At 37.8% G+C, this 144,179-nt stretch overlaps 3 protein-coding genes across 3 annotated transcripts; 1 reads left to right on the plus strand and 2 right to left on the minus strand.

Annotated features, from left to right (window-relative positions):
• Nucleotides 1–8,499: 8,499 nt before the first annotated feature.
• On the minus strand, nt 8,500–18,334 carry LOC139722288 (ADP-ribosylation factor-like protein 1). Its single transcript, XM_071633596.1, has 6 exons — nt 18,242–18,334; nt 17,019–17,156; nt 16,027–16,108; nt 13,746–13,857; nt 11,957–12,135; nt 8,500–8,527 (listed from the first exon to the last, which is right to left on the minus strand). The coding sequence occupies exons 1-6, from the start codon at nt 18,327–18,329 to the stop codon at nt 8,500–8,502; spliced, it is 627 nt and encodes a 208-aa protein (XP_071489697.1). The 5' UTR covers nt 18,330–18,334.
• Nucleotides 18,335–21,608: 3,274 nt separating this feature from the next.
• On the plus strand, nt 21,609–59,044 carry LOC139722324 (uncharacterized). Its single transcript, XM_071633634.1, has 9 exons — nt 21,609–21,842; nt 22,324–22,382; nt 27,122–27,133; nt 27,907–28,115; nt 40,937–41,020; nt 42,570–42,648; nt 46,053–46,065; nt 47,495–47,778; nt 58,794–59,044. Exons 1-9 carry the CDS (start codon nt 21,676–21,678, stop codon nt 59,042–59,044), a joined length of 1,158 nt encoding a protein of 385 aa, XP_071489735.1. The 5' UTR covers nt 21,609–21,675.
• A 261-nt stretch (nt 59,045–59,305) lies between these two features.
• On the minus strand, nt 59,306–81,954 carry LOC139722289 (uncharacterized). The gene is made up of 4 exons (XM_071633597.1): nt 81,609–81,954; nt 64,064–64,377; nt 62,917–63,286; nt 59,306–60,750 (listed from the first exon to the last, which is right to left on the minus strand). The coding sequence occupies exons 1-4, from the start codon at nt 81,741–81,743 to the stop codon at nt 60,415–60,417; spliced, it is 1,155 nt and encodes a 384-aa protein (XP_071489698.1). The 5' UTR covers nt 81,744–81,954; the 3' UTR covers nt 59,306–60,414.
• Nucleotides 81,955–144,179: the final 62,225 nt, after the last annotated feature.

Raw genomic sequence — 144,179 nt, forward strand, 5'->3', positions numbered from 1 at the left:
ATCATCGTCTCCAACAACTTCAACTTCATTATCCCCCTAATCATTACTCACCGCAGAAATTTTACAGTCATTATTACAGTCAACACTACTCTATTGCAAGCAAAATTACTTTTAATTCTTAGTAGATAATATTACAAAGTTCACACATACCACTCTGTTTCTTACAAACACTGTGATGATTGAAGTGTCGTTGTGTGTCACCGTATCTGTGTGTGTGTGTGGGCGGGGGGGGGGGGGGGGGATGTTTGGTGTGTTCGGTGCAGGGGACACTAATGTTTATAGTCATCTAACTCTTTGTTGTTACAGCATGATAAGCCAGGGTCACACCAACGCCGAATTCTCCCGAATAAATTTCGACCGATTCTGCCCGAATCATGGCCTGAATCGGATGGATTCGGAACATATTCGTCTCTGATTCCGGGAGCTACCCGAATCAGAGACGAATAGGTTCCGAATAGGTCCCGAATCAGAGCATGCAGAATCGCCAATCTGGCCATATTCGCAAGGTTATTCGGGTCATTCTGGCCGCTCATTCGACCTATTCGGCCGCTGTTCGGCCGTATACTGACCTATTCAGCTCACTCGCCAGTCTGCTTTTATTATTCGGGTAACGATTCGGATGGATTCGGGGAGGCATTCGGGGCATTGGGCAGATTCAGTTCTATTCTATATTTAGGTCTATTGGCTAGATGATTCGGGCCGTTACTCCGCTAAAAATACGAATGGGCCCGAATCTGCCCAGAATGCCCCGAATGCCTCCCCGAATCCAACCGAATTCCATCCGAATACATCCCGAATGTGGCCCGAATAAAATTTGTCGGGGCCACATTCGGGAGTGTTTGAGGGCATTCGGCTGGTTTTGAACATTTAAAAACGAGCAGAATCCCTCCACGAATGTTCCAGAATACCTCCCGAATTTTCGCCCATTCGGGGAAGGAAAACAGAATCAGCTGCGAATCCACCCGATCGGGTGGATTCGCAGCTGATTCGGCTCCGGTGTAACCGAGGCTATAATACTCGCCATTATCGTCATTAATCTGTCTTAGCTATACGGCCATCAGAAGCTTGTATGCAACTTTCCTTATACCATCGCCATCACCTACGTCTATGTTTGAATTATCATCCGGGAAATATCTAGGCCCTATAAAGACAAGGAGATCTTGGTTCAAAGAAACATAGTACAAAATATGAACTTTACTCTGCCTCGAAATAACAAGAAGATAGTATACTGAACTGCATAACGAAGCCACAATAATTGTCTTTTACCATGTTTACACTTTTACCGGCAAAGCAAAACACCGAGTTGAGGGCGAATGTCTTTTTCAAAATCAGAAGCAATGTTATTCAGAATAAAAATGTTAACAGTTTATTAGACATACACGTGTCTAGTGTATAATCATTGCCAACTCCACGTATACTAAGCCAGTCTTGACGGGGCCGTGAAAAACGCATCGACTTACAGGCGATATTACACTTCTGCGTATAGAGGAATGACGCCCGTAACTTGGAAAATCAATTTCCTTTTCATCGACTAATCCAAATATCTGATATCTACGTGCAGTCGACTTACGTGGAATTGCCTGTATTAAAGACAGAATAATAAGAATACAACAACAAAAAAAAAAGAATACATCTATATTCATACTCCAAAAGATATTGCTTATGTTTTTAATTTTGTTGTATCATCAGACCGTAATCATTGCTTAGTTCTCGCGCCCGTCGACTATTTAGCCGTAAAATAATGACAACGGATGAAAGTGATGACGGATGAACGTCGACTTATAGGTATTGCATGTAATGAATGTTTTGGCCCTGTGAATCTTCGGTTGGGAGCCTTCTTGCACAATTTTTCCTTCAATATCATCTTGTTAGAAAACTGGAATCCTATTTCACAAACAGACCGCTTCTCTGTTAGACAAGGTGCTAAGCGGCCGTAAACAAAAATAGGGCTTTTTTTCCCTGTTGCCGGAAATATTCGTTGTTGGATAAACAATATAGCGAAGAGTTTGGTCGCAAAACGAGTTAGCTCCATTTTTTTCTTCAATGTGAGATATTTTCAATTAAAGCTACTGAAAAATCGCGCAAGAAAATGATAGGAATATATATATATATATATATATATATATATATATATATATATATATATATATATATTAATTGTAACTTCGAGAATATTTCCCTTTTTGTTACAAGTGAGGTATTTTCGAAAAAGGTTTTATTTTGCTGTATCTGAAGCGTTGATCTGAAGATGAATTTACTTCAGTGATTATAACGATTTACCTGTTTTGCGATGAAACTTTTCAAGCATTCTTGCAACTAAAATTACGTAGTTTCTCGCAACGGACCCACGTTTACTTGTCAGGGAGGCGAAATGAGAATGAATGGTGTGGAGGGTGGGGCTCGACCGATGCATGATTTGTGATCACATTGTTTGTAACGGATTTAACTGAGTTGTGACTCACCGCGGAGGGCGCAATCGCATATCGCACAAATACAGTGGGGCTCACACGGGTACAATTCCCCATACAGACATGTATTAAAATTCAAAATTCAAAAAAATCTGTAAAATAGCTGGGAGAAATGGGGTGTTTCATCTTAATAGCCTGAAAGAGTGAGATATACCCTTTCATCAGTCAAATTTCCAAGGGGGTTTCTTCAGCTCAAACTCTGTCTAAAGGGTTTGCAAGGCCAGACTACGAGTTCTTTAATTTTTACTAAAAAAATTACATATTTTCTGTACATGCACCCAATCAATAGTCCCTTCAAATTAAATGAGAAAGGCTTTCATCTTCCAACCAAACTGCAGTTTTTAGAGGAATTCAATATCTACACCTATTTAGTTCCCCCCCCCAACCTGCATTTCAGATTTTTAATCAATTCTTTTCTCAATTAATTTCAGCATCTTTGGTACAATTTTGTAATGTGGTCATGGATATTTCGTTATATTTACAGGTGTGAGCCCAACAGTGGAGCATTGCGAGCATGCGCCTAACTTGTACTATTGAAATATTTGAATTTGCATTTGATTTGAATTGATTTTGTCTTTTACCCGACTGCTAAGAAAGAATTGAATGCTTATGAGCAGGCAACCACAGGACAACTGTCATTAAATCTATTACAGAATAAAACTGTACGCACACATTATCACAAATATCGTTAGAGGCACTGACTTCATGTGTCTACCATTTGCAGATAAAACAAAACCCAGCTTTAGTGCTTCAAAGTGAAGAGTTTGTTTGCAAAAAACCGATAAGTCCATATTTGCCAAATGGAGATATTCGTGATTAAAGGTCAAGAAAAATAAAGAAAATAATACAAAAATGTTTGCTTCTTTTGACCATAACTTCAAAAATATACCTTTATACGTAGTGACCAATATATCATTTAAAAGGTATTATTTTGTACTTTATGATAGGGACCGTACTTCAAAATCTTCAAAAATGGACTTATCGGTTTTTGCGAACAAACTCTTCAAGTAGTCCTAAAATGTGAGTTAGGGATAGAAACAACCAATGTAAATATGGTAATTAGTATAATTTATGTTAGTAAAACTGTTTCTAGAATAAACCGTCTACAGTTAGGGTTTATTGAAAAAATTAGTGATATCTCCTCATATTTGTGGCTTTATTGAAAAATTTGTATATTATGGTAGGATGTTTTGTGATACATACATAAGCATCAAATGTGATTACTCGAAAATTCGCTAAACCATTGCTCCCAATGGCAGAAGGCTATAATCGTAACAGACAGCAGGTAAAAACACATTCAGTTGCCAAGCAAATTCATTCTATGTAATGATTGCTTTTTATTACATCATCCATGTTCCTTGCAAGAATTTGTACACAAATATCACACCATGTGGTGCCACACGTTCAATCTGTGACAAAGTTGAGAAATGTTTACATTTTTATACATCAGTCTACCCTCAATATAACTAGAAATGATACAGAAAGCAAATCAACAAGCCTGTCACATGGAATTCTATCACCATCGCCAATCTCAGTGGCGGATCCAGGGAGGACCGCACTGGGTGCCCACTTTACTTTTTTGTTAAAACAAAAGAAATAAAAAGAAAACATGGAGAAGGGGAATGTGCGCCCCTCTTTAATTTTTGTAAAGGCGCTCCCTCCCTCTTTACGGAATTCCTGGATCCGTCCCTGAATCTCCTCGTCCTTATGAAAGAAAACGTGACACCTACTGATGAAATTAACAGCGAATAAATAATCACTGCTTTACAATCATAATATATCTGACATTTCATTCAACATTTTGTCTTTGTCTATTATTCACAGAATACTCAAGGAACATGTAAAGTGCCACAGAATGACTTAAACCACACAAACCAGGCACTTCTTCTTTTCTCTTTCCTGTTGTTTTTATTGTTGTCTTTTTCATTCCAGCTTGGCAGAAAGTGAGATGATCAGGGTGGGGTATTGCTAGGTTGCTTTCTTGTTTTTGTTTTAGGCTTTTGTCATTACTAGAATCTATTATTGTCTTAGATCATGTTGAAGTGAAGCATATAACTATACACATAGTTTGGCATTGCTTGTCCATAGTGAATGGCTGTAACAATACCATATAAATTTGCTAATTAGAACTCAATCATTTGGATATCTAATTGTATTTGCAACAAACCGCTGTATTAACCTGTTGAGGACGAGTCCTGAGTATACTCAGGCAGGTGTCTATGGGAAATGCGTGTTGTAGCAAAATCAAACCGTCCTCAACGGGTTAATATGAAAAATAAAACATTAGAACATCTATTCATGTAGCATTTCACTATAGAAATCGCATCTCTATGATACGCCATAAATACCCCCATCATACCATCAAACCATTCATATTCTGTAGTCTACATAACATGGTTAACAAGAGTTCTGAGATAAGCGCCTTCATATGAATTTCATAGAACACAGACCACACAATCCTTTGATGAAAAGACTTCATGAACCTCAAGTTTCATCAACTAGTGATATTGTGAACTGTGTAACGATATTAACACAGCTCCTCGGCTGATCAAAGTAACGTAACAAAACGCCTGGTCCCATTCAATTTGCGGCAATGGCACATATCTTTACTCTTCATAAACAGTTATTACAAATAAATGTTCTAGATACTGTATTTACTGATAGGATTAACAACACTTGAAGGTTACAAACAGAATTAAAGTAAGTTCATATCAAATGAGAAACAAATACATTTGCTTTTTTAAAAGACATTTATAGTTCTGCTTATATGATGACCAAAGTATTTTATCAATAGCCTTACTATATAATCTTTATTTAAAGTGTGGATCATCAAAACTCCTGCATTGCCAAAAGAGTAATATTTTAGATTATTGTCATTCTTATCAGTATTGTCCTGAAATTCTAGTGTTGCAATCTGTTTCGCTCTTCACAAATGCCTGGTAAAATATAATTTGAATGCAATGGATGAAAAAATCATCACACAAGAGAAACATGATAAAGAACAGGGGATCAGCACAAAGAACAGAAAACATCCAACAGTCTATTCACAGCCAAACATATCAAACAAAAATTGTGATTTAACTATAGTCTAGAGCATCAAGACTTACAGCAATAATTATTTGCACTTCCACTTTTTGTTCAAGCTGAAATGGTTGATCAAAGACATGCTGGCAAAAGAGAAGACCAACAGAATATTACAAGACTTGGTTAAATGAACAAATTATTCTTTGTTTTCCCCTTTTTCCTCTTCTGTGCAGGGTTCTGTAGAAGACCCCATGGGTAAAACACAACTCTCAGATTTTGAATACAGTAATCTTTTCTGTACTTACTTTCATCGCATCATAAGTTGATTCACCGTGATATTTCAACACCTTGCTGAAATTTCCGTTTCAAAGACAAACAGTTACTATTTAACATTATTACAAATAGAAACCTACAAAGTATGATAAAATATTAAATTTAAGATAAAACAAAACATTTAAGAACATGTATGTACAGACAGAAATCAATTTCATATGCAAGGTTTTCACACTGACATAAAGCCTCAACCCTCAGTCCCTGTTCACACTAGTAAGATAAGATCAATCTTCTGGAAGTGATTAAGGAATCCTGTTTAGACAGTATTCTCAGTGTCTGTGTGAGTATTTTTCTGTAAAAACAAGATTAAGTGGACTTGTTTGCATATCAGTTTATGGCAAATTTTCTGAAAACAAGACTAGCTTCCATACAATGATGTCATTCTGTTAGATGTAAAAGGGGTTGCAAGAAGTGGTCACACGACAAGACCTCAACAAGACCTCAATCTCAGAGTTCTTGTGGAAGGCATCCTGGTCTAGACGTGTAGCAACAATCATGGGAGAAAGTTCTATAAGAGGCTAATCTTCTAAAGATTGTCCATATCTCACAGATGTGAACGGGTCTTGCTACTTGTGCAGCCACTTCCAAAATATCACCAGAGATCAATCTCAAAACAATCTTTAACACATGGCATATCTAGCCCTTCAAATGAAACTAGCTTGATCTTTTATGATATAAAAGATCGGTGACACAACATTTGCTCCCGGACAATTGCTCCAGTCTTACTTTCCCTAGGATTTAGGGTTAGGGTTAAGGTTTAAATAGAGTTTTAAGTTTAGTTTGATGTGAGGATTAGGATTAGGGATAGGGATATGTTTGTGGGTAGAATTTTATGTTTGGCTTAGTGTGCAGATATTTCATGGGAGCAACTATTGCAGGAGCATATGTCCTGGAACCAAAAGATCAATATTATGTTTCCTATATAATTCATGGAGTATATACCAACTGATTAAGAGGTTTTTTTTTTTTTCAACTTCAATCTGACAGTTGACTCCCACTATAATGAAGGTCTATGGACCGACAGTTTTTGTTTGTTATATTGAAATTGTGTTATAACCAAACAAATACACAATGAAAAACATAGAGCCGATAATGTCTGGGCTTGAATTTTTACCTCATTATAACCGGAATTTCGTTATAACTATGTTTGTTGTATTGGAGTGCAGTGTATAGTGAGTGAAGGCAATATAGCCAAAGTTCTACACAATCAAACACAGACATTATGTGCTTTAAATAACACAATCAGCTCATACTCAACAGGTTAACATTTCCCTATACTATGTAGTCTTGGTTTCAGACCTCTCATTGGTAGATTAAATCAATATTTCCTCAGATATAACAACCTGAGGAACGATAAATAAATCAAATATTTACAGAATTGTAATCATTTATTTACCACAAACACAACCTGCAGTCTTTCAGTAATGCTGTAATTTAGTAAAGATACACAACTGGCAAACATATATCTTTTATAGCATACGACATGCACAATACTATGCCACACACGACAACTTCCACGTAAAGGGATTGTATAGTTTTGGTTGAGACCTAACTTCAGGTTTCTAACATTTTTTGGTGAGATAATGAGAAACCTGTTATGAAATATCAAAGAGCACGTCATTCTAAGAAGAGTTCAACATTTATTTGATGAAAATTGGTTTTGAAATGGCTCTGTACTATTTTCATAAGTGTTTTCTTGGTATCTCGCAAAAAGTTATATGCTCAATCCTCATCCCCACCAATACTATGCTATCCCTTAAGTTCTTGCTAGCCTTAAATGGATTTGTGCACCTGAATGTATATATATATAATTATATATATGTGCAGTCTGCCTAGCAATCAAGGAGTTAAAGTAAGCGATAATACAGAACAGGGGAAAAACAGGCTTACATGCAAAACATATAAAATATATACAATGGTCTTATATGAGACATTAAGGCCTCTTACTTCCCAAAATATTACAACTCAACTAACATCAGTCCCTTGACGGTTGTAAAAAGGTTTTTGAATTAACTGTCTTATAAAACTTAGATCTCTATCATGGCTTCATTTTCTAATGATCTGATGACAGGCAGACTACATCAGGGACCCGCGGACTGACTGGGAATTTTTTGGAAGAAGCGAGTTATTTGATTCTCAGCAACAAGGCCTATGAAACATAAGAAAGGGAAGTCCCCTCAGGCTGCTAAAAAAATGTTTTAGAAGTTGGCAATTATCAGTGAGGTACAGCACTATCAATAGCAACAGAAAGAAAAATGAATTTCCATTTACAAGTTCCATTCACGGTTTGCAGTGATACTGCCATCTCGTACTGCTGTACTGCACTTCTAATGACAACATTTATGCCAGGTGATATCAGTGAAAATCATAGCATTGGAAAGAAAACTATAAAAAATCTAAATCATATATCAAGATTTTCTACTACTTCTTCACCTATTAAATACAATGTCTTACATACTTCAAGCTGAGATAGGTGGAAATGTGTGTAACTCTGAATTTGACAACTGTACAGGATAATGAGTAAAAAAGAAAAAAAGAAGAAAAAAAGTATTGTTCCTCTCTTATCTCTGGATATTCTGGAAATGGTTGAAGCAGGGAGGGTTGGAACCAACAACAGTAAAAACCTTGACGTAGAAATCGTCACATTCTTTGGAAGCACCAGAACTTTGTGTCATCATGACGACTTCAGCTCTTTTACAAGCCTGCACAAAGTATGGAGAAGAAACGAGAACAAAATAACCAAACAAGATATTAATCAATAATTAATGTTTCATGTGAATACTGTAAAAGTGGAAATTTTCGCGCATTTCGCGCAACCAGATGCTAGCGCAAAAATAAAAGCATTCATATATTTTTGCAAGTCATATACTGTATTCCAGTTGTTAATGTCCTGTGTCCGCGGATTTATAAAAACATGCAAAATTCATCTTACCCGGCAGAGTGAAAACAATTACTCGCACGACAATATCCACTTTTCCAGTATGACATCGACATTTTCATTTCACAAACAAATCTGTCTGAACAAGGTCATATCGAATTTGAGAGAAAAAAACTAACTGTATCAAATCAAGTTGTCAATTATCAATCCTGGTCACAAGGGAAATGTATCCCTTCATTTCTTTCTTTTGGGAGACCCCCCCCCCCCCTAATAATTAACAGAACAATATTCGTATTTGTCAATTTCGTATTAAGCATTTTGTGATGGATTTTGTACCTGCAAAATTGCTCAAAAGGTACACCACAATGTGATGGAAATAAATCATGTTTAGAATTGACAATGTTTCAAATACTGTGCACCTTTCCCAGCAAAAGTGTGCACCAGATAAGATCATGGAATTTCAGCTCTAAAAATGCAAAAGTTCTCCTTTAAAGGCATTTATGTGTACATTCAAAAGTGTAGAAAAAGTTACACACATACATACAAGCTCATCAGGGAGAAGACACTGTTTATCATCGTCATAGCCCAATTTTAAAAATTCTTGAGCTTTGCTGACTAAACTGTGAAATCATGTTTAAATGGATGAAGCAGCATACAAGCATGTAAATGTTTGAAAATTATGATGTTACAGTTATTATAATATCTGACATGTTATATTGCCATGCTAGCAGAACATGTCCAAAATACTTTCTTATAACACTGAATATTGTCCCTAGATGCAAAGCTGAGCATCACGAATAGAATTTCTCTTTTTATAGCATAGTTATGATCATTTTCACACAATTTAAAAAAAAAGAAATTATATTAACCCTATCTGAGCCAGGAACTTTGGACATTGTGTACTATTCTACATGGGGTTTAATCTGACAATCTGCACGCACAGTGCACAAAAGGTGAACATACAGTTCATGTAAAGGACACTGTGAGCATGCAGGACCATGAAGCTGGGGGGGGGGGGGGGGAATTTCATGAAGCATTTTGGTAAGATTTTTCTGCCAAACTGTTACAAGCTACGGAAATCCTTGCATCTGATTGGCATAGAGCAAATTTGTCCGACAACTTTGTCGGACAAAAAGCTTCATGAAATGCCCCCCAGATTTCATCTCCTCTCGGCCTGAAAACAAAGTTAACCCTTTCAATGCCAGGGTCTTTTGACAGTGTGTACAACTTTACGGGGTTTCCTGTGCCAATCAGAACTCTAAGTACACCATTTAAATTTTATCTATTTTTTATCCATCTCCAACATAATAAACAGCACATACGTATAAAATGTGGGAAAAAAATAAGAAAGAGATTTCTACATGATTAATCAGAAAGGATGATAAACGATGCTTTTAAGCAAAATGAATGAAAGCAAGACACACACACACACATACACATACATTGTATGCGTCTATGGTGGAAATCGAGGACATGTTTTACTCACAAGAATTTTACCAACTAACGGAGGAACTGTCTGCAAGTACAGTAGGAATCTGGTCAACCAAGGACTCATTTGTATATTACCATACAACCGAGGACTTATAATGTTAATCGAGGACCTACAAACATGAACCCCTAAATGCAAAACCAGACCGTCTGGAATGGTCTGCGAACCGAGGACATCCTCGGTTCACTGGGCGTCCTCGGTTTAAATGTAAAGTTCGTGAGTATGTCCTTGTTTTCCACCATGGGTAAGTGCAAACACACGCACACAAGTTACTACATGAGAAAATTTGACAGACAACAGTCTAGTAACAGGTGTCATCTTCAAATGAGACTTGTGAAAAAATGGGAGATGTTTGTCAGACAAAGGCTACTAGATTCAAGGTTACAAATTTGACAAGAAAAAAAAAACAGAAATAAATATTCATAGTAAATAGTGCATCTAGAGCACCATTTGTGATTGGTCAAACTTGTATCATGTGACATTTATTGATTTTGTTACATTTCATGGTCGTGAACAACACTTTTTCTCTATTCTTGCATGGAGGATATATCTAGCCTACACATATCATTGTTATAGATACACTTATTTACTGTAACATATTGTACATGCTCTTTCATGATCCATTATGTACACTCAAAATGCATAATTAGCCCTCAAGCAATTCTATTACACCTTGGTATTGGCTTTAGTGAAATCAAGTTGCACTTGGGCTAATTATGCATCTGTTGTGCATATATGACTGTGCATCACAAAACAAACAAAAAGTTCCACCCTTTGCAGAGACTCCAACCCCAAGCACCTTCTGATCTGGAGATTCTCCCGCCTGAAACCCCTGGCAAACAGGAGACTCCAACTTGCGCACATCCACGAGCGCAAAGTCCTTTGCGGTCTAGGGTTCTAGATGCTCTCTCACGCTATTTAAGGCTTATTTTTCAACATACAATGAAATTAAGTAAGAAATCATTTCAAGCGGGAGAAATTAAATCTCAAGCGGGAGAACGGGAGATTCTGCAAAAATGGGCTTTCGGCGGGAGATCTCCTGTCGAAAGCGGGAGAGTTGGAGTCTCTGCCTTTGATTTTATGTGAGGACTCTAAAAAGGTGAAACGGGGCAACCAAGTCAATTTCGAGTTTTTCATATTTTCTGAAAGAGCTATTCTTCATCTACATTATTCTGAAGTTTACGGTCATAAAATCAGTTGGAGAGTGTGTCTTTGGCAGTTTTTCTCAACCCTTTTTGTAGAGTAGTGTGATTAGGTAGGTCTTTAGAGGTCCCTTCTCACTTCTTGAAAATCTTCAGCAGCCTTCACTTTCAACTCTAATAACTTTTGAAAGGATAGTGCTACCACCTTGAAAGTTGACTAATCATGGACAGAATGTGGTGATAGAGCATGATTAATTTCAGCTTAATCTGATAATCCTTTCATTGATGTTTCTAAGATGGTTTACAGCCTGTCTTTTGTCCCATTCATCGCACAGCTAGCACAGCTTGGTAAAGATTTAGCATTTGAATAGACCCTTTACTTCAGAGCTTCTTTTCTTGCTTCACACTTTTCCACAGCGTGTGCTTTCTTTCCAGTATTAAGATAGGTTAGAAGAGCCCAATTGAAATACATCATTTTAAAGCTTAGAATCTGCTCTTTCAATATCTACCCTGAACAAAAAAATTCATGTCTGGCGACTTTTTGTTGGTTTTGTGATGCAGGGTCACGTATAATCTAGTAGAGTGCATTCCTGATCATGCACTGTACATATAATATCCTCACCATTGCATTGCCTCATCAAGCCCCTCCCCCTTCAGTGCTGATGTCTTGAAGATCTGGTAATTCCTATTGCGGAGGGCTGGTAACCCGAGGGCGTTGGCCACCTCAGAGGGCGACATTGCCCCTTCCATGTCCTGCTTGTTGGCGAAGACCAGCAGCATGGCTTTCTTCAGCTCTTCTTCCTGAACAAATACAACAAACACAACAAAGTACATTATGTACTCTGTTCTACAATGCCATGAGTATCTTTTTAGATAGAATGAGCACTTTATAAGAGTCTCTCTATTATCATTATTATTATCATTATTATCATTATTATTATTATTATTATTATTATTATTATTATTATTATTATTATTATTATTATTATTATTATTATTATTATTATTATTATCAAGTGGACTATGGGATGGAAAAAGGACAATCATGCATCATATCGGTCTGCTCCATGCACTTCCTGTCGACAGACCCAAGGAAACAAACATTTCATGAGAGTGAAGGTACACAGAGATACAAATGTCCGTCACTCTGTACCGTGCCCTGATTTTAATGAAAAGTTTTCTGTCCATGTTCTTGCTGTGATTTGGGGGCAGTAAATGTCTGAATGCATGTTATCTAAATGAAATTTGATGTGAATGTATATGTGTAGTATGGAATAATATGTAATTCAAGTGAGTTTGTGCAGGAATATTGTCTGAGTTTGGAATTCCTCATTTTCCTTGTAAATTATTAGATTGAAAAAAAAAAATCACAGCGAGATCACATCTGGATAAAGGGAGGCCAGATAGGAGAGGTCGGACTGTAAAATGAGGAATGTACGCGTGCATTTTAATTTTGTGAATTTCGTGAGAGCCAAGATTCGCGAAATTAAAATGCGTGTGAAAGTTTTTTTCTACACTATATGCATTGAATGTTAGAGGCAACTCGCAAAAATTTCATGCCGCGAAAATATTGTGTTTTACAGTAAACACATTAGTCTGACAAACACATTTTCAAATGAATAAATAAAAAAATAATTTCAGATAAAAAATGAGGCATAACTATAATAGCTCTCAGAAACAAAATGTCTGCAGTCATAAATCTGCTATTTTACTATCACAAATTATCACTGTAAAAATTTAGCAATGCCCAATTACTCAGAATTAACAAAATGCGTATACATATGTACAAACAGGACGACATTGTGAATGGCTGCAAAACTGTATGCAATGTCAAAGATAGACACTCTAAAACTTTTCCATATGCAGCACCTGAATTACCTAGCTCTCAATATCAAAGAAATATTGTTACTGCAGCAATCAAACCCTTTTTCCTGTGTTACCAACATGACACAGCCATTTCAGTAGGACAGCGACGAGGCACAAAGTTGGCCTGTACCAACCTACAGGTTACTGGAAGTAGGTACCTAATGGTGACATCACCGGGGGTGGAAATAAAAGCTTCCCAACTTTCACTTTGAGATTCTTCTCGGGTAAACATAGATCTCAGTAAACTATACAGCTGTAGTTCTACCATTTTCTGTTGACAGATTCACCTACCCCTGCCATACTTCCTTCCAACAGACTGGTTTTGATGTTTCACTTTTCTTTATTCTTTACGGTTTAATTCCTTCAGTTGTTCAATGGACAGAATGACTAAAGATATTAAACCGAAGGGCACATTGTCCTGAACTTTACATTTCTGCATGATTGAAGGCAGAAGTGCAAAAAATATTTGACACAATGCAACATGGAACATGTGGAGGATTCATTTGTGCTCTTTGACATATTCTAATGGGGAATAAAATACTTACCTCTAACATTGCTACTAATTCTGATTTGGAGATCCCTATTCTATCTCGGTCGCAGCTGTCTACAACATAGATGATGGCGTCTGTGTTTGAATAATAGCATCTCCAGTAAGGCCTGTTTGGGGGGGGGGGGGGTGAGAAAGAGAGGGAGAGATAAATAGGACTAAACGACCATCAAATTTATAAAGACATATTTACTGCATTCTCCACTTTATCTTCAAATCAGTCAAATGAATTAATTTAAACATCAATCATTAATTTCCGTACAGCATCCATCTGTATACAACCCTGTATGTCCCTGTGTTTGTGAGAACAAACATATCAAACTTTGCATAAACACACAAATATTTATTTACAGAATGCTGCACACTGCCACTGGTCCAAAAGTCAAGGATCAGAACTAGAAATGTCGCTATGGCGACTGGTATGCCTCCGCCGTAATGCACGATTCTCCTAATAGGTCTATAGTACATGTGGACAATGTGTGATTACATTTTCACAAAATTGGCAAAATATTAAAATGACATGTTTGTCATGAATGTATCGAATGTTCACCTTCCTTGACCTATGTTTTATTGGATGAATAGGAAAGCATGTACTTTAACTTCGACTTTGACCCTTTCATAAGTTTACGCACTTGAGTAATTTTCAAGGTATGGAGAAAAAGTGCAATTTCTGTATTGAACAGTAAACTGTTATCATTTTCATCTGGCCTTTGATTCATAAGAGAATCACTGTCAGGCAGAACATACATAAATTCAGCATGTACTAAGTTTTAAGATAACTTGAGCCACTTCCGAGATATGGAGAAAGAAGTAAGTTCAGCACTTTCACTTGATCTTTGACCTTTTGACCTTTGACCTTCTTGGCAAAAAAAAAAAATCCCAGAGAATCTCTAGTGGGTAATATACATGCATACATTAAGTTAAAAAAAAAAATAATCCTGCTGGCATTGCATAAATATAAGGAAAATAGTAAAATTTTGAAGTATTGCCCTTGACCTTTGACCCCTGACCTTTGACCCCATAAACCCCAAATTCCCTAGCTAACTACTGACAGTCAGTACATGCATGTATACTTTGTTCCATAAAGATACTTTGAACAATTTCCAAGATACAGAGAAAAAAGTGAAATTTTAACATTTTACTTGACCTTTTGACCTTTGACCTTTTGACCTCATGACCCTAAACTTTCACCAAAGAATCTTAATTGGGTAATACATGTATACACTAAGTTTCAAGAAAATATCTTCAGGCATTGCATAGATATGGGGGAAATAGTTCAATTTTAAGCATTTGACCTTGACCTTTTGACCTTTGACCTTGAGCATGTGCACCCAAAAGTTGATAGGCACAACTTCACCCCCTAATACACATACATGCCAAGTTTCATTAGTCTACCTCAAAAGGTTTTGATAGTTACATGGTCCACAAAATTCATTACGGACGGACGGAAGGACGGACGGACGGACGGACGGACGGACGGAAGGACGGACGGACGGACGGACGGACGGACAACCCGAAAACATAATGCCTCCGGCACCACTTCGTGGCGGAGGCATAAAAATCACTGTCAGACCAGTAATTTTTTGAGGAATGGAGCAGTAAAAAATGGAAAACCTGGGTACCTGCTGGTCCGACAGACAGGTTGGACCAGTAGAAAAAAAAAAAATGGGTTAGTGTGCAGCCCTGATCAACATAACATGTGTATACAATGCATATAAAACTAGAAAAGCACTCTGAGAGCGCAGACCTCCGCCAAGCAGCTGCTTTCCACCGATGATCTTGCTCTTCCATGGAGATCAGTGATTTTCACCCATCCATGCATTGTGAAAAATTTCCCAATAAGAGTATAGAAGCCTTTGTTACGTCAGAAACCCTCAGCTGCGTGGTGCGTCTCACCCTAGCAGAAACTAGAGCACACACTTGAGTGCACCTATGAAAATCTCAAATATGTGCAGCTTGAACTCCTATTAAAGTTCATTGACCCTACCTGCCAAAATATAAAAAAAATCCTATGTAAAATCGATGAAAATTTCTGGATCACTACCAAAATATTCATCTGTTCCTTGGGTCATTCTCAACCTTTCCTACAAGTTTCATCTAAATCTGTGCAGAACTTTTTGATTTATTTTCACACGGACAAACAAACAAACCAACGGTAATGAAAACATAACCTCCTCCCTTGGCGGAAGTTAAGATGTGCACATATAGAGCAACAAACAGTGAATGATATTGAAAGCAATGGACAAACCTTCTACAGAAATCAAGTTTGTGAATCTCACCTTATACTTGTCTGTCCACCAAGATCCCACACCTGGAATTTCAGATTCTCATATGTGACAGTTTCAACATTGAAACCAATTGCTGCACAGATAGGGGGGGGGGGGGGGTGGAGGGAGGGGGAAGGAAGAATAGAAATGAAGGAAAGAGAACAAGATTAGGACAGACATCTTTGAGCTACAGTGTTTCATATTCAAACACGTTGCCCCTAGGAACATTAACAATTATTCAAAACTGAAACGTAATCACCTGATAATATACATGGTCATGAGTGCAAAATCTTGTTCCATTGCACGAGTAAAGACCATACACTATTTGTTTTATACAACACCTCAAACATCAACAGATGTGGTCCACACAGATTCCTGAATTGAGCACAAAAATGGCAACCATTTTCCATGAAAGACGAATGAGTAGCCACACAATCACAGTCACCATGCACGTACAGTATGTAAGCGAAACCGATCGGTTGAAGTTGTTTACAAAAATGACTGAAAAAAGTACATACACACTTACTTTAAATGTATTCATAAGCGCGCTTGTAATTGTTGAGTGCAAGTGCCAAATGTTTGTTTACTGTGACATCAGAGCCATGCAATGGAACAAAAACTTTGAGTCAATCGGGAGTTTCACACGGGAGTCAATGGAAATAGGTGTTGTCAGGTATGCGCTATCTATTTCTGCTCAAACGAAATTGCATGGCTGACAGCCACAGCGTGTGATGGAACTTTTAACCATCACGTGATGGGCAATCGATCAACTGGATAGCTACATTCTTTTTAGGTGTTGTATAATTTACTTTGTTTTTGGATATCTTAGCCACTTCTAAACTGATTTTCATCAAATAAATTTTGAATTCCTCTTAGAGTTGTATGCTCTACAATATTTCATTAAGTGGTTTCTATGCATCTTGCAAAATGCTGAATCCTCAACTCAACCAATACTATACCATCCCTTTAAAAAATCAGGGGACAAGGAAAAGAGGTTGACTCACTTGGTATCGTCGTGACAACTTCTCCAACCTGTAGTCTGTAGAGAATGGTGGTTTTCCCTGCGCCGTCTAGACCAAGGATCAGAATGCGCATTTCTTTTGACCCAAAGAGGCCACTAAATATATTTGAAAAGAAATTCCCTGCAAGAAAAAAAAAAAAAGGGGGGGGGGTAACTTTCCACACCTGCAGCACCACTCACTGATACAGCACAATTACAAAAGAGCAGATTTTCTTTCACAATAAAAACTCTGAAACGGATCAATACAATACTCTGGAAGGTGTACAGTTCACTATTATAGACATCCCCTCTAATACTACTCATGGCTGATTCTATTAATACTTTTTTGCTGCTGTTTTGTAATAATGTGCATCTTAACATGCATACTGAGCATCTAGAGCACTAAATGACTATTGCCTTGTCTACTACATGATGTGATGAAACTGGATTCAGATTTACCACAATCGCAATTTAAGACAGCATTTTTCTGATTAGAATCTAATAATTTAATCTAAATTGGCTTAACTATCTGTCTGTCTTGTGACATGCATGTAAATTACAGATAGTGTTGCTTTGGTTTCTAATCTAGAGTTAGAGTTCCAATGCAATCAATGCAATCATGCAATGGCGATGTCCCTAGCTAGCCTATTGTGATCCATAGACACCCTTGTTCTAGAAGTTTGTCCTTATTATGACATGATTTAAGGGAGAACATGGTTTACTTTGTAAAGTTTAATTTAACTAATACATGTAGATCTAGATCTAGACCTATTCTACATAATATGATAAATTTAAAATAAAAAATCAAATTCGAAATGCATGTTCTTCATTTCAGGACATGCAACAATCACGACAATTGGGACAGGACAGGACACGATTAATAATAGACTTTAAAGTATGAAATGCTTTATAGTGATCATTGTGTATGCAGCTGCAAAGATACTTTTGAAAAGATACATGCCTACTTGTTATTCCACTGCTTCCAATATTACCGTAATAGTTAAATACTTTTGTTCTTATCGCTATTGTGCAAGTAACAGAACAAAATTTTGCAGGTGTGGGACTAGGACAAATCCCTCGCAAATCTGTCGTGAAATATACAAAGACAATACACACCTAGATGTATGTATACGACGATCAAACAAATAAAATATACGTTAGATAATCTTACAGAAACTTAAAAATCGTCAAAATATAGCATGAAATTGGAGAAAAGTGTGTTCTTACCCATGTTTTGGCTGTGACTATATGCGGCATACGCGTAATCTTCGACGTGTACAACTTCTAGCACGGCCTGCGTGACCTTCGACGTCATGCATGTCATTTGACCCCTTCCGTTCATTCCACGTTGTTGATATCTTGTCGGTAGTCCACGTAGAATCCCCATCCCATACGTCCAGAGTTTGCGTGTTATTCTACGTGACAGTCTCGAATGTCTTTCAAACCATCCAGCTTGTACACCATCTTAATACATTCAAAGGCCGTGCCTTGTAGTGGAAATATGATTCATGTCCTTGTGGAACCGAGAAAGAACACGAATTGATAAACTACTAGCATGCTAGTTAGAGAAATACAATGTATATGCTTTCAATCAAAAAGCCGCCTGACGCGCGTTGGCAGAAGTAGAACGCGAAGATGCGGTACATTGAGGAGCGTATTTGCTTTGGTTGCGAGTACAAAGTGTAGGCCTATAGTTGGTTAATTTTTGAAATAACATATTTACTTAAAAAGAGGAATTAATATGTTTACAAAGTGACGCAAGAATTTGTAAAAAAAAATTAATGATAGCTTGAGTAGATACAGATTCCATGCACTCAAAGGCCTACTTTTTTTTATTGCTTTCATTGGGAAACAGTTCAGTCTATTATTTTCATGTATGTGACATGATTAAGAAGTAGCACATTCACACTTTGATATTCAGATGAATTTGTATGTTTTTAAGCGCGGAGGTTCATGCAATTGGTTGAAATGTAAATACGGTTTGGTTGTTATTGTTGTTGTTGTTGTTTTTGGGGGAAATTTAGATTGAGATACAAATTGTAATATCGAGCTCTATGTTGAATTTGAGATAGGCCTATATTTTTTTTTTTTGTAAAGCACAATATGATTAAACTGTTGTGTAATCATCCCCTTTTTCTTTACCTCCGCCAAGGGAAGTGGTTATTTTTTCATTACCGTTTGTTTGTTTGTTAGTTTGTTTGTTCGTGTGCAAAATAACTCAAAAAGTAATTAACAGATTTGAATGAAACTTGCTGGAAAGGTTTATGATACAAGTAACAGATGATTAAATTTTGGTAGTGATCCGAGAATTTGTTTTATTTTATTTATTTATTTATTTATTTATTTATTTTTTTTGAGGGGGGGGGGAGAATTTATGGAGGATTTTTGATATTTTAGCAGGTAGGGTCAAGGAACTTGGCAGTTCAGGCTGCGTGTATTATATTGAGTATATTCAGCGCAAAGAACAAAGACCTTATACTGCGCTAGAAAGTTTCATTCTTTTCTTTTTTCTAGTGCCACTTCCGGGGTTAAAAAAATAGTGGGGGTCAGGGGGCCCAAAGTGGTGCCAAGTGGTGGCACCATATTGTATTCCTATATGTACCGCCCTTGCAAAAAGTGGGGGGGGGGGGGGGGGAGGGGGGTTAGTGGAAAGTATGGAAGGTGGAACCATGGGGGGGGGGGGGGGGCGAGCGCCGCCCCCCCCCCCCCCCCACATGGTTCCACCTTCCATACTTTCCACTGGATTGTCGATGTTACCACTGAGCTAAAAACACCCCAGAACGATGATTTTTTTTCCATTAAGTTTTATCATGTTAGTAGGGGCCTATTATCAGTAATTTATCCTGCTTATAGTTGATATGAAATATTACATTCAAGATAGAATGACTCTCAGACTAGGTGTATCAATACAACCACTTGTCACCCGTTGAGTATTTGAATTCTCACTCACAAGTGTCTTTGGTAGTAGTCCATTCGCGCCCAATTCTTTTAGATGTGTCCTATAGGCCTATGCCATTGCTCGGCCGGCCCCTACGTTGCCTAAGAAATTAAAAGGACACCCAAACATAAATATGGATTGAGTGAAAGCAGCTCAACATTAGTAGAACACATCAGCGAAAGTTTGAGGAAAATTGGACAATCGAAGCAAAAGTTATGAATTTTTAAATTTTGGTGTTGGAACCGCTAGATAAGGAGACAACTCGAGTTTATACCATCATGTGTGGACAATAGAACATAGGTCTATATGTATATAAAGAAAATTCAACATGCTTTCACTTTTCTAGCGTAATGAAAGAGCACTTGACTAACCGTTTTCAGAAAGCATGCGGGGGAATAATTACTACCCTTAACATTATGCCAATATCAAGTTGATGTATGTGTAATTTCAATGAAAAATGAATTTTGTGGAATTCTCTTTATATTTTCTTTATAATTTTTGTCCACATATGACGTCATGAACTCTAGTAGTCTCCTTATCCAGTCATTCTCAACACCAACATTTTAAAAAATAATAACTTTTTTTTTCATCGATTGTCCGATTTTCCTCAAACTTTCACTGATGTGTTCTACTAACGTTGCTGGTTACACTCACTCCACATTACTCGTTGAGTTTTGGTTTCCTTTTTAAGTAATTTTAAATTCTTAATCGAAATCTTTAGTTTACTGGTATGCCTAGTTGTATAGGGCCTATTCATACCAAATTATGGTGATCATTACATGGTTGCTGAACTCTCTCTCTCTCTCTCTCTCTCTCTCTTTTTTTTTTTTTGGGGGGGGGGGAGGGGACAAGGCTAATGCTCCCTTGTTGGCTTAGAGACAATGCCCCCCCCCCCCCCCCCTTCGGCTTTTAAGATCCGGGTGGATCCTTCGTGATGTCATGACGTTTTGTTGCAGCGCTTCTTTTCCTCACTTTCTTCCTCTTTCCTTTTTTATTTTTATTTATTTTTGTTTTGTTTTGTTTTTTACAGCGAACAATCGGTTCCGCGGCTGTTAATTTTGGTCGCATATCGGATATCCTAAATTTAGATAAAAGCTAAAAGTGCTTTGGGCTTCGTGTAACACTGTTTCATTTTAACGATAGGCCGTGTAGCTAGGCCTGTTTATAAGTACCTTTCTTTTTCCAACACAGAAAAAACAAAACAAATATGATTCCCATAACGTGTAGTGCACTGGTGTAAGATCTACACAGAGTTTAGACGCAATTGTTTAATGATGAGACGATAAGCTACAGTACATCTTTTTCACGGTTTTCATTTTTTTTTTTTTTTTTTTTTTTTGAATACAAGCTGGGAATGTTCTCGACAAAATTTCCGGTATTGGGTGAGATACGCGCTGTCCGTGCAGAAGGGGAAACCCCACACGTGTGCCCGCCCCTGAAGAGCGCCATGCACAGCGCGGTAAGCTCTTATCTCGTGTAATCCTCAATGCGAGCATGCCAAGAGCTAATAGATTTGTGCATTGTGTGATAGATGTACCATTGATCACCACAGACTTGTACACCCATGCGATACACACGCGCATGCGGTTATGCATGTACTCTGTACACACGCAATTGCAAGCAACCAACAATCGTACTAAGCTGTGCGAATTTAGAGAGAAGAGACGAATGCTTGTGAACCGTAGTTTGTCCATGTTATTGCTTGCCTTGTAAATCATCCAAAATGGCTCAACTATTTGTTGGACGGTTGAGTAAAAGTACTCGACAGCGAGACATCGAGGACACTTTCAGCTATTATGGACCCATGACAAGATGCGAACTGAAATACGGTGAGCTTCATGTATTGAGGAAGTGTGGAGGTAAAATTTCTGGGCCTCTCGGGGAGGTAGCGTGCGATGAATAGTCTGTGTGTGTGTGGTTAGCCGTGCCATGCGCTCATAATGATAGCTTCGCTTCGCTGTACAACATGGCCCGGGCAATTTTATGCATGTAGGATGTATTTTATGCATCACGATCGAGCACAATATAGCTTTAATGATATTAATTGCTTTGTACTCGAGCAAGATGAGTGTTCGAGGATGCTTTCCGCCATTCAATCCTGTCATCATGGTCATGTCCAGCTGTATCTCCTACAAATACATCATTGATGTACTGCAATCCAATTGATGTCATGGCCATGCCGATGGGAATGCTGACAGTTCCAAAACATTGTCATTGTTGGAGGTGCGTTCCCAGACGCGTTGATGAAAATGATGGTGTGTGTAAATTTATGCGGCATGCCCTGCCTGGCCTAGCGCCTGGCTTGCCATAAAACTCTTTGTCTTGACACCTCACCCCCATTTTTGTATGATTATAACAATCTTTGAAACAGTTTGTCTAGGATCTATGACTATGTTGCAATTTATTTGAACTTGCAACAGTTTTGCAAGTGTCAGTTCAAGAGTAGCCCGACCAGATAGACACAGTGCAACACTTCAGCTCCAGTGACTTGTGTACGACTTGATGGCGACAAGGCTGTGTATGAATGATTATAGTTCAGGAGTAGATTCTACCTTCTTACTATTTTGTCTTTCACTTCTCAGAAGAATAGTGTCTTCAAACATTTGGTGCTAGGAAATAATGTATAAATTTGCCTGCATCGATCGACTCGAAAATATAAACAGCGTCAGTACACGTACATGTACATGTAGATCTAACGTTAAGTAGATCATAGAAGTGGTTGCAGAACATTTTTGTTTGTTTGCTTGTTTAGGGGAGGGGGAAGGGTGTGGGAGGGACTGGGCAGAAGTGCTGTTGGGATCAAGGGTGCACTGGTAGGAGTGGGTGCTCCCTTTCTTCCTAGCACTCCACCCACTTCAAGTTCTGCAGAAAGAATCTCAGCACAGAGCCTTCCTTCCAAAGTATCATGGTCTCTGGTGATGACCTCAAAATGATAATGAAATTTACATTGACTTTTAGGGACCTTCAGAATATGATATTTTTGCATGTCTCAGCCTCCCTAAATTGTCATTATGGAATAATTCCCCTTTGCTCATGAATATGTTGTCATACAATCTGTAAAAAATATTGCAGTATATGGTGATACATAAAAAGATTATGAATACCACTATACACTGTACTCTGTAGGATGTGTATTGTTCTTGCTAACAGTACATTGTACTTCACTTGCTGTACAGCTGTAGTTGCAATATACAGTAGTTTGTGCATTCAAACGTTTCACTCTGCAAAAATTTAGCTAGCATTTATAATAGCAAATGAGATGACTTCAGAAGTGTCAAGGTACATCATGTATGATGGCGGGATGAGTCCCAAGTACTGTAAAAGTGGATATTTTCGTGTGACTAATTTTTTGCGCTGGGCGAGCTGAGAAGAGTTTCGCATGTTTTTAATTCCGTGGAATCAAGACATCGACTACTGGAACATATGGCAAGCAAAAATATTACCGTGCTTTTATTTTTGCGCTAGTTTCGGGTTGTGCGGAATGCGCGAAAATTTCAACACCGCGAAAATGTCCACTTTTACAGTATACGTGTATGTATGGGCAATTGTCTATGAGAAGTGCGTGCACATTGTAGCAAAATCAGCCTGTCCTCAACAGGCTACTAACACTCTTGAGCTGTGGCATTGGACAAATATGGCAGTTTGCCCATTGATGGTTTTTAGTGTTTATTTGTTATATATATAGCACTATCCCGCTCGTTTGATACAAAAAGTGGGGGGGGGGGGGGAGAGACTGAAAAAACAAAGAAGATGAAACTAAAAGCCACTCGCTGAGAGGAAATTGCCAGTAGTGCCACATTTGCTCCACGGCTTTCGTCTGTCAAAAAAACCCACCATATACCCTGATAATTGATCACAGGGATTGCCTCTATATTTCATCCAAACATGCACATTACATACAATAGTATGTGTTCTTGATAGGAGAGTAGCGAGTAAGAAAATTAATCTCAGTAACTAATAATACATGTACATTGTACAAATATTGTGTGCAAATGCATGCAAAAATATTTTACAAAATGTAAGATTTTTACATGTATGCCAAAATATGACAATTTTTAATGGCAAAAAAAATGTCTTGCAAAAATTGGATCATAATGGCATTCTAAATGGAGAAGCTGTTTTGTGTAAAGAGTGCATTTACCAAACAGTAGTCATAAAACATCAATGTTACAATGTACAACATGTACATGCTGTATGTGTAAATTTCATTTTGATGCTCCAACAATACTGTGCATGGCCCCTAAGCCCCTGGATTGCTACGTACAGTGTATGTAAAGTACAGTGTTGTCAAAAGTGATCTTTTGAAACCAGTAGTGTGAGGTACAAAAAATGTAGTACTACAATTGTATGACTATGGTTTAGTGGCAATGCTTTGCTACAGGTCTACAACATGTACAGTTGTAATTTCATCCAGGTGGATGTAGTTTATGGAGTTTTTAGTGCCTTAATACTGTGCTGCAAGAAATTTTCGCGGCACAAAATTTTCGCAAATCAGAGCCGATGGCCTTTTTCATGGCATGAACATTTTGTGAATTGCCACCAGCATTTAATGCATAATACTGTAAGAGTGGATATTTTCGCGCGACTAATTTTTCTCACTTGGCCAGGTAAGAAGAGTTTGTGTGTTTTTAAAGATAATAAAAAGTTTTGGTACCTCAAAAGTTTCCTTGAATTTCCTTGTCTTAGTTTGTGTTTCAGGTTAAAGTACCTTTCATATAACTAACACTGTGAGACTTACTCGCCCCAAAGTGCTCTCATGTCGTAGTAATCATGCAATTAACTGCGACCAGCAGCCCCATACGCATAGCGACCAGCAGTCCCATACGCATGGTGTAATCGGGCTTCGCATTGTAGCATTCAGGATCATGACAGATTTAGTATTGCAGGATAAATGTCAACTTAAAATCCCAAAAATTCTTCAATTTGAAGACTTACCAATTAAGGTGAAATATTGAAAACAGGCTTCGGGCAACGTTTGGTTCTGCCTATAGTCCCTTTCTGTTCGAATTGATAACTGAATGTGACTCGGTTGGGAGGACCTTGGGAGAGCTCTACATACACTGAATACTACAGCCAGTGCATGCGAACACATCACATGCGCACAAATTTCAAACTCCATCAACGGATAAGATTCAGTGTATGTAGCTCTCCCAAGGTCCTCTCGACCGAGTCACATTCAGTCATCAATTCGAAAAGAAAGGGACTATTGGCAGAACCAAACGTTGTTCGAAGCCTGTTTTCAATACTTCAACTTAATTGGTAAGTCTTCAAATCGAAGAAATTTTTGGATTTTAAGTTGACATTTACCCGCGATACTAATTCTGTCATGATCCTGAATGCTACAATGCGAAGCCCCATTACGCTATGCGTATGGGGCTGCTGGTCGCAGTTCTATGCGTGCAATGGGCTGCACGCTGCTGGTCGCAGTCAGTGGTTTCGTACAATATTTATTGACGCCGTACGGCGACGGCTCTGGTAGGAAACCATTATTGCATGATTACTAAGACATGAGAGCACTTTGGGGCGAGTAATTCTCACAGACAACGTACTTTAACGTGAAACACAAACCAAGACAAGGAAATTCAGGGAAACTTTTGAGGTACCAAAACTTTTTATTATCTTTAATTCTGTTGAATCAAGACATCAACTACTGGATGTGCTTCCAACCAGAGCTACACTGTGTACTGTATACAAATTGAAAAGGTGAATGATCCTGGGAATTCCCAGACTCAAGGAGACACAATACAAGAGAAAAGACCCGGAAGTGGTTGAGAAAATGAAATGTGTTTGGGGGTTGTGAGGACAATCACGTGACTGCTGCCTCCAGCTCTAGATTCCTTCACTTTGATTGTTTTTTTTTTTTGTTTTGTTTGGGGGGGGGGGGGGTGATGGGGATGGGTAGAGGTTGCTATTTTGTACAGAACTTTGAAGCATTGATAATAAAGTGTGTTCTTTGTAGCTACTGTAGTTTTAAGTGTATCTTTTATATTCACTGTTCAGTATTTTCAAACATACTGTTTTTACCAGTAACATGCCAAATAGTGTGTTGGGGTAATTTTTCGATACCTATTTTTTTTTCTTTTCATCACCTTTCTATTAAAGAAAAAAACATACACATGTAATTCATGGATAGATTCAACACAATAAATACTATCTGTGTGCGCAAAGATCAATTGTATTATAATGAGAGTACAACTGTACAAATTATGTATTGTATGAGATGCTAAAAAGGAAAAAGAAAAAGAAGTGATTCTGGACACTTGTTAAAAATAGCTTTCTAAGTACAGTGTACAGTATTGTTACAATTTACATTGTAAGTGGTAAGACTGCTACCACTTCATACTACACTATATGTGTACAATGTACGTACGCTGTATGTAGTTGTACATATTTCTCAAGAAGGAATGGATCCACATCCCCTTTTCTCATTGTTTCCTTTATCAATTTGGATGAAACATCTGCTGTCTTAAAGGCGCATAGACCCGGTGAGTGCGGGGGCGCTGTTGGATAATATTGCCGATCACCGTCAATAGCATGATACATGTACATGTATAGATTGCCGAAGTTGAGCTGTCATCAAGAGTAAAGCACGTAGGTGTTGCTAGGTAACCTTGCCTTCGTTGTCTTTGTCGTCTTCGTAGTATGACGTCACCGAAGAAGTTTGCTAAAGCTGTCATCATCAGCCGAGTCATGAGCCGAACTGTGATCGGACCACTGACTACAGTAGATCGGACTTCTTCGGACTCGTGGAAATGGGTCAAAGCGTAAGCGTTAAAGAGGAGTCGATAGCAATAGGTCTCTGCAGGAAACTTGCGCCATGGGCCCGTGTATGCATTCGACTAAACCACCGGGTCTATGTGCCTATAATACTGAGCATATTGTTATAAATTCAGTGAAATTTGTTGTTGTTTTTTTCAGTGAAGAATTAACATTACAAAGTCATCAACACACTATTGTATACATTTACCATCTGCTTGTAGCAAGCATAAAAAAGTAAAAAAAAAAAAATGAGATCCTGTAGATGTTACAGTGTGTAGTATGCTCCATACATTCACCGTCTATAATATCAAAGTGTGCAAATGTACTCTGTATGTATTTCAGAAGCAGTGCTGTATGCTCATGATATTTTTTGTTTGAAATTCACCAAATGTTTTTTCTTATCTCCGCAGGTACTGGAATGGGTGAGTAATACTGATCTTGATGTTTGTTTTTTAACTCTTCCCCCCATCCTCCTGAAAAATGGTTCCAGTTAAGTAAAATGTCACATACTGTACATGTAATAAAAGTTGTTGTGTTTCCATGTGTAGTTTTATAGCTAGTGAGGACATAAATCACATTCTATGATAAGCATAGGGTTCTAAGTTCAAGTTCAACTGTGGTACATGTGACACTTTTTTTTTTTTACTAAACCTGTGTCTTTTTAATCGTCAAATTGTGCATCATGAAAATTACATTGATATAATACAAAACTCACCCTAGAACAAATTTCATCAATTTGACTAAATTGAAGTTCCAGTGGAACAGATAAGGTATTAAACTGTGCATGTTTTATAGAAATAATATGTAAAGTTAAGATTGCTAAACCACTGACATCGTCACTGAATCAGAAGTACTAGATTTAATCATTCACAGTTTGCCAAGATCAATTCACCTTTGTCTTTTCAAAAAGGGTTTATCCCACCAAACCGAACTGGCCTGATTAGTGATGGCTTAAAACTGATTTTATTGAACTTACCGATGTCAGTGGGAAATATACATTTGTATTGGGAAAAAGTTGAAAAACAAATAAACTAGGGTTTGAAAAGAAACTAGAAATTGAAACTAAAAAAGAGAGGCATAGAAGAAGATTACACGTCGGTAAATGTACAGTTGCAAAGTATGTTTGTAGTAGATGCAGTATTGAATTCTTTGTTTAATTTTGTTTCATTTCCTTGTTTCATTTGCGATTGAATAGTCCCCCAGACCACAACATACACATGTACCATCACTCTCAAAACTCCTAGAGTTTACAGTATGTTCATGAAAAAAGCCTCCTGTTTTTCATACACTTGGCAAAGTCAGGCCATGGTTGCTTGTGTTACAGTGGAACTAAATGAATCATATTCTCTTGTTCTTTTTACAGCATACGCATTTGTGGACTATGGGGACAAGCGTGATGCAGAGGTAATTTAGCAGCATTTTGCAAATTTTTATCATTTTTGTCATGATTTGATAAACTTGAAACAGCAGTTGAATTGGCTCTGTGTTTTGTAACATTATTTTCAGTACAAACTCTTCCCTATCGTATGACATTTCATTCACTCTTTTTTTTTTATAGGATTGCAGACATTTCTATAGATGTGTTTCTTTATTAAAGTTCAAAATTAGAAAGCCAAGTGCTGTGCTAATCAGTATGCTTTTGTTCTTGTACTGTGAACTTTGATTGGAAGAAATGTGCTCCCATGGTACAACAGCTTTAAGGATCCTTGTAGTGGTAAGGAAATACTAGCAGGATTGATGCCCAGGCATCTATCAAGGAGGAAGTAAATTTGAGATCTTCCAAGAAACCAGATCCTGCTTTAGTAGAATGTGAGAAACCTCTGTAGGAAGAGCTGGAGAAATATTTTGATAACTTTTTTTTTTTTTTTTTTTTTTTTTTTTTTTTTTTTTGAGGGCATTGCTCTTGGAAGGTATTGGTGCTTTTGTGGTTTTAAAAGAGAAAGAGTTTGTGGGTTGGATCAAGGAAATATTGGTATAAAATGTGAGTGTAACATACACTGTATGTGTGAGAAGACTTTGCCATTTGTGTGAAGGTGGTGGGAAATATGTAACTTATAGACATGTAGGTGGGATCTGGTTTGTAGCAGTTATGTTTGTATGTCTACAGCTTGAGCTTGGAGCATGTGTTTGAAACCTGTGGTACACCTGAACTATTTTTTTGTTACATTGTACAAGTAAGGATTCTTACATGTATTTCTCATTTCTTTGTTGGGGGTAGCAAAATTTGAAAAGGGAATAAATTGTAAAATTACTTTATAATTTTAAGACAAAATTGGATCCAAGTAAAAGTGTTTTTCCCTGAAATCCCCGAGAGGAAGTCATCATCAATTAAGGTCATGAAGCAAAGCAAGAGGACAAAAGAAGTTTTTGAGATCAATGTCACAAATCTAGTAGATCCTTTCTTAATTTTGTAATCATTGTGTGACCTCACATACAGTAGGCAATTCAATATTGTCACCTTGATTATTATTATATTACCGTGAATGGATTATGTGAAAGGAAAGGCTGTGTACAGGAGCTTGTGGCCAAACCATACAGTATACACAGTGAATAGTATTCATGACACTCTTATCACATGGCTGGAAATTACATGTGGGTGGTGGATGCAGCTATGGTGGATTTGAACAACAAAACAAAACAAAAACATGTACATCACTTTGAAACAAACCTGGAATATATTGAAGAGCACTTGATAAACTTTTATCATTTAAGGAAGAGTGGTTACCAAGGATACTAAGGCAGTAATGTGTTGCACAAAGCTGTTTAAAGGAGGTTTACAAGAGGCTCTGCTTAAAGGAAACCCAAACCCAAAGAGAAATGTGGATTGAGTGAAAGCAGCTCAACATTAGTAGAACACAGTTAAGTTTGAGGAAAATTGGACAATCGATGCAAAAGTTATGATTTTTTTTGAAGTTCTGGTGTTGGAACTGCTGGATGAAGAGACTACTAGAGGTTATGACATCATAGGGGAATTCCACAAAAATTGATTTTTCATGAAAATTACACATAATGCATTGTGCTGATGTACAATGTGCCATCAATTTGATACTGATGTTAAAGGTAGCAATTATTCCCCCTGCTTTTTGAAAGTGGTTTATGATAGACAAGTGCTCTTTCATTATGCTAGAAAAGTGAATTTTTGTGGAATTTTCTTTATTTTTTTTTATATTGTTGTCCATACAATGTACATGTATACAACATGTTGGTCATAACCTCCAGTAGTCTCCTCATCCAGCAGTTCCAATACCAACACATTAAAAATTCTTAACTTTTGCATCGATTGTCCGATTCTCCTCAAACTTTCACTGATGTATTCTACTAATGTTGCTGTTTTCACTCAATCCACATTGCTCTTTGGGTTTGGGTTTCCTTTGAGTAAAACTGTATTTTTGGAAAGATAAAACCTGTAAAATGTATATGTGCATGGATGGTGTACAACATTACACGTACAATGTACATGTGTAATGTGCATTTGTCTACCTGGATGGGCTCAATTCTTGTCTTCATACATTTGTAGTTGATGCAACCAAAAAACATATCCATATTTCCATACCACTTTTACCAGGGAATGTTGAATAGTCTAGTGCTAAGAGTAGAAACGGGATTTGTTTTGTTATCTTCGACCAGCATTTATACATTCTAGCTTGTGTATTTACTCCAGATGTAAAGTGAATACAACTGGTGGTGAACTGCATGTTTGTACACTGTACACCAGAGCCAAAGCAGATGTTGTACATGAGCTGCATATGTACAAGATCTCTGCACGGTATAGTCCTGCATCATGCATTCAACAGGTGAAGTAGCTGTACTTACAATGTATCTGATTCAAGTACAGAGTTTGAAAACTGTCTGCTATTGGGAGTGTAGTCTGTACAATGTACGCGTCTTGCAGTCTCTGCGTGGATTCACTACTGTATCTCAACCTTGTTTGCATTTCATATGGCGGCAAAATGTTTTCAGACTAATCTCTGTACAGTGTTTGCATATTGATTTATGAGAAGAACAAGCTCTTTTTGCTCTCTTTATTCAATAGAGAACAGCTGTAATTTCTGCAATATGGAGATTCAATTTGTTGCTAAAACATGCAATACCGGTAGTCTACAGTTGTACTGTACTTCCTGTCATACGTGCAATGGAGTACATTTACAATGGAGTTACCGAAATGTACACATGAATGATTATGACATCATAATGCATTTTTATTTAATCATAATATCTTTTTCACAGTTTGGTGAAAGTGACTTAAAAATACCATTGAAATTGAATCCCTTTGTTGGAATGTCATAATTTCTTACTGCTGAACATGCCATGATCATATGCTATACATTTACAGCTCTATGATTTTTGCTCTTATGAAACCAGCAAACAAAAGTAAACTTCGAGTAATGATAAGAATGTGAGGAGCTTTCTGGAAAGCACTGTAATCTTTCTGATCATAGTTTCACAAACAGACAGGCGGCCTGAGAGAGAATAACACTTCTTCTGAAATTTATCAATCGGGGGACACAATCTTTTGAGCAAAGGGTCAAAGGTTAACACTACCTTGTTTGAACTTCAGTCTGTCCTCTTCCACTGGAACTCACAATCTTTGACCTGCGACTTCGGCTAATAAATGTTTTAATGTGATCAAATCGTGCATTCAGTCAGAGAATATTTAATATGTAGACTCATAGAGTATTAGACATTCCTGCTCTGTATTTTACATTGTGCAGTCTAGTCTTGCTTCCAGACGTTGCTTTTGTACATTCCCGATCTCTCTGATTAGGCTTCTTTAATATACATGTACATGTATGATGACTTCTAATATGCTGCAATACATAAAGCCAATATTCATGAAAAAGTTAAACAAGCAGCAGACTGGTAATGTGCTGGAACTCACCTACATTTGTAGACCTGTGCCACTTTTAGGGCAAGAAAGCCTAAAGTCAGTATATCTCAAAACTCTTCTCAGTTAATCTGTCAGACAAGAAGGTGATGTGTATTTTAAGACTTTAATAGTAATGTGGGGGTTCGTGGATGGCCCAATAGATTCGATGCCCACTGGGGTACATGCGGAGTATATCCAAAAAACCAAGAGTACAATGTAGCAGCTGTCGGCAAATATATGCATTGAAATGTACACTCATCAGTTACAGTCCACTCCAGTTGAGATTCCTCGACTGTTTTGTGTCATTAATGTAGAGCAGTGATAAAGTTAGCAAGTACACCATTTTGTTATGGAGATTCTTGAATTACGTACACTGTATGTACAAGGGTATACATACATGTACTGTGTACAGTGTACAAAATATACACTGTACACTGAATATACACTGAATATACACTGTACACTGTAGTGTACAGTGTACAAAGTATACACTGTACACTGAATATACACTGAATATACACTGAATATACACTGTACACTGTAGTGTACAGTGTATATTTACTGTATGTATACGTGTACAGTGAATATCTAGGGCAGGTCAACCTTTACACTGTATGGGTCCTCACTCTCCTGGGGTGTTCAATTACTGTAAAGCAAGATATATTCGCGGCATGAAATTTGCATAAACTGGAGCCAACAGCCTTTCTCAAGGTATAAAATTTTTGAGAATTGTCATTGGCATTCAATGCATAGTGCATTTAAATTTCACGAATCTTGGCTCAAAAATAATCGTAGACAAGCAAATTTTGATTATGAACAAAAGTCATGCATTAAAGGATGAACTTTTTTTTTCATGAGTGAATCTCAAGAATTATGATTTAGTGTCCTGAAAATTGGGGAGAAAATAGAGTACAGTGCAAGTTACAGTACTTGTACAGATGCAGAAAGAGTGTGAATACGGTACATCCTGTTTGATTCAATAGGGTCTACATGTACATTTAGTTTGGAATTTGGCTTGGAAGTAGAATGTCTTGCCTTCAAGTTTTGTTTTATTTTTCTTTTTAACAGTTGTGAAGAAGTGGGAATCTGAATTCATTCAATCATAAATGATAAGTTTGACAGCCACTTGTTCTTGACTTGGGAGCTCTTTAAAAGAAATGCTATTAATTTCATGGTTGATTACTTGTGTGCATCTAATGCGAACATGGTTAATCTGTCAAAATAAGGCAAAACTGTGATTTTTGTTGATTTGCTTGATTATAAAAAAATATTTCTGCCCCTGATGACTTTGGAGAAGAATAATACATGTAATAAGTATAATGTCCAAGAGTGATATTTGGCAGTCATAGTAAAATTGGTTTTATTGAGAATGCGAGTCAACTTGTAGCGATGCTCATTAGATTTGACGAGATAACTCCAGACTTGTCTCCTAATAAAGGCATTGATGTGGAAGAATACAGCCTCGTATAACTTGCAGTACAAGCTGCTGGTGTACATAATTCAGTATTGTTTCTTCGGAAATTGTGCTACACGTGCGGACGGTTTGCATGGCAGCGACGTAACCATGGTTACTGCACACTTTTTTTTTTCCGTTTTTGATGGGAAGTGAGTGTACAAGCATTGTTGATTTGCACTGGAAGCCAACTGAGAAATGAGTATGGTATACTGTGTAGGTGTGACTACACAGAATTTTATTTGGTGGCCATAACAGAGCTTTCACATATAATGTATATTTTATTTCTTTATCAATTTTAAATCGAGAAAAGGTGAAAAGGAATTTAGCATGCTTTGTACAATTAGTGATATTTCTGTATGTTTATCATGTGAATGTGCAGCAACATTTCTCTCTCTCTCTCTTTACAATGTATTTGTGTATGTGCATGGGTTTACTGTAGTAATTTTTCACACACACCAATAGATTGCTTGTATTTTTTGTATGATCATGCTTTCCTTGTACATGTCATTGCTTGAAGACACTTTGCTGAAGAGAAACTATGGAGTGCTACTTGGACAAAAAAAAAATATTTGCATATCTCCAAAAGTTGGATTGTACAACGTAGTTAGTGACAAGCAAGTTGCATTTTGTTATTTTAGGGGGGGGGGGGGGGGGAGAACAATTGAAAGGTTAATGCAACAAATACTGTAATTTCTGACTTTTTTTGGTCATGTCTGGTGAGATTTTATGATGAAATTATGACAATAGTCGAGATTTTATGAAAGTCAAAATGCATTCAATACAGCATATTCTAGACTTACAGACAAAAGGAAAGATCCCTGAAATGCCTTTGGTGTATTTTCAGCTTTAAAAAGGTTGCTGTGAACAGTTAGAATGAGAGCTTCCTAGTTAGATCACTCAAGGTCTTATGCATGTCAGCACTCTGGAAGATACTCGGACAATTACTCCTAGTCTCACGTCAAGTCACACACATTTTAGTTTAGTTCCCTTTAGTCCCACACTTTCACAATGGTGTTTGTTTTGTTTCTTGTAGATTTATGCACTGAAAGAGATGACTGTTTGATTTCAATCTTGTTTACCCACTCTTTTCTCGGTCTTGCCTTTGGTGAACCTATTACTCTACCCGCTTTACGTCTTGACCGCTTTGGGCTGACGTCTTGAAACGATGCTTCCGATTGAAGCTTGCGAGCCTGAAATTTAAATCACGTTGACTAAGCGAGACAAGCCAGTTCTACCATGCGAGGGCGCTGTCTAGTGTGACTCTGCCTTGATCTCTCCTCCCATATCAAATTGACGATTATCAAAAAGTATGTGCCTCAATTTTAAATTTTTGTGTATAATGCATCTGTACAAAATCTGCTAGATCCTTCCAAAATTTTATTCTTGATTGTTGCATACTTTTTGAAGGAATGAGTAAAGACACAAAGTTTGAATATTTTGATGCCAAGAACTTGTCAGATTTCATGTCATGTACTTGTACTCTTTAGCTTGCAAATTCACATAAATGCAAAATATTGTATGCTCCTTGTTTGTCCTTGCATGGCTCTGAGCTACTTCCCAATTTATAACAATATGTTGTTATTGAAAATTAGTCTTTTAGCCAACAAAAGCACCATGAATTCTTTTTAACCTCCACATAGTGAATGCCAGTTTGGTCCCAGATAGGTAAATATCCAGTACATTTCCTTACATTGTACCTGTTGTAAGGTTCCCCCTTTAGGGCTTACTGTTCAAATTGTCCATGCAACATTCATCATTGAGCTTTGTAATGCATTGTCCTTTTCTGATATAACCCAATGGAACAACTGAGAGAAGACTAACATACTGAGCTTACATTTTTCATTCTTTGTGTAGGTTTATACACAACAGTACTTGTCGACACGTTTTTCACTCAAATGAAAATTTCATCCAACATTGAAAAATGTATCTTCTACTGTCCTTAAGTCTGCTATCCTTAATTCTTATTTACAAGCATTCTAATACTTCTACCTTTACCTATCTATCGTGCCCACACTTCTATTTTAAAGTGGAAACTGCTCTTCATTTTTGTCTCGCCCACCGGAGGTGAAGGCGAGACTAAGGGATCCAAATGGCGTCTGTCCGTCGTCCGTCCGTCGTCCGTCCGTCGTCCGTCGTCCGTCACAAATGTTAAAGTTTACCTGCAAGACTCTCTTATGATGCATAACTTGGCAACTGTTACAGCAATGGCAGCCACACTTGGGTGATAGAAGCACTAGGGGTATCTTCATGTTATGGTGTTGTCAGAGGTCATGTGATGATGTCAAAGGTCATTTGAGGTCATATATTAAAGAGTATGTGCAAGACTCTCTTTTCTATGTTAAAGTTTACCTGCAAGACACTCTTTTGACAAATAACTTCACATAACATGCTTGGATTACAACCTAACTTGGGTCATAGATGCACTGGGGGTTCCTTCATGTTACGGTGCCGTTGGAGGTCACAGGATAAGGTCAAAGGTCATTTGAGGTCATACGTTAAAGTTTACTTGCAAGACTCTCTGATCACATGTAACTCGACACATGTTGCTACAATGGCAATCACACTTGGGTGATGGATGCACTGGGGGTACCTTCATGTTATGGTGCCGTTGGAGGTCACAGGATAAGGTCAAAGGTCATTTGAGGTCATACGTTAAAGTTTACTTGCAAGACTCTTATCACATGTAACTCGACACATGTTGCTACAATGGCAATCAAACTTGGGTGATGGATGCACTGGGGGTACCTTCATGTAGTGGTGCCGTAAGAGGTCACATGATAAGGTCAAAGGTCATTTGAGGTTATGCGTTAAAGTTTACTTGCAAGACTCTCTTATCACACGTAACTCAGCACATGTTGCTACAATGGCAATCAAACTTGGGTGATGGTAGATGTCTCTTGGGAAGTTGTAGGTAACCACAAGGTCAAAGGTTACAGACAGGGGTCAATGAACTTTTAGGGCCCAATGTTAGGTTTTTAGGGCGCATTTCGTTTATGGCTCATAACTTTTGATCCCTTTGTCCGTTTGTGACCAAACTTGGATGGAAGATACATGTCCCTTGGGGAGATGAAGGTCGTCACAAGGTCAAAAGTCACAGGGGTCAACAAACTTTAAGGGCCCAATGTTATGTTTTTATGGCGCGTTTTGATTGTGGCTCATAACTTTTGATCCCTATGTCCGTTTGTGACCAAACTTGGACGGTAGATGTCCCTTGGGAAGTTAAAGGTCATCACAAGGTCAAAGGTCATAGAAAGGGGTCAACAAATTTTTGGGGCCCAATGTTAAGTTTTTATGGCGCATTTCAATTATAGCTCGTTACTTTTGATCCCTTTGTCCGTTTGTGACCAAACTTGGATGGTAAATGTCCCTTAGGGTGTTGAAGGTCACCACAAGGTCAAAGGTCATAAGCAGGTCAATTAACTTCTGGGAGTTATAAAAAATAATAATTCCTTGTGCGCGAATGGGCGAGACACAATTTGGCGATTGCCTTGTATTGTAACTGTGGTGAATACAGTAAAACCTATCAGGCAAAATAATAACAGTTTACTGCAATGGCACAGAAATGCAAAAAAGAAAAAGAAAAAAAAAGAATAAAGTTGTAGCAGTGTGATTTTCGTATAAATATACTATGAAGTAATACCTTAATAGCCATTTGTAATACCTACATTTGTGAAAACCACTCTCCATTTCATTGACTGTGATCAATGCAGTGAAATGTAACAAGCAGAACTGTGAAAGTTTACTACAATGGCACAAAAATGCATACACACAAAAGAGAGAGTTGTAGCAGTGAGATGGTTCGTAATATAATTCAATACACAGTTGTTAGTTTTCCTTTAAAGAAGGGTAAGTCTGTCACTAGTGTACTACAAGAATTTGTATGTACATTCAAATCAGGCATATTAAAGTGACGACAATTTCTTTTTACACTTGAATTTGAGAAGAACGAAGTATGTTGTATGTTCTCCACATTCATGGGTCTACACTTTAATCAAGTCAGTATTAGTCGTGTTTGATTTTTTTTTTGTGTGTGTGTGTGTGTGTGTTAATATACAGTATAAATCATTGGAAGAATATAAAGTGATAACACTGTATTTAAATTTCCACTTTATACCAAATCTTAAACCATCTATTCATTCATATTTTTCACTATCATTCATTGTTCTATTGTTAGTTTAATGAAACTGTGATTTGTTTTTGTTTGACAATAACAATTACGCTGTACTTTCAAGACATTGCATGTTATTCTTGACACTATTATACATTGTACACTGTACAGTCTGCTGTTTTTTCTTGCTAAATTAATAATTTGCAGTATATTTCACTACATGTCTTTGTTATTGCTCTTAGAGTAAATTGATCAGAAATAAAAATCATCACAAACCTTTTCAAGAGTTGAAAATGAAAGATGTGGTTAGAATAACCAGTTTGGTGCAGAAACTCTGAAGTCCATTCTTTCAGTGCCAAATTCACCCTGTAGAGTGTTCAAGGGGCATACATTGTATACAGTGTATACGCACTATTTTTACCCCGGTCAGTTATGATGTTCAAACATTATTTTCCATCCGAAACTCTAGAGCGGGAAGTGATATTGCAAAATATTGGGAACCTGTACTTCAAATAAAACTGGAAAAAAAGTGACCTGAAACCTTTGGCTACTGTTGTACTTGTATACACTGTACATGTATCTCCTATTTTAAAACTGAAAGATTACAGATCGTCGCTGGGGCGACAAGACCTCATATCTACAAAATGTCAAATGTTCAAGAGAGCCAAAAGACATGGTGGCCAAAGCACTGTAGCAAATGGGACAGCCGTTCCTTTGACGTGCCATGGTGGCTTCATTTTTGGGGCAAGACAGCTAGGATTTGGACAGGACATCACATAACCGATTATTTGACCATTATGCAAAAAAGTCGGTTTCACCAAAATTGCAGATACAAGGTCTTGTCACCCCAGCGACGATATACGTTCAAGGTCCTGAATGTGTGACAAGCAATATTTTTTATGTATGAATATGTTTTCACTGCTCAGCAACACATTTTTTTTTCCCCTGAGAGGCCAGTGTGAGAGGTACATTGTCGGGAATTTTAAGGGCCAGATATATATGCCAAATATTTTGCGAGGTTTTTATTTTCGCGAATTGCACGAGGTGGATGCTGTTTGTGAAATTACAGACACGCAAAAATATTGACTCTGATCCCGATATGAATGTGACGTCCAGATATCATTTTCCCCATCCAGTATTGTGCTTCATGATTGCGAATTTAACCCCTCGCGAAAATGTCGGGAAGTCCTGATTCGCAAAAATTTAGACTCCCTAAATATAGGGCGTATACAGTTTATCAATTACAGGGATTGCATGGAGTGATGTATCTGTCATAAACCAAAAAACAAAGTTCTTGCCCAGTGGTACCCATATAACACTCCTTATTCAAAGAATGCCAAGATATTTCCATTTTTTACCTCGTCTTCTAACAATCAAACACATTTGCTACATGTACAATTGTACCAGTAGTCCTATTAATGATCTTTTATACGGTATTGAACTTGATGGATAATACACATTGTACATTGTACAAATTTTGTACATGCCTCCCAGGACATACGGTAATGTGTAATAAGAAGATACTGTACCTTGTATTCTATCCACCTAGACATTGCATTTCAAAAGTTTGGAGCAAGTTTGCATGCAGAACTTTGTTATTGCTACATTTGTACTGTACATGTATGTGAGGTACACTGTAGTCTTTGTGCAAGCCTTATAATTGATATTGAATGATCTGCAGTGTTAAAGGACAAGTTCACCTTTATAAACATAAGGATTGAGAGAATGTAGCAATATTAGTAGAACACATCATTGAAAGTTTGAGGAAAATCAGACAATCCGTTCAAAAGTTAGGAATTTTTAAAATTTTTGTGCAGCAACCGCTGGATGAGAAGACTACTACAGTGTAAGAATAACTTGCGTACAACAATATAAGGAAAATATAAAGAGAATTTCACAAAATTCCATCTTTTGAAAAAAGTACACATTCCCCTGACTCGTTACCAACAAATGTTATGGGCAATATTATTCCCCCTGCCTTTAGAAAGAGGCAAGTCAAGAGCTCTTTTGTTATGCGAAAAAAGTGAAAATATGTTGAATTTTCTTTTACATTTTCTTTATACTGTTGTACGCATATGACTCACAAGCTGTAGTAGTCTCCTCATCCAGCGGTTCCAACACAAAAATTTTAAAAATTCATAACTTTTGCATCGATTGTCCAATTTTCCTCAAACTTTCACTGACGTGTTCTACTAATATTGTTGCATTCTCTCAATCCTTATGTTTATGAAGGTGAACTTGTCCTTTAAAAAGGAATGCACAAGTGTTGATACACATTGTATGTTATTACCCTGTTCTTTCCTGTACAAATGTGTATAAAATACATGTGTCTGTAGGGCAGAGCTGTGCGCTGTAGGAACCTGTAGTCAATTTCAAACCTCTTCTGACAGCTGATCGTAAAAGTTTTTATAGCGTCTGTCTGAAAAATTCTTTAAACTCTTTTCAGTTTTGTTTTGTGTCACCACTGGAATGAGCGTGAATTACCTATGAGGAATGCAGACAAGATGTAAGGGAAGATGGTTAACTAAAGAGAGAGTTAAGAGTGGTGTACAATAGAAAGGATTGAGATTTGTGCAGGGTCCAGTGTTACCATTCATACTCTTATCTTTTCTGATTCACATGACCTAGTTGATTTTATTGCATGGATTTGTCTTTATACAGTGTTTATTGACAACAAAACCAGTATGCATTGAGTATAGAGCTCTATGAACACTCAGTCAGGCTGAGTCTGATACTGTGTTAGATTACAAACGGGCTGATTTACCATTTGCAGATGAAACAAGAAGTCAGCTTTAGTGCTTCCAAATAGTTCTAAAATGTGAGTTTGGGATAGAAACAACCAATGTGAAAAAATTGAATCAGTATTTAATCAGTGTTAAGTATCGTGAAATATACAAAATGTGAACAGATATGTTTCTAGACTAAACCATCTACAGTTGTGGTTTAGTGAGAAAAATAGTGATATCTCCTTAATATATTTAAGGCTTTATTGCAAAATATTTTCATGGTAAGATGTTTTGTGATACAGCTGACCTACACATACATGTACCTTATGCATCGAATGTGATATCTTGAACATTTTTAAAATCACTGCTCCCAATGGTAAACAGTACCTTAAACTATGCAAAGCGTGTGAGATTCGCTATTGTGAAGAGAACTCATGACCCCAGTAGCACTTCATGTTAACTGCTGTCTGAAGGGAATTAAATGTAATTGCCTTTGCAGGCGGTTTGCTTCAAATGTGGATTTATCTGTACAGTTGTTTTACAAGTTTGTAGATGTAAAGAAGTGTCTGTAGTTGTTGCCATAGAAAGCTGTTTTATTTGTAGGCTTTTTTACAGGGGGTCTTTGTGACTATATGCCACTGGAACATGTTAAACTGTGGACACTGTACATGGGAGGGGTTTGATTGCAAAATGAATTAATTCCATTCTGGTCATTGTGAGATGATGATTAAACCTGCTAAAGAAAAAGAAGAATAAGACTATACAGGATACTCTTGATCACATCTTAAAGAGTATTCCTTGTTAGGCAATGCAACAAGTGAGGTTGCAGTGGAAAGTTTTTATTTTGCTTTATCTGATGACGAACTTTAAAATATTTGAAAAGGGTACTTACATTTGTACCCTGTTGTGCAATCAAATATTTGAAGTGTACATGAGCCATCCATGTACACAATTGTACAATGCACAAACTGTTGCCATTGGATTTTGTATACTTTGTCTCATATTTGCATTAAGCAAGCAAAATGGCATGTACTGTATGTGTTGATTGTGTTTCTTTCATTTGTGTAGGATGCAATCAGGAACGAGAACGGCCGTGAGATCTGTGGGCAAAGCATCGTAGTGGAATGGGCTCGTGGGCCGAAGAGAGGATATGTGAGTTTTCTTCTTTTCTGCTTGTGACCACTCCCCCATTTCTCGCTTGACCATCTACTTATTTTATCCCTGACCACTCCCCATCTTGTTTTCACTACTCCCCCATTCCTTCCTTGACCACTCCCCCATCCCACCATTGGCCACTCCCCCATTCCACCATTGACTCTCCCCCATTCCATTCCTGACCACTCCCCATTCCCTTCTTGACCACTCCCCATTCCACCCTTGACCACTCCTTCCTTCCACCCTTGACCACTACCCCATTCTTTTCTTGACCACTCCCCTATCCCACCCTTAACTACTCCCCATTCCACCCTTGACCACTCCCCCACTCCACCCTTGACCACTCCCCCATACCATTCCTGACCACTACCCCATTCCCTTCTTGATTACTCCTTATGATTGACTTTTTGGTACGATATCAAATGTTTTAAATTTAGATAGAAATCAACTGGTATGTGCTAGCGGAAGGGCAGACACATTGTTCAGTCTTCGAGACGAAACGATACAAAACGTGAGAAGTACATGTATTATTAAATGCAAAATACATAACAGTTTTGATGCAAATACAATACTGTAAAAGTGGAAATTTTCGTGGTGTTGAAATGTTTGCGCATTTCACGCAACAAGAAACTAGCGCGAAATTAAAAGCACGCAAATATTTTTGCTTGGCGTACATTGTATGTTCCAGAAGTTGATGTCTTGATTCTGCAGAATTAAAAACATGCAAACTTTGTCTTACTCGACCGAGCGCAAAAAATTACTCGTGAAAATTTCCACTTTTACAGTATACACAGCATCATGAAACAAGTTCAAAATGTTTAGTGTCGTTACCCTCGCTCTCTAAACCAACCACTTCAAGATGGATCAGATTTCCAACACATGATCTGGTTTATAGCCTAGATGTGGCTCATATTCCTATCTTCACATGTGTGGTGTAGGCTATGATGGCCCTTGATCTGTAGTTCTTGTAACTAATGTATTGAGAGAAACTGAAATGTACATGTACAGCATGGGTTTTAATGATAGCTTTTGTAAATTTAGACTATTTCGTTTAGAATTGTATATAAAAGTCTATATAAAACAAAACTGAAACCTGTCAAACACCATGAACACACCAAGTTACAACTTTATACATTGATTGCTAAAAGAAGGACTACTTATTTGTTTAACTTTTGGTGTAACTACATGTACACTTTTTATAAGACTGTGTATCATGAAATTGTCATCTTTAATCATGTCGCTGAAAATTTATTGTGAAAATGTTCTGAAAATGAGCAGAGATTTTTAAGGTTCTGACAATAAATATCTTGCTGTAGGAAAACCATTCTATTTCCTTCAAATCTCAAGAGACTGTATGGGAAAGAAATGCATTTCCTCTCACCAAATGTAATTCAAATGTAAAATTTTGTACCACACAAACTGATCAAATGCTTTGTGAGTTTATGTATGTGTGTGGAGCAGCCATTGAGTACAGTATGGGTGAGTTCTCACTGTTAAAGTTGAACGTGATTGATTTTTTGAGAACATTGATGTTTTCTTTGGACAGGACGATGACGAATGCTACCGATGTGGACGTCGAGGACACTTTGCTCGAGATTGTCGAGATCGCGGAGGATCCTCCCGAAGTAAGAAGCAAAAAATTTGGGAAAAGTTAGGAAGGGAGGTTTGTGGTATACACCAGTGATTTTCAGTTCAGTTCAGTTCTTTATTTCAACACTTTCATAAAAAACATCACAATTGATACACAACAAAAAAAAACATTAACACATTTACAATCATACAATCCTCTGCAGTACAGAGGAGAAAATGAAAAAGAAACATTATAAAAGTGTAAGGGCACAACAGGAAGGCTGTTTGTCTTATATGATGTTGGACCCTGATGACAAAATAATTCATTCAGATGCTGCCACAAAGCTCTCTTCCATATTTATATCACCATGCAAACTTACAAACAACACATGGGGAAAAGTTATTTGTTTAACAAAGCAATCAAGCATTGTGTTACATATATTCAAGCTACTTTATATAAAAGGAATATTTCACTTTTTCACTTAAAAACTCCCTCGAGAAAAGATATCCAGTTATAATTCGAATCATTTTTGTCAAAGTTAAGTACTACTTATTTGAAACACTTGTAAAATGTTAATATCATAAACATGTTTGTACTTTATTAGAGGTCTCTTGACTTCATAGACATTTTACTTGTCTGTAAACCTGATTGAAACATACGGTATATGGACTCCCGTTCTAAGGAAGTCCTCAGGACTGGCGGTTTTCTTTCATTATATCGAAATTTCATTATAACTGAACAAATAAACAATAAGATTAGAGCGTATAACGTTGTGGCCTTAATTTTTGCTTCGTTGTAGAAACCATGTTCGTTCTAATGGGAATGCACTGTACTAGTAGTCTCTTTTCAATGTCCTTGCACAAATTAAATTTGTTAAGCCAGTAAGAGTTCTATCAGCTGTGAAACAGATCTGTGATATGTCTGATTGTCCATCACTTTAACCCCCAGAGTGCCACATTCATTACCTCTCCATTGGTTTGTGTGTGAAAGTTGTACACAGTTGACTCATTGGCAGAGAGAGGATTTAAAAAGGATGGCTAGTAATTGATCAGTGGGAATCAGTGGGAATGCTGGGGGATGATTGTTCCAATCCTCGTGGGATTCATTTAAGAGTACATTATATATATATCTATTGTTGTGTGAAAATTGTTTGCCTCAGAATGGTCTCATATTCAAGTAATGTGCAGTTTAATGTTTCCAGGCTAGCATGCCTGTACAGTGATGGGACGATCGTTAACGGGCAACATTACTTGAATATGAGACCATTCTGAAGCTAATAATTTTCACACAACAATAGATATAATATATAATGTATTCTTAAATGAATCCCACAAGGATTGGAACAATCATCTCCCAGCATTTTCACTGATTCCCACTGATCAGTTACTAGCCATCCCCTTTAAAATATGATTGTGTTTTCCTGGTTCTAAAAACAGATAGCTAAACATGTGTAGGGCAGTCTTTAGTGTAATGGAAAATTTAGCTTGGCACTCACTTCATGTGGGTTTACAGGAAATTGGAAGTGTTCAGGGAAATGAGGTCTGAAAACTAGACTATTCCATAGATGTGCTTTTGTGTCCCCGATGTTGGTATATGATCAGTAACGGATATATCTCTCTCTCTCTCTTAAGCCCAGCTCACACCTTTGCGGTTTTAGTTGCGTATAGCTGCGTCAGTCGAACGCAGCCTTAAAGCAGCCTAACGCAGCACTCCGCGGCAAAATATTTTGTAGCAGTCACATTGTTGCGTTGTAGCTCGTATATTTTGTACAAAATGGTTGCCTACGGTTGCCTTAGTTTGCTTTTCACCTCGCTCCAGCTCGCTTTTGCTCGTAACAGTACGATTCAGTACGAAGATTGCTCGCTCCGTTGCGCGTGTACCTCGTTCGCCACTCGTTCGTTGCTCGCTGGCATCTCGCACTAGCTCGTAGCAGCTCGCATGAACTCGCTTCTCCTCGTTTCACTGCTTATCCACTCGACTGTTACTCGTTCCGGCTCGATCCGCTGCATATCAATTCGCCCTGCTGCGTATAAGCTCGTAGAGAGCTTCACTGGTATAAAAATTTTGACATTTTACAGTTACGGGGGGGGGGGGGGGGGGGGGGGGGGGGGGGAGCACAAGGACTTTTTGGTTCAAATTCTTCAAAAAGCAGTAAATTTGGTACACGTGTTGCCAAAAGCATACTAGTGTATTTCAATTTTTTATGGGCGCCAAGAAGGGCGCCCTGAGGCCATATTGGCCAAATGCAATATGGCCGCCATCTGAAATTCAAAAGTCACGTCCATTGTTTAAAAAAGTAAACATTTCACAATAATTTTCAAAATCTGTATTATAGGTTTTCTGGGTCAATGAAATCGATTCTGAATGTTGTTTTCATGGTCTGAAGTCAACTTTTCCTTATAGGGTCACCCTTAATGTCGCTTTGGGTCAGGACATTATTTTCACTACAGGTTATTTCAAAAGGGCTTGCCTACGGTCACTATAACAGGAATGACAACCTTGCTCATTACCTGCAGTTGTTGAGGACTAAACAGAGCATATTACTGTGTTAAAAAAAATACTTTTCAGCCATATACATTGAGTGGTAATACAATTCTGAGAAAAAAAAAAAGATTTTCCACAAAACCTACAATAACAGCGGGAAACTCAGTTTGAGGTGTTTTTAAAAACTGATATGTTTGAATCTGATGTTGCTGAAAGCACACAATTATTCCAAAAGCTTCATGATTTGATAAGCATATTGTGTTTCTTAGTCAACTAAGTGAATTCTAATTAAATCTAACTAGATTTTGTATGAACAGATGTATAGCAGTCATAGCGAGCTAAAGCGAGCAGCATCGAACAGGATCGAGGAGGAACGAGGTAAGGCGAGGATGAACGAGGGGGAGCGAGCGACGGACGAGCTAGATTCGCAATGAAGCGAGTTACCTCCGCAACGGTCCTTGCTAATGCGAGCAGAGTACTAGGAGTAGAGTGAGGTGATGCGAGGTAAAGCGAGGTAACGCGAACGAAAGCGAGGTAAGTCGAGGTGAAGCGAGCAGGTATCGTAACCATACGCAGTGAAACGCAGTTCAAAGTAAAGCTGCGTTGGCCTGCGTTAAGCAGCTCGTTGTCGCTCGCCCTTGCTCGTCCTTGCTCGCACTAGCTGGTTGTCCCTCGTCTTAGCTCGTATGAATTTTGATCTTGCGTTCAGTTGTGGATGTTTGAAAAAATTTCAAACTAGCGAGCTAGAACGCAAAGCCTCTGCGTTAGTCTGCGTATTAACCTCGTATTAGCTCGTTTCATTGCGTAGTGCTGCGTTGGGCTGCGTTAGACTGCGTTCGGGCAATACGCAGCTGAATGCAAGCTCGAAACGCAAAGGTGTGAGCTAGGCTTTACTATTCAATGATGTTATGTGATCAGTAACGGATATCTCTCTCTCTCTCTCTCTCTCTTTCTTTCCTCTCGTCTCTATCAAAGCTTCAACATACAGGTAAGTGTTTATTGAATCAAAACCAAAGCAAACCGGAACCAATTCCCAGAAATTACAAGGAAATATTAAGAGACAGGCTTTTAGGATGGACAAGGGAAATTTGTGACTGATAGAAATTTTGTGCATGTTTCGTATAGACAAACCTCAACTGTCATTTTGTACATTTGTGTCTGTTTATAGATTAATGGGTGTTTAATCATTCAACTCGTAATCAGAATCAAGTAGTGATATACTACAGTACTCGTTCTTCATGTAACTGATTTTAACAGAGTGTAATGCAAGCATTACCATCATTGTTTTGTTATTGAAACTGTTACAGATCCTATTTATGAAGTTTTACTGCATATCCAGTTAATAGTCTGTTTCCAAACCCAAACCTTTTATCTCTTTTATTATTATTATTATTATTAATGGTATCTTTATTCAACAAATCATCGATTGAAGCCAGAGGCTGAATTACAAATGATTTTACAAAAGTGAAAAATATACATACACAGTATTACATATATATACAAATGTAATTAATTACATAATCAAAATAACACTCAGACTCATACAAAACAAGAGCAATTCAACAAAAAAGAAAACCCTCAGGCACTGCATACGTAAGAAAATAAAGTTCGAATTGACGTAGACCTCTGACCCTAAAATTACCAAAACAATCACTGCCAATCAGTACTGTACATGAATATTCACTATTACCAAGTTCCATAAATGTACATTGTACCTTGGACCATTTCCGTGATATGGGGATTTTAACATTTCATTTTAACATCTCTTGCAAGCGGTGTAGGATGACATGTTATGGATAAGTTTGAAGTATGTGTGAATGAGAGAATTTCATTTGGTTTATTTTGCTGGCAGTGATCAAGCATGATAAGATCCAGGATGATGTAATCTTCTCCAGATAAAAACTTCAGGGTACATTCATCCTCCTAAAGCAGTTTGCCTTGAATTTTGTGGTGTTTTGTTTTTTTGCGAACTTCTCAAGTTGGATGCTATTCACAAATTTAACAACACGTGAATATATTGACTCTGATCCCAACTTTAATGTGACATAGATGTGTACATTTCTCCATCCACTGCTGTGCTCTAGAATTGGAAATTTAACACTGCGCATAATTGTTAGGAAGTCCCGATACACAAAAATAAGACTCGCTAAAAATTTGGCTAGCTTAGAAATGGCACTGGATATACACTTGTATTTATACAGTAAAGCTTCATGCAGCAGTGCTGTGTTTTCTACTTATCGTACAGAGTCCAGAGTGACAAATTTTAGTCCCACCCAATGTGAATGATGTAGGCCTATGGTTTGTAGAGCTCTTAAGTTTGCTCATTGTCTGTTTATTTAGTCAGCCATGTCTGAAATCTACCTGTACACATTACAATTGCAGTTTGTTTCTCTTTTATTCATCTGTTCTTAAACCAGGCGACGTAGTAGAAGTTACAGCAGGGAACGCAACTACAGGAGGCGCTCCCGATCACGGTCGCGTTCTCGCTCCCGTTCCCGTTCCCGGGATCGCGACCGTGACCGCCGTCGCCGCCACTCCCCGTCGTACAGTCCGCGGAAAAACAGTCGTTCTCCGTCCCCGCGCAGGACCAACGGCCGCGACCGATCCACGGAGCGAGATCATCGCCGCCGGTCACGGTCACATGATCGTAGCAGTCACCACCGCAGCCATTCCCGCAGTCCTAACAGAACAAATGGGCACAGTAGATCACCATAGCAACGCCAAAAGAAGTTTGTCTTATCAATAAAAGATCTCTTTTTTTAAAAGAAATGCATATGGTCCATTTTTTCCTATTTACATGGTATCTTATCAATGTTTCAATATTTAGTCATTTAGGAAATAGCTTGCTTTCTGCTTTTTCTTTTTTTTTTCAAAAGGCATAAAAGTAAAAAATTTAAAGCCTGAACTGATGTACAGTGCCATGTGTGACTGGAACCAGAAATATCAACCAATCAGGTACTGCCGCTGCAGTCACACCCACCTCAAGTAGCCAATGACAGCTTTGTTCGACGGGTACAAGTGCATTCGAGCGATTTTATTCGTCTGCTTGTGGCGTTAAAATGTATTTCTGGCAGAATCAGCAATGAATGAAAAGCAGAGGTACTAACAGTGAACAACAGGCATAGTTTATGTCCCACCATTTGATGTTAATACAATTAATTCTCTTTACAATACAAGTGACACGACTAGATTTTCTCATGAACAGACTGTTATCTAGTTTTCTCAACATCTCAAACAAGAGCAAGGTGTCTTATATTTGTCAAGAAATAGTTCATCATTGTGGCAGTGTTTCTTCATATACTCCACAGAAGTTTGCTGTAACAGAACTGCTTAGCCAGGGCTTGCCTGGCATAGCATCTTGAAATGGACATCCAACATCCGGACTGACTGCAGTATTTGTTTTTTTGGGGACATATCCACACATTTTTCTTCATTAAAAAAAAAAAAAAAAAGAGTTTGATTCATGGCATTGTAGCTTTCAACAAGTCATGCTGTGTTTTGTCATAGGCGTGTTTAGATTCCCACAGTCCAAGCCAGCGTGGATGTCATGTAAATAGCAGACAGCATTGAAATCTAAGCCTGTTAGAAATAAAAGGTGAGGAATATTGAGAAGAAGGAATCATAGAATGAAATCTTTGCTATTTGATTCTATTTACTGAAAGTAGGCGATAAAGCGAAGAAAAATGCCCATCGAATGAGTTTGTAAAACTCTGATAAAGTGTAGTTGTGCCAAAGGATATGAATTGATGAGAGGAATGAAAAAATGTTTAGCACTCCTTCTGCATTTCCTAAGGGATTTAAAGGGTTTATTCAGAACCAAGTACTCTATTGCCCGTAAAGGCTGAGTTGTTGAGTAAGTGAGTGTAAAGACCAAAAGAGCAACTTAAAGGGGAAAACCAGTCCAAGTATAGGTTAGTCTGAAAAGAAAGAGTAAAATATTGCAAGTTCAGCAGTAAAATTTTGATCAAAATCGGCTGAGAAATAAGGAAGTTATGACATCTTGCAAGTCTTGCTAATTTTTCTGGAGACAGTTCTTGAACGGTCAATATGAATATGCAAATAGCAAAGTGACCATGTCATCCCCTCACAATTTGCCATATAGTTTGTACATAACATTTTGAACTTTCCATTTTTTCATTCAAAATCATTTATGCCCGAGGCTCAGATCCTCGTATATCTAACTGATGGCTATTCTGAAGTTATTCAACCAGGAATAACATCATGTTTCAGCCTTCTGCGACAGAAGCATTGAATTTCCGTCATTTTTTGTATACGATCAATGGAAAATCGTGAGGTTATGACATGGTTAGCTCATTCATTTGCATATTCATATCCACTGTACAAAAACTGTTTTGCAGATATTCGTAAATGCCATAACTTCGTTATTTTTATCCAATTTCAGTCAAATTTTTGCCGTTGAACTCGCAAGATTTTACTCTTTTTTTATCAGACTAACTTATATTTGGACTGTATTTCTCCTTTAAAGTAGGTGAACAGGTTGAAGCCATCATTTTTTTTCTCTCTAATAAGTATCCCCATGAACCTTGTCTATGATAAGCAACTTTTATCAATATTCAATGCACCTTTATATTACAAAGTTTGTACATATTTTCGTCTTTTTCAGGATATGTTTACACAGAGCTTTTGTATCCTGAAATCAGTGGGAATGTCTTGTACAAAGTATTAAATCTCTCTGTGGTCTTCAGTTTGTGATGTGATCTGCTGTGGGCTCTGTTCACACTTGTGAAATAGTGGCAGTCAGACTGGGGTTTGTCTTCATAAGAACCATGCAAGGAAAGTCTTAAAATCACTTTTATGGGAGAGTGTGAAGTGCTCCTTGATCTTCTTTGAAGACTTGATCTGTTTGGGAGTTTTCCTTGGATACTCAGGATTATTTTGTCGTGTAGATGTATTCAGAAAAAAAAGAATTGTTTCATTTCGTTTTCTTTGCAGATTATCACTCTTTAATTATGTTGATCAGGATGACAGAAACAATGACATTTACATACCAAAATTGTACACTAAAAAGTACTGACATTTCAATGAGTATCAGGATATGTGCAGGTCAAAGGCAAGTCAACAATTCAATTTGGAACACTCCAGTGTTTCTTATATCCAAATCTTTTTGCCATGGAAACGGTACATCCATTTGATCAATCTGGATGAAAATTCAAAAAATGCATCAGGATCCTCTGACTTGTCTTATTTTCACAAGTGTAAACAGAGCCTTCAGTTGATCAGTGGAGGTAGTCAGATTTTTTATTGCAAGTTTGGAAAAATCTACGATCACCAGTTTTCTTCTTTCAATAGTTTTGGAGGAATGTCTCTTTCTGAGATATTAGATTGTGACTCTTTATGCAGCTTTCTGTGTTTTCTATGGTGTATATTTTTGTTGAGGTTATTTGTACAACCTGCTGTCTTTACGTGGAATAAAATGTTAGTGAAGTGAATACATTGTAATTCTCTAACCACACAGTGACACAGTCTTACTGTACTACACATGGGGAAAGTTCTTCAGTTGATTTTTCATCTCATCACTTTTTCTTTTTTCATTCTGTAAATGTAAATGCAAGAAAATGCAAGACATTCACATATTTTATTCTATTTTTATTTCTTTTTTGTCGTGGCTATGTAGGGCAAGGCAATTATTGTCGGGTAAGAGTAAGAAAGATCCTCATGCTGCACATTTAGTTCAATTTAATGTTGTTTTTTTAGCTTTAATGCTCTCTTGAATTAGAGGATACCAAGGGATAGGATAAAACAACAACAAATTGATTGCTGATCATTATCCAAGGTTTGAGGCCATAACAGCTTCACCCTCACAGTGTAGTCCCACACATATAAAACCTTTTTTTGTATTTCAACACTGTATTTCCATTTGCTCTTTTCCTCATAGGAACTTCTTATGTTGGACTAGTGAAGATATGCCATGTTTTGGTAATGCACCAGATGATGGGGAATGGGGTGTACTGAAAAAAAAAAGAGGAGAAAAATGGCAAAGCGTGTTAATTGGTCAACCATTCCTAACAGAGCTTTTACTGACACTTAAATGTCATTTTGCCACACAAGATGTGAAAATTGATGCATTGTTGCAGTTGGTACCATGGTTATGTCACAAGGTGTGCTGGATATGAAATTCATTTCAACTTTTAGCCAGATTTACTTTTTGATTTGCAGCTCCTTTTCAACACTCTTAGTTTTCATAGAAATTTCTTATAATTATGTTAATTTCCATGCAATGAATTCAGAAACTTTTTTGATCTGTAGAGTGAAGAGATATAAGTGTTGTCTTAGCACTGCAGAAAATCAGGTCTGGTTATTATCTAAAAGAACTTTATAAAATACACGCGGTCGCACGATATGTGTTCAGCAAAGCTTACTAGTCATGCCAACTTTTTTTTTTCATGTATTAAAAGCTAATAGTTCTTAGCTGTGCTTAGCATTCAATTACTTTTTTTCCTTCATATTTGAGTCTCCTTTCAAATTTGTATATTGTGCCCGGTGTGCTGCATAAATGCCTGCAATTTAAGGGGGAAATGTGTTTAAACTACAACAAGAAATTATTATCCCCTCCATGCATTTTTAAGTGACAGTTTAAAAAGAGAGAGATGCCATTGTCAGTTACTGTGACTGTTGTAGAATGTAATGATCTTGCAAAGAAAAAGCCTCTGTATATATTTCATTAACTTCTTTGAAATCTAAGCCTGTATAAAGTATTAAAGTACTAAGTAGAATGAAAGAAAGAATTGTGATGGGACTAGAAGATTGATTCAGCTTTGTTTGTATGTGTAAAGATAGATATGCACTTGTGTGTTTTAGAGGAGTATGTTTAATTCCATTCTCAAAGAAGCGATGTGGCTGCAGTGTGGTGGTAGGTTGGTGGATGAACTAGGAAACTACAAGAAGAGTTTACATCACAACTACGAAAACAGTAGATGTATTCATATTACAATGTAATTAACTTCTGTGACTTGCAATGTTAAACATATGCTCACATATTTTCTATCAAATCACCACAAAGTTTGAATCTTGGAGAGTTCCTTGCCCAGTAATGATTGTATGTCTCTGTAGTTTTGACACACATCTTCTCTGCTAAGTATTAAGCTGAAAAATTCTTGTTAAAGTGACATTGATTGATCCTATGGTAGAAGAGGGTTCAGAACGAAGTGATAATAGTCAGAAGTAGGATGACAGTTTGATGTGTATACTTTCACAAAAATTCATGTTTTTCATTTCATTGTCATTTTGTAGTTTTTCAAGAATGTTGACAAGACATGTAGTCTTTGGGATAGCAATGTATAAGTGATACCCTCTTGTATATAGACTTTGGTTTGTACTCAGAAAAAAATTTCAATTTCAATTGCCAAGCAGAACTGTACCTTGTATATATATATGTCTTTTTCTATGAAGTATTTTTTGAGTATGAGATATTGTATTTTGACAATATTTTGATAATGTGCTTGGATCTTGTCGTGACACACCAGCTCATTATTCTATCCTACAATGCATGTGAATAAGACAAATGTTTGGTACATGTACTCTGTGTCATTAGAAAGAAAGAAAAACTATAATGTATATTAGCATTCCTTGGAAAAAAAAAATGCTTTTCAGTGACAGCCGTAGAAATAAATCATTACTTGCACTAAGGTTTAGTTTTCTTCCCCATTGTGGTAAAGTACTGCAATGGTCAGTTTGAATGAATGACCACTGCATTGAAGGAGGCCTTTTTGTGGTCAGTACAGGTACATTGTAATTTGATTGGCAGGAAATATTTGCCCTGTAATGTGCCATTAAGTCTCTGTCTGTCTCTCGAGTTCTGTAGCAAAGAGTGAAACAATTCATCAGGACCTTTTGGTCTCTCTTCAGTCACTATTAAGGTGTAACACTCTTTACGATGATGAATCGGCGTCATTGCAAATTTTTTGCTCCCCTGTACAGTGTGATGACATCATAGAGTGAGCCCGTAGATGCAAGATTTAAACACAAACAAACAAACAATGCATATCTAAAGAATGTATGGTTTGTATTGAGTGCCTAATAGCTGACATAAAACTTCAGACAAGATCCATTTTTTTGTGTTTGTTTTGTGACAGCCCCATGTGTTTTATTTTTCAATTAATTCAGTGACCAAGATCCAGACCCCCGACCCTAATCCCCTCCCCCCCCCCCCCCCGAAAAAAAACCCCCAACAACAACCTGCAATAAGAAGGCAGAGAGCCAATAGCATATATTTATAACCAGCACACAACTCAGTTAGGTAGTACATTTCTATATCTCTCATAGCTACTTTTATTAATCACTCACTGGTTTGTTCTTATGCATCTTCCTCATACATGTATTGTATTTTCAGAGACTCTAACTCTCCCGCTTTTGACGGGAGATCTCCCGCCGAAAGCCCATTTTTGCAAAATCTTCCTTTCTCCCGCCCTGGCTCTGTGTCTCCCGCTTGAAATGATTGCTTACTTATTGTCATTGTATGTTGAAAAATAAGCCTTAGATGGCACGAGAGAGCATCTAGAACCCTAGAGCTTCCAGGGCCCTTAAGCGGGCCCTGGACCCCGGCCATAAGGAACTTCGCGCTTCACGCATATCAAGTTGGAGTCTCCCGTTTGCTAGGGGTTTCAGGCGGGAGAATCTCCAGATCAGGAGGTGCTTGGGGTTGGAGTCTCTGTATTTTGACTTTGCACTGCACTAGGAATCAAAATGGCCTTCAGTCTGACCATTTTTGATCAAACTACCTCTTGGTAAGACAGTGACCACTCAAAATGCATGAGGAATGATAAGAAAGACTAATGCAGATGTCTTGAGGACATGCTAGAAATTATATCAGTGAAACCATGTCGTTGGGTGAATTAACATTGTTATAAGGGGAAGTTTCATTTCAAGGTTATTGGCTATGAATTATTGATATTTGAGTAGGCTTAGAATTAGACGACAACCAGTCAGAAGGACATTTTGTATTTTGAATCTTACTGAATGATATGGTGTTGTTCAATGGAAAATCATTACTGGTACATACTGTTTCTACCTCTAAGCATCTAGAAGAAAGAGTCACTGTTAAAATGACCTAACGTAAGACATGTAGGTTAAAGACATTGATACCAGTCTTCAGACTAAGAGGGCGCAATCCCTTTAATTTGCAATGTTGATATCACTGGACAATCAAGCTTGTGTTTATAGCAATTGAGTTTGCTTGGCGAGAAGTCAGGGTAATCCCCATCAATGTACAATGTAGTAACGTAGAGGGCGCCATGAGGCGGCAGTACACTTGTAAAATGTATGTATAATGTACTTCTGTATAGCCACAGAACTTTTCTAACAAGCACAGACGTACATGTACTTCAGTAATATTCTATGTAACACTAATAACAAAGAGCAGTGATTTGGGGGTAAGGAAAAGGAAAAGGGAAATGTGAAATGTGTATGTATTTTACGCAACTGATCTGTACCGTTTGAGATTTGCTGCACTTTTACCAATTTTCCCTCATATCTGGAGTTGATTCAGCGTCATATTTCATTGACCAAACCCTGTATATAACAGGATTTCTGCTCATTTGAATAATAGATAAAAACTGGCGTGGAATTCAAAGTGTGGTTTTACTGCGCTGGTTATTTCACAACAGACAGAACTGCAAACTAAGGTTGTAAGTCCACTTTCAGGAAACATTGGAAGCGTTACAGATGTTCGTGTTACAAACTTGTTAGTTCTGCTCAAGACAATTAAAGCTTCTTTCAATCACACTGTGTCAAGACGTTGAGAATCAAATGTTGTATGAATTGTGAAATTGTTGATTTGTCTCTTTCATGACAAAATAAAAAGTTGTGAATAAAAATCACATCATGGTGTGTATTCTCCCGAGTCTTATTCCTCCTGACCTCATGAACAGACATATTGAGAATGAAGCAGGGGATCTGTTTTATGACCACGTTTTCCTTCAACATGTTTGTGATTAATTTTTTTTTTTCAAAATTGATGAAATTCTTCTGCGAGTTGTTTTCATGGTAACTGATTAGCAAGTTGCGCTGCATCGACGTAAATAAGCACTGAATTGATCAGTGTCTTAGTAGTAGCCATGACGTAAGAAATCATGGGCGTACGCTCTAGAGCAGGATTCGAATCTACCACCAGTCCTTTGATCAATTCAGCGCTTATTTACATCCATGTAGGGCAATATATTAATTCGTCTATTTTGTCTATCAAATGCATAAACACAACTCGATGGGCAAAATACATCAATATGAATAATTAGGCATAACCCGCTGCCTGCTAGAAGGATTATAACCAACTTTGCTTGTACAGCGGTATAGTTCGGTATTCTAGTGGCTAAGACGCCTGTCCGGTGATTAGGTCGTAGGTTCGAATCCTGCTCGAGTATAATATCTTCGTCCTGTGATATACAAAGTGTATGTGGATGTAACTGCCCTGATGGCCATGCATGTAGGCCCAATTACAAATGATTTTGATGACAGGGAAGTTGTTCATTCGCTTATTATTAGGTTGAGGTCTGTAACTCCCAGTTTGCTCATTATTTTGGGCAGAGAAGAGATAAGTATCGAAAAAAGAAGTGTTCTGAGTTAAAGACAACGCAGACTCATTCGTCACATAAACAAGAAAAGAAAACCCATGAAAGACACTCGCCTTTACTTCATGCATACATTTATTCAAAACAATTCCAGTAACACTGACAATAATAATAATATGATTAGATTTACACACATTTGTATGGAAGATAGCATTAAATATGATATGAACAAAATTGTATTCGCATTTTATAATTAAATGGTTGCCTGTGTCTATAGGGGGCTTTGATTTACCACAGGCTTCTAAGTATAGTGACTCGCTGTGGAAACAAAAATTACAATTAGTCTACATTGACCATATTTGGCCCATTTAAACTTGGTATCAGTTAAAGCTCGGCACGTCGAGGTATCAAAATACGATGCCGGAGTCAATTCTAATTTGAAGAGAACACCACAGCCAATATGAACACAACGTCGACAATGTTTCTTCCTATTAACGTTTGTTTACTAGTTATGATCGAGACACGAAATTTGAATAAATAAAAGAACCGTTACCTCTCATTAACTCGTTAATGTGTTTGTTCAAACGGCGCTGCATTTGTCATCTTTTAAAATGTTCAGTTTTCGAACTGTTCAGCTTTGTCTCTTAGCTATTTTTAAAACTTCAGGCTTTCCAATGGGCTTCATTAAAACAGAACTGCAGCATCTACTTAAAAATATTTGTGTCATACATGTATAATATTACACTCTCCAGACTATTGACGAACGATGTCATGTCAACCGTACGGCCTACTACACCTTGATTGATCATAATTGAACATGAATTATTATGTTATAATGTAGCTCTGACAACAAGTAGATGCCTTTTTATTGTATTTTCCACGAAGACATATCATCACCACTTCAAATGTGATTACATTATTTCACACACCGATATTAATCCGCACACGCCCGTATATAACTCAAATACATCGAGGTTTCAAAATAATCTTTGTTTTGTGCGAGATGTAGGTTTTTTTTTTTAAAATACTTTAAAGGTTCTTTTTTCAGATTTTTTTTTCTGTGTGTTTTTGTTTGTTTGTTTGTTAGTTTGTTTGTGTTGCTGCTGCTAATCAGAAAAGTGAACGGAGTACTATAATCTCTGTTTTGTGTGAGTTGTAGGTTTATAAAATAGTTTTTTTTCAGTTTTTTGTTTCGTTTTTGCTGCTAATCAGAAATAAATGTGAACAGAGTAATCAATAAGTGATACAGATGTACAGCACTTAAATGGCATTCGAATACTTCTTATGTACATGCAAGGTAAAATAATGTATAAAAGCGTACCGATCTCTGTAAATTTCAAACCGTCTATTTTCATACCGATACATGCACAATTTCAAAACACAACATCCAATGATTGCTTGTGTCAATTATTGTTATTATTTTTTTTTTTACACCCAAACCATTTTCACATACCTATATGTATGTAAACATTAACTTTATAGCGGGAAACAGCAAATTACGATACATTAAATTTGAAAGCCTGGGAAAATATGTTTTGAAAGTCACAACGTCAACGCAATACACGCGTTATTTTGTTTTTCACGAGCCACAACGTGAGTGTGCAGCCCGTGAAAGTAAATGATAATTTGTCTGTGTAGACCCATCTATGATACTTCCCAATGATAATTTTGTTGTTAAACTCATAATCTGACTGCTTCTCTCGATAAAGTTATCACATGAGTAAGGACATAAGCACACATGCACAGAGAAAAAACAAATGCTTGGCAGCAGAAGAAAGACAAACATGCAAGCCAACATACATTGCATTTTGTCGGGCAGAAAGTCCTTTTGATATTGATGCTTGGTATTGCTTTCGGGTTGTCATAGAGTTTTATATGCATTTATTTTTCTGTCTATATACGAACCGGCATAATGATGTCAGTGTTTAATACTTTTAAGGCATTTTTCTTCCATTTCGCCAGGTACGAGTTGGCATAATTAGGTCTATTATGTCAAGCTGCTCTTATTCACATTATTTTGTACATTTCACTTTCTCGTTAACTCGACCTCCCTTGCTTTAACAGTCATGTTCTGTAGAAAAATTATTCTCTTGTGATATCCTATCTACTCACACACGTTAAAGACACTCAGTCGTGGTGAGTGGTTTGTGCGGCACGGAGACGAACGCAACACGCTGCCTTCCCCATTCTGTATCAAATGTAGTGACCCCCGAATGAGAATAGCGCTGGCTCAATGGGTCAGCGAAAATACGGTAGGCTACAAGAGAGCTCCCTGTGCTTATCTCATAACCCAAAATGGCTGTCCCAGCGAGCCACGAGAGCTTCCGAATGGACGTACACTCTCAGTGCGCATGCGCATGAAGAGAGGCCAAAAGAGCCACGCGTCTTCTGGCCTCTCTCCTCCAATCACCGCAGCTCGCGGTGACAATATTTGTGTATGATGCGTATACACACACACACACACACACACACACACACACACGCCGCAGCGTCTTCTGGCCTCTCTCCTCCAATCACCGCAGCTCGCGGTGACAATGTTTGTGTATGATGCGTACACACACACGCACACACATACACTAAAACTTGTTTCAGTGGTAGCATTACACAAACTTCGGTCGTTCGGAGTTTACGTACCATTAGGGATGACGATCGGCTGCCTTTAACACCACGCTTCAGATAATGCCCACAGGACGCCCTCTCTGTTTAAAAACAAGTCAACGCGACGCCATTCAAATTTCCCCATAAATAGGCAGCGTTCTGCAAGGGATGATGCGAAGTGTTGACAAAGCCGTCTTGTTTAGTCTTTATGCATAGCAGTACTCTGACATCGGCTGAAATGGCAAGGATTGCCATGAGGAAGGCCAATCAAAGAAGCTGGTGTGCGAAGGTGATGATTATCTCAGAGACCTTTCTATCGCCGAAACGACCCGATTCTCTCCCAACTCTAGTACGATGAAGAATCCGAACAGATTCTCAAATAATGCCCGTTATGTAGAGGGATACAACTGTGGAAATTTAATCTGACAGCAATGAATCCGCATGATTACTGTTAATTGGTAAAAATTGTGGTCTCACTGGAAGAAGATTTGGGGAATAGCCTTCACTTTTCAAATACTGTGACGGAATCGATGTTGACTATCGAGTCGTTATCTCATTAATAAATAATTATTATTTTCAAGATCCGATTTTACAGGTTTCCGACCCGACCGGGATTCGATCCGACATGAATCCGACTCGACAGGGTTCCAACTCAACAGGAACCCGACACGACAGGGATCCGACTCAACAGCGACCAAACTAAGTGGATCCGATCCGATAGGGATCCCACTCGACAGGGTTCTTACCCGACACGACCCGACAGGCACGGATCTGAACGGACACGAATTCGACCGTACCTACAGGAATTCGGCCCTCCAGGGACTCGACCAACTTACACACATCTGACTTGACAGGGCCGATCCGACCAGCATCTCTGAGAGTAAGACACTTTTACAACCACGTCTTTATTTAACCGTTATTATTTTGCATAGGGGTTGTATGAAACCAGGACTGTCAGCAATTTACATTTAAATAATAAATATCATTGCAATCATCTTCTAATCCTTCATCGGAGAAGATTGCATAGACCCAATGGAGATGATTCAATTTTATCATGAAACATTCTCCCACCCAATGGGGCAAAGTGTGCTTAGAAGTAGTCTTGAATGGGTCAATGTGATGTTACATGGCATTTAGAATATCAGAATAACTGTTTGGAATCTCCATGTTCGGAAAGTCCCATTTTACCGGGGGGTTTCCTGTAAAGCTTAGAAAAACACGTTGACAAATTCACTGCGTGGGAAATCTTAACAAAACCCCGAGTCATAAAATGGTCCGTTTTTTTTTTTCAAGTTAGACGTGTTTTCATTGCCTCCCCCCCCCCCCCGAACACACACATACCCTCCCACATTTGCCCCTCTTTTGTTGACACGGAGGAAATAAAATTTGACAATGTATGCTGCCCTCTGTTGACGGATAAAGCAATCATTTCAGACTGAGCTTATCAGTAAAACAGAGATTTCCAAGCTAGTTTTAGTACAGGGGATGTCGTCAGGGAACAGATCAATGTCAACAAAATGATGCAACACCAGTTTGCACCAGCAAACTTATCATCCATCTCTATTCCTCTCCCTTCACAGTGATCGGGGACAAACTACTGTCGACGGCCAGTTATGCTGCTTTAAACAAGCTCTCAGAAAATGATTACTATTTTCATAATTTTCCTCTGATTTGACGTAGACTGATACCCTGTCTTTCCATCGTCGTTCTATAAATAGTCATAATGATATGTAGGTCGCTGCTACTTGCACACAAACTGCGATGATATGGTATGTTATATACGACTACTTTGATTAATTAGACACTATCGTATGTCTGCACGAAGAGTTTTCCACGAAGGGGCGCTGTTGCGATTGCTGAAACAAATTTTTATGACAACATGAGTATTGCGTCAGCGCGTAGGTTTACAGTGACTCAGGAGACATGGCACTACATTGTATTTTCATGAGTTCAGCGGAACAGACCACCCTAAAATAGATGGGTTTTTACAAAGGGTCACAATTACCATAGCAACACTAAGTAACCATGTGAACCAATTTAATACAATGATGATCTCAGAAACCAGTCTCCGTGATAACTAATAAAGAGACACCGCGTGTTATGTCGTGCGGCAAGATACACAAGTGCCCAAGGGCTGTGCCTCACTTTTTTCAACCAATCAGCAATCACTTCTAGTCCTCGGTTTGATCAAACTGGGGACATCACGGTCGGTGAGCTCACTCGCTTTTCTTCAGCTCCGCCTCCTTGGGAGCTTCCTGCGGCAGCGACGCCCCCGGTGGAATGGGCTTCTCCAGAGTGAGAAGCCGCCTGTTCAGCGGCTTTAGCTTGCCGATGAACCCATAGACCGACTCCTCGTATTCATCGCGATGTTTCTGAAGGTGGCCGACATGCGGGGAGCTTTGCCAACACTTGACGTAGAGGTCGTTCTCCAGGTGTTTGCGCCACTGGTGGACCAACTCATCATTCTCCTTGGCCGTAGCGATGTGGTCATCTCGGGAAAAGAGGATCAGAGCAGGAGCTTTGACCGGTCTGCCAGTAAAAAGTTCGTTGACCTGGGGTTCAAGGATGGGAGAGAAATAGGGGAAGAGAGAAGTAGTTTTAGTGTCAGCAGCCAAGGTCAGATTAGGCTTTTGTCAAGACCCTCTCGCTGTATGGTGAAGGGAGCCCAGCGGAATGGGCGCTGTTGCGGTTGCCGGTTACAGCCATCTTACAGCGAGAGGGCCTTGACAAAAGGCTAGGGTCAGATCAGCTTCCCATGGATCATACACAGGATTCAAACGTGTGATTATACCGAGTTTTACTAGTATTCAAGGCTGATGTGTTTGCTGTATTGCCCTTTGGGCTCTGCAACGTTATGAAAATGCACTTGACACCTTCAAACGTTTTAAAAACAAAACCAAACATCCGTATCTAACTAATGTTTTTGATGGTAAAAACTTTTTAGCAATAAACAGCAGGAAAAGTCGACAGGAGTGGCGCTTTTCCGTTCTAGTTTTTTTTTTTCGTGTTGCAATAATGATTGCATCAATTTCATGGTCGCAAGTAAATCCGTCTGACAAGAGACCAATTCACAGAAAGAGACTTTCACTGCAAACTGCACGAGTAGTTTAAACTGACAGGAGTACTGACTATGTTTGTACGAATGTCGATTTCGTAGTTTATCAAATATGTTGAATGTCGAGAAGGAACAAACTACTGATATTAGTATCATGATAAAAACCAGCGTGCTATTAATCTGCACGTTTTGAACTCTGAACACATAACTGACTTAACCCTTCGTCTTCTAGATGGGAACCTTCATAGACTTAATACACAGAATGCTGGGTTCACAAAAGCGATGGGTGAAATGAACTCTGACCAAACAGTTCATTCGTGACGTTCACGTTTTTTATTGTTGCTTACCCAACAGAGATTACACCACCCCTCTACTGTCAACTTTACAAATGCACCTTCGATGTTCAGTATAGGCCTACCCTGCTGTCTTTACCATCACTTTGCCACGCCAAAACCTTGCCAACATTCTGTTTTCAACTGTTTATGATAATGTAAAAGAACGACTGTTCTCAGAGACTACTCCCGTTTACCAATATTTATGATTTGGCAGGTGAACAGCGGATTTCCAATATTATTTTTGGATGAGCGCCAGAACAGTTGCACAGATTCAGCTTGTGACACTACACGACTACAGGAAAACAGTAGGGTACGAAAACAGCATGCACTCATCACTGACTTCCGAGCCATCCAATATGAAGGCTAATGACGAAGCCATCGTCTCTTTAAAAAACATTACTTTTTTACCAAAGTATGTCACAATTAGAACGAAATGGAAGGAAAACGGTATATTTCTTATCATATTCTCAACCGACATCGCAGATGGAAAACGATGTCGTTCCATCCTTCTAAGATATCTTGGAGTGCGAAAATATGTTAATTTGTAGCTACACATGAAAAAACAATAAAGTTCCCTGTGGCATGCCCATTTTACTTGATTTTATCACAAGGATATCTGTTTCGTGTCCAACATTAGCGGTCTTCGTCTGTTGCATGAAACATTCAAAGTTAAGTCTGAAAAATCACAAGTAATTATGCTATGAAATCCGCTCGGTCGTCACATGAGATCGAATTCCTTTTGCGTTGAAACTTCAGTTTGATCATAAAATACACGTCTAGTTTTTTAAGCTGCAGAGTCAGATGTCATACACATTTCAGCAAAGCAAATATCAGATTATCTTACTCTGACACTGTCGCACGAACATTGTTTCATCTGCACAATACATTACAGAATTCATCACTCGCACAGACTCCTATAACTCTTGTATTTCTCTACCTAATGTATGTCACAATAAGGAATACTGATGGAGTATCAATTGTTTCCATGACCTGCGTCAAATTGGTAGCCCGGCTAACTTTCACTCTCAGTCTGGTCACATAACCAAAATCTAACAACAAAGTTTTGGTCTAGACAGGATGTCAACCAATGCCGACTATCATCCATGGCATTCTCTTCAGAATGGACAATTTTGTGACCTTGGCATGAACTGAAATGACCCAGAATTCACGAGTGTATAAGCGGAACGACGTACGTGACGCTTCCTCAATAAAGAAGAAAATAATTAAAAGTAACAAATAAACAGCTTGGTTGATATGTGATCTGCAGTCGGTAGTGGCATCCTATCTGAAATCTTACAAGGGCGTTGCCTGTTACCATGGAAACATACCTTGATGATGCTGTCCATTGTGTACTTGTTGGTTAGCCAGAAGTAGGTCTCTGCGATGCGCTTGATGACGAACTGCGTGAACGAGTTGGTGGAAGCCTGGGAGTAGATGCCCTCGTAGCTATCTCGGGACAGCACGCAGCTGTCCAACACCTGGCCGACGATGCGGTATCGGACGGACGAGTAGCGGTCCTCGGCATCAGCGAGGTCGAGCATCTCGGCGTAGACGTGGCTGCTGACGGAGAAGGCGTGGATGAGCAGCGGTCGCTTGTCGCCATCTGTGACGTAATCGAGGATCTCGCGGGCGATCTGCTTGGCGTTGGCCGGCCATGCGATGTCGATAGGTCGTGTCTTGACAACTAGGACATCGAAGCTGTGGAAATTTTACGAAAGAAGATAGAGTTTTCATAACTTCCAAATTCGATCCAAATCATATCGTCATATTTATGGAAAGATCAATATCCATAAAACAAAACATCAGTAAATGATAATTTATTATAGAATGTCATCCCTCGTTTGAAATACATGTATATTATACATTGCCTACATCTACTTATACTTTTATCAAAGTGAATTTATGTACAGCTCTTTCAATTTGCCAAATAATGTGACAACGACATGTCATGACTTCAACCTTCTTTTCAGAATGAATATCCGTATCGTAATATCCACTGACGGAATCTTGATGCTAGGGATTGGGACCAACAGCGAAGCCAGATCGTTATGTATAGATTCTAATATAAGTCGGTCAAGTTGGCTGTTGTGATACAAACCTTTGACGGTATATATAATTAGATATCAAGTAAGAAAAGTTGCGTCACATGACGATAATCACGTAGTCAAGAAAAACATCAAACTTTCTGCACTGATTCGCTTAATCATTGTCATGCTACATTCACATTCATGTCAACGTACAGATCTTTCTGAAATCATACACCTATACGCTCAAACATAATAATTCTTGCAGTGTCTGACACACCGAACAGACTTGAGATATCAAATATTTCAAGACCCGGGCTGCCCAATCTGGCGCACCCATAATTCTTCATTGTATGTTCTGATTTTGTATTATGTCATGTTGATATTTGTTATTGAAAGCCGAATAAATAATATAAATACATGTAATTTAGATATCTCTGGTGAAACCCACCCTTTGCGAGTGTAGAGCTCGACGTATTTGTTCACGTGACGTGGTTTAGCCAACAGCCAGGTGAACATGACCACCACCGGCCTCTCCGAAGGGTCACTGTATCTTCCGTCATCGTCGGGAGAAGATGATGACGAGCTACCAAAGGCGACGTCTCCTTCGAAGAGACTTTCGTCCTGCAGCAAGTCATCGTTGGTCTTTAGCTCCAAGTTATCCGAGATGACAGTGGTGTTGAGCTCGATCAGCGAAAAACTGTCTATGTCACCAAGGACATCGAAGACGTCGGATGATGACGATGAAAGACGAGCTCGAGGCCCCTGAAAATCACAAGGAATAGAAGATAGTTTTACATTCTTGGTTAAAAAAAGTCCAAACTTTCCTTCGGAATATGGATCTCAAACAAACAAGTTTAAAAGAAATAAGCTCACCTCGAATTGCTGGTTGCAATTCGTTACTTCGGAGGTTCGTTATTCCGAAGGCTCGTCAATTCGAAAATGAAATAATGTTCGTTATTCCAAAGGTTTTTTAGTACGCACAGTCTTTATGGATTACCGAGCCCTTTTCCATTTTCGGATTAACGGACCGCTAGGTATACGGAATTTGTGTGTTTCCAAATAACGAACCTTCGGATTAATTAACCTTAAGGATAACTAACGGCACCCGAATCCATACCAAACTTCCTCATTCTCGTGGGTTTCGCCTTCTTCAGTCTGACGCTAGTCTCCAATACCTTAAAAGTGCAGTCACACTTTTAACTGATCTGTGTCCGATATACTTTCATCTCAGCCACAAGTCTCCGAGTGCATAAAACCCACACATTGACCCAGCCCCAGTTTCTACACAACATTAGTTTGTTCCCCGATTCCCATGTAACAACCTAGCCCTTGATTTTACGGCACACGTACAATTACAAACTCTTGATTGTCATTCACTGATACACTGTAAAAACATCGGTGTTAGATTTAACACCATGGGTGTTAAATTTAACACCTATCAAGTGTTAATGGAGGACCACACCCACAGGTGTAGAAAATGCACTGTGATGGTGTTGAAAAGTGTTCACCTGACACTTCGTGGTGTTAATTTGACACTGTACCTGGTGATATTTTGACACTGTACGGGTGTTAATTCAAAAATGACACCACATGGTGTTGATTTGATATTTGTTGGTGTTAATATCAATGGTTTAACACCCGTCCAGCTTCAATAAGAGACCACACCAGCTGGTGTTACTGCGGTGTAAATTTATTTTCACATTTTTTCAAAAATCTAGTATTTAAATGTACAATTCTTGATCGTCTTGTTTAAATAAAAAATCAACAAGAAGTGCAGTTACTACACTGTAAAAAATTTGTTTAGTTTCTAAACACCTAACTAAACACTTTTCTGTGACAGTTTAAAAACACTGCGACGTGTTTATATATTAAACATGTTTATGAACTAAACACATGCTGTGTTTATTTTCAGCACACCCTAGGTGTTTATCACACACACATGTTTATGTTTTAAACGGTTCTGATGTTTAAAAACTAAACACCTGCTGTGTTTATAGCCTAAACACCAAACGTTTACACCGTAATCACTCACAGTGTTTAAATACTAAACACCGCACAGTCACATAATCACCCACAATGTTTAAGATCTAAACACTGAACCAAAAAATAAACATGACGCACTGTTTACAATGTAAACACTGCGACATGTTTATTCGCTGTGACAGATTAAAAACACTGCGACATGTTTATTTGCCATTTTAGTGTTTATTCTCAGAACACATGTCTGATTTTTTAGATCGATCACAAAATTGCATACACTAAACATGTGACATGTTTACGTATTAAACATCGCAATTTCTCAGTGTTTATATGATACATGTTTACACCTTATACATGCTGAGTGTTTATATGAGACATGTTTACACATCATACATGGTAATTTCCACGTGTTTATATGAGACATGTTTACACATCATACATTCATACATGCTAATTTCTACGTGTTTAAATGAGACATATCATCATGCATGTTAATTTCCATGTATTTATTAATGTAAAGTGGATTGTTTCCACTTTTTTTTGCATGGAATAAGATAAACGCATAACATTATATAGAATTTACCCAGTATGTACCAAATCATCAGCACACTTACATCGCATAATACCAGGGAAGACCTGGGTTAGCTTTCACAAACATTTTGGCTACAAGAGTTAAAGGCAATTCTCTGAATGCAAGTTATCAAAACATCAGTCAAAGCGTGGGCAATATCTGATGAATAATAAGTTAAAATCCTTTAAAGGGGAAATCGAGTCCAATAAACAAGTCTGATAAAAAAAGAGTAAAACCTTACCAGTTTAACAGTAAAAAAATGAATGAAATCGGACGAAAAATAAGGAAGTTATCAAATTGTGAAGATTTGCTAATTTCTGCAAAGCAGTTAAAAGTGGATATGAATATGCAAATGAGCGAGTTGACCATGCCATAACCTCACAATTTTCCGTTGATCGCGTACCCCCCCAAAAATGATGAAATTCAATGTTTATGTTAATGAAATGTGAAACATTATGGTATTGCTGGTTGAATAACTTCAGAAAAGTGATCAATTAGATATATCAGGACTTGAGCCTCGGGAATAATTGCGTTTGAATGAAAAACTTGAAATTAAGTAAGTTGTGAGGGAATGACATGCCCACGTTGCCATTTGCATATTCATATCAACCATTCAAGAACTGTTTCCTCAAAAATTAGCGAAACTTCAAAATGTCATAACTTCCTTATTTTACATCCGATTTCGATCAAAATTTTACCAATGGACTCTTAATATTTTATTCTTTCTTATCAGACTAACTTGTATTTGGACTGGATTTTCCCCTTTAAATATTGCCATGTTATTGCTATACGACACAATACCGAGTTAAATGCAAGATACCTGGGAGTCACTGGCCTGTACACGAAGACGTAAATGGAATTCTCTCCTATACACACAGTAAAGTTTGTATTTGCAGGAAATGACACATAACTCATTTTGGAGAAAAAAAAATATTGCATTTAACAATTACTTTTCAGTCACATGTAATTCTTAGCCTACTTTCAAGACTTGCCGTCTTTCTACTGTATTCAGAACTAATTCTTAGTATTGTAAAACAAACGAATAAACTTGTTGATTGTGAATTGCAACTCAACGCTTCGGAAGCTTGACATGTATGTAACACCTCCAGGAACATAACTGCAGTCTGTGAACAAATCGATGCCGACCTCGAAGATTGCATCAATTATTGACAAAGTGCTTTGGGGTGTACCCGAACCAAATTAGGCTCACGGCAAATTATACCATGCACAACACTATGGTCGTATTGGTACTGATCAGGGAGTGTAGATGATGCACTCATCATAAAGAGACCCCCCCCCCCAAAAAAAAAAAAAATAATAATAATAATAATAATAATAATAAATAAATAAATAAATTAAAAAAAATAATGTTTTCACTGTATTTAGCCTGTGCTGAACATCTGCACTCCCTGATCAGTACCAATAATGGAACTTAAATACATACATGATATTGTTCTTTTCACTGCGACGTTCACTGAAAGTACATGTAGGCTAACAGTACTGTATTGATTTTTCACTTTTGCTATTTCGAGAAAAATCTTAGAATGTTAGTGGTTTTCAAAAGGTGAGTGAGAAAAAAACTTCTACCTTGCTAGAACCTTGGAGAAAGAAGTCAAACTCTATGGGTATACATGAATAGTCTATTAGAGTCTAATCAGTCTCATCATACTCCACATAATCATGGTATGGAGGGCTACTTTCAATCTCGACACAGCAGAATTTTTGGTAAAGACAAGAGGATAATAAATGAACAAAGAAAAAATAATGCATTGCAACTGGAGGCGGGAGGGTATGCAAGGCTGTCATGAACACGCGATGTGATCAGCAAGACTCCTCCCTTGTCAATTTGTCAGTCAGTTGCAAGACTCCCCCCTATTCTCCATGCATGTTGTACTACATTTCTGATACCTCTCTCCATGTGACCGATTTCAAGAATATCTCAGAAAGAAAATATTAACTACCGAATGCTGCATTTCCTATCAGGTCTACAAGAAAATTGCACAGAATTCCAAACAAATGCAACTACTGGCTTTTTATTTGCGTCCAATATCTGCTGATTGTATTTGAAGCACCTGAGGGAAAAAAAATGAAATGGCTGATATTTTGATTTGATTTGTTTTGATTTTTATATTCCTTTTTGCACAAGAATATATTAGAAAGCCAATCGAACAAAGTTCTTGAGTAATATCTTAACAGTGAATTACAAGGATATTGGTTGATGAATAAAATGAAGTGAATAAAACTGTTTTTCTTAGTAGTGCAAAACGATTTCGAGCAAGTGTCTTTACATAATAGATAACATTACAATTTTACGTACCAGCTGTTAAAATAAGACAATTACACATATCTATGAGCAATAAGAATACAGGTGACCATTATCGTAAGCACAGAGGACAATAGAATCGCTTTGTTTTGGATATCCCTGCCATTTCAAAACCAATTTTCATCAAATAAGCATTGAATTCCTCTTCGAATTATATAGGCCCCCTACCTTCATATTTCTTTAGAGGTTCATCATTATGTAATACACGCATACACGCACACGGAGAACTGAAGCCCCAGCGCATTCAAACCCTATCAACCCCCATATGATTTACTTTATTCTAGTATACAGGTTTAGATGCACACTGTCAGTGAAGAAAAAAAAAAACAATAGAAAGGTTGCTCTAACAGGTGGGATGCTTCCTAATAGGTCTGTAGTGCATCATGACGATGTGAGACATCACATGGCTAGCGGGAAAAAAGATTATTAACATTCAAAATCATTATCCATGGTTCATTTCCTTCATATGGCATGTAGGCCTATAGATATACTGTATATCAGTATATCTTGCGATGTCCTTGTAATCCTCAGATGTTTGCACTTTTAGACGGGTTGTATAGAAGTAAGCGCATGCATCTTTCATTCTAATCCAGACAGGTTTGGCGTGATCCCCGATCAATTCTTCCATGACGTACTGGTGCTGGTAAAAAGAAATGATTACACAAGGAAAACAAGTCAGTTGGCTTTGCAATACAATGGACTTAACTGCTACCATAGATTCTGAAAATGAATGGATAGCAAAGAAGTTGACTGAATCCATAAGCAAGTTCAAGTTAAAAGGAATGACAGAATCCCTTCATCACATTAGCACATAGTGTCTTGCGTCAGTTTTTACTTACTTTGCTGAATTTTCTGGAAATAATTCAAGTATTTTTTTTTGTTGTTGTTTCTTCTTTCTTATTCATCATCATTATCAAGCAGAGTTACGACCATACTGTATCCTTTGTCTCTTGGGTGAAGATTTTCACATCTGTAACTTACACTTTCAACAATATTTGCAATAAATAAATTTTCCATGTTTATTTTAGCTAATGGATTGAATTCGGGAGTCGGGAGTAGGTAATCCCCCCCCCAAAAAAAAAAAAAACACACACACACACACACACACAAATAGAAGAACTTAAAGCATCTAAAATCTGCATTTTATAGAAACTCATTTACATGCCCTTTAAAGGACAAGTTCACCTTCATAAACATAAGGATTGAGAAAATGCAACAATATTAGAACACATCAGTGAAAGTTTGAGGAAAATTGGACAATCGATGCAAAAGTTATGAATTTTTTTAATTTTTGTGTTGGAACCGCTGGATGAGGAGACCACTACAGCTTGTGAGTCATATGCGGACAACAGTATAAAGAAAATATAAAAGAAAATTCAACATATTTTCACTTTTTTTTTTTTGCATAATAAAAGAGCAATTGACTTGCCTCTTTCTAAAGGCAGGGGGAATAATATTACCCATAACATTTATCGGTAACGAGTCAGGGGAATGTGTACTTGTTTCAAAAGATGGAATTTTGTGAAATTCTCTTTATATTTTCCTTATATTGTTGTACGCATGTGACATCTGAGTTATTCATACACTGCAGTAGTCTTCTCATCCTGCGGGTACTGCACAAAAACTTCAAAAATTCATAACTTTTGAACGGATTGTCTGATTTTCCTCAAACTTTCAATGATGTGTTCTACTAATATTGCTACATTCTCTCAATCCTTATGTTTATGAAGGTGAACTTGTCCTTTAAGTACATAATATTCATTGATTTGGCTCTGCAATTTTGAGTACTTACTTGATTTCCAATTTCCACATGGGCAGTATACAGAGATGTACTATCCCCAGTCGATTTACTCTGCTGACTACACCATGCCTCGTTCTCTGCCAGCAGAGGTAATGTCTTGCAGGATTTATACAGTACACGTCAGGACATCATCGTCACCCACTTTGGTGCCATCGCCATCCCCTTCCAAGACATCCTAATGGGCTTTACATTCAATTTTCACCACCTGTTGAGTGAAGAATTTACAGGGAATAAAACTGAATTTCACTCAAAATATAGTCACTAACCCATCGTCATTCACATGAAAGATACTTCATAACTTCGTAAAATTAAGGTAGATACAGTGAGTTTACCCGCTAGGCCGAGTTTATCCATAACTACGGTACCGGTAATTTGCAGAGTGTAGGCCTAGATATTGTAACGTTAACAACACTAACACGTTACAGTTAGAGCGTTCCCTGTTCTAACGTAACTTAGTCGTTAGATTTAGAAATAGAAAACTAAAACAAACGAGCAAAATCTTTAAGGGCGTAGCTTATTTCCACGCCTACAACAGTTTTACATTAAACGAGGGCGATTTTGCAATCAATCTTGTTATTCACCGACTTAGCAGACTTAGCAGACTCACCGCTTTCATGCAGGCCGGCCAGGCTAGAACTTTATCCCTTCGACGCCATCTTAGCTAGATCCGCTCCTTTATGCAGTGCATGCAGCTCAGTCAGCAGTGCAGTCGATTGATCGAGTCGTATGTGCAGTGTGTGGACGACCAAACCTAGAACAAATGCGCACGTACTGTGTAGGCCTACGCACATCACGCTGCTGGGGCATGCAATCGCAGCACCAGCCAGCCAATCAGACAGATCCATCCGTACAGGTACGTACGCGCGCGCACATCTCCTTTCCCGCCAATTGTGCATTGATTATGGTCATAATCATGCATAGCACGAGTGGGCGCTAGAAGCGCACGCACAGGGCACCACTGCGTGCGTTGTGGCCGCGGCCGTCATGTCACATGCGCTGCTGACTTGTAGAGTACGAGTATAAGTGTTTATGTTAAACATGTGCGGTGTTTAGAACGTGTTTACGAGGCGTTCTAAATGTAAACGCGTCTGTTTATCCTGACAGTAGAAGTGTTTAGGCCTAACCAACAAACATTTGGGTAATGCCCTAAACCATGAACGAAATCATTAACAAAGGCAACTCCCATTTTTTTCTAGCAGTTAAAATATAAGACTGTACATGCGAAACCAAAATATAAATTTATTACAGTTGTATTACATATTTTTAGGTTATCCTTTTTCCTAATTGATTAGGCATTTCCATGAAAGGCTTAAAACATGAATTATTTCATAGTGCATCTTGATGTCGTAACAGTTTCCACTTTCTCGTGATAAAAGGAAACTAGAAATTGCAATTTACACACCATTTCCAACACTTCTCCATATATATATGGACATATTGAGATTAACATAACGTGACCAGAATAAACACTCCAACTAAACACTCCAAGCTAAACACTTTAACTCTCAGTACTTTACACGTGCTATACACACCGGGTGTTTAGATGTTAAACAAAGTGTTTAGATTTTTAACACTGTGTTTAGTTCATAAACATGTCGCATGTCGCATTTTTTACAGTGTAAGAAACTCTTCAAAAAACAGTTTTATATTTGGAAATGACACCCGGAGGTGTTAATTTAACACCATAAATGAGCACCGAAAATTTAACACCAGCTCGGTGTTCACTTTTTAACACCGGACTTTTTGCAGTGTACACTTGAATATACCAAAGCCTAGCCCCAATCTCCAACTCATTCAATAACAAAGCAGTGTTACTTGCACCAACACATTTCAATCTGGCCCATGTCTTCATTACACTCAATTTTACACTCACCCATGACGTTCAGATTCGGTAACATACGATGCCCTTAATATTATTCTAGCCAAGAGATATACAAATGTCTCTCTCGACGGTTATATGCGCCGTGAACCAGTGACAAGTATGACGTAGTTGCAAAAGTGACGCTATGAATAGAGATGATAAACACATCATATTCATACACTTCGAGAGATTTATCGTCTGTTTCATACGATACTGTATTTGTACAGGGAATGGAGAAGCCAACAAGATGTCATGTGTTTTGATAATGATAGTTCGTAATCACGATCACTATCATGATCATTATCATGATCATTATCATGATCATTATCATGATCATTATCATGATCATTATCATGATCATTATCATGATCATTATCAATGTCCAGTGCATCGTCGGATTGATATGAACATTATTTACGCATCAACAGTAACATTCTCTAACAAGGCCTTTCCTTAAATAGGAACGACAACCCTGGCTAAAACGGGACCACAATAGGAAATTAGTTCTGTACCTATGACAATTATCGATTCGCGATTAATGGCAACATGAGTAGTAAACATTAAGTACGATACTAGTATCTGATTACCAAGCGGCCATCTACAAACTGATTGTTTTGACGCTACTCACATCAGCGCGACAAGTGTATCATGCGACCCTGGTTAGCCTCGCTAAATCATACTGGTAGTCCGCGGATAAGATAAGCAAACATTAACGCAGCTCTTTGATCATACACATCTTAACAATATGGCGCAGTGGAAATCAGCTTGACAGGGTAGGCAAATAATTCTGCCTGCGTGATACATTTAACGGTTACTTTGTACACGAGAAATGCCGTTTGAAGCTTATCATTAACAATAGAATAAAGGCTGAAACTGCCGCAAAACATGATTTCTTACAAGTCACCGTGATGGAAATAGTCACTAAATGTTTTAATGAAGTTTGTGGTTAAATCACACTATGCCACGAGAAACATCAAACCCTACATTAGATATAGAATATTTTTTATTTTCATTGTGGACTGATTTTTCTTTTGCAAAAAAAAAAAAAAAAGTTGTCAAGGAATTCTCTTTACATAGCAGTATAAGATCATGATATTTCAATCAGAATTAGATATACTGTCGCATAAGACAACATACTGTCATACTCAGTGTGATTTGGTCCCCCCAACTCGCAACAAAATTCAATTTTGCATATAATGTCACAGTCAACGAGCTTGAAATCTGTCTCGAATACATTGATTGTATTACGAATTTTGTTCTCGTTCCTGGAGTGAGTGATCTATGGGAAAATACACGGTTCTAAATTGGCTCGAAGCGTTTGATTGAACGAGCCCATTCAGACGTAAAGAATTTATTTCAATCCCGGGAAAATAATCAGAGCAGGTAGGTGGGTTCTCCCTCCTCAATGAATAGAAAAGAATAGTATGGTAGGCCTATATGATATGGCAGAGGTAAATTTCGTCTCTCCAAATGCTTGTGTTTACAAAATAAACAGCATCTATATTTTCCCACGCGTTTTGAATTACGGTCATTGCCCGCATACGTACGTCAAAGGATATAGGATTTACCTGTACATCAAAACACAGAATGCAAGGCGCTAGAGTACAAGTTCTGAACGTTATATTCCTTCATAATCTACTTCTAAGACCAGCTGATAGGCTACAATATGCTGAAAAGACATAACGAATAGAATTTGGTACATATGTATTGGAAAATCGGATGTATTGGTCGGATCTACAATGAAGACTTACGATTTTCCGATGTCAAACCAGTGATACTATCCATAGCATGATATCATTTAATTGTCTCGAAACTAAGATTACAGTTTTACGATATAGTAACGCTACGTACGGCCTTTCATCCCCGATAACCGCATCGATATTGTTCATCGGTTTCTGACACTGTTTTACAGATATCCGAACAGGAAACCGAGCAGCCGGACAGTTCCCACGCTTCTCAGTGGGGCACTTGTCACACGAGTTTCACAAAGTGTGTTATCCGGAAACCGAAGAAGATAACGGATGTTCCAAATTTACCTGAAGAGAAGCACTGATGTAGAAAGAGCACACGGTGGCTGAATCCCCCATAGAGATATGATTTTTGTTACCTTCTCACAGATTTTGGAGTATTCTTGAGAATTTACATGTATGGTTGTTTCTTCATCCATATCACTCTCCTTTTCAGTGAGAATTTATTCCTAGAAATTACAAGCTTTGGTTGTCATGGGTACCCCCACGGGGTGAGAATAATCATAATAATTTGTCTGTATATTTCAATAATCAAAAAATATCATTTATAATTAAGATATGCTTGTCTATCCATGTCCAGTCAATACTTGAATGCATATAACGGGCGCTGAATAACACTCAGTAATCTCAATGAGCAAAGTTGAAACATGGAACTACAACTAGAAACAACTAGCACCATGGCTGAATGTATTACATTTACAGAAGGAAGAAAATTAAGAAGAGGATGATGATGGTGGTTATGATGATGATGATGATGATGATGAAGATGATGATGATGATGATGATGATGATGATGAAGAAGAAGAAGAAGAAGAAGAAGAAGAAGAAGAAGAAGAAGATATTTGTCTCACGACTCGTTCAACACGATGGCGGTTCACTCGGTCCGATACATCCAAAGATGATGATGATGGTTATGATGATGATGATGATGATGATGATGATGAAGAAGAAGAAGAAGAAGAAGAAGAAGACGAAGATGAAGAAGAAAAAAAAAACATTTGTCTCACGATTCGTTCAACACGATGGCGGTTCACTCGGTCCGATTCATCCAAAGCTGGAGCATACTAAGTTATATGACATTGTGTAATAATGTGAATTTGTGTATACAAGCGGGATAGATGATAACTACAGGTGGAGATAAAGGTCATATTGTTTGGGTAGCTTCATGTTTTCTTCAAGTGGTTTGACAACGGCATTGATCCTATAAGTAAGTTTGGTTGTCTATTCAGGGAGGTAAGAGAAGAACGTCCTTATATGATCGATAATGTAACTCATTGGAACCATAAAAACACCTGGTCTATTACCATAAAACCTTTTCTATGCCAACGTGTCAAATGTGTACAAATTTCACACACTTGTCTTTGGCAAGAAATTAATTTGGCACGCGGAGGGATAATCGGCAAGTCTAAGCATTTAAACAGTATGACTAACCATTTGAATAGCAAGTTTAACCATGCAAAGAGCTGACCAGGCACGTCAGGGGCATGGGGTTAACCTGGGAATGTTGGCAGCGATCGTTGGAAGTACTTTCTTGGGTAACCCAACAGGGGTTGATCTAAACCAGATCATATATAACTGCCAACTTGGACCTGTGTCACTATTCTCACAGCTGTGGATAATATGCTTTTATATAAAAACGACACATCAAAAACATTTCATATACCTGCATTTCGTTGATAATCGATGGCAATGGTCCAGGAGGCTCAAGAGAGGAAAGTATAACTATTTTGTACTGCTTGATAAATGGCGATATCGTAAGATCTCTTGCCTAAAACTAGTAAAAGCTTTTGTCAAAGGAACATGATCTAAACGAGAGAGGGGGATCATTGTTTCCATTTGCTCTTCAGCAGCTTGCTTCACAGAATCACCTGGGGGGCATTTCATGAAACATTTTGTCCGACAACTTTGTCGGACAAATTTGCTCTCAGCCAATCGGATGCAAGGATTTCAGTAGTTTTTAACAGTTTGTCAGACGAAATATCTGACAAAACGCTTCATGAAATGCCCCCCAGGTCTCATCCACGAGCTCAGTGGTACAACAAAGCACTCTCGGGGTTAATGTCCTCACGTCGTTTGCGTCATAGATATACATGGAAATACAGTATGAGTCCCCTGGCTGCAGCGGTTGTGCCTCTCAATACGTAAAGGTCCTACACATGGCACTCTATCCTCATTGCACGGCCCGTCGAAGGACCTTAACCCGTTGAGGACAATATTACTGTAAATACACATGTAGTATAACACGCATTTTCCATAGACACCTGTCAGAGTATATAACTTGGGACTAGTCTTCAACGGGTCGACACTCCCTTCCTATAACTACAAGCATTCTCTACTTCCTACAGCTGTCACGTAAATCAAATCAATTCAATTCAATTTTTAATAACCCTCCAGAAACCTTGAATTTGTAAAACAATAAACCATACTTCTGGTGTTTCGTATGACCGTGATACAACATGTCCTACAGTCTTGCTACAGGTATTCGTTTAAATTTCAAAGACAGTGCCATGATAATATACTGGTCGACGATTCTCCGGATCTTGCCAAATATTAACAGCATCTGCATGTCATAAGTGGAATATAATCATATTACATTGAAACATCTATTATGTTGTTCGTATACAGCACGGGCTGCTACCTATACAATGCGAATAATATTATTATGCGAAGAGTTCCAACCAAGCTGGCACTAAGCGGACTAAAAAAATATAAGTATGTAATATTAATAAGTAATCTCTACATCTATGGCAGCAGCATTTATCATTTCGAAGTATGATTTATCCTACACTCGCTACTAAAGTAATTTCACTAGGATTAAGCGTGAAGAGCCATGATACGTGGCATTTGAATGCAACAATACACAACATGTGCGTTCAACTTAACGAATAATATTCTCACTCCAGAGTTTCAATGAGGGGCAATTTGTTAATCAGTAATGCTGCAAGAAAACATGCGCGTTTTTACTTTTCTCACCACTGCTTTCATGATCGCGGGGAAATAATGAATGGCGCTCTAGAAGAGTGCATGCTTACTAAATTATTAAATTAACTCAAAATGCTGCTCTTGGAAAAAGTGAAGTGCATGAGCTTGATTACGATGATAATAATATTACTACTATACCACTACTACCTCAATCAATACGAATACTCTCATTATAAACGTTAGTACAGTCTGTGTTCATAACGTTTATTAGGAACCAATATCATAGTGATGTCATAAGATTGTTGTCACATTATCATATTTTATTCACAGATCGCACTTCTATAACTCCCTGTTTTGGAAGCTGCTCATCGCTTTGCACAGTGATTACATTACACCAAGTCTATCGAACTCAATTAATATCTAGGTATTATTAGATGCATCGAATGTGGCAGGTATATAACGCGGGGCTGATTACGTAATCATATCGATAAGAGACACGTACTTATCAGTGCTTTATGTCACGGCACGCGCGCGCCACGCGTTGTTTACTCTAGATTTGAGCTCATTAGGCTGCGTTCACATAGAAGTATACGGTATTCGGTATTCAGTATTCGCTATTCGTACTCGCTATTCCCTATGCGCTGTCAAGTCGACCCAGTACACCATCACGCCGCACAATCAACTCCCTACTTCTCCCTCCTACAAAATCATCCCAGCAATAGCAATTTCTACGCTGCGTCAGAATGTCAGTCTACAAATGTACAGGCTTATTTTTGCTAAAAGGGCAAATCCAGACCTAAATTTTCATCATTTCATAAACGAAAGATGGTATACGCTGCTCGAAAATGGAACAAGCGCGATTCCCACTATGCTATACTATTCTATGCTATTCGGCATTTTCTAATCGTGCACTCCTATGTGAACCGGTGTGAGGAAATCCTATCGTTCGATTCAAGCTATTCGCGTGCCCTCGAAAACGCGCACCGATTATACCCGAATAGTATACTTCTATGTGAACGCAGCCTAGTATACCTCATTCAAATTGATGCACCTGATGCTCGGGTTCTTAAGTATCCATTATAGAATAGAATAGTTCACTACTTAATCATTGTTTGCATACATTTTCAATAGAGAATGTTATCAATAATCACAAAGCTTGGCCAAATCTTGCAACTAACGCATCAAAACTGGAATCCAATAGAACAGGTGAACCTGAGTGTTTCGTAGTGCGTTCGATAAAGATTTGGTGCTCCATTCGGGTTGAATGCGAGTAATCAAAAGTTGTTGCACCTGTTTTTTTTATGAACTTTTGTGGATCTTTCGTGGAACCTGTGCAGTGCCCGATTTTCTGATCCACTTTGCTCTAGTTCTTGTTGCTAATGCTATATAGGACAATGAAGGATTGAAGCTCCCTGGGTTGCTATTAAAAAGAAAAATCTTTTTTTATTCTCCTTTATAAATTGTACCGGGAACTCACAGTAAATTTTGTCTATAAAGCTGAATTCATTGTTACAGTAGAGCTGTGCATTCTCTTGTTTATTCATTTTCGAGTTTCGATATACACAAAATGAAATCAAAGCAAACTACCGTATATAAAATATATATAAACAACTATTCACAATTTCAGCTTCATCGTCTGTTATCCCAGCACCTGTATATAAAATAAAGTTCAGTCCACCTTTGAAAATTCTTGTAAACAAATAAATGTAACCCCCCCCCCCCCGGATATCCGTTTAAACGTGCATCCGCGAACAGAGACCTTCCGAGCTATATCCTCAACTAGAATATTTTCAAAGGTATTACGTTGCTGTTTATCATTATCATTTAGGGTAATCATTGACCCATTTACAAGCAACATTGTCATTTTTAACTTGTTGGGACTTATATACCATTGATCTGTCGAACCCTAAATATGCCCATCACCAAGTTAGACAGGCAGCAATATAAGTTGGGAACCAATGTGTTTATGAAGATGGAGAGACAATTCGAATTGTTGATGACCTAGCTGTACAAACTCCAGTTATATCTTTATTCAAACAATAAAGATTCTTGATGGCCCACGGAATAAAAGTTATGTGTCTGGCGTACTGACTGAGATTTTGATGGGCTATGTGTACCCGTCAGCTGTGATGAAAAGTTGTTTGTATCTTTCCTACATAATTCCCCTTCGAGCTGATTTTTCATAAGTTTGAAAGATAACACATAAATAATTCCCGATTTCTTGGGAGTGAAGTAAAAATCACATGTTGTAGCCTTCCAACGGGTTAATTCTGTGTTGTAAGTATACCCTCGTAATGGCGACTTCATATCAGGGCAAAGGGATTCCATTGAAATATTGGGAAGTTTAATATATTTTCCATAACTTTCTGAATTTTGAATCGCCAAAAATTCTGTGTATTTGATTTTTAGATTGTATTCAAAGCAGAATCGGTAGGAAGCGACATTGATTGGCGCAGGCCTACTGATAGACGCACTGTCAGAAGACGTTTCACCCCCCCCCCCCCTCCACACACATACACACACCAACCCAGGGGTAGATTTCCGTTCAAAAATGCTTAATCTTTGTCCCAGTGCTTAGTAGGTGTGGCAAGGAAAAAAAGGGGGCTGATCAATGAAAAAAACACACAGTTTATCAGATGAGTAGTGGCGGATCAAGGGGAACGCATCGGGAGCGCCCCCATTTTAAACAAAAGAATTAAAAAGAAAAAAAATGAGGAGGGGGTGCGTGCACCCCTCCCCTCCAATTTTGTAAAGGCGCCCCCTCTTTACGGAATTATTGGACCCGCCCCTGGATGAGTGAACGTGAGCTTGGTGTGCTTGCTATGTTTTGTAATTTGTAGGGCCTAACGTACTTATACTGAGAGGACTTGGACTAGAATGGAACGATCAGGCTGAAGTCAATGTCCATTCATAAAAGAATTTCTGGACCGGCACCAAACCTTGTATACGCTCCACAATCAAACACAAAGGACATGAAGGATCTCGATATAAGGACCACGCCTGTTTCATCGCTTCAATCAGTCTGAACAAAGACTGAGGTAGGCTTTACTTGATCTGAACATGGAACTATGGCTCCATGATCTGAACGACATTCACTCTGTCCATCGCATTGATAAACGAAAAAAGCTTGACAACGTGAAGATCATACACCCCCCCCCCCCCCACACACACAGAAGCAAGCTACTTAATGTATAGGCAGCGCACACATAATATTCCCTTCTTACCCTTGGCTTTCCTCCTCCATAATTCTACCACTTTATTTCCTGTGTGCACTGAGTTGTTTTTAAAAACAAAATCGAAACGTTTCCCAAGTCGGAAGTAGATCGTTTGACTATCATGTTTGTCCAGCTGAATAACAGTCTGCCCTCAGCTGTATTTTTCCTCGCTTTCACTACGAGACGGTCACCTTCACCGAGAGATGCCGCTTCCTTGTTCTCTCGTTGTCGTATAAAATGATGTTGTATTCTAACCGTCGATCGCATATAAAGATATAGTTATTATAGTAACACATCAAACCCACATTATGAAATCTACGCTGTCAGTGACTGTGATACTGGAGTGAGATTTTATATGTTCAACTCATTTCGAATGGGTTGAATCTGATTTGCATGCAATAATTGCTGCTATGTTAGGCAAACCTTAAGAAGAACCCGAGACGGCTCTGATCTGTTATCAATGCGAAGGAAATTTGTACAATGTATGTTTGATACAGTTTGATTTGAAACATCTGATGACCTGACCAGCCATATATATATGTTTTGATTATCTCTCTATCATTATCTGATCTTTTTGTTTGATAAGTAAATCTTTCATATCTTCTCAACAACTTCCATCTATTATCAGTCTAATCATACAGGGGTAGAAGCCGGTGTATGGCCTGTGACACCAGCAGAACTGTCTCCTAATATCACAGGATCTACGCTTTGGCGTATCATGGAGCTACAGCATAGCTCCATGGGTGTATACAGGAGAGATACGATTTGAGATACTAAGGCGGTGAAGGCACCCTCACATGATCACACGTTTATTTAATGAGAATCGCACAAAAACAGACAGTAAACATCGCTATACAGACAAGTACACATATTCTATCAAGTACCAGTCTGCCTGTCCCTGTCTGCTTGTATAGCCAGGGTCAAAACAATATCATAAACAAGAAAAACTTTTTTAAATGCCATTTTAACTGCCACAAAAAGAAAAACTTGCGCTTTTATGTGTTTACTCTTTTGCATCTGCTTTATGACAGTCCCATAATTACAGCCAAAATTTTCATTCCTTCTTTCTCCTTTTCATCTGTGATCTCACATTCCCCTTCTCTCGAAGTTCTTCTCTCTTCATCTGCAAAAGGACTTAGCTCCACATATCCTATATCATGAAGATGAGTTCCGTTTGTTTGTGAGCTTAGCTCAGTGGTAAAAGGATGTTTAATATTTCATGGAGGTACAATGGCCCAACTAACAAGTTTCTGCTTTTTTTCATGGCATTCTCAAGACTTTCATATCATACCATACACTATACAGCTAAACTCTCACTATATGAAATATGTATTCATGGTAGCTAGTTACTGAACCCCATTAGATATGGAATATTTATGTCAACATCTAGATGGATGATTTAGGTCCTATGTGAAATATTATTCAAAGCGGTAAATTATAGCAAATCAAGCGACCCTGATGATACGCTACGCTACATGCCTTCAAGTTTAAGTATTGTCCCCCAAATTGGACCCTGTACAATGTGCACATCATGATCAAGGCAGATGATGACAAGAATCTGATTCTACTCACCGTGTGTCCGTAGAGAGTAGCTGCGCCTCTGCAGTACAGATCGTAGAGAATCAAACCCAGCACTGCAGCCGACACGACTGTGTATGTATTCCACTCAAAGAGAGGGAAGAACGCATCAGACGCTGACTCGAACATGATGAGAGAAAATTAATTTTGGTTCTTCCTCGCAGCTCACAATGGCATGAAATTCAGTGAATAATCTCCTTCCAATCTGCACGTCAAATTTGAGATCTATCAAATAACGATTTGGAGAAAGAATCGCCAGTCTAACCGAGGAGGTACTTGGTCATGAAAATCTACAAGCCGTATCGCCCCGTTATGTGAGTCACTCAACTGGTATGGCGAAGGATAAAGAGCAATGCTAACAGAGGATGAACATACGTAGAGGTTTTCGGATGCGCTTTCACTCGAAGCATGCAGCGTCCTGCTGTCATAAACACAGCTGGGCTGTAGGTTTTTATATCCGCCAGCGATCCGACTTGATTTCGAGGGTGGGGAAGCGAGTCGTGTGTGTGTTGCCAATTTGCAGCATTGAATAATCTCCCACTGATCCGCCCCAAATTCTTCAACATTATTAGCACCTGTTCTGTCCGGAATTCTCTGTCGAGATCAAAGAGACACTATTGTGACGGAAACAAAGTATCAATGTGCGCCACGATGATTTGGAGTGCGATGACCTTTTGACAAATAGGTCATTCACTTGCAGGTTATCCGGCTTAATTGTTGTGTTCATCAATCTTTGTCTAAACTGAAATATTCAGCAGAGTTCAAACTTTCACGTGAAAACGTCCACGTCAAATCATGGGAAAGAAATCAGAATGATTGATAATGTTCACCAAGTTTTCATATTGTTGTCTCTCTTAGGACAGGCGGATATTCTGCTCAGAGGGATGACTGAGTGAACATGTACAGCCATCTGGAAGTTCGCTCTGATTGTTGATACATTTTTTATGTTATTGAAATCTAGTAGGATAAAATGAAATTGGTGTTTGAATATCATTCACTTCGACTGGTCTGCGTAATCTCGTTATCGTGCAATCATGCAATGTATTTTGATGCTATAAATGCATGCATAGATAAAATCATGTTATTTCAAAGGAAAGTGAACAAATATATCGCTGATATTTAGGATTTTGTTATTGTGGTTTTATTTTGATTTGTTTTGTGGCAGGAGTCTGGAGACAAGACAATTATCAAAAAAAAAACCAAAAAAAAAAAAACCCCAAGAAAAAGCAAGAGGGGACTATCTGTTTCTGAAAGATGCCGCTTCGAGCTACATGTGATGACTTGCTACCAAGTTGCCACAGTCATGCACTTATAAATATTAGCTGTTCAATATCAAGCAATATCAAAATGTGATATTGTGCGACTCATACTTTCTGCAAGTAACGACAGTCGTATTTCATGACGGGAGTACTATAGTTATTGACAATTTAAAAACATTATCAATTCGATCTGCAATGTTATTAACTCGCTGATAATAGCCCTTAACGTTACGTATTACTTGAACTAGAAGACAGATAATTCTAAACGGAAATATTGGTATATTTATCTTCAAAATTTGATATTGCCTTAAGAAAGGATTTATACTCTTTATAAGTAGATTTATTTTCCCTTGAGAACTCCAATATCTATGGTAAGATATAAATGTATTTGGGTTAACTTTTGTTGTTAACCTTTGTAAACATTGAAAGTCCATTAGTAGCAGAAGCCAAGGAATGCCAGGTATTGGGTCTACTCAACACTTTATTTCTACCAGGAAGTTAAAAGTGCGGAAGTAAAGCCGGATTTTTGATGGACAGACCGGGGGGGGGGGGGTTCTAAAATAAGGATTCTATAAAGGGAGAGTGAAATAATAGCTGACTCAAACACATTGAAGACTGAATACCATTTTTTCTTCTTCAACCAAACAAGACAGATGGAATCATAACCTAATCGTGATGGTGACTGGTTATTGTTATATTGACAGAGAGTATAATTTTTAAGTGTCACGGGCAGTGGAGATTTCATTAACAATGCTTTCTACTGACTACTAGGTAGTGCATACTTCAGACTAAATAATGTATCAATGTACATGTATAAATAGATATATAGGGTTAGCTCTGACAGTGCGATGAGAGAGAAATAATTATTCTTAGAAAGGGAATGGCTAGTAACTGATCAGTGGGAATCAGTTGGAATGATGGGGGATGATTGTTCCAATCCTTGTGGGATTCATTTACGAGTACATTATATATCTTTTGTTGTGTGAAAATTATTTGCTTCAGAATGGTCTCATATTCAAGAAATGTGAGGTTTAATGCCCCATCACTGTCAGGCATGCTAACCTGGAAACATTAAACTGCACGTTACTTGAATATGAGACCGTTCTGAGGCAAATAATTTTCACACAACAATAGATATATAATGTACTCTTAAATGAATCCCACGAGGATTGGAACAATCATCCCCCAGCATTCCCACTGATTCCCACTGATCAGTTACTAGCCATCCCCTTTAAACCCTCTCTCAGCCAATGAGTCAACTGTGTACAAAATTCACACACAGACCTATGGACAGGAAATTAATATCTACCTTTGGGAACAGTGATTTTAAAATATGTTCAAGATATCTTATTTGATGAATAATGTGTAGATCTGTTGTATCACAAAACATTCTACCTTATGAAATTATCGCAATAAAGCCTAAAATATAGGAAGATATCAGTATTTTTCTCAATAAACCATAACTGTAGGCGGTTTAGTCTGGCAACATGTTTATCATAACTAGTGTTCACATTTTGTATATTAACAATACTTAACATTGATTGTACGGATTCTAATTTTTACAGTGGTTAATTCTATCCTAAACTCACATTCGGGAATTATTTCAAAGCACTTATGATGGGTTTTTGTTTCATCTATATACAAAATGCTAAATTATGCCTTAAATGTGGCATGTAGAGGGATATACACAAAGAGGAATGGAGAAATATTTTGTCGCTACGTCTACTGATTAAAATAATGATTGAGAGTAAAATGGTGCTTTTGATGCGGGATTCTATTATTCTTTGACGATGATCACTCCGAGTGTCAGTTTTTTTTTTTTCGCGGTTTTATAGCATTATTCAACGCGAAACACATCAGCTGCCTAATTGTAAAACGATTTCATCTTTACAAAGAGAGGAAAGAAATCAGAAAGAAATGGGGAGCGGGGGAGGGAGACAGGAGAATTTACAAAGCTGTGACACTGGTGAGCTTACTCCTCTATCTTCAAACTGATCTATGTTACAGAGATTTTCTTTCTGATTCCCTTATGAGAGAGACAGTCATAACACCCGTCGTATGAACCTCGTTTCCTTCTTTTAATGATTTTAGCATCGAGACTTTTCGATTTTGGAGTGACGTATTCAATCAAACACATGGGAGCCAAATCAAATTATGAAAATTCGTCATACCGGAAGTCCGTCAAGGAACTGGCATACAAACGGAGCTTACAGGTATGTGTACTTTTTTTTTTTACATCGAGGTATCTCATAAAATCCTGTATCAAAGATATATCAAGAATATAGCAATAGAAAGAGTTTTTTGTTGGTTGTAATGGTAATTATGTAAGAAGAACAATTAGATAGCAGAGCAGCTATAGCAATTATAATTGTTATAACAGCGATGATAATAATTTTTGATTTTTTGATTTTGATTTATTCACACATTCAAATAAATACAAATTGAAAAAAATGTCAAAACTCGAAGGCAAAGAATAATAAGTGCAGTGATTTCAATGACGACATAACATTACACAAATAGATAAACATACAATAGTATTGTGCAGTAAACATGCACAAAACATGTAAATAAGATAAGTATTTCTTCGGGTAAATGGTAGAGATAATTGAAATGAATGCAGGACATCACCATCGTGAGCGATTAAAAGCTTGAACTGAATGGGGCCTCAATGATAACAATGGTGATTGTAAGAATCATAATAACAATGTTATTGAGCCAATGATAACAACCATAATGACAAAATGATAATGATAGAAATAATCATGATTATCGTGATAATACTAGCAATCAGCTTCATCATTTGTGAACTGAAAAGAACAGGGACCCACATGGACATGTAGTTTGTTTGTTTTTTTTCTCTCAGTCATTGTAAAAGTGCAACGCTCAAATTGGCATCACACACAACCCGCTGTGTCGTTTTGCTTCCGGGATCGTTCGGCGAGTGGAATGCAACCAGCCACGCACAACCCAGCTGATCACACGCAGTAAACAGTGTGCTGGAGATTGTATTAGCATAAACAGAGCTACCCAAGGACGCTGTATTATGGACGCTTCTGCACCGTGGAGCGACAAGCGGCATGGCTGCTTAGAACATCGCGCGCCTTTTTCATCGCAACTGCACGGTGATTGGTCACAGGTACTTTGGTGAACCAGGCAACAGTATAGGACGCGTTCAACACCAAAGGAGGGGTGCCCGGGTTGATTATGAATTGAGGGATCTGAAAATATATGTTCTGTGTATACATTCGACAAGTGTTCACTGCTCTTACAATCACATTACTTGGTTCAGTAGAAACGGATAAGTGATGTGTAGGGCTCACACCCATAAATATTTCCCCATAGGGATGTGTGTTAAAAATCATATTTCAAAAAATTCTGTAAAATAGCTGGGAGAAATGAGGTGTTTCAGCTTCACTAACCTGGATAAGTTAGATATACCCTTTCATCCATCAAATTCTCAGGGTGGATAATTCAGTTCAAATTCTGTCCAGGGGTCCGCAAAGCCAGACTACGAGTTCTTGTCACTCAAAAAATCACCCATTTTCCGTACACGTACCCAATGAAATATAGTCCCCTCAAATTCCACCAGAAAAGCTTTCATCTTCCAACCAAAATGCAATTTGTAGAGGAATTCATACTCATATCTACAGCTATTCAGTTTTTTGCCAAACTACATCATTGATTTTTAATTAATTTTTTTCTTCATTTATTTTGGTATCTTTGGTACGAATTTGTGAAGGGGTCTGGGACAGTCCATTGTATTTACGGGTGTGAGCCCTATAGTGGAGGTCATATTTCTCATTTGACTTTTAAACATCATAAATGTGTTTTTGATGATATTTGCACTTACATCATATGGGAAATTACACATTCAAGGGTTATAAAGCTTCTCAAAGGGACACTTTTGAATCTCATGCCCTTTGAGGTTTAAAAAAAATGTAGTGTTGATCAGTTCTTCATAAGATGAATACCTAGATGCAGGCAGTAATCTTTGATTATGGGGATGTCATCATCACATTATTGCCTACAAAATACTTGAAAAGACTTTGTTTTGTCAAACAGACTAACTTTATGAATTTTGACCTGTTTTAGTGGTAGCCAAACAAAGAAATACATTAAAATAACACAGTCATTCAAAGTTGTGTGGTACTGATGACTGCTATGTACAAAGATCTATCTATACCACAACAACATAAATAAGAAAACAGATTGTAGCCAAACAGAGTTGGGGGGGGGGGGGGGTAGAGGAGAGAGGTAAGGGGGGGGGGTAGGAAGGGGAAGGGGGGAGGGAGGAAGAGATCTGACACAATAGATCAACATAAACCAGCAGAGTTTGCATGGGATGAATTCTTCCCATAGACTTGTGTGCATTGCATGCATCCTCTATAGGGCTCACACCCATAAATATTTCCCCTTAGGGATGTGTGTTAAAAATCAAATTTCAAAAAATTCTGTAAAATAGCTGGGAGAAATGAGGTGTTTCAGCTTCACTAACCTGGATAAGTTAGATATACCCTTTCATCCATCAAATTCTCAGGGTGGATATTTCAGTTCAAATTCTGTCCAGGGGTCCGCAAAGCCAGACTACGAGTTCTTGTCACTCAAAAAATCACCCATTTTCTGTACACGTACCCAATGAAATATAGTCCCCTCAAATTCCACCAGAAAAGCTTTCATCTTCCAACCAAAATGCAATTTGTAGAGGAATTCATACTCATATCTACAGCTATTCAGTTTTTTGCCAAACTACATCATTGATTTTTAATTAATTTTTTTTCTTCACTTATTTTGGTATCTTTGGTACGAATTTGTGAAGGGGTCTGGGACAGTCCATTGTATTTACGGGTGTGAGCCCTGTAATGTCAGATGTGTGTGTGGGGGGGGGGGGGACGGAGAGAAAGAAAACAAGAATTAAGAGAGGAATGGAGAGAGAAATGTGAGTGTTTTGATCACGCTCCATTTGACTTGAGCAGTATTATCACAAAATAGCAAACCTACAAAACTTAACTTTTTGTTTGTCTGTTTGTTTCGTGTTGTTTCTTTTTTTTTTCTTTGTTTGTTTGTTTGTTTGTCCGTCTGTTTGGTTTTGCAAGGATGAAAAAATTGGAATAGGAATGTAATCACGATGTATACAGTTACTGACATGAAGTTTTAAAATTCTTGACCACCCCACTGTTTTATATACTGACCACTGACCTGATTCTCGTAAGAACGGTTTGTGTGTTTGTGTGTGTGTGTGTATGTGTGTGTATACAAACCAATGGAAGAGTTGCTAGATAATGACGTCATCACATATGATATGGTTGTTACCATGGCCACGCGATGATCAGTGTTTGTTCAACTGAAAAGTCGTAGAATTCGTTTATTTTGTCTTTAACATAACGCTCTTATTTAATTCCGACAAAATTACATACTAAGTACCTGGTATTTTTTCAACATGTGTATGATCTCACTATAAGCAGTTTTATTTTGTACGTATCTTGTAAATAGTGATTTCTATAGACCAATACTTTTATTGTCGTTGTACACACATTGTGGATCTCTTGGCGAAGGCTAAGCTGGCCTAAAGAGTAAAACAACAAGAACAAAAAAAAAAAAAAAAAACACACACACACACAACAACAACAACAACTAAAGACGCAGAGGACAGCGTCTATACTCATCACATTACTTTTTCAAAAGATTACAACAGATGCAGCAGTTGGGTGATGTTCGTTATTCCGAAGGTTCGTTAATCCAAAACTTAAAAGAAGGTGCGTAAAGAAAACTGTTATTCATTGACGGAGAAACGAACCTTCAGAATAACGAAACTTATTTAATTTTCAGAATTAATTTAAAGGGCATGGCTAGTAACTGATCAGAGAGAATCAGTGGGAATGCTGGGGATGATTGTTCATATCCCTGTGGGATTGATTTAAGAGTACATTATATTGTTGTGTGAAAATTGTTTGCTTCAGAATGGTCTCATATTCAAGTAATGTGCAGTTTTAAATGTTTGCGGGTTAGCATGCCTGTACAGTGACGGGGCATTAAACTGCACATGACTTGAATATGAGACCGTTCTGCAGCAAATAATTTTCACACAACAATATAATATATAATGTACTCTTAAATGAATCCCACAAGAATCGGAAAAAAAATCATCCCCCAGCATTCCCACTGATTCCCACTGATCAGTATACTAGCCATCCCCTTTAACGAACCTTCAGAAAAATGGTTTTTTTTTGTCATTTTCGGATAAACGAACCTTTGGAATGCTGCACTGTAACCGTTGTAATCTGTGATTGCACCTGTTACTATGGTTACAGTGAGGCATTAATGGATAGAAAGGTAAGTTCTTGCTATACCTGTAGCTGTTGTGTTTTGTGATCATTGTATACTAATAACTAATAACTCGTTAGCAAATAGGACTTGGCTCTCCACGAAGCTCTGGACCGTTTCTCTAATCTTTACCCAACATAGCCTATGAGGGCGCAGTACTTCTTGCTTCAAGGAGGCGTGATGGAGCGCAGGACCATTAAGCATGCATTTCTGAAGTATTTTTAAAGTAATTTTACATAATATGGTCATGTTTATTCGTCTTTGTTGCTGTATAACCATCATTATTGTTGAAAGCACGAGAACATAAAATTTCATTTGTTAGAGGGAGACAAATTGAAGAAAATGCACATCTCATCATTATTGTTTTGTGTTATTTTACTATAATTTTATTATTATCGTTATTACTATTATTATCATTATTATCATCATTATCATTATTATCATTATCATCATCACCATTAATACCATTATCACTCTCTAAAACAGATCGAGTGAAAATGTTCACCCTTGAAGGAGTAAATAACACAAAAGAGTGAATTTAGAGCAAAGCTGGAATGAATTTTGGGTGAAAATTATCATTTCACTCATTTAAGAGTGACCTCAGGGATCATTTCGAAGATTTGGGAGTGATTCCTGAGGTCATTCCAAAATTAGTGAATATGCTGTTATAATTGATACGAGCTTTTCTAAGCTCATAAATAAATGACAAAAAATTGAAATAAAAGACAGAAGATGATTACGAATGTTTTGAAATGCACGAATATAGATGAATAAACAAATAAGTAAATAAATACATATATATAACAGATGTTTGTATATCTGAGAAGATTATTGCATTATCGCAAAATTAGCTAAGCGTAATTTTTAAACATTTAAAGGTAAGTCCATCAGATAGAGCAAAATAAAACCTTTCCAGGAACATCTCACTTGTAACATAAGGAATATTCTAGAAGTCATGATTAGAAATATTCCATATTTTCTTATTATTTTCTTTGTTTTTAGCAGCTTAAATCACAAATATCGCAACTTATTCAACAAGAATGGAGTTAGCTCGTTTTTGTGATAAAACTCTTCATATGGATATAATTATATTTGTATAAATCTCAAAGGTGAATTTCTGTCAGCCCATCCGATCGCCTCTGGTCTTCTTGACACAAAGCAATACAATTCTTACGCAATCATGCAGTAGTTAGCGCCTGACAATTCACGCTAGCAACTATGCAACTTTCGTTGATAGCGTAGGCTCAACGTTCTTTTCTTTGAGATATGCACACATTTAGACTTTTTGGTATGTACTTTGTGTGTTTGCGTCTCAACCCTGGTGAGAGAGAGAGAGAGAGAGAGAGAGAGAGAGAGAGCGATGGAGAGAGGGAGGGAGAGAGTAAACAATGTGTTTGTTAATCCCATTCACAGCCCTCTGGTATTTCTAACGGTTTTTTCAATACCTCATTGATTCATCCGTTAAGACGAGATACTTAAAATACCGGTACTACTGTTTTCTACCTAGACAAACATTTTCTCAAAACCTTTGCAAGGGATCCATGTATGAACAGACGTCAATTTTATCGGAAAAAGAGAACGTGTAGCATACTCAATGTTGTTTTTTTTACTACTTGAATATCGGCCACATTGAAGAAGAAATTACCCCAAACATTGATCCAATGAATGTATTAGATCGATATATTATTAGGAGAACACATCAGTGTAGTTTGAGGAAAAAATCCATCCTCGGGCATATAATCATTATTGATTTATATTGAGAATTATTTCCATACGTCCTGTAAGCATGGGAGTGATATACACCCTTAACAAACGTCAGAAAAAAATATGAAGAAATGAGTTATGTTCACGAAAATAACACTTTTTTTTCTTCATATCATTTTATTTTTGTGACTAGCATTATACTCTAGGCTTTCCAATCAGCAATGAAGACTCATGAATTTCACCGCAACATTAAAAGATAATTTCATCAAAAAATTTTCCTGCGTTTTACATTGTTTCCCTTGGTCGTTCACTGAGTTCACTGATAACCCGCAGAATAAGGTTTCCATTAGCCACCAGGTACTGTCTGTGTTCTCACTGTCAAATATGTTTAAAGAGGCAGCCAATTTGACATAATTAGGTGATGTTTACGAAGAATGAAGTTACGTAATGTTCTGCTCCATCAGAGTTTTTTTATTGTGTCACATGTTGTCTCGCCTTGTATAGTTGCATAATTTATTCAATATTCCTTGACCCCAACCATAGAATACTATATTATCTTCTTGTCGTCATATCTTGGAGACCAATCCGTACAGTTTTTGTCCATTCGCGTTTTCCTCTAAGATGGAATTTGTTTTCACTGGTCTATCAATTAATGAGCCTAAGACAAAGTCTATGTATGTCTCTCTTGTGTCCGTTTGTGTGTGGTATAATGTGTGTGTGTGTGTGTGTGTGTGTGTGTGTGTGTGTGTGTGTGTGTGTGTATACGTGTGTATTATACGTGTGCGTATGTCTGTGCCTGTAACTATGTCTCGAAAATATTAGAATCGCGCTGACTGGGGAGTTCAGAATGAAAACAGGAACATGCAAACACACTCACACACCATGCACACAGGGATCCTTGAAACGCTGCATTTATGCAGTAATCCAATTGCACACAACTCTCTCTCACACACACACACACACACACAAACACACACAAACACACACACACACAAACACACACAAGATTAGTTATCTTCTTTTTGCGAGGAAAACCTTGAAATCCATGAAGAATTTTTTTTCTTTCCCCTCAAATCTATTTCTGTTGTCCTCGCACGCACTGAAGATCAGGAATAATGCAATCTGCAGATGTCCTCGTAACTTGTTTTTTTTTTCTCTTTTTCTTTACATGAATTAATCGAATTCGATTTTATCTTTGGAAAATAAGAAACTGGTCCTAATGCGACAATATTCACTTATTGTGACATCATCGCTGTGTGAGATTTCGATACGGGAATGTCGAATGAACCACCACGTAGACTGCCTTGAGAGCGTGAGTCTGGTGGCGCCATTCTACTCATGGCTGAGTGGAGTTGCCAGTCCGTAATGTCTAAGAACCAATAGGAACAAGCGTGGCATAAACGGGATCGTGATATTCATGAAAGCCGGTGTGTGGAAGGATATCATATTGCCGTGTTTCTATTTGTGAGTGACTGTCGTGAAATCGGATCACTTGTTCAGTTCCGCTATATCCTGGCTCCTAATCGAAACATCGGTCCTCAAAGAATCTGGAAACCTGTAGTCGAGAATCCAGCAAAGATCAGATTACTCGGTAAGATTCCGATGATGTTTTGGTGGCAGTATTGTTCTCTTACTATTAAGTTTCTTTCTTCACTGAGAAATTACAAGTATCTATAGTGCGTGAGGGAAGAAATGGCTACTATGTTGATAGGATATCATGATGATCTGTGTTGAAATACAGAACTTTAGCGACACTGACCATTAAAACCATGACGTGTTTGTTTGCTTGTATATTGCGAAATTTTCTTGTCAACTGTAATGAAATGCATAACGTTATATATAGGCCGATATCATAAACATTACCAGAAAGAAAAAAAAAAAACGGCGGTGAAAAATGACTGAATATAATGTGATTTTTCATCATTGACAAGTTATACATTCCAAAGCTGTAAAGCTCAACTATATATTTTGTAAAGCAAAATACATCTCCCGCTTATTTTTGCCATTCGAGCGTTTTACGTTTACCCGCTAACAGTGTCATTAAGAACAGGACCTATCTGTATTTCAACATTATGGACCATTTTTAGGAAGATGAATATACAATTATTTTTCAAATTCATTTTGATTCATGCAGGTAGTTGGATGACAACGTGTAATAAACTGTCCAGTTGGACTTATACGTGTGAAAATCACGCATAGTACAGTTTCGTGCAGACTCGTGTCAGACTCTTTATCAGCTCTTTTAACATGGCTGGCGACCATTCATCCGTGATACTGTGATAAACAAATGGACTTTGTGATTTCCTGCAATGTTTAGACGTCGAAGAATTTTCTTAATCAAACACTTGATGTATATGGAAAAAGGATTATGTCGGAGTCCCACTGTATTCATATTTATTGTTTTTATGACAAACAATTAACCTTTATACAGTACTTTGCTTTTGATGTTAATCTGTTAATGCAATCTGCTGAATGATGTTTTATATCAGAAGGTTAATTTGAAATTAATCTATAAATCAATTTTAGATAAGAAATATGCATGCCTGGAACGACACACACAATTTATTTTCATGATCCACAAACACACATTTGCCCATATTAGACCTTACACACATTACCGGTATGCACACGTATCATGAATATAAAAATACCATGCATGTAGGGCCCTATACGCACATCCATCTACACTCACATATACACATACACTTATCATATAATACACGTTCACAAACACATTATTTATACAATCAACACAAAATCATCTCTCAAAAACAAACAAACAAACTGCACTTCTATGATTATTTTCGAAAAGTTTTGTGTAACGTTATATTACTTCAGGGCCAGCGGAACCGGGGGGGGGGGGGGGGGCAGGGGGATCGCCCACCCACATTTTCTTTTTCTTTTTTTTTTTGCACCCGTAGTATAGGAATACATATATAGGTGTCACCATTTTGGGCTCCCCCACTTTTTTTTTTTTAACCCCGAGTGGCAACTCAAAAAAAAAAAAAAAATAGAATGAAATCTTTGAGAGAAGCAAGGCCTTAGTTTTTGCGCTGACGACTTTTTTTTCTGTTTGTTAGCTGAAGAAACCCGGAAGTGAAATGAGAAAGATGCGCTGAAGACCCCCTTTTTTGTTGCTTGTCAGCTCATGAAACCCGGAAGTGCTTGAAATAAAATCAAATCAGATACACAGATTGAAAGCAAGATATCATTAAGCAGAGGAATGTAGGTGTAAAGTGCATGAGTTTTCTTCTATTTGTCTGCTCTCTGTATCAATGACATTTTTAAAAATCGCAACTGCTGATCTGCTTAATGTCGGATTTTCGGACCTTGGGTATTTGTTCGAACTTCATGTGTGTCACTGCAGGCATCCATTTTATAGCAAATATCTAAACTTTCTTTTGATGAGATATCGGTTGGAAGTTCTGTCATAAAGTCATCTTCCATTGTTAGGAATCTTGGAGTGTGTTTTGACACGCATCTGAACATGGAGGCACACATCACAAATGTGTGTAAATCATCATACCATATGATATATAATCTTAGACGTATCAGGAAATATTTTGATGATAACAGTATGAAAATGATTGTCCAAGCATGTATTGTTAGTAAATTGGATTATTGTAATGGGTTATCATATGGTCTCCCTGATTCTCAAATTGGGCGCCTGCAGCGAGTCCAAAACTCCTGTGCAAGGCTTATTTGTAACAAACCTAGGTTTTCAAGGATTACTCCTCTTCTGAAAGATTTACACTGGCTTCCGATTCTTAAACGAATATTGTTTAAGATCTTGTTGATTGTATATAAGTCTTTTATCGGTCAAGCCCCCAGTTACATATTCGAATTATTAGTGTTTAAATCTCATCGACATACTCATAATTTGCGAAGTTCTAAGGACACTCTTCTTTTACAGATTCCAACATGTAAAACAAAAGTAACATTGGGAGACAGAGCATTTGCCTGTGCAGCTCCCAAACTCTGGAATGATCTACCATTAGAAGTCCGGAAATCCCCAATAGTAGCAGTCTTTAAATCACGACTCAAAACACATCTTTTCATTTAACTGTTCGTTAGTATCAAGCACATCAGAAGCTTTTGCAGCGCAGAAGAATATATGTCTATAGGTTTTGCGCTTTATAAATTGATATATTATTATTATTATCATTATTATTATTATTATCATTATTATTATTGTTATTATTATTGTTATTGTTATTATTATTATTATTATCATTATTATTATTATTATCATTATATAGTGTTGATGTTCGGAAAGTAGTAGATGAAAGGCTCGATTTTCTCTAAAAATGTAGATCAGCAGCAGTTGAGATCTTACAAATTTTATTTGAAGAGACTGCAAAGTGAAGAAAGAAAACTCAAGGAAACCTGATTGTTTGAAAGAAGAATCCGCGAAGATGTGAATACTTCCCTCAGCACAGGACACCCCGACATAATCCTTCCCAAATCATACAATTCCTCGACTTCATAACAATAAAGGCAGGAGCAACGCCTATTCAACCATCACAAGTGAATGCTCGCCAGCCAGACAGAGCTGAAGAAGTGACTCAGACGAGTAAGGAAACTACTCTCTCATTGATTTTTTTTTCTCTCAAATAAGTCCAGTTGAGCAGATTTGATTTTATGTTGATTACGTCGTATCTGTAACCTTCATTCGTTCGTCATCATTGTAATTCTTTGATACTTGAGAAAATACGTCTTTCAACAATATTTTATAACTGTGTAAGAATAGAAACAAATAATTTCACTCTACTCTCTCGTGTCTCTGATACATTCTTTAGATATCTTGCGTTTCGTTGTATAGATTTGAAACAAAGTCTATGATAATCTCTTTTTTGTTGCTTTCGTCATATTTGTGGAATGAAAAAGAAACTCTGCTGTCAACGAGGTCGTATCACTACAAAAATAATACGTCCTTGAAAGTTCAGCGATTCAGTCCTATAGCAGGAGATTATGAGTGACTGTAATATGAAGGGTTAATCTGCGTCGAGCTGCAATGAGATTCGGGGAATCACTAATCCTTTAATAGGCAGTAAAATCCTCGATTAAACCAAATGAAAATAGATATAATTATAGTTTCTGATCGTGCGCCCGTGAATTTGAGCACTAAGTCGTAGAGCGAACAAATCCTAAAATAACATTGAAATATTTTGGCTTGAGAATCAGTACCGCATATCTCATCAAATGAAGCCACGTTCCTAGAACGAGTACCTAATGACCTTGGTGCATTTGTTTTGATGTATCCATTCGTATGAATAAGCAGGGAAATTGGAAATTATATATATTTTTTTCTTTTAAAGATATTTAAGATGCTACTGTCAAAATGGTGGAGGGTATAGAGATGACACATTGACGTCACCCAATCCCTCCACTGAGATGGTCAACCATTATTTTTATGCTTGTTTCAGATTCTTTGATGTGCCCCTTTAACCCCACATTAATTTCCTCTACATGGGTTTGTGCGTGGAATTTGTTCACGTTTGACTCATTGGTTCAGAAAAAGTTAATGGATGGATGTGGGTAAGGATTTTTGACTCCATATAACGGGCTTTTTAGAAGGAAGGCCATCAAAATTACCCTTTCACAAGTTTCTAGACGGGAAGCTAACAAAATTACACACTAATTAAGGAAGATTGCCGACTTGGAGGTGAAGAGTGTCCACTATCATTCGGGACCCAATTCAGGAGCCCTATATAACAGGATTGTCTGGGAAAGACGTGAAAACTATCCTTTATTGAAACTATTTCATGAACCCCTCTCCACCCCCCCGCCCCCCCAAAAAACAAACAAAAAAACAGAACAAACGAAACCCCTATATTTCAACGATTCGGGGGATTCCTCAACCCCCCCCCCCTATTAAGCTTCTAAAACATATCCCTTTTCCCGAAATATCGGGAACGCGCATGCTGTAGAAATGACCAATTAGACGAGTTTGCGCATTTCCCCCGATCTTACAGGGTTTTTGTTGTTGCTGTTGTTACCATTTTCGATGTCAGTATCGACGGCGTGATGGTATTAATAAACATTGATGAGACCTTCTCTCACCTATACAGTCAAGTGTTCCCACGGTAACCAACGATTTAGTTGCGTAGCAACATACTAGCCAGAAGGGCTTCGTGGAGAGTGTAAATTTGCAGGCAGCAAAGAATTGGATTGGTAAACAGTGATATTGACTTAAGAGAATAAACTGGTATCGAAGCTAGACGAGTAAATGTGTCGTAAATGATACATGGAGTTAGCAGAGAAATGACTCTTTCGTGTATTCACTATGCCTTTATGTTCTATTTCAAACGCGTTTTGTGAGGTAGGTGAGTTTTAAAGATGTTCTTATTCCATGTGGAGTTAACTATAAAAATTTTTGCACAATCCTCATCAGACACCCTGACAACGACAATAGAAATTTTGGTGTGCGCATACGCAACCAGTGTGATTGTCATTTATTATTATATTACGTTTGTTATCAGTAAACATTATCATTATAGTAATCATAACAGTGATAAATTGTCCTTTGTGAAAAGTGTAGTCCCTTCACATGCTTTACTGAAATACACGTATATGACAGCAGTGACTGTGCCGTATGCATTCCGCCCTAAAAAAAGCAACAACATATTTTTCATTCTCAAAAATGCTTACAATTCCCTATACTGCAACAATACTGTACTGCAAGTATTGTCCTAAAACTTTTAGAGAATGCGATACTATTGTCCATGTATTTATTGTAACTATACATAATATGTGTGGTGAACTTTTCCTTTTCAGATCGCTTTCATTTCATCCAAAATAAATATCAATATTCATTTTATCCTTATCCTGGTCAAGCGTTTGTTTATAATCTGTTACAGTTCCATCATTTGTCTATTAAAAGGCAGGTACATGCGATTTTCAATTTTGCATAATGGATGAAATAACACCTGCTTGTCTTTATATGCATCATCATAGAAAACGTCAGATAGTGCATCAGTCACTTATCTTCTTCAACTGTTATATTCAAATGATATTGCATTCAATTAATTTGTTCAATTTTCTTTGTATGACATTTGTGTATGAAAATGAAAATGCAAAATAAAATCAGTGAGTCAATCAATCAATCAATCAATCAATCAATCAATCATCAATCAATCAATCATAACTTCGTAGTGGCTGTAGTTGCCATATATGCGAAATTACAAAGCTCCTTGCAAGTGAATGGAGTTTAAGTGTGTAATCCATTGCTATGTGGTTTGTTTGCCGCTTCACTTCCAGACAGGTTGGAACGACTGGCTTATCTCACGAGTAAACCTTGACAGACCCTAAAGATGTGACGTGGCAGAATGCGAGGGAGAGAAAGACATCTATTTTAAGAAACAAATTCTCAATTTTCTCGTCCCACGCGATAAACTTACTTCGAAATGCGAAGATCGCGGCAAGTTGTCAAGAGTTTTGGTTGCCATGGAGACAAGATGATGCCGCCGGAGAAGAGACAAGACCGACGTGGGACATCGGTGATCGACCGATTGGCGCCATGTGGTGTGGCCGTCGTTATGTCCTTCGTTGTTTTCATTAGTGTGTTGAGCAACTCGCCAGACTTCCAGCAACCGGCCATCGCACCTGCCATTCGTAGGTAAGTGTAATTCGTGCCAGTAACCCCCAATCATAAGATTGTAGCTTGTCAGCGAAGTTGCACTAGTAAAAAGTCTAAACCAATAATTGAACTTGACATGCCCACGTTTAGCGGCCAAAGTGAATAATTATAAAACCCCTTTTTGAAACCTCTTTTCAATGAGGTTTGAAGGATTTAAATAAGCATTTGAAGTGAATTAAAAATATAAGTATGAGAAAAGCGATATCATTCGCTTTCCTCACTGTATTTTTTTCAAGTATTATCACGTTGCCGAATCTATAAAGTACCCAAACTTCTATGCGATAACCTATGTCAATAGTTTTGCAAATAGCAGACCCTCACACATTTAAACAAAGAATGCATTGTGTTATCAAACCAAAAATTCAGCATTGAAGGACTTGGTTGACTAGTCTCCGCAGGGAGTCTTGTCTTCGTATACATTCTGTGTGTAAATATGTTCCACTCAATCCGAGAATGCCGGCCGTGATAATTTTGTAGGCTGCCAGTTTATTTTCAAACTTGTTAACAATGTAATTTATGATATAAGGGAAGGACTTTGTTGCCATGACAACACAACTACGCGGTAGGTAGGTACGCAACATCATTTTTCATTACCTCCTCTATATACGTACAGGTACGCACAAAGATAGACTCCAGTATAATTAGTCTTTTTTTTTTTTTTTTAGTTTGACAGCCTTTTTTCGTCTTTCTTCTTCTCCTTATCTCAATGAATATTGACAGAAGATCGTGGGTTTGCAGTCGTAAAGGAAGATAAAATATTGTGTGATTCTGTCTAAGCAAAGCGGAGATTAAAAAGAAAAATGATAAAAATCCGCATGTTATATACAGTTGTGACAACTTGCTCGCAATTTCAACAAGCACCCCATCACCTTCAAGACAAAATGTAGAATCTGAATCATTATTTTATTGTTTTTTTTTTAACATATGAATATATGTTCTTCATAAACATTTACTGATTTTCTGGACAAATTACTTTGCATTGCTGGAGGCACAGACAAAAACGAGCAAATAGGTTCCTCATATAAAACATCTTAATATCAGAGTTTTCTGATTTCAAATTTTTCTTAGATCATGGTCTACGTAGAATTGGCATCATGCGTTTATGTATGCTTGCCTCTTTGTTTGAAATTTGTTTCATTTTCATTACGTCATTTGCGAATATCTAGAAGAAAAGGTGGAATAAACATAGACCATGTAATTCGTGTGGTGACATTTAAGCGTGTGGGAATGTATATTATCTGTAGTTTTTCAGATGTGTATGTAACACGTAACCTAATTTGCATCATTATTGGATTAATTTTTTGTGTATGTGTGTGTATTGGCTTATCATATCACTTTTTGTTTCTTTCATCGTCTTCAAGAGATGACGTCAGTCGGAAATGGAGAAAACTCAATAAGCCTTTCTTTGAAGACAGGACTAAAGGTGACGAACACATAATCCAAAGAACTAAATTGCGTAACGGCTCTTACAGTCATGTTGGAAGTTTGCCGCCCTCTGTAGCCAAGACCGCAGCAGCCAGACCGCCGAGAAGTGGACGCCCGACTGCCAAAGTAGGCAAGGTCTTCCCGAACACCACTGATGTAGCTGACATAAAGCTTGCCCAAAATATCGATTTAAGGAGCATCAATAGCAGCGTTGACCAATCAGGGACAGTCAAGCAAAATTCGCGCTCCACGTGTCAGGATGAAAGGAACCAAAAATGTTCGAATGTTGGGATGAAAGCAAATTCGACGTTGTCGCCGTCATTACAGCTTACAGACATAGAGGGCGCTGTTCTCGGACAAATGAAGACAAAACAGAGTCGAGAGGCTATGGTGAAAAGACTGCTTGCATCTTCGTCAAACTTTTCTCCAGAACAAGTTTTAGAATTCAGGTTGGTGAGTCTCAGACCTGCTTTTCGGCTATCATATTCAAAAAATTTGAAGTCTAGTCGATATCCAACTTATAATCGATCGTGATAAATGATTCTTTTGCATTTTGTTCTCCTATATAATCGATTTTAGTTAAAGCGATTATCTTGGATTTCTATATAGAGAGATTATGCAATAAAGGATCAATCAAAAGAAGAAATTATGATTTGACATTTTCACGAAATTTATACCTTCCATCTTTAGAGGCTGATCATTTTTGTCCGGACAAAAATTATCTTCATTGCCAGACTTATGCTTGTCTGCACAGTACTTCTATCCCTTAGAAGCCTGTTATACATGACACCTTAACTGGAAACTTTTGGCCATTTGTTTTCCTGGTCATAGGCACCAGCTTGAGATCGACTTTGGATCTGACCCTCGAGATGATGTCGTGATTCATCATGGGAACACAGAGATCGGGAAAGAGATCGAAGTCTATCAACGAACAGGGATTCGTGTCGTGCGCAAAGATTTCTACGATATCCTTCCCGAAGTAAGTCCAGATCAAGAAATCAGTTTTAGAATGTCTCCTCATCTCCAGGTCGTCTCGGTTCTTTCATCAGTTTTGTATTTGCGATTTAAAATGATCAGAAATGTGAGAGCGTCCATTGTAAAGCAAGCGTGCACTCACAAAAATTCAATTCGCTGTACCAGGCTCTATTCGCTATGCTATAATGGTCTGTGTACGTGCGATAGACGAACGGGAAATATACAACTCTCGTATGGGGCACCAAGTGTCGCCCGGTCGATTTCTTCACGGAATCGATAGTGCGACACTTGGCTCCTCATACTCTTACACCCATCATATCTTTTCAACTGTATGTGTGCAAGGTGGCCAAACAGGAAAAGTAAATACAGATCCCCCCCCCCCCCCCGAACACGGTTCGACGGACCATCACCATCACCACCACCATCACCACCACCATCACCACCACCACCACTAACTCGGATGATGTTGTTATTCCGAAAGTTCGTTAATCCGAAAATGAAAAAGGGTTCGTTAATCATGGTCTGAATGTCAAGGACATTGAACTCGTGGACGTCGACAGTACTATAAGACTAAAAGTGAAAACATGGATATGAAAATGAGGAAATGTATCAATGGTAAAAAAACAAATCTTTCTATCATTTCTTATCTCACTCTCCTCACAGATATCCCCGCTATCAGGAAAGCGATTCCAAACGTGTAGTGTGGTTGGGAGCAGTGGGTTACTACACCACCGTCACTGTGGGGCTGCTATCGACCGTGCCCAGCTCGTTTTTAGGTGATTATGATGATAACAAAACTGTTTAAAGACAAGAAACACTATCTATTTTACATAATGTGGAGTGTAGTGCGACTGCAAATCTGTTCAATTTTTAATAAAAGAATGTCAAAGGCAATGTTATCGCATTCGTCGTATATGATAATCAATATTATTTATGCAGTGTATGAAAATGATTTTAAAAAAGAAACTCTTTGCAGCAGACTCTTTTCAAAATTGTGCTGCCTTAATCTTGTCATCACCCGAATGCTTATTATCATCACCATCACCATCATTGCTATCACCATTATCAACATTACAATTACCATCATCATTACCATTAACCATCACCATCATCATTACCATTAACCGTCACCATCTCACCACCACTATTGTCATCCTCATCATCATCACTACTGCAATATCAGTAGCAGGTGTTCTGTTGCACCCCTTCAACTCCACGGCACCGCTCCGCTACCCCTCCTGATGCCATGATTACTGCTCCCAGAAATTGAGTTGCAACTGAATGTTAAATACAATCTTATAAATATCGATTAGCATGGTCACGACTGAATAAAATTATGTTTCACTCAATATAGGATGAATGACGCCCCCACCTATGGTAGGTTTCGAAAAGATGTTGGTGCCAAGACAAACATCACAACTCTCAACGGAGGTCTCTTATCTATAAGGTTCGTTCACCTAGAAACTGATTTTAGCGGGTTACGAGTATTTATAAGGTAATCAATGAAGAACATAATTATTATTTGTTTTCAATTTGCGAGTAATATACTATACATTTAGAAACAGTACAATGGTGAATGATAGCACAAAAATTCAGCTACATATTGACTCCGAATTCCTGTCGTAGATCACGTTTATTTCATCAGGACATAATGACAAAAAAAAAATCACACAAATCTGTAGTGAAATTGAACAAAGCATAAACCAAACGTTGCAACTGCAATGCATTGTTATGAATTTGTTTCTATTGTCAATTTGGTGACATGAAGTTGACGGATTACTATTTGATATAGGATGCGTTCGTAAAAATCAAAACGATTTTAAAAATTCATATTTGTTCAGGAACGATAAATGCATCGAGGCGAACTACTCACTCGTAGCAGACACCCCCCTCTGGCAAGCTGGAGAACTGCCTCCAATGAAGATTGTTCGACTTCCGTTATCCTTCAGAAATAAGCTGATGAAGAACGCCCTCTTTGGTTGCAAGCTGGCCAGAAGGCATTTGGTTCTTTTCGGACACTCTCGTTTCGCCGAACGTGCCTCGTCTTTCTGGGCCAAGGTCGGGGACAACAAAAACATATCGGCCGGTGAGCTAAGGAGTCCCTAACTTTTTGTTGCTTGTTGCAGAATAAAGTTTAAACGTGAACATTCATTTAAGCCTCGTTTATATCAGGATAAGACACTTATATGTAGCCTGTTCCCCCTTTTATTATGTCGTATCAAAATTTAAATTTAAACATATCATTGACTAGCGAAATGGGGAAAACGCCCTTTCTGGGATAATTAAGAAATCCCGAGTGTCAATTTTTACTGGCACCTTCAGAAATCTTGCCTAAACTACTATCATATCACTAGGCAACGTGTTAATTCACGTCTGCAATGAATATTATGGCAATTAACTGCAATGCTCGAAACAAATTGTTGTTTCGTTTTAAACTGTAAGTAACAGAGAAAGAATGAGATAGGGCGTTAAAGAATGAAAGAGGTTTAAAAAAACTGACATTGGAAACAACATATGCCTAACCAGCAAGAGTTTTATAGGCGATTTTATATAGAATTTATGTAAATGCTGTCATTGATAGTGAAGCCGATCAGGACGAAGTATTCTACCACGATCCTATTTAAAGTTTAACAAAGAACAAAAAAATGATACATCCTATCATTAACAGTTCATGTCAACAATGGTCAAGGGGAAGTGTTGTATCGTGATTCAACGAAAGTGTGAATTAAACTGTATAAGCTGTCTGTCTTCTGGTAATCTTTGCTAAGGTTTGTACGTACTGACATTGGCCATATCTGTGTGTGAGGAGACGCACCTTTACGGCTTCTGGCCTTTCAACTTGTCACCGGAAGGGGCGCCTGTCAAATACCACTACTACGACAGAAGACGGTCTGGTTCTTCCCACAACTTCACGGCTGAGTTCGCTATCCTCTCCGAGCTGCATGCACGAGGGATTATCAAACTACACACTGAACGCTGTGCGTGAAAGAAGAGCTGACGTTTGACTACTGTATATGGAGTATACTATTGACATAGACCAGGCGTATTATGTAATTTATAGACAGTCGATACTATAGAGGCCAATAAACTAATGATATATTATCCCATTATTAGTAACTGAAGCGCCCGAAACCGCCCGTCAGATTACTCCCTAAAGCGGGGTTCCCACTATCGTGCGATCCATTGCGAACGCCACGATTGGACATTCGTAACTGATCGTGGAAAATTTGTTCAACTCGTCTGAAACTTCACGTTTGGATACGAGGTTATGCGAGTCAATACGTGTTGGTTCGCTGGGATGCGATATGGTCACGATTGGTCTATTTCAAGCAATACGATCTGTCACGATGTGGTCTCCGATTTAAATATGACCCGATAGGATTGTCCCGATTGAGTCTACGATTGGTTTCGATCTAACACGATCATTACGATCGAGATCCCCGATCTGGTGCGTGCAGCTGTGTTCTGATACGTTCCAGTACGAATACCGCGAAGCAATGCGGGCTGTTGAGATAAGATACGATATCTTTCACGATCGGGATCAAAAGCGACTCGATTTAAGGCGCGATTGGACCCGAATGGGAATATTATAGTCCGACTGACAATGTCTTTCATTATTTCTCTAACTTCTTAAGAGTGATTAGGCCTATTTATCCACAACCATTGATGATGGCAAGGGTTGACTGAGGATGACGACAACGTGACCTTTGCAATATTGCGAATGACAATTACGTTATCATCAGAGAGAAAGCAGCGCCTATATAGGCCAGCCACAACGTCAGAAATTCCCTTTTCTAATTCAACCTAAAGATTATTGAATCGACATGCTCGTCCTCAGCACCCCCCTCCCCTTAAAAAAACAAACAAAAAACAACTGCATACGCAAGATCAAATCATTGCCCCCCCCCCCCACAAAAAAAAGAAAAAAGATAAAGACAAATGTTTTGCCTTCCTTTGAAACACATGAAGAAAATATGAAATGGAAGCTTAAAGAGAGGATTGGATCTTTTTGAATGCTGACATTATTATGTGTTATAGGCTCAGTATAAGAAAGTTGACCGAACTTAGTATTGTTTATGTGTTTGATTTCATATTCGCATAGTACGTATATATGCCTTTCTATTTCAAAATGTCGTTATCTCATGGGGTATTGAAAGTTTGGTGGGTTTAGCTTGATAAATAGTTTTTTTTCAACAACGTTTAACAAAACCGATATACACACAACAGAAAAGTAACTCCCCTAATATCACTTTTTAACACAAAATAAGTTTGAAGCAAAATTATTTCGCAGGGGTATTGTTACACGTCTTATCAACTAACCTCTATGTGAAAAATGACAATAGTGACAATGGTCACTTTTCAAAAGTCACAAAAGTTTTCGTGGGGTATGAGAAACATTCTACTTTCAATAGTGTTATTTTAGGATTCATTGTGCCAGCCCTCCCCTATTCAATCTCAAAAGTACAGTTTTGCAGTTTTTGCTCCATCTTTAAAGTGTACATGCTTACTCAATGAAGACACAACTACTCTTTCTTATGCTCACTTGACATGGGCTGCTAGATCTTGGCTGCATCATCTGACAACAATCCTTAACTAAATGGATTTTGCAGTTTAATAAGAGTAGACACAGCTATTTTCCTCTAAAAACCAAACCACAAAAAAAAAAAACATGAAAATTGTTACAATAGATGTGAAGGGGTCAAATGATGGATGATGAAACAACAACAGCGATTGATAATTATATACACAAGAAACAATACTTTACCCCCCCCCCAAAAAAAAAAAACCCAAACAAACAAACAACCCAACAACAACAATTACTGTAGTATAGTTATAAAAAGTAATCAAATTTGCCTTTGATGTGTGCTCACTCATGCACGATAGTAGTGTACCCCGTCTATATGTCAAAAATTCGACCTTGATTTTTCCGAGAAAATGGGAAAAAATGAGAGTAATAAATATAAAAATAGCATCGCTATGTATTTTGTTGAAAATCAGGTCACGTACTTTGGAGAGGTCAGAGAGCTTATAGTAATAATGTAGCCTTGAAAATAGGGAGGAGCGGGCAAATCAGACAGTGAGAAATAGAAAATTATGAATGTATCGATAAATCTATAGTATTGATGCTGAGTTGATAAAAATTTGTTTTGACGGGATAAAGCCCGTAGAGCTGCTGGAGGAACGAGAGCAATGTGAGGAAGAAATGTGCGGGTACGAAGTGTACACTGATGAGCGCCGGACATATCAGACAGTGACCGACGGTCAGAGCAGACAGCCAGTGAAACAGTATATCATGAATGGACGAAGTCTAAGCGAGTGAAACAGTATCGTCTGCTGGAGGAACGAGAGCAATGTGATGAAGAAATGTGCGGGTACGAAGTGTGCACTGATGAGCGCCGGACATATCAGACAGTGACCGACGGTCATAGCAGACAGCCAGTGAAACAGTATATCATATGACTGGACGAAGTCTAAGCGAGTGAAACAGTATCGTCTACTGTAAAATGTGAGGGTAAGAGGTGTACTCTGATGACCGACGGGCATATGAGACAGTGACTGAATATAGAATATGACTGTCACGATAAATACGTAGTATTGAGACAGAGTTGATAAACATTTGTTTTTGTGGGAGTATATAGGTATTGTGGACGTGCTCGCACTGACACGTTAAGAGTGACACGAGAGAACATGAATCGATATCTGAATGACATTTATTTCAATCCAGAACACGAAGCCAGTTTTGGCGGGGTAGAAAAATTGTACAAGTTCGTGCGAGAAGATAGTCGATATCGCTTAAGTAGGAAACAAATACGAGAATGGTTAGAGGGTATTGACACCTACACGTTGCACAAACCGGCCAGACGTCGGTTTAGTAGAAGCAGAGTCATTGTTGGTGGTATGGATGATCAGTGGCAAATGGATTTGGTAGATATGTCTGCGCTCTCCCGTTACAATTCGGGGTATAGGTATCTCCTTACATGTATAGACATTTTGTCTAAATTTGCCTGGGTAGTGCCCATCAAAGACAAACGTGGCAAAAGCTTGGTCAGTGCTCTGAAAATTATCTTCAAAACGCAGAGGTCTCCGCTAAAGATTCAAACGGACAAAGGCACTGAATTTACCAACAGAATATTTCAAGCCTTCTTGAAAGAGAAAGACATTGAGTTTTTTACAACTGAAAACGAAACCAAGGCTAGTGTCGTCGAACGTTTTAACAGAACGTTGAAAGAAAAGATGTGGAAATATTTTACTCACTCCAACACGTTGAAGTATACCCGCATACTCCCGAAACTCCTCCGAGCCTACAATAATGCCCAGCACCGTTCGATCAAAACAAAACCCGTGCTCGTCACCAAGAAAAATGAAGGTATCATCTGGCAGCGATTGTATGGTGATCAATCATGGGCATTACGTAAACAAAACAGACCTCGCTACGAAAAAGGTGAAAGAGTACGCATCAGTAAGATGAAACGAACTTTTGAAAAGGGGTACCTCCCCAACTGGACAGAGGAAGTGTACACAGTGTCTGGTCGTAAACATCGTGATTTACCCGTCTATCATTTAACCGATGATAATAACGAACAATTGAAAGGTACATTTTACGAACCTGAATTGCAGAGGGTGCGTAAGGACAAGGCAGACATGTATAGGGTGGAAAAGATACTGAGACGGCGAAAGCGAGGGGGTAAAACCGAATATTTCGTGAAATTTCTAGGCTATCCAGACACGTTTAATGCTTGGGTAGATAACATCGATAAAACCTATCGCAATTGAGGGAGGGCATCATTTTGACGAAAGAATCAGTATGGAAGGCGAGGAACAATTTTACGTGACTCTACCCAGTAATAGTTCGTTCGATTATTTTCCGGATAATACAGTCACCAGTTTTAAGACTAAATTGGCCGCGCCGCTCATATTTCACGCGCAGTGGGAGGTGGCATTGGTGGAAATAATTTATCCCTATTCTTGGTATAACGTGAATATTACGAACAACACATTTCAATTTCTACTGTCCGAAGAGGTGGTCAGTCATTGCGTTATACCTGAAGGACATTACAAAGATATAGGTAGTATATGCGAGGCACTGACAGCTGCTCTACCTGAACGATTTCGTAACAACTTCACTGTACAACGCGATTCGAGCTCGGGCAAAGTTATTTTTGATTTCGATCAAGTCAGCGCCATACAGTTAAGCGAGGGATTAGGTTACCTGTTGGGATTTCCCCGTGGCATCATTCGCGGTCACGCACAGGCGCCTTTTTCTCCGAACGTGAATGGAGGGATCAATACACTTTATCTGTATACGGACGTGATTTGCAATCAGCCCGTGGGTGACATCAGTGCCCCTCTCCTGAGAATTGTTCCCGTTCCCCACAGAAGGGCCGGTGAGATCGTTACGTTTACTTATCAAACCCCTCACTATCTGCCCGTAAAATCAAAATACATAGACACTATACAAGTTGATATAAGAAGTGACTTTGGGGAAAAAGTGCCATTTCAGTCCGGAAAGTTGGTAATTAAACTCCATTTTAGAGCTTGTCGTTATCTACATTAACGGTGTAATGCCGCGCCATCGAGAACAAGTGTGGTCTCATCCCCAGTATGGGAGTGGATCTCTGCCCTATTTTCGAGGGGCGAGAGTGCAACGGGGATATGGGCTGGGAAGTATGCTTAAAGGTATCTGGAAATCGGCCGTACCACTCCTGAAAGCTGGTACAAAGTACTTGGGGAAAAGAGCGTTGCAAACAGGTGTTAATGTAGCTCAAGATGTCATGGCGGGAAAAAGTTTGAAAACTGCTTCGGCCGCACAAGCGAAAAAAATTAAACGTCGGATGGTCGAGAGTATGGACGCACCTCCTGTGAAAAGAAAGACGAAGAAGAAGAATGACAAGAAAGTGAATAAAAAGACCAGACGTAAGAAGAAGGCATTCATTTACACTGGCTCTCGACCGGTGAAAAGAAGCAACGATATTTTTGATCGGTCCTGATCACTCTATTACTATTTTTAACCGAAGACAGAGAGTGAAAGCTAAAGTTGAGGGCATAATGGAAAAGCTACACAAGTTATCGTGCGACTGTTCTAAATCGGAAATTGACCTGTTCAGCATCCCCCCGACTCAGACGACCATAGAGCAAGGAAAATGGGTCGAGTTCTTCCCCGTGACGAGCATAGCCGATGCCACGCCCATACAATTTCATCTGCAAAGTTCGCCGGAAGAGTATACTGATCTTTCTCAAACGCTGCTACATCTCAAGGCGAAAGTTGTTAATGCGGATGGTACCGCCCTCACCGATGAATCCTCTGTAGCACCAGTCAATCTTTTTCTACATTCGCTCTTCAGCGAGGTAGATGTGATGTTCAACGATACACTCATCACCCCTTCCACGAACACCTATCCTTATAGAGCTATGTTCGAAAATCTTCTCACCTACGGTCGCGATGCAAAATTGTCGCAGCTAACTTCGTCCTTGTTTTACAAAGACACGGCGGGATATATGGAAATCAATGATCCTCTGGCCTCGAGTAATACCAACGAAGGGCTGAATAAACGCCACGAGTTTACCAAATTGTCTAAAACGGTAGACATGGTAGGAAGGCTACACGTGGATGCATCGTTCCAAGATCGGTTGATTATGGGAGGGGTGGACATTAAATTCAAACTTCATCGCAGCAAGAACGCATTTAGTCTCATGTCGTCTACCCCTGAAGCAAGCTACAAAGTCAAAATCACCGAAGCCAGTCTCTTGGTGAGACGCGTGAAATTGAGCCCGACCACATCGCTACTGCACGCTAAAACATTGGAAACGGAAACGGCCAAGTATCCTATCAGACGAGTCGTGACAACCTCTTTTTCTATTCCTAAAGGACAGTTGTCTTTTACCCGAGAGAGCCTGGTTATAGGACAGATTCCCAAGCGAATGGTGATTGGTTGTGTCAGTAACACGGCTTACAATGGATCTTACGCCAGAAATCCCTTCAATTTTCATCATTATGACCTGAATTACATAGCGTTGTATGCTAATTCAGAACAAGTTCCGTGGAAACCGCTCCGTCCTCAGTTTACTGGATCTTCCCCCAATTACATCTTGGCCTATCAGACTCTGTTTTCTGGTACCAATAGTATGTTTCACGACAAGGGAAATCATATCACTAGAGACGACTACGGAAAGGGATACGCCCTCTACGCCTTTGATTTGACCCCAGATCTGTCGACCGACGATTACTTTCAACCCAAGACTTCCGGATCAGTTCGACTGGAATTGACTTTTGCTTCTCCCCTGTCCGAAACTGTGAATGTCGTCGTTTATTCCGAATTTGAATCTATCTTAGAAGTTGATCGTAATCGTAATGTCACTCTCGACTATGGTAATTAGATATCTGTCGAGATGAACACGCGTGAACTCTTGGGAGTTGTTCAGAAAGAACCCAAACTAAACGGGACTTTTGTTGGTGTTTTTCCCGCCGATAAATTACCAGTTTTAGCCACGAGAAGAAGAAGGAATGGAAGAAAAAGAAGAAGAGAGACTGAGAAAAAAACCGTGTCATTGATTGCGAATGTAGATGGTCACAGAGAAATAGGTTCTCATTGGATTGCTATTTACATCGACAGTAGAGGGCGTGGTGAATTTTTTGATTCATATGGTAGACACCCTACTTTATGTTCGCCCTACTTTACCAAGTTTTTGAATGTCAATGCCGATGTGTGGACGTACAATAGAAAATCGCTACAATCCAGCTGGTCTACAGTGTGTGGGCAGTACTGTCTTTATTATCTTATACGTAGAGCCAGAGGTGATTCGATGAGTAGCATTTTGTCTGAATTTAATTCTCGCACACGGGGGCAGAATGATCAGAGAGTGTACCATTACATCAACAATTATTTACACTCTCCGCCACCACTAGTAGATGCGAATTTTCTGTACAATCAAATAGCAAAGTCGTGGATGTTGAAATAGATGCTATGCTATGAAAGATATGCTGGTTCTAACGTGGTACGTCAAAGCATGCCGTAGTAATTAGATGTCTGACTGTACTGCTACATAATAACCTAACGAAGCGTGTTGTCTTTGGTACCCTCATAAGTACCGCGAAGCTGTTCATATATGTTCGTAGTTTGTACGTATAAGATATAGCTCTTTCTCTCTCTCTCTCTCTCTCTCCCTCTCTCTCTCTCTCTCTCTCTCTCTCCCTGTGTCGTCTTGTACACTGTAATGATTATGTCGTGACGTGACTTGATCCTATTTAACTGACCGCGATATAGTAACTTGCATTCTGTTAGCAATGTCACACGCGTGCAGAATAATGTCATTGTCTGATATGATGGTATCAGTAAGAAGTATATTCGTAGAATATAAATCGTACTGTCTTGTCAAGAAAATAAAATCTCAAATACACACACACACACACACACACACACACACACGTAGGTATATTACGCTATGTATCTTCTGATTATATTGCTAAGATTTTTATGTACATAGGTGCCATAAAGTCAGGCGTAGATATTGTATGCTCAAAATGTATGATGTATAGCTCTGTCTCTGTGATAGTTGATATTATTAAGAATTACGGCGTGAATGTTATAACCTGAAGACTATTTGTATAGTTATTTTTTATCTTATAGAGTTTATGGTGTTGCATGTTAACAATAATAATATATATATATATATATATATATATATATAGTAAATGTACATTTTTGTACGCTATAATGTATTAACCTAACCACATCAGCACACACACACACACACACACACACATACACGCACACACAACTTCACATAAGCTACACGTTTATAATGTATTAGTCTAACCGTATTAATCAACACACACTAACACACACACACACACGCAAACATGCAAAACCTCGGTTGTGGGAATTATTGCAGCTTAGTCTATAAGATTATAGAATGTGTAGCATAGACTCGGACAAGAGTGATACAGTTGCAAAGTTTTATACGCTGTACATGGTAGATTTATTGTCTGTACATGTTTGACTATAATACACGATTGTGGTCTCAATAAATAAATAAAGCGTTTACAATTCATATTCATTTGTCTTCATCTTGCTTGAATTCACGTGTACACGTCTTACGTAGAGGTTCGTTATGTATTGTAACATTCAGTGAATGCATAAAATATGATTATGATAATCATTACCAACGTCATTTCACAATACCATCGGGTAGGCTGAAAAAAAAAATCAGTCGTCTTCACATAAAACTTGACGATCGTACACAAGTGTCATAAAAGTCAATAGGTACCGTTGTACTCTCGTTAAATCGTTTCGATGCATGTAAGGCATCAATTGTAATCTATCCTATAACAAAACATTACACCAAACAATACACGGCGAAGGAGCATAAAAACGTTGCGATACATGTATGGTATCAATATGTGTGACCTATCATGGCCATTCGTTTCCTCTTATTCTACCGAGACGCGGTAGGGTTAAGACGAGAAAGATAATATAAAAATGATATAACACAATACACATTCAACAATTGTCTTGATGTATCAACGTATTCAGTAACATTAGCTTAGACATTTATCGTCAAGAAAATACTATACTATTCATTATCATAAACACATTTCTCTCAAATCTCAATGCATTAGGTCGCAATAATTCAGAGACTTTCCCACTTGAAAGGTAGAGTTCTCTTCTTTTTTTTCTTTGCACGTGTAGTCATCATCATCCTTGAGCTTGCGCTCTTAGACCCTTTCTTAGTAACCCTCTTGTCTACAGACGTAGGTATGAACCCTTTAATTTTCATGTCTTGCATTGCGTTGCGTCGTGCCGTATTGACAATAAGTGATTCGGGCGTATTGCTATTGATCAGAATTTTAAGAAATTCTTTCCAACCCGCTGGTTCGTGCGTATTGCGTACCCTCATGACATCGTATATTAGATCTACTACATTTGAGCCTGGTACAATGGAATCACCAACGATCAACTCTCTATTTTTATTCAGCCAGTCGGTGCTGTCTTTCTTTTGCAGTAAATGATCTAATAACAAACTCCCTCGATGTTTTACCGAGGGGGGTAAAATCTTTAACACATCCTCCTTCAAGGTAGCGTATTGATGGTCAGACAATTCGTCGGACTGTGCTTTTGTAGATGTCGGATCATGGGTATCTGCGTGTCGCTCTCCTAAGAGCACTTCGATCGGCTTCTTCCGACTGTTTTGCTTTTGCAATTGCAAGTATCTATACAAGATGTCATTGTATCTTTGCAATTTTTCTCTATCCGATAAGGCGTGATTTTCTAGCACATCACGAATAGACTCGTCCAATATAGACAGAGCTTTACCCGTAGGTGTTTCACGCTGTGGAGATACTTTTTGCAAAGAACTAGCAAAATCGTGAGGCACCAATATCATTTTCTTGGTGTTTTGCATACTACTACTACTATTAGCCATGACAAGTACCAACAAGTTTAACAAAGAGAATCGATTCTGACAATCATACACTCGTTCGACACCTTAAACTTAATCTATTAGTATCACTTTGATTAGAAAATACATCATTTTAATAACATTGACAAAATAGGTCCCAGCAGAGATGTGAGAAAACCTCCTCTCTGGACTAACATTGATTTTCGAGCTTTATAATCATTGCGTTTGTTACCTACGAAGCGCAGCTCTTTCTTGTGCCGCGATAATGCCTTCTTCTGACTCTTAGTTAATTGAACGTTACCTTTTAAGCAGTTTGCGCAACATTCGGATAGACATAAAATGAGATCTTTGTTGGCGTATTCTAAAAGAGCCTTTCTCTGTTTAGAATTACATTTATTCAAGACTTGCAGCTCCGGCAAGTGGTTCTTTAATCTACGAGACATATTGAAAGAGTGACGCAAAAATGCTACAAACGTCTATTTTATGGCTACCTGCCAGTCACAATCAACCACCACGTATTATCGTGATGCACAAAAGAGAGTAATTCTCTGATCTTACGTTTTACAAACGTACACAACGGTCAAATCGGGAGGAAATATCTTACTACGTAATCTATACTCTTCCTGCGTTTCGGGCTTTAGATCAATCAACAAATATCCATAAGGATAACGAGTGGCATCTTGGTACGCTTCTTGCAAGTATTTGCCACGCCCCGGGTATAGTTGTTTACCTAGATGAGCAATTTGCAATTTATCTCTGGGGTTCTTAAACACAATCAGATAATGACTGTTTAAACTGATGGTTCTGAGTTCTTTGGCCTGGTGAAAAAGATTTTGTACTATGAATATGACGGAGAGGTTGCGATGATGAGAACCGCGAGTGAACAAATTGGTGATTCGCGCGTCATTACCGCATTCCGACATTAAATCATCTATGATAATAAGATTACAAAATGTAGGATCTATCAGCTCGTCCAGATTGCCCGGTATGCCTTCTATTAACTGTACAAAAGGCATTTCTCGCATCATCTCTTCGTAAGCTTTTTGATAAACCCCGTAACACCATATTATCTTTTCTGGAGGCGGATCGATCATCTCGCGGTGAGAGTTTAGAATTTTCCGGACAAATACTGTCTTACCACTCCCCGTGGGTCCTGCCACTATGCAGGTAAATGGATGAATGAATTTTAACGACATGACGATGACAGTGTTTTTTCCCCTCTTCTTTCGAGAAATCGCGTCTGAACTAACGCGGTTTAGTGTCATCGCAGTCTATTATATACTCTGATGAGATGGACATTATTTAGTGTTGCGTCTTAATAGCTAAACCAGGATGTTGGATGCGTTGAAAAAGAATGAACGTAAAGGCTTAAAGAGGTCAGTATCTGGAATTACACCATTTTGGAGGAGTTTTAAGATTTTTTCTTCCGAATGATAAGTTAAACTAAAGGTGACTACAAAAAGAAGGGTTAGGAAAGCAGATAGAAAAACTGATTTCCAAGGCATATTTCGCTTAACTGTCAAAATGTCACGTTCCGTGAGTTCTACCGGATACTCCACTTCCCCTATTACCTCCTCCTCCCCCTCGTTCACCCGTGCGCGAGAATCAGACACGTTCATCATTCTTGAGAGGCATACGCCGAAATGGCCTTTCTTGTTGTTAAGAGGTATGATTTATATTATTATTCGTGGGGAACCCATCCGTATGGCACGGTAAACAGGTTATCTTGAATGACTCTCTTGTCGTAAACAATGCGGTAGTCTTTGCTGAGTGGTTTAGACAAAATGCGCTGTCTTTTGATATCTCTCGTGATGTGATGATTATCGGTGACCGTTACTTTGTAAGTTTCTTTGGTATTCAATTTTTTCACCATGCGATTCAAGACATTGTAATTCAGGACTTGGGAATTTTTGTAATTTAGAGTGATCCCTCTGATTTTGCACACAGTACTACCATCGTTCAATTGATAAGCGTAAGATTTTGGCCCCCCTGCCACAAAAGTCACAATATAACGACCATCCAATTCATCAGTAAGATCACCGAGGTAATCTCCCAAGGGAGGCGACCATTCGTCGGGAATATGTCCTCTTTCGACATAAATGATGCTATCCGTGTCATAATAGAGCACCCTATCTCCTAGACGATCTAAGATATGAAACAACTTAAGCCTGGCCTGAGCGGTAGTGAAGGCAGCTATGACCACGTTAGATTGTTTAGATAGTTCCTCAAATTCCTCCGCCACTTGCCATCTTATTTCTACCAATTCGTCAGAAACGAAGTTTAAATCTAATATTTGCTTGTCATCCGCTGTGAGAAACTCGTATAATACTGCAGGATCCTGAGTTATCTCTATTTTGGTCAAGTTATTTCTCATACCCCACCTACCCCAAAATGAACATAATTGTAATTTCGCCAGCGCGCGCATGCCTTCATTTCTCTTGATGTTTTCTTTATCTAACGCTATACCTTCGTGACGAAGATAATCCGCGATATATTTATCTCGATCGGCTTCTGACTTACACCAATCTGGCCACCCCGAGGACTCCTGTTTAATTTTCAAAAATTGATCTACGTAATACCGGAATAAACCAGTTTTTGATTCGTCGCGTGGCTTCCCAACCCAGACCTCTCTTTCTTCTTCTACCTCCTCCTCCTCCTCCTCTTCCGCGCATTTCTGATATTGCGTTCTACGGGGGAAATGCCAGACAGATTCGATCGAGCTAACTTCATAACCTTTTCTTATGGCTTCATTCAGTTCGATAGAAACCCAAGTACCGTGTAACATCCTCTCTTCGTCAGAATGTTGGCAGGTTTGCTGATTGTAATCTCCAGCGCACGTTCTACACAATGGAAACATTAATTTACCATTGATCTTACTAGGTAGAACAGGATGAAAGAGGTCAGTTGGAGGTAGTATTTTACATCGGATAAGACCAAAATAGTTGGAAACAGGTTTGAAATTGCTCGTAATTACCTCGGGATGTCCTAAGGGGTATACACCATACTTATTCACCCATGGATATAGAGAGGTGAAGTCCACATACTTGATTTTTTCGTGTTCGTTGCAATCGTACAAAAGACAAGTAGCATTGGTTCTACCTCCCGTGAAAGCCTCTCTTGGGTCAAGTGGTACATAGTCATCGATACCGGGCAGTGTTTTGATGTGGGGCGGTACCTGATTTTCGTCTTTCATTCTCTGCCAATCGCATTCCCACATAGTGACCACTTGATACTCCTTCATAATTTGTACAATGTACGCTTCTCTAGCCAGAGTGTCTAGAAATAATTCACCCATAATCCTATCTTCATAATCTGGACTAGGCGTATCAAATTGGTAACACTTGGGACATCCATGATATTTACACCCGTAGAATTCATAGATAGTTTTGTTGCTTTCGCAAAAACCATCTACCCTGTATCTACCCACCGTTACCTCCCCTTCATTCCTCGCATGACGTATGTACGCATTCTCTTTCTCACTCATGTAAGTTAGCCATTCTATTGAGACTTTAGAGTGCTTGTAACGGAGATTGTAGCCTTTAGGGGGAAGAACAGCAATGGTATTCTCGTTGAGAAAATTTCTCCTGTACACATAGTGGCAGGCCGAGGAAATGGTGATGCTTTTCTCAAAGGGGATGACGCCGTTGGTAGCTTGAAAAAATAGGTCCTGAAAGCGCATACAACATTTGCGCAGGATGTCGACATCGCTGACGCAATATGCGTGTAATTGTTCTGCCATGATAAATTCCTTGTTCTTGGATTTCTCGCTCTCGTACCATTTCAAAAATTCTTGCCTTTTGGCGCAAGACATACTATCGGGACCATAATATTTGACATCGGGTAGGGGACCCGTGTACGCCTGGTTTTTGGTCGTGTTAAAAAAGTGAGGAAAGTATCCCTTTTGCAGTTCTTCAATACCGAAAGTTTTGGGCATGTTCGCCAGAGGCATTGGTAAGAAATTGAGGGAGTCGATGATCTTGATGTCATTCAAGGAGATATCAATGCTCATGATCTTTGCACCGTTCAAAATCATCTTGGGAATGATGCAATTGCGATAGAGATAATCAAGAACAAACATCCCATCATACCCTTTCATATTGTGGGCCACTGCTATGACGTTGGAATGCTCGTCTATCAACCATTTACAAAAATCATCGCCAGTCGTGGGTCCTTTGAAAATGAATTGTCTCTTTTCTCCACAATGCGTACAAGGAGTGTCGATAGCTTGGTCACGACATTCAAAACAGGTAATTTGGGCCACGCAGTAATTGGGCACGTGTATCCCACTCTCTTGAGTGCACTCGAAATCAAAAAATATATAACTTTTTTGTTTATTTTTCTCGAGGGGTTCGGGTGAGACATAACACTGATGATTGAACGGAAAAAAGCCCTGACAGTGTTTGCAAAATTTCTTGCTACAGTCATGCTCGCGCTTGTGTTTTTTTAAGAGTTCCACGCTGACATTTCTGTCACACGTCACGCACCTGTACATGGTCTCGCACACTTTATTTTCGACATGATTTTTCAAACAAGTAGCGTTCTTAAATCTACGATTACATTTGTGACATTCTACATATTCGTCCGCTCGGCTGACTGCGGGACAAGTCGAACCGTAACACAATTTGCAAATGCGTTGGCAAGAGTGTTCGCGCCTGTGATCGTAGCCTTTCATACACTTCTCGCAATAGTAGCTTTTGTTCAAAAAGGCTTTCATGGAGGTGATTAAATCATAGTGATCGTCTGTCTGCAGAAGATAAATCGTATGATCTCTATCTTCGGGACCAATATAGGTGATGTAGTTACAGGCTCTTCTGGAAACAACCACTACTCTGTAATTGGTCATCATGGGAGTTTGTTCGAAACGTTTAATTTCCGGAATACCACACAACTGCTCGATGGGTATACCAGCAGCTTCGTGCAACTGTCTAGCCATTTGTCTCTGTAATCTAGTACCGAGTTGAATAGATCGCTTTTGGGGGTGATTTTCAATTTTGGCTATCATGGTCACGATCGCTCTTGCACAACACATTCTGTCATTGTCAGTATTATTATTAATGCGCAACACACATCGCATGGTTTTCAGTAATTCATCGTAATCCGAACATTTTCTCCTATTCCTCTTACCACCTACTGGCATTTCCATATGTATCACGTTGAAAGCTACCGTTTCGTCCAAGGTTATTTCTTCGTGGGACTGTAAGGTTGCCTCTAACTTTTGCATGAACACATCGTGACTTAGCTGATCTTTTCTCACAAAAGGAAGACTTACGGGCTTGTCTAACTTGGGAGTATTAAAAACGAGTCGAATCATGTCGTGATCACGAGCATCTCTTATCATATCATCTACTATACGTTGAAACAAACTACTGGCACGCGGCAAGGCATCTATCAGTGGCGTCAGTTCGTTATGAGTAGGAAAAGAGACGGTGTAATCAACAACATTGGCTTTAAATTTCTTATTGGTTCTTTGACTCACTCGTCGAAGAAAGTATGAGGGAGATGGCGACTCGTGAGAAGTGCTGGGTGTATCTGCTTCCTCCTCCTCCTCCTCCTTCTCCTCCTGCTGCTCCTCCTGCTCCTCCTCCTCCTTTTCCTCCTCCTCCGCGGTGGTGTTGGTGCCGCCTTGCTGGGCAGGAGCAGCAGAGATGTCAGGTAGTGGTGGTTCGGTGGAAAGCGGTGGAAAATGTGTTTGGCTGGTCCGGGGGCCGGCTTCGGTCGCTAGGGGTGATGTGAGTTGTGATGGTGATGGTGGTGGTGGTGTTGGTGGCAGACGTTGGTCTATATGTGAAGGTAAAAAAGAAGGAAAAAACAAAGATAAAAAAGAAAATAGAGAATGACTGGCAAAACACAAAGACACAGACACAAACACGCAAGAAACCATACATTTCTTGTAGGGATGAATGAACGTATGACACTTACCCTGGTACTGTTCATATTCCATTAACAATGCATTCAAATCGTCAAGCGAATTGCATATTGTCAGTCTCTCGTTAAATGTATTGGAATCCATGCTGCTAGAATGATAATGATGATACGTCAGAACACGGACTGTCAATTTATATTCGAGTGAACATGCAAGGTACAAAAATAGTACACGGTTCTAGGAAAAAAAAACACAGGTAAGGGTATACTCACGTGGTGTGTGATGAAGAAGAAGAGTTACCAAATGTAATCTTCTTCATCTGGCGTTTGAACTGCCATTAGCAGCTCTAAGGGGATGATGATGTCACCATCCCCATTGCGGGGCAGTCCTTGGAACATTGGTATTTGGACTCCCGGGGGTAAGGAAAAAGCCATAGTCCCCGCGGGGATATGGTCTGGCTTCAGCCAGCAACAGCTCCGTCACTGCTTTGACTGTCCATTTTTTTTTTCGAACGGTTGTACTCCAGTTCTCGCAAGTTATATTTATACTGGTCAGAGCAAGGGGCTTTATGTACAGTGATTATGGTACTAGCTTCTTACATCATATTGCGTAAACTTTTTTTTTTTTAAGGACTGTTTTAAAAAAGGAAAAGGAACGTCCACCGATCATCTTACTATAGTACACTTATTTTTAAAACTTGTTTGTTCAATCTGAGACGTATGAACTCTGTATTTCGACGAAGAAACAAAGGACGCTATCCATGGGCTAATGTACTTTAGATTTTTTTTTTCAAGAAAAACATAAAGACATCCGCCGGTCACCTTACTGTAGTACCCTTATTTTTAAAACTTGTTTGTTCACTCTGAGACGATTGAATTTCGTATTTCGAAGAAGCAAAGGACGATGTCCATGGGCTATCGTACTTTATAATTTTTTTTTTTAGGGCTGTGTTTTTCAAGAAAGACAAAGAGACATCCGCCGGTCACCTTACTGTAATACCCTTATTTTTAAAACTTGTTTGTGCACTCTGAGACGTTTGAACTTTGTATTTTCGAAGGAGCAAAGGGCGATGTCCCTGGGCTATCGTACTTTATAATTTTTCAGGGTTGCGTGTATGTGTGTGTGTGTGTGTGTGTGTAATGGGATGGCATGTCCACAAGATCCCTTTTGGATAATTAAACAAATCACACTGAACACTCGTACATGCAAGTATATATATATATATATATATATATATATATATATATATATATATAATATACAGTGTAATTTCTAACGAACCACGAAAACTCATCTCTGTTCCTCCCCTCCTATCTCTCTCTCTCTCTCTCTCTCTATCAATCATTATTTGTGTGTGTGTGTGTGTGTGTGTGTGTGTGTAATAGGTTCTCACACAAGATCCCGTTTGGATAATTAGTTGAACGTATCACACCGAACACTCGTACAGGCAAACAATACATATATATATATATATATATATGTGCAATTTTTAACGAAAGACAAAATATCATTCTCTACTTCCCCTCCTCTCTCTCTTTCTTTCAACCTTTCATGTGACGAGAAAATACCAACAGTATGACACGTCGAAACTGTAGTTCTTCTTCATATTCGATCCCAATTGGATTGCTCGGCTTCAATTTTTAATGCGTTATTGACAGATCAGATAGGCAATTGAATTATTGTTGTTATTCAATGCATAGTGCATCGCGATAATGTAACATTATCATACACTCGTGCCAAAAGTGACTAGCAGTGTAACTTTATGTATTGCGATAGTTCTTCCACCACCTCTGGTGTACGCAAGTAAAAGTGATAAAACTCCACAGCCTCGCACAGGACTATCAAACGTTCATCCTCCCACAAATTGTCCATGTCGTACACGGCGTCCAAGTTCTCTATGAACTCCGACTCCGTCAGTTGCGATATTGCTGAATCCATGTATGTGTCTATCTTCGCTTCCCAGTCTAACCACAGACACTCGTGGTGTTTCTGACTAGGATGATTCGTTTGACAACCGTAGCATTTCTCCAGTACAAGTTCGTTGATCTTTTTCATGATCACTTTGGTGGCTGTGATGAACGGTCCGGCATAGGTCGTACGGGTGATGCAGTGGATATCATTGGGAATATCAATCAGGTTTGATCTCTCCCTCCTTTTCTCGCCGTCCTGATCTGCTCCCATCTCCTTCTCGTCCTTTCCGCTCGTCTCACTGGCCCTCTTCGATGTCACCATCTCCCGAATCTCATCTACCGACACGTGTTTGGCAGCGGGCAATGGTTTTATGCTTCTCATTTCCTTGTGGTGGGTAAGTTCAGCTTTGACCTATCGAAAAAATTATTATTATTATTATTATTATTATTAGCAGTAGAAGTAGTCATAGTGGATATTCATCTATAGGGGGTGGGTAAAAAATAGAAGCGCGAGTTCTGTTAGACCATTAATGATAATAATCGGGACCTTGCCAAGAAGTGCTGCGAGAATATGAATGGGAGTTGCTGTTCTCCCTCTTCCTTTTCTGCTGTTGTTGTAGTTGTTGCTTTTTGGCCTCTTTTTGCAACTGGTTAATCGCACGCGAAATTGGAAACATCGCATCACGCATCTTTTCCCACTGCTCCACAGTAAGGTTTATACCCCTCAAAGCCGCGCACATCTTGCCAAGATGATTTTGATAATAATCGCGAATGTTCACGTAGACAGTGCCTTGATATATTTTCACTACAACAAAGCGTGTTGAACCCAAGTGAAAGGGAATGGCTCCTTCCTCGAAAGTAAATGGTGACGTCGCTGACTTTCCAGCATATCCACTCGTGGAGGAATTCTACAAAAAAAAAATAACAATGAAAGGAATAGAAATAACTAAAACGTAGGATTGTTTGAAACGTAGACTCATAATAATGCAGTATGTCCCTACGGCACTGTAATTAAGTGATAGACGTAATAAACTATACTTAATTTGTATTTTAATTTTGTGACAATCAACTTTTCTAAAATCATCTGTGTTAGACATATCCATAAAAAAAAACCCGATAATGTACTCACCATTGATGCCGAACTGTCACCGTCCTCATTTCGTCCCTTGGAAACACCAACAACATCCCCCTCATCATTCACATAGGCACTGGCATCAGAATAACTGTAAGAGGCCATTTTCTCAGTTAACTCAAACTGCTACACGTTCAAGACAAAGATCGCAATACTGATTTTACCTGTAGAATGATCGATGTTGTTCATGTTCACTCTTTATAAATGTATCAGAGCTCATCACAATCGGCTTATTTTGCATTGTTTTCCTCTATTTTTAACAGCTTCAAGGTTATATTTTTACCATAAGTTTTCTGACCTCAGCAGTGCACTTTTCGCTCACTCTTGCATATTAGCCCTCTTCTATCAGACAACTCCTTCCTCTTCGAGGACATATTTTTACTATCGGTTTTCTGACCTCATCAGAGTATTTTTCGCTCACTCTTGCATAATTATCCCTCTTCTATCAAACATCTCCTTCCTCTCCTATTGTACAACTACGTCCTCTTCAATGTCATATTTTTACTGTAAGTTTTCTGACCTTATCAGAGTACACTTCGTACCCTCACATGTCTTAATTACCCTAGTACCTCTCACAGTTATGGCTTTATCCCGTCAAAACAAATGTTCATCGACACAGCCTCCATACTACATGTCATATTCTGTTTCACTCCCTGTCTGATATGCAAATCGATCATCAGAGTACACTTCGTACCCTCGCATTTCACAGTAGACGTCGTCCATTCATGATATACTGTTTCACTCGCTGTCTGCTCTGACCGTCGGTCATCAGAGTACACTTCGTACCCTCGCATTTCACAGTAGACTTCGTCCAGTCATGATATACTGTTTCACTCGCTGTCTGCTCTGACCGTCGGTCACTGTCTGATATGTCCGGCGCTCATCAGTGTACACTTCGTACCCGCACATTTCTTCCTCACATTGCTCTCGTTCCTCCAGCAGCTCTACGGGCTTTATCCCGTCAAAACAAATTTTTATCAACTCAGCATCAATACTATAAATTTATCGATACATTCATAATTTTCTTTTTCTCACTTTCTGATTTGCCCGCTCCTCCCTATTTTCAAGGCTACATTATTACTATAAGCTCTCTGACCTCTCCAAAGTACGTGACCTGATTTTCAACAAAATACATAGCGATGCTATTTTTATATTTATTACTCTCATTTTTTCCCATTTTCTCGGAAAAATCAAGGTCGAATTTTTGACATATAGACGGGGTACACTACTCACGATTCAGGAAATCATTCTCATTTTTATACTGACCTTAGTCAATACGTGCAGACATACCACAGTCATTATAGTTTTGCTATTTTTTTTTTTGTTAAAAAATTACCCCAAATTGATTACGGGGAACTCCGTTTTTGTGCGTCTGTGTTATGGTAAAACAATGTATAGTGATAATAATGATATGTATGAAAATACATAATACAAAATACGTACGATCTTGGAGCAAAATAAGGGCAAATATAAAAAAAGAAGAATGAATATATGTATATAAGTAGGAGGGAAGTGAAAAAGTCGATCCCGATCAACACGATTAAGAAGTACGATTAGATGAGATTTGCTGCGTTTTGATACGATCCAAGACAACCTGATGCGATGATCTAGATCAACAATTAATCGTGTTAATCGTAGAAAATTTTTGAACCGTCCAAAATTTTTCTACGATTAATGCGATTGCCACGACTGACGTCAAGATCTGATAAGATCACCACGATTCCTTCACGATTAAGACCACGATTTCAATCGTGGCGCCAATCGTGATAGTGGGAACCCCGCTTAAAACACCCGAAACCGCCCGTCTGCTTTTTGTTTATAATTTTATACCTAACTATTTGTTTTGCTTTCATAAAGAATAGATAATTACGTAATTTGAAAGAGGTCAAAAGTGAACAAAAGTATGCCAAAATCATTTATTTGACACACAATTGTCTCGACTAAGTATTAATAGGCTTTCAAATAAACATAACTTATAATAGACAAAAGTAAACATTCAGTTATTTTTTCAGTGAATATTTTAAAAGTTTTGAAATGAGAGTGATATTGCTGTAACTTCCGAGGAAAAATAGACAAATATGTACAGAATCTTCAGCTGCTAAAGGGTTATTATGAAAATATTTGGGCCAGAAATTAAAAGTTTGTGTGCACTGTTTGAAATAATCTCCACAATTGGCGTATAATTGGGAAGACAAAACCTCCCATAATAACATCAACTGATCAAGAATGCACCTGCATAACAACAGTTACGTTCAGACGGTGCTCAAGGATAACTATCTCCGAGAATCTGGCCTCCTCACCACGATGTGCATTCTCACGACGAAGCTTGTCCTTCCTCGAGGATAGGCTCACTGCACCCAAAACCACGCTTTATCTCCACCCAAGTTAGTATTAGGTTCTGTCCACACGATGCTTGACTACATGTGGGGACTCCCGCGGCTTCTCTATCGTAACCTTGAGATGTCTCGTGAATAGCTATTTTCGAGTTAACTTCAAGTGAGCTATCTTCGATTGTTCGAGTAAACTTCAAGTTAGCCATCTTCGAGTCAACTTCAAGTTAGCTATCTGAGAGTTAACTTCAAGTTGGCTATCTTCGAGTTAAATTGAAGTTAGCTATCTTCGAATCAACTTCAAGTTAGCTATAAAATCTTCGAGTTAACTTCAAGTCAGCTATCTTGGAATTAACACAAATCAAATTTAGAATCACTTGAAGGGAGTTAGTCAACATCCACCCATCTATTTCACGTACTAAAACATACAATGATACGAAAAAGAGATATTTTTAATGTACCTCCATTTACTAATTTTGTTTAATTTGGGCTACTGCAATAACGATCGTAATTTTCCCGACATACCTTTAACACATGTTTAAGATAACAACAGAGAAAGCATAGCATGCACTTAAAGGACAAGTCCACCTTCATATAAAGGATTGAGAGAATGCAGCAATATTAGTAGAACACATCAGTGACACTTTGAGGAAAATTGGACAATCCATTCAAAAGTTACGAATATTTTAAGCATCTGCGCAGTCACTGCTGGAAGAGAAGACTACTACAGTGTATGATGTCACATGCGTACAACTATAAGGAAAATAAAAAAAGAATTTCACAAAACTTTATTTTTGAATAAAGTACACATTTCTTCGACTTGCTACTGACGTATGTTAAGGGTAATATTATTCCCCCTGCCTTCTGAAAGAGAGAAGTCATGTGTTCTTTTGTGATGCGAGAAAAATGGAAATATGCTGAATTTTCTTTATTCTTTCTTTATATCGTTGTACTCATGTGACATCACAAGCTATAGTAGTCTTTTCATCCAGCCGTGACTGAGCAGAAACTTCAAAAATTCATAACTTTTTAACGGATTGTCCGATTTTGCTCAAACTCTCACTGATGTGTTGTACTAAAATTGCTGCATTCACTCAACCCACATGTCTATGAAGGTGAACTTGTCCTTTAACGCCAACTCGTATGGGAAGTATGAAACCAACGAAACTTAGTCACGTGACTAAGCGTTTAGGCACCTTTGTCACCCAATGAATGTAGTAATAGATACCTCACTAATATTTGTTTACCGATGTAAAACGAAATTACTATGGTAAATTTATCATTTAGTAATTGTTAGTGTGGCGAATTACCATTCATTATATTACGATAGCTCTTTCTGGATATTCTGCGAGACTTTACCTACCTGTGTTTTAAAAAGATGTTTGATTTAGGTTTGACCGTTTTCATTGACTATTTTTCAAGGTAATCATTTGATATTCACTTGGACGGAGTTTTTTATCGGTTTCTGTACCTTGAGCAAACTGAGGTAACTCATTTCGAGCAGGCTAGTATCAGAACACACATCATGCTAAAGGTATTTCACCCCCCTCCATATAAAATTAAAGAAATTGAGATGGGGATCCAGATTTTATCTTCTTCTTCTTCTTCTTCTTCTTCTTCTTCTTCTTCCTTTCCAGTACAGTCCACCAATGAGGTGTATCGTCGTACTTTAGAGTGATGTGCAGTGTGCTGTGCAATTACTCCAATTACTGCAATAAATCTTGCGAGAGGATTAGAAACCACTTCTACCCAACTTTTATCAGGATCAATTTGCTTTGCTTTGATTTTCCATATCTCAGCCATTTCAAAACCGCTAATCATTAAATAACCTTTAAATCATCATGGAATTGTATGCTCTTTGATATTTCATACAAATGGGTCCTGATCATCTCGCAAAAATTCAAAACCTGAATCCCCATCTCAAACTCAACTGTACTGTCCGTTTTAATGAATAAAAAGTCATCTCTTGAAGTAATGTATTTTCTGTTTGAATTTCTTGTATGCATATCATTTTGTAACGCGCAGTAGAGTATGTTATCATAGGAGCTGCGCAATATAAATGTCCTATATTATTATCATTATCATAAGGGAAGAGAACGATTTCGATTCTGCTAAGTTCGTGGCTCGACAAAGAAATAATGCAATTTGCAAAGTTCTCATATTTACGATACTGAAATACGTATGTTATCATCTATTTTTAAGTAACCGCATAAAGTAGGCCATTAGATTTTACACTGGCGAAAGCCTCGGCAATATTAATCGTATAGGGCAATGTTAATATAATTTTACAATTCCGTAATTCTATATATCTTTTTTAATTTTAAATGGCATTGTTGGCATAGTTGTATATAATTTTCGCTATTTGATGAAAATGAAAATGAAGTTGAACTCAAACTTAAACTTGATCTTAAACTAATCATCCCTGACGAAGGGGGAGGCCCCCGAAAACTCGAATTTTGAATTAAAATCAAGGCAATTGGCATTTAATACGTTCATCTATTGTGACATTATCAATTCTAGTACTGCCAACACGCGGAGCAACTCCAGTTTGAATATTACACTAATTATATACATAATGTATATATATATATATATATATATATATATATATATATATATATATATGAATATGATTAAACATATCATATAGTTTCTTATTAGTTTCTCTGCTTGTTTTTTGTTTTTTGCAGCTTTAATCACAAATATCCCAACTTGACAAGAATTGATTTAGCTGGTTTTGCGATAGAACTCTTCATATATATAAATGTGTGTATGTATGCCGGGTGTCCCAAAAAAAAGCGGAACGGTGGACTTTAAGTACCTTGCAGTCTAAAAGTTATATATCTTTTGACATCATTAGAAAGAGCATCTTCCGCAGAAGACTATGATACCAAAATTATTAAATTTGGTTCAGTGCTTTTTATTCTACGCCAATTTCTGAAAATGCAGTCATTGTCAAATTTCGCCGGATTTTTGTGACTTATGAGATAATAATTTGAGTGCGACACGCGATCCATACGGTGACTATTGTGTAAGCTCGGTGATCCATGTCAACAAAAGATACAGCTTTCACATTGGGCACGGGCCAGGAAAAAACAGTGTGTGTGTGTGTGTGTGTGCGCGCGCCCAATATGAAAGCGTTATCTTTTGTTGACATGGATCAACGAGCTTACACAATTCACCGTATGGAACGCGTGTCGCACCCAAATTATTATCTCATATGTCGCAAAAAATTGAAAATGACTGCATTTACAGATATTGGCGTAGAATAAAAAGTACTGAACCAAATTTAATGATTTTGGTATCATGGTCTTCTGCCGAAGGTGCCCTTTCAAATGATCTCAAAAAATATATCACTTTTAGAACGCAAGGTACTGAAAATCCACCGTTCCGCTTTTTTTGGGACACCCGGTATACATGTATATATATATATATATATACATATATATATATATATATATACATATACATATATATATATATATATATATATATATACATATATATATATATATACATATACATATATATATATATATATATATACATATACATATACGTACATATATATATATATATATATAATACAGTGCGTATCAAAAAAAAAACGCAACAAGATTTAATTTCGAATTTGTGAAGATTGTGTTAAGGTCTTAAAGCTACATATCTCCTCTTTCCAATGATATCTTATTTATTATTACACGGTCATGGATGGCTGAGTTATCATTCTTTTTAGACACTCATGGGTCAAATTGTACTTGGGACCACGTTTCAGTTTCTGCATTTAACTATGACGTCGATTTTCGTAGAGAAAAGCTGAATAATAAATCTTGGCCGGACTTTGTGGAAACGGTTTGCTTCTCGGGCCCTTCTTCTTTGAAAACAACATGAAGGGAAATGGATACTGGCCACCACGATCTCCGGATCTGACTTGTTGTGACTTTTTTTTTTTTTTTTGGGGGGGGGGGGGTTATCTCAAGAGCAAAGTGTTCTTATCCATCTACCTGACATTGCAACTCTGAGACATAGAATCACTAAATGAGTTTTAAGCTCTACGCCACCAAGCCCCAGTGATTCGCAGGGCTGTGCGTGAGATGGAGAAAAGAGCTAATCTCTGTGTGGAAAGGAATGGTGACCATGTTGAGGGGCATGGGATGTAATGTTAAAAAGAGATATCCGAAAGAAGGCAATGGTAAGTTGCGATTATCAATTTCATTATTCCATTTGTTAAGTTAATTTCTAATAAGGTGCATTGATTCTTGCAGTGTTTCTTGTACATTCTGTTGAAAAAAAAGTGAAAATAAAGTTTGAATTTGAATTTGAATTTGAATTTGAATTTGAGTGTCTAAACTTGGTCCCAAGTCAAATTTGACCCATTGTCCAAAAAGAATGATTACTCAGCCATCCATGACCGTGCATGCATAAATAAGATATCATTGGAAAGAGGAGATATGCGGTTTAAAGATGTTGCTACTCACTTTGGTGTAAAGTAAACACAATCTTAACAAAATTGAAATCAAATCTTGTTGCGTTTTTTTATATACGCACTGTATATATATTATATGTATGTTTGTTTGTGTGTGTGTGTGTGTGTGTGTGTGTTACCAGTACACATTTTTATGCAAAATTTGTTTGATTTCATTTTTTCCCCTTTTGGGTGTGTTTCATTGCTAGCCCCATTAAGAATGCAATGGAACCACTTTTGTCTGATTAAAATTTTCGAATAATATCCATCTCAGCAACGCGTCCTTGCTACGAGAGAGAGTGAAAAGTAATTGCAGTGTCGCGAATTTTGTTTTGTTACAGCTTATTACGTTGTTTCGTTGCGTTCACCCTGTTTTATGACGTCACACAAAAATCCTCATAAGCACCAGGACTGCCTTGACAATTTTGTTTTGGACATTTTAAAAATCTAACACGGCATCCACAGTCTGTCATGTTTGCCTATCCCGTCTCACCCCATTGTCTCACATTCATCCTGTTTTGTCCATGGTGGCCTGAAACGTGGCTGCCGTGGCTGCCGGGAACATGGTGTAAACGTAGCATTACGAGAGTTTATTTGTTTCATTCTTGACCATCATTCCATAAACTCATCTTCTTTAAATAGTGAAGCTATGCCTATGGAGACTGTCCGCTGCTTTCCACTTCCTATTTTCTTTTTGATCTATACTAACAGTGTGTGTTCTGTCTTTTAGTGTGGATTAAACATGACATTTCCTTCAGTGTTTTCTCATGTAGGCCTGAGTATGGACTGTGCATAATGCATGATGATTATGTACACATATTATACCGCCATTTCCTAGCCGTTGTAGCACTGTATACTGACAAAATAAAATAACATAAAATGACATAAAATATCATGAAATGAAATAATATGTATGAAAGGAAATGAAACAAAAGACCGACTTCGGGAAACGATTCTGACCAAATCCTTCTGAAAATTTTTATCAATGTTTGACAAAGGAAATCAAATATTGTTTTTATACACTTTGTATGAAACATTATGAAACTTTAAAAAGCAGTTAATCTTGTCAATGAATATGTAGGCCCTACATAATCGTAATGCTCTAGTGCACGTGTGTATGTTTATATGTGTATATGTATATCATGCATGTATTAACATGTGTGTCTGTCAAGCACACACAACAGTGCATCTTTATTATGATTGTTGCTATATCTAAAACACACTATCCTAAAAAAGACCCATATATTGCATTTGGTTTGTCCCAGTTCACTGTAGAATTGCTGTTCAGCAGATGGCACTGTTCTCTCTAAAAAAAAAAAAAAATCGAGTGAAAATATTCACTCTTAAAAGAGTGAATTTAGAGTGAAATTGGAATGAATTTTGAGTGAAAATGTTCATTTTCACTCAAAATTCACTCCAGTTTCACTCAAAATTCACTCTTTTTTGTATTCACTACTTTAAGAGTGAATATTTTCACTCTATTTTTTTTAAAAAGTACTAATTCTCAGGTTGGATGTCATTAATATGGTTCATTGTTCATTTTACAACCACTGATGCCACGCCAGAACCCGACGTGTTTAAAGGCTGGTTATCCCATACCCAATATGTCTGTAGATATGCATGCACACACCTATACACACACAAACCCTCTCTCTCTCTCACACACACGTGAGTCGGCATACCCAGTATACACTCATTATAATAATAGAAATATTATCATAAATTTAATAATACATATTTTGGAAAGAAAATACCAGAAAGATGACTTGTATTCCTTGTTCGTATATGTGGGCATATTATAATGTGACAGTCCATCACAGAACCAACAAAAGTCGCACCCCTTGATCTTATGTGAGGACTAAAAAATAGTGAAAATAGTCAAACAAGCCAATTTTGAGTTTCCATATTTTCCAGAAGGACAATTCTTCTTTTTATACACTATTCCTAAGTTTGCGATGATAAAATGAATGAGAAAGTGGGTTTTCAGTAGATTTTTTACAACCCGTTTTTGGTAGCATAGTGTGAGTGTGATCAGGAGTCTCAGATGCCCCTTTACATTTCGTGCAAATCCTTTGCACACTGTTCACTTCTAACCCTAATAACTTCTGAACGGATATTGTTACGGCTTTGAAAGTATGTATTTATTATAGAAAGAATGTTGATAGAGCCTGATGCTCAATTTCAGTTTTGAATCTGATAATTCTTTCATTGTTGTTGTTTGGCAAAGTACGATTATCGAATAGCAGAAGTTTGATAAAGAAATTGAATTTATGTTTTCATATTTTGATCCATGATATGTTTCTGTTGATGAGATGATGTTAGATTGTATTTTTGCGTTTAAAGGAATGGTACAGTATTGGTGGAGATGAGAATTGGGCTTCTAACTTTTTGCGAGATACGGAGAAAACACTTATGGAATAGTACAGAGCATACCATTTTAAGATGAATTCAAAGGTTATTGGATGAAAATCAGGTTTAGAATGACTGAAGCATACAAAAACAAAGTAAAACAAAGCGATCGTAATAAAGTGTGGGTCCCACACTTTATTAGAATCGCTCTTTTGTGGATATCTCAGCCATTTCAAAACCAATTTTCATCAAATAAACGTTGAATTCCTCATAGAATTACATGCTCTTTCAGAAGATTATCGTATGGTACAACATTGCGCTAAATGTCATGGCACATAATAATGTCTTTTGGACAAACATTGTAATGAGTGATCTGTTGGTAGACCGTGATGAAGGCCTGATGACAGGCTGAAAGTTCGATTGATAAAAAGGGAGAAGAAAATCAAGAGCATATCTTTCACTATGATATATCAATATATTTCAATATATAAATAAATAATATATATATATATATATATATATATATATATATATATATACGATATAATATAATCATATCTCCACTGTATGAAAATCATCAAGAAATCAAGTCAATAACATGTGCATGTACAGTAGGCCTACATGACTTTATTCAAGCTATCACAAATCTCACTATTACACTGCAAAGTTTGACAAAGCGTTGCAAGGAGCAAGATGTACCAGACATTCACCACAAGAAAGCATTTTACTTCTATTACTAAAACTTTTCTAAAACAAATTGTTTGCAGTTTAAGTACGCCTCAATTACATATCGTCGGCTGAGAGCCAGAAGGGCTTTATCACAATTATTCATGGTATTAAGTTATTGATACAACGTATCACGTTATGGTGTCAATATTGACATTCTAATTAGTAGTTAAATGTTAAAAATTAAAACTTTCATTAAAAAAATCATGAAAGTGGATCGTTTCCTTGTGTATTTATACTTAAAGATATTGTATACTTTTGGTTGAGACCTAATTTTTGTTTTCTTAATTTTTTTAATCTTTTTTTCAGTGAGATAATGACAATAAATCATGAAAGAGGATATCGTAATTCTAAGAGGAATGTAACGTTTATTTTATTTTTGAAACAGCTGAGATGTTTAAAATAGATCGATCGTAATGAGGGGAGGGACCCATGTTTTATTACAATATCCTTTGTTTTACATTTTCTTTTGAAGTGTCAGCCATTTCAAAACCGATTTTCGTCCAATAAACTTTGAATTTCTCTTAGAATGTTACCCACACTATGCTCTGTACTATATCATGAGTGGTATCTTTGTATCTTGCAGGAAGTTTAAAGCCCAAATCCTCATATTCACCAATACTATATCATCCCTTTTAAATCTTAGAACCCGATAATGCCCTTCTGCTTTTCAGCTGACGATATTTATTACTTTTTACTCACAACCGACATATTTCTAAACGCATGCAAAATCACACACTGGATTTTTGTTTTTAACGTTAAATGATGTGCTGAATCACGATCAAATTCTAGTCTGTATAAAACAGTAAGTCATGTGCATGTACATTCGGGGAGATGCAGGAGAGTTGATCCACCCCATGAAACTTGGTTAGAGTTCACAGATGCAGCACTTGTGCCCTCTGTTGGTAGTGCTTAGCATCACTGTCATTTTAGCACAAGCAAGTAGAGGTGGACACAGCACAACAAAGACACAGGTCACAAAGTTCAAAAGACAGCAGAAAATGATTTGACAAGTTTCAGGTACTAAATTTTCTGTTACTTACAGAACAGTAATTGGTTCGTTATTGATTATGTGTAATCTAGTTCCCATTGTAATCTTTAATAAATTTGATGGATTTTTGATTTGCTCATTTCGATACGCGTCAGAAAAGTAAAAAAAAAAACGGTCAGATTGAGGAGAGATTAGCAATGCAGTCTGGGAGAGTTGTGCCACAATTTTCATTCACAAACACACGATTGTTTGAGTTTTGTGATTTTAATATTCATCAATTACTATATCTTCTGCTTCAATTTGGTAACAAACACTTGTTAAAATATTTCCAAATACCAAAGGTGGCTCGTCTCCTGCATCTCCCCTACATGACTTTATTCAAGCTGTCACAAATCACACTGGTACACTGCAAAGTGTTAGAAAGTGACGTAAGAAGCAGGATGTACTTAAAATTCACTACGAGAGTGCATTATACTCTTATTAATAAAACTGTTTTAAACCACTTGCTGGCAATATAGCGACACTTCTCGTACATAAACAACATTTAACTTACAACCAGCATATTAGCATACGCATGCAAAATTGCTTAAGTTGCTCCAATTTTCACACACACACACAAAGATGACTCCTATGTATGCTGTCACAAATCACAAATTTAACTGGTACACTTCAAAAATTGAGAAAGTGTTGCAAGGAGCAAGGTGTACTAGACATTCACCACCAGAGAGCATTTACTCCTATTACTAAAATTCTTGGAAAAAAATGGCAGTATACCGACACCTCTAGTACTTATCGTCGGCTGAGAACCAGAAGGGCGTTATCACAATTATTCGGGATATTGATTTATTGATATCACGATATAGAAATAATCTCCTTTATATCTTGGTGTTAATTTTAGATCATTTTCATTCTTAGAAAAAGATTAAAAATCAAAACGATAAGGGTGCTACTTTACCCGATATCGGAAACAATGCTTGTAAATCTACCAACTTTTGATTTAAAGAAGACATTATTTCATGAAAATTGATTGTTTCGTTATTTATGCTTTAAAGAGATTGGATAGTTTTGGTCGCGACCTATACTCTCTTTGTTAACATTTTTTTTTTTTTTGGGGGGGGGGGGGAGGGGGCGAGATTATGAGCATAACTTATGAAAGAAAGTGCAATTCCAAGAGGAATTCAACGTTTATTTGATGAAAGCTGGTTTTGAAAGAGATATCCAAAATAGATTCATTGTGAATAAGGGTGGGACACACTTCTTATTACGATTCCTTTGTATTATTTTTTTCGGATATGTCAGCCATTCCAAAATTAATTGGGTATCTGAATATTAGAACGACCGAAGTCCATGGAAGGCCATTTCGAGTAAACTTAAAAAGACGTCATATCTTTTCTATTTGTCCAATCGTATTCTATTTAACTGTGACGGGAAGGCAATATTGCACATACATATTAAAACATATCATTACGACAATTAACATTTACATTAATTGTGGAGAGATGAGAGAAGCGATAAGAGAGGGCGCTATGATATGAATGTAAAAATGACCTAAGTCCTGGACTTGGGTCATTCTTACATTCATATAAGATTTTACTCATTCATTTCAGGCACTTCTGGGGGTAATTAGGATTTATCATTTATACACAAGATGAGTCCATGCATAAGCTACAATTTCCCATGTCAAACTGAATTTGGCCAAAAATTGGACTTGAGTCGTTCTTATATTCAGGTCTTCAATTTTCATCAAATGAACTTTGAATTCCTCTAAGAATGGTACCCATTATAGGCATAATATGCTCTGTATATCAGCATATCATGAGTCGTATCTCAGTATCTGGCAGAAAGTTAAAAGCCAAATCCTCATAGGGACTATCCACCAATACTGTATCATCAGTTTCAATCTTAGAACGCGATAATGCCCTTCTGCTTCTCAGCTGACGATATTTGTAACTACTTTATTCTCACAACCGGCGTATTTCAAAACACATGCAAAATTACACACTGTATCATTTTTTGACGCTAAATTATGCACTGAATCACGATCAAATTCTGGTCTATATAAAACAGTAAGTCATGTGCATGTACATTCGGGGAGATGCAGGAGAGTTGATCCACCCCCTCAAACTTGGGTAGAGTTCACAGATGCAGCACTTGCGCCATCTGTTGGTAGTGCTTAACATCACTGCCACTTAAATGTACTGTTTACCTTCGGGAGCAGTGATTTAAAACACGTTCAAGTTATCACATGTGATGCATATGTGTATAGGTCAGTTGTATCGTATCACAAAACATTCTACCAAATAAAATTTTTTGCAATAAAGCCTAAAGGATGAAGAGATATCATTACTTTTGTTTTTAAACCATAACTGTAGACTCTTTAGTCTAGAGATAACTTTATCTTAACTATTGTTCACGTTTTGTTTATTTCACAATGCTTAACATTGATTATACTGATTTTTTTTTTTTGCGCTGATTTTTGTATCCCTAACTCACATTTTAGAAATATTTTGAAGCACTACAGCTCGACTTTTGTTTCATCTTCAAATAGTGAATAATGCCTTTAAGCACAGGCAAGTATAGAGGGGGGTTTAGTACAACAAAGACACAGGTCACCCCCCCCCCAAAAAAAAAATAAACAAAAAAAAAACAAAAACAAAAACAAAAACAAAAACAAAAACAAAAAAACCCACACACAACAAAAAACAACAAAAAACAACAAAAAGCAAGCAAACAAACAAACAACCAAACAAAACCAACCAAACAAACAAAAAACCCAAAGAGCAGAAAAATGATTTGACGAGTTTCAGGTATCAAATTTTCTGTTACTGACATAACAGCAATTGGTTAGTCACTGAGTTATGTGTAATCTAGTTCCCATTGTTACATCTTTGATAAATTTGATGGATCTTCGATTGACTGATTTTAGGGCTTTTTACACTTGTGTTTCTTAACCCCGGACTTTCTCTGACCCAGGACTATCGTTAGTCCCGTACCAATTTTTTCAGCTTTTTACACTCGCCAATTAGTCCCGTACTATCTCTTGTCCGGGGCTAAGGAGAAAACTGACCTTTTTACACTCGTATTTCTTAGCCCCGGACTTTCCAAACCACATGAAAATTCATAATTACGCTGTGTACTGTACACGTACACGCACGCACCGGCAGCACTTGATTGCCTCGTTTCTGATTGGTCAGTGAGGGTCGGACTTCGTCTCCGTCGCTTAGCCCAGGATTATTTTTTCGTTCTGTTTACACTCACTTGCTTGGCACCGCAATTGCGGTGCTAACCCCTGCTATTTTGCAGGGCCAGATAGTACCGTACTATCGGTGGGGCTAGCCCACTTTGGCAAAAACGAGTGTAAACAGAAAGTGGGCTAAGGATAGTCCCGTACCAACGGTGGGGCTAAGGCCCCCCTTAGCCCCACCGTTGGTCCGGGGCTAAGCAAAAATTTACAAGTGTAAAAAGCCCTTTTGATACGCGTAAGGAAAGTTAAAAATGGGCACGTTGAGGAGAGTTTAGCAATGCAGTCTGGGGAGAGTTGTGCCACAATTTTCATCCACAAACACATGACGGTTTTAGTTGCATGATTTTAACATTCTTCAATTACTGTATCTTCTACTTTAATTTGGTAACAAACAGTTGTTATAAACAAGGATTGATATGGAAATATTTCCAAAAAGATCAAAAGTGTCTCGTCATCTCCCCTATATGACTTTATTCAAGCTGTCACAAATCACACTGTTACACTGCAAAGTGTCAGAAAGTGTTGCAAGAAGCAGGATGTACTTGACATTCACTACGAGAGTGCATTTTACTCTTATTAATAAAACTATTTCAAACCAATTGCTGGCAAAATAACGACACTTCTACAACATAATATATTGATAACCTTTCACTTACAAAAAGCATATTACCAAACGCATGCAAAATTGCTTAAATTGCTTAAATTTCACACACACAAGAGATGACTCCTATCTAATCATCCGTAATTTCAAACAACCGTTCTAATTTATAATCTTACTGGTATTTTGAGGGCAATAGAACGACTTGTTTATTATTAACACACTGCATTTTTATGCTAAATGATGTACTGAACTACGATCAAATCCTGGTGCATAACGAGTCTTGTGCATGTACAGTACATGACTTTATTTATGATGTCACAAATCAGTAATCTAACTGTTACACTGCAAAATTTGAGAAATTGTTGCAAGGAGGAAGATGTATGAGACATTCACCACAAGAGAGCACTTTAATTCCATCACTTAAACTTTTTTTTTCAAACAAATTCTTTCGGTATAACGACACCTCTAGTACTTATCGTCGGCTGAGAACCAGTAGGGCGTTATCAAAATTATTCGGCGTATTAAATCATTGATATTACGATGTGGAAATTGATCTCCTCTTCATTGTGGTGTTAAAAATAGATCATTTTCATTTTTTTAAAGGAAAAGGTTGAAAGTCGAAACGATAAGCGTGCTATATAACCCGACTTTCGGAACAATTCTAGTAAATCTACCCACTTTCGATTAATTTAGCTTTTCTTATTTCATGACAATTAATTGTGTCGTTATATTTATGCTTTTAAGAGATTGCATAGTTTTGGTTTAGACCTAACTTCTCTTTCCTAACATTTCCTATTTTAATTTGCGAGATTATGAACATAACTTATGAAAGGAAATGTAATTTTAAGAGGAATTCAACGTTTGTTTGTTGAAAATATGTTTTGAAATAGCAAAAATAGATCGATCGTAACAAAGAGTGGGACCCACCTTTTATTACGATTCCTTTGTAGTACTTTTATTATCTCAGTCATTCCAAAACCGATTTCCATCAAATTAAGTTTGAATTCTTCTAAGAATGGTACCCATTATAAGCATAACATACGCTGTATACGGGTATATCATGAGTGGTATCTTAGTATCTCGCAGAAAGTTAAAAGCCCAATCCTCATATCCAACAATACCATACATATCTTTCAAACTTAGAATGCGACAATGCCCTTCTGCTTTTCAGCTGACGATATTTGTAACTTTTTACTCACAACCGGTATATTTCAAAACTACAAAATGCAAAATTACACACTGAATACATATATATATTTTACGCTAAATGTTGCACTGGATCACGATCAAATTCTAGTCTATATAAAACAGAATGTCATATGCATGTACGTTCGGGGAGATGCAGGAAAGTTGAGCCACTCCCTCAAACTTGGCTAGAGTTCACAGATGCAGCACTTGTGCCCTCTGTTGGTAGTGCTTAACATCACTGGCACTCTTAAACAAGGAGAGGAGGTACAGCACAACAAAGACACAGGTCAAAAAAAAAAATCAGAAGACAGCAAAAAAAAAAATTAATTGATGAGCTTCAGGTATTACCTTTTCTATTACTCACATGACAGCAATTGGTAAGTCACTGAATTATGTGTAATCTAGTTCCCATTGTTACATCTTTGATTAATTTGATGGGTTTTTGATTATGCTGATTTTGATACGCGAAATTGGCCCCGTTGAGGAGAGTTTAGCAATGCAGTCTTGGGAGAGTTGTGCCACCATTTTGATTCACAAGCACATCAGGGTTTGAGTTGCATGATTTTAACCTTCGTTTTGACTCTAGGTTAAATGGTCATTCAAAGGTTGTATTAGATTACAAGGTCTCCAAAGGAAATATCAGCAAATCCCTGATGGCATGAATCATTGTGTATTTACCTTTATAAATGATCTTTGCCTTTCACATACGGATGTCAACAGTATACACACATTCTTGGACATAAATGACTACTTTTCTGGTGCAACGGCGCCAGAAAATTGTTGTACTTTACTAACCGGAAAGAGTAGATTTTATTCTCTATAAATTCATATTTTTGGTCAATCTTCTATGACTACATTACTTGCCTGTAGTTTTTATTCAAGTGCCATGCCTATTAATTATTCAGAGGTTGATAGATACTCAAGCACTCTGAAAAGGAAAATACATGTTTGTTATATTACCAAAATATGAATTACCTTAACATTTCTTTTGTATGTGTTTAAAATAATGGTCCTTTTTAACTTCGTAAGTGTTTTGCTTGGCTTCATTATGCAAGGGGTTATCTTATCTATGACACGGAAAGTTAATGCGTTAATATAATGAAGTCCCATTGTGAAATATTATGAGGAGTTTTGATAAAGTGCATGAAACGAGTGTTTGAACCACTTTCCAGATATTCCTGTAATTCGATGTAGTATGAAACCATTCTAAGCTAACATTTATTTCTTGCTTCTTGTAAGTGTATTTCTTTTTTATTTCATATTTTTATGTTTTATTTCATATCTGTTGACATCAGGGCTGAACTCTTCAAAAAAGTGGCACATACCTTCCCAAGCTGGCTCAGCTCTCCTAAAGACATCGTAACTCACCTCACACTGTGGGAGTGCTGAGCAACTTGACTTTTCTTTTTTCTAGGAAAAGATTGTAAAAGTAGGCAATCATTTAGAATAAAATTTCATAGGTACAAGATATTTTTATAGTTGTACTCTAATTAGGTAACAAACACTTGTTAAAATATTTCAAGAAGTGTCTAGTCTCATGCATCTCCCCTACATGACTTTATTCAAGCTCTCACAAATCACACTGGTGCACTGCAAAGTGTGGTAAGGAGCAAAATGTAATTGACATTCACTACGAGAGAGCATTTCACTCCTATTACTAAAACTCTTTTCAAACAAATTGCTGACATTATTATAATAACACCTCTAGTACAAATTTCTTACCTTTCACTCACAACCGGCATATTTCAAAACGCATGCAAAATTGCAAAAGTTGCACGGACGCAAAAAATGACTCCTCCCTAGATTCCACTAAATTTCCAATAATAGTTCTATATCTACTTCCTGGTCTTTTGTGTGCAAAAGAAAGACCTAATGTCTTGTCTATAACACACTGTGTGATTTTTTTTACGCTAAATATAATGTACTGAAACACGATCACTTCCGGGTGCATAACAAGTCATGTGCATTACAGTATATACATGGCTCTATTCAAGCTGTCACAAATATCATTTTTACACTGCAAAGAAAGTGTTGCACTGAACAAAATGTAGTCGATATGCCCCACGGAAGAGCATCTCACTACTATTACTAAAACTCTTTCAAAATAAATTGTTGGCAGTATAACTACGCCTCTATAGTACATTAAAAGTATATTGATTTTGTAACCTTCCACTCACAACCGGCATATTTCCCAACGCATGCGAAATTGCACAAGTTGTTATAATGTAAAAAAAAAAGACTCCTTTCTGATTTTCAACAATCGTTCTCGTATTTCTTTCGGGTGTGTGTGTAGGGGGGCGGGAGTTCATAAAGCTGTTCCTAAAGTAACGATCAACTTACGAGCGACGGTTCTTGTGCAGAACTATTGAAATTCGGATAAGTATAGCACATCACAACTAATCACCAGTAAGTTGTTCGAAACTTTAAGAACAGATTTATGAAACACGCATCTGGTGTCTCTCTCTCTCTCTCTCTCTTTTATGACAGAAAGACTTGTCTAAAACACACTCTACATCTTTTTGACGATAAATGATGTATACTGAACCACATCAAATTATGGTGATTGGAAAGGCTGATTCCACTTATATCGCATTACTATAACATAGTAATCGAATATTAAGATCAGTAGAGTGTCGCATGCATTAGCTCAGCAAAAAACGTGTCATTGGTATATATATGTTAATAGACCCGAGCAATGTATTCGACACTCTTGACCACACTATCCTCATAGGCAAATTACAGTGTTACAGAGTTCATGGCATTCCATGAAAAATAAATAGCTTAAAGATTATTTTATCAAATAGAAAGCAATGTGTATACTTTAAATCAATCATCTACTGTATGAATTATTACATAATACACTCTATATACAATGTGTTGCCTCCCAAAGCTCTATAAATTGGTCCCTTTGTATTCTTGGTCTACAGCGATGATATTTCATCCTCATCTATGTTACTACAATTAAAATTTAAAGAAAAAAATGCAAACTATACCAATGTATTTTGTTCCATTTCAGATTTACAGTCACTCCTAAATGGAAATAAACACCTTCCTAATATAGTAAGTTGAAGTATTGTATTCTAATTCCAATATTTCATTCCTTCTTTATGAGTTCAATTTTCTTACATTTCATATTGCAGCAATGAGCAACTTCCAAAAATTAAAGTATGCAACTTCTAAAAAAGAATGCCATGTATATTATACAATAACCCAGGTTTTAAGGACCATTCAGATCCCTTATTCGCAGAATTAAAAACTCTGAAGGGAAATTATATTTGTTTTGAAGATTCAATCTTTAAGTTTTGTTTACATATCTGGCAGTTACCTTTTGTTTTTTGTTTTTCATAATTTCAGTTCAACCAGGACATACACTCTTATTCTACAGGGCAAACTGAAAAAAAAAATGTATTTCTGGAAATCTCTTCCGTGTGATATATTCGAAATACAAAGGCTATAATAATGTAGCCTGTTAAAAATAAGAATCTGTCAAAGCAATGTTCCTCCCTAGATATCAATGTTATAATATGATGATGGATGGTAGCTGTACATGAACTTCCTTCTCTTTTTTTTTTTCGATTTTCTTTCATTTATCCTTTTTTGGACGAGCCAAAAACGTCGTGGCTGCAATTCCTTCAGCACCCCCCCCCCCCCGTTCAGTGGGCAGTGATCCAGGTGATACCTTACATGAACTAAAAGGTAAACAGCATTTCTGAAAGCAGTCAAACCTCTCCCTTCCCTCTTCCCTCTCTTTTACCATATCTTAAGAGATGTACAATGTAACTGTCCTTTTTATTTTATTTTTCTCTTCGTATGTATTACCCTATGTATCGTGTATCATGCATATAAGGGCTGCAACAAAGTGAGCTTTTATTGTGCAGCGTACACTTTTAGTTCAATCTCATTTCTTCTGTGCAGATTCCTATCTCACAAGTCATATGAAAATATTGAATTATAATATTTGCATTGCTATCAAACAGCATTGTAAATCCAGAACAAGTAAAATTACGTTGTAACCGTAGGCATATATCATAGGATGTTGATAATGTAAGTATGTACAAACCAATCAATCCAATCAAAGGAAACGCGAATCAGGACAATATTCCCTTGCCATAAACTCTGACTTCATGATGTCAAATCAATCAACATGAACACCCGATATACTTTCAATTATAATTCTACTATAAAAATTTTGAAGCGCGAGAGCCTCACTAGTAGTACATCAGCTATACAAGAATACTAGTACAGTGCATTTACAATGTACTCACTTTCAACACAGTGTATGATGCCTGCATTTGGTAACGAAACTGAATGAAAATAATATGGAGTAAATTAACCATTTTTTTTTTTTTAATAACAGAGGTTTACATTTTTGGGTGGTTTAAACCAAGGGCGGCAGGCATATGTGGATAGCAGCGTCTGTTCCAGGTCGGATGTCTGTTTGAGGGTTCAATGACATTTTAATCTGCGACAATTGCTCCCATGAAACATCTCCACGCTAAGACAAAGATAGACTGTACCCACAAATATAACGCCAACCCTAATCCTAATCTTCGTATCAAACTGTTGGAAATGAAAAACAAAAATAATGAATGAACTAATCCTAAACCCACATCACAACCATAACCCTAATTCCTTGGAGAAAATAAGACCGAAGCAATAGTTGCAAATCCGTATCAGCCTGTTGCAGTTTTCAATGTTTCAAGTACGTAAATTCATGCACTCAAGCATCAAGTATATGTACAACTTAAAGGGATACATGACAATGATGCTGTTTTAAAGCTGTACACGTACGTCTCTCAGATAAAGACATTATATTGCTTGAAAGACAAAAACATAACTTGGATTAAAGAAGAAATTAATCCATCTGTTATAAATGTTGATTTTTCAATACTTATTTTCTCCTTCTTTCAACCTCAGGTAATAAAATGCTAAATATTTATCTTCATGTAAATTGTCTCCCCACATTTCTAAGCCAACAGTTATCATACATACAACAGGAGCGCTTATTGATTATAACTATATTATTCAAAATGCTCTTACTCACGATGATTTTAAAGTTGTACATTTAGCAGTGATATATCAGATCATCTCCTTATTTTTCCTGTCACAAAAGATACACTTGTTTTACGATAACCGCCAAGCTGATTGGCGAATGTGCGGAAGCGAAAACAATGCTAACACTGATTACTTAAGACTTCAGGTGACATGATTAGATGGATGTTAAAGGACAAGTTCACCTTCATAAACATAAGGATTGAGAGAATGTAGCAATATTAGTAGAACACATCAGTGAAAGTTTGAGGAAAATCAGACAATCCGTTCAAAAGTTATGAATTTTTGAAGTTTTTGTGCAGTAACCGCTGGATGAGAAGACTACTGCAGTGTATGTATAACTTAGATGTCACATGCGTACAACAATATAAGGAAAATATAAAGAGAATTTCACAAGATTCCATCTTTTGAAAGAAGTACACATTCCCCTGACTCGTTACCGACAAATGTTATGGGTAATATTATTCCCCCCGCCTTTAGAAAGAGGCAAGTCAAGTGCTTTTTTATTATGCGAAAAAAGTGAAAATATGTGGAATTTTCTTTTACATTTTCTTTATACTGTTGTACGCATATGACTCACAAGCTGTAGTAGTCTCCTCATCCAGCGGTTCCAACACAAAAATTTTAAAAATTCATAACTTTTGCATCGATTGTCCAATTTTCCTCAAACTTTCACTGATGTGTTCTACTATTATTGTTGCATTCTCTCAATCCTTATGTTTATGAAGGTGAACTTGTCCTTTAATCACGAAGATGACACCAAAATGGTATGTGAAAATTTAATTCATATCTTTTTTAATTCTTGTGATAAACACACCCCATTGTTCAAGCAGATGCCCCATATACATATTCATATTTATAGAATATTTCATATCATATAGCTTCACCCCTTTGTTTTGATAATCTCTCGTTTTAATTACTGGTTTCCTTTAAAGCTTCCAAAAGAAGTGTATTCTAATGAGATAAACTATACACAAACGTAGAAGACAACTTCA

Source organism: Diadema antillarum, unplaced genomic scaffold, assembly GCF_040938485.1.
Source record: "Diadema antillarum isolate AM-2024a unplaced genomic scaffold, OU_Dant_1.0 scf00000163, whole genome shotgun sequence".
In the NCBI taxonomy this organism is placed as follows: Eukaryota; Metazoa; Echinodermata; class Echinoidea; order Diadematoida; family Diadematidae; genus Diadema; species Diadema antillarum.

Bases quoted from the DNA above. Each gene is read 5' to 3' on its own strand.
- LOC139722288 (XM_071633596.1), bottom strand. From the start codon at position 18,329: ATGACGTCGAAGGTCACGCAGGCCGTGCTAGAAGTTGTACACGTCGAA. The intron at 17,157-18,241 runs GTAAGAACACAC...TTTTTCTTGCAG, and splicing joins TAGTCACAGCCAAAACATGG to GGAATTTCTTTTCAAATATA. The intron at 13,858-16,026 runs GTGAGATTCACA...CCCCCCAAACAG, and splicing joins GGTGGACAGACAAGTATAAG to GCCTTACTGGAGATGCTATT.
- LOC139722324 (XM_071633634.1), top strand. From the start codon at position 21,676: ATGGCTCAACTATTTGTTGGACGGTTGAGTAAAAGTACTCGACAGCGA. The intron at 21,843-22,323 runs GTGCGATGAATA...TCTTTGAAACAG, and splicing joins GGGCCTCTCGGGGAGGTAGC to TTTGTCTAGGATCTATGACT. The intron at 47,779-58,793 runs GTAGATCACCAT...CCGATTTTACAG, and splicing joins TAACAGAACAAATGGGCACA to GTTTCCGACCCGACCGGGAT.
- LOC139722289 (XM_071633597.1), bottom strand. From the start codon at position 81,743: ATGTTCGAGTCAGCGTCTGATGCGTTCTTCCCTCTCTTTGAGTGGAAT. The intron at 64,378-81,608 runs GTGAGTAGAATC...TGTGATTTTCAG, and splicing joins CTACTCTCTACGGACACACG to GGGCCTCGAGCTCGTCTTTC. The intron at 63,287-64,063 runs GTGGGTTTCACC...AAATTTCCACAG, and splicing joins GAGCTCTACACTCGCAAAGG to CTTCGATGTCCTAGTTGTCA.